This window comes from Podarcis melisellensis (assembly GCF_964234715.1).
Source record: "Podarcis melisellensis genome assembly, chromosome: Z".
Taxonomy (NCBI): domain Eukaryota; kingdom Metazoa; phylum Chordata; class Lepidosauria; order Squamata; family Lacertidae; genus Podarcis; species Podarcis melisellensis.
The window spans coordinates 25860345-26004523 of record NC_138547.1 but is presented as its reverse complement, the minus strand read 5'-3'; the positions used below and the strand labels follow the sequence as shown (position 1 = coordinate 26004523).

Sequence of the window (144179 nt, the reverse complement as noted above, 5' to 3'; positions counted from 1 at the left end):
GTAATAATGGTGACAATACTACTTTTATTATTATTACTATTATTATCAACATTATTATTTCTCTATTTATTATTATGGCCAAAGAACCTCAAAACAACATACAAGAAGGTTTAAAACTCAAAGTGATGTTTTGGGCACCTGAAGTTTGCTTCATTTGCAGTTCTAGAAACCCAAACACTTGGATAATGGTTTTGGGGTTTTGCTGGCCCCAAAAGTAAGAAAGAGGATGATGTATGTCGGGTTCCTTTAAACAAGATGGAAACAGTTATTCCCGCTTCTTCTCTCTCACCTATACCTTCCAGCTAACATCCACATGCATTAACTTTCATTCTCATATTCTGGCTGTGCTTTAGCACATGAAATATTTTTTGGAGTTTAGTCATTTGTATTTTCCAGTGGTGTAGGGGAGGCAGACTTTTTCCAGAATACAGGTAATGACATTATCTCCCTCAATGTCAGGGTAATTGACAGGCTCTCCTCGCTCTAGCACAAGGGTCAGCAACCTTTTGGCTGGTCCACCGTCCCTCAGACCATGTGGTGGGCCGGACTATATTTTGGAAAAAATAAATAAAAATGAACAAATTCCTATGCCCCACAAATAACCCAGAGATGCATTTTAAATAAAAGGACACATTCTACTTATGTAAAAACACGCTGATTCCCAGACTTTCCGCGGGCTGGATTGAGAAGGCGATTGGGCCGCATCCAGCCCCCAGGCCTTAGGTTGCCTACCCCTGCTCTAGCAAGTGAAAAAGGAGATAACAAGGCTTTCAAGTTTGTTTGCATCAGGTTAGCATATGGAAAGTGAGGAAAGCAATCAAGTAGTAGCTGAATACTTCAAGTTTTCTCTTTGATAGAGTTCCTGCTTTCGCATGAGCAGGGTCAACACAACACTTTTTTTGCTAGATGATTTGCATTTCTAAATAAAAGCGAAAGGTGGCATTTCAGCTGGCTCAACATCTTTGGTTAAAACTCAGTGTGTTTTGCAAGTTGTGCAGTCAGAAGTAAGCCCCAATGACTTCAGTGACTTTTATTTCCAGGAAACTAAGCATAAAACTGCAGTCATGGTGATCCTAATGAATAGGGTATTCTACTTTGCCCTTAAACACTTTTGGGTGTGTGTAGGGATCAACACAGAACACATGAGCAACATTCAAGGTGCTGGTGTATGAAGCCCTATACAGCATGCGACCAGGATACCTGACAGATTATCTCTCGCCTTGTATTGCCAGTTGATCACTGCATTCTACAGGTGAGGGCCTCCTGCTGATACCGTCTTACCAGGAGGCCCATTACACAAAGTGTGGAAACTGGGCCTTTAGTGTGGTGACACCTACCCTTTGGAGTTGCCTCTCCTTAAATATTAGACAGGTGCCATCTCTCTTGTCCTTTTGGAACCTAATGAAGACCATCGTCTTTCAACAAGCCTTTTAAGTTGAGGTCTTTCCCATTCTGCATCTGTATGGGAAGTGTGCTTTTAAGATGTTTTTAGTGTTTCTCTCTTGTTGTTTGCTGCCCTGGACCCCTTTGGGAGGAAGGGTGGGATATAAAATAGGCAGAGGGCCTTCTTGGTAGTGGTGCCCCTCCCTGTGGAACACCCTTCCATCAGATGTCAAGGAGATAAGTAACTATATAACCTTTAGAAGATATCTGAAGGCAGCCTTGTATAGGGAAGTTTCAAAATGTTTATTTTTTATTATGTTTTTTATATGTTGGAAGCCACCCAGAGTGGTTGGGGCAAGCCAGTCAGATAGGCAGGGTACAAATAAAGTTGTTGTTGTTGTTGTTGTTGTTGTTACTACCACTACTACTATTATACTGTCGCCTACATTTTTGGACTCCCTTTGAGATCATGGCTCTAGGGGTCGTTAAATTCACTTCAAAATTTACCGCAAGTATTGTCACCTTATTGGATCTAAATATAATCTGTTTTGGATACCAGTGTAATAGAGAAGATGGATGATGATGATAATTTTATTACAACATTTATATCCCACCTTTCCTTCAACGAACTCAAGATAGTTAGTATATGGTTCTCCCCTTTCTCATTTTATCTCCACAACAACCTTGTGAGATAGGCTAGGCCTAGATACAGTAACTGGCCTAGGAGAGCTTCCTGGCTGAGCAGGGATATGAACTCTGGACTCCCATTGCCCTAGTCTAGAACTCTAACCACTGAACCAAACTGTCCCTACTTCTGAGAGCAAAACAAGTGCAAGTGAATATTCTTCTAGAACACTGAAGGGGAACCATAATGTACTCTTCTGCAGCATTCTGGGGCCTTGCCTTTTTTCCAGGAAAAAAGAAAGAGGGGGGTTATTGCCTTGCACTTTGCTTCGAAATGCACAGCACTTTTTGAAATGGAACAAATCCGACCTGACGGAGCTTTTGTGAGGTAGATAATTAAATCTGGGCTTGAATCCAAATCTTGTCAGCCTGAATTTGGCACTTTGCTATCAGGGTACACTGGTGGGTAATAACACTTTGGGATGATTCATATGATCACAGAGGCAGGCCAATTAAGCCTTGGCTGAAATATTACAGGGCTGCTGAGCAATGTTGCCCAGCCTCCAGACGAATTCATTTTCTTTCTTTCTAGTGAGGATGGAACACAGTAGAATCTGAAAAGGGTTAGGTGTTGATTCCGGGAATCCAGAGCCTTACTAAGTACTCTGGAGGGAGGTTTTCAGGGAGGATACTACTTTTTGCCCTGTTCTCCCATAGCATATTGTGCACTGTGGGAATCTTGTCTACACGTGCATATACTTCTATTTTCCAGCATCTATCTTCCCAGTGAGGAAATGTGTGTCATTTATACTCCCCCTTCCCTCCAAGAAACTCGAGGAGAAGGCCTGTAGGAGTATTTCCTTTTGCAGGTTCTGACTCACAATAAAATAAAGTTCCTCTGAAGCCAGGGAGTTGTAGGCCTCTGCAGGAGAAATGCAGAGAGCAGAGACACCCCTTTTACATCGCCTTCATAGACCTGACAAAGGCCTATGACCCTGTCAGCCGAAAAAGACCATTCACACTGCTCAACAAGCTAGAGGGCCCACCTAAGCTCCACAAGAAGATTGTGTCCTTCCAGGAGAACATGCACAGCACCATCCATGATGACGTCCATTCATCCTCTGATGCCTTCCCTATAAAGAGCAGTGTTAAACAGGGCTATGTTCTCACCCCAGTTCTCTTTGGCATATTCTTCTCCCTAGTGCTCTCCTATGCTTCAGCTCAATTGAAGATAGTATGTACTTTCATTCAAGGAGCAACAGGGCATGTTTCTGGGCCATGACAAAAGTGTGGCGGGTCCTTATCTTTATTCTTTGCAGATGTTGCAGCCTTGACAGTGCACTCCAAGGAAGCCCTGCAGAGACTCATCAGCTGTTTTGCCCAAGTCTGCAGGGAGTTCAGTTTTACCTCTGTCTGACAAAGACCAACATCTTGGGTCAGGATACCACTAGCACACCAATCAGCATTGGTGACCACACACTTGATGAGGTGGTAGATGATTTTGTCTTCTGTGGGTTTCATCATAACCAGCAACCCCTCCATTGATGATGAGTAGGACAAGTGTATTGGCAAGGCAGTTATGGCTATGGGTTGCCTCTCTAAAAGGGCATGGGAGAATGTGATGTTAATACTAATATGAAGGTCTACCAGGCTTGCGTGTTGAGCACCCTGCTTTATAGAAGTGAGTCATGGACAACTTATAACCATCCAAAGTGGTGCCTCAATGCCTTTCACATGTGCTGCATCAGGAGGATTTGAGGTATCACATGGCAGGACAGAGTTTCAAGAGATGTGCTCTCCAAAGCCCACAGTCCCATTATGTTCAAACTCCTGTCAACCATGTCTACTCTGGCTTGGTCTTGTCGACAAAATAGAAGATGACAGGATCCCCAAAGACGTGGTGTACAGGGAACTGGCTGCCCGCACCAGGCCAAACTGGAAGACCAACTCTGCGTTACAAAGATGTCTGCAAGTATGGCATGAAGGCTGGCAACATTAACCCTGCCGTATGGGAATCCCTTGCAGACAACCACAGTGCCTGGAGACAGACAGGTTGTGCATCCATAGTGGTGACCAGAGGAGGAATGGCCATTGGAAGGAGCACAGAGAAAAGAAAGGTCATGGTGCATCTGGAGTAGTATAACCAGCCACCTTCATCTCCCCCAGCTGCAACAAAATATGTCTCTTCCGTATGCAGTCTCTACAGCCACAGCAGGCACTGTGACTCCAGCGATTTGACTTTCCTCCTCCATTGTTTCCTGAGACAAGACAGATACTAACAATGGCAACAACCTGGTATCACAGTGATGCTAGGTACTTAAAAGATCCAGAACTCAGCCCCATAGCAGAAAGTTGCACATTTTACTTTTTACATAAAGATGCAAATTTAGACAGCTTCCTGGCTGGAGGTGGAGACAAATTCTGATTTTTGCTGTCAGGGTTTACTTCAGAGCTATGGATTGACAACAGGATTTTCTGGATGTACACAGTAGGTGAATTGAGCCCTCCACCCTACCTGCAATCTGTTGTCAACTGCTGCTTGTGTACATATGTGCTTACATACATAATAAAACAGAAATAAGTGTTGTCCAACATCTCACCTGACTTTTCTCACTCACTTTCACTGTCTCTCACATATATAGTTCATTTGAGGGGGCCAGTTTGCATGGCCCTGGATCCAGCATGGATTAAAATCTAATGGTTGAGTCTATTTTTGAACTTGTGGAACAAGTTCCTTTGCAAGATAATGGCAGTAGCTTACCAGCTAAGTACTGTCATTAGTCCCTTCATCTAAGCAATTACTGTTGGTCTGAGCAATTAAGCACCATAATCACAGGCTAATGGGTGGGCTTCACACACACCTGGCTGGTATATTGAAGTTCAGGGGCCAGTGTGTGGGTGTTAGCTGAACTAGAAGCAGGTGGAAGCCATAGAGACAGAACTGTGTTTGATTTATGTTTGATTCCAAGGCTGAAACTATGAGAGAAGCAAGGCCCTCTTGGTGTGTTAATGCTGTGAGCCCCTCCATTGTAGGCTCAGTTTGTATGTATGTGTGTAAATAAACCATATATCCTAAATATACCACAGTCTCCATTGACCCTCATTCCACGGAAACTGAACCCAGTATAAATGCTTGGAACCCCTGGAATCTCTCACCTGTCAAAGATTGTGGTAGCAGGTAACAATCTCTCTCTCTCCCACTCCATCCAAGTATTGCACATACTTAAGGATATGTATGTATTTTGCAATACATTCTGGACACAGTAATAGTGCATTAGTGATGAATATTCTGCTTTTGTTTGTTTTTTTTATGCTTCCTCAGGGCAACCAGATTATTCCTGTTCAGAGAGGCCACAGCAAAACAAAAATGGGACAAAAATAAACCCAACCATTTGTGTTATTAAAAGTTCTGAGAGTTGTTAGGAGATCCCTGTTCCCTCAAAGAACTCCAATTCCCAGAGTGGCTTAATAATCAATTCCTTTCCCCAGGGACCTCTGGGAATTGTAGCACTGTTAGATGAATAGTAGCTTTGCCTAATATAGTGCATTTTATCCTGGAGCATGCATTTCTGCACACATTATCTTGCTGGTGAACTGCATTGCAAAACTCAGAGAACTACAAATTTAGAAGGAAAGTGCAAATCAGGTAAGTTTGCCTTAAGATGCTAAGTGAATCACATTTCTCAACCATCCTTACAAACAGAAACACATCTCTGAATTTTGCAATCCAGTTCGCTAAACACAAATGTGTGCAGAACATCATAATTATGAAAAGGTATGCATCAAAATGAATATATGTGAAAACAACATACAAAAAGTGCACTATACTTGAGAAAATTTCTTGTATGTTAGGAGAAAGGAATGTAGAAATGTGTGTGACCTTTAGAAACAGATGCAGAAATGAGGCAAACCAAAACTGCTAATCCCTGACCTCAACATGTGGGTAGGTTGATGTGAGAATAGGTATTCATTCATTCCTTCAGGTACTCAGGTCCCAACCATGTTGTGCTCAGAAATGGACAGTTAGGCTGCATGAAAAGTTTCATTCAGATATTAAGTGTACTTAAAAGAAGTCATCCTGAACTTGTGCACGTTTAAATAGCTCAGCAGATAGGAATGTTGCTCTTTTCGAGGTCAATAGCATGTTCTTTGTCACATCACTGATAATAACCCAAAGGTCACTTGAAGGGATTTTACTGTCAAACTAAACTGCAGCAAACATTGCATTTGAATCCCCAGCCCTTCTCTTTGCCCAGTAGTACTATGGCATTTCATTTTTTTAACAAAACTTAACAGTTTTCATAGTAATTATAGACTTCTAGATTGTAAGACTAGAGTCTTAATTCATGAAACACTCTAAGCCAGAGTGTTTTCAACCTTTTTGAGTCCACCACTCCCTTGACCAACTACATTATTTCTGCGGCACCCCTGTGGGGATCAGGAGCCCAGTGATGCCACCCCTTGCCTGCAGAGCTGGCAGCCTCTCACCCATTTTTGAAACCCTCCTTTGTGAAATGTTTCCTCAGCCTCTTCTCCTCTCCCCTCTCCTTGGGAGTCCTCCAGACAGCTGCTGCTGCCGCCCCTGATCTCTGAGCTGCCTTGCCCTGCCACAAAGAGAGATGTCTCCTCACATTACCTTGCAGGGCCTGGGACTTGTCTGTCCATTCCCAACAGCAAGGGCTGGCAGACTAGCTGGCTGGGCTCCCTCTCCTGCTTGCTTGCTTGCTTGCTTGCTTGCTTACTTGCTTGCTTGCTTGCTTGCTTACTTTGAGGCCGATTCAACTCCTGGCAACCAGCACCCCTTCGCCTGCGCAGAGGCACCATTCGCCTGGGGAGCTTGTAGCCAGGGCTGCTGCAACAAACAGCTGTGCAAGCTGTTTGGGGGGCAGGGACGCAAGAGGGCATTAGAGGAAGAAGGGAAGGGAAGAGGGATGGAGGCCAGTGTTGCCCGTGGCACCCCTGACCATCATTCAAGGCACCCCAGGGTGCCATGGCACACTGGTTGAAAACCACTGCTCTAAGCCAAACTTAGGTTTAATGAGACTGTGGGCAAGCATGTGGGCTTCCAGAGTGGATATTGCAGCCACTTTACTCCTTCTCCATTCTTTTTGTTCCTATATGAATGTAGCCAAAGTTTAACTTAGCGTGATATCTAAACAAGGACCCATGGTTAAACTCTCTCCTCACTAACTATGAGCTTGGATTTGCTCTGCCCAGGTATAAAAATAGTAGATTGAAATAATTAACCCTCTCTTGGAGCTTGCATAGCCTTGCTAAGCTTGGGAGCATGGCCGCAGGGCTGGCTCAAGACATTTGGCTGCAGAAGGTGCCCAGCAGGTTGTTCAGTCTTACTTCATCACTGGCAATGGGGCAGGGTCTTCCACCCTGCGTGGGGAGAGCAGGCTAGTTTAGGAACCACATGGCACACCAGCTCTGTCCTCTTACTATTTCACCACTGTTCCCTACATACTTTTAGAATTTGAAGTTGACAGAGCATAACAAAAATAATAAATGCAACTTGAATTACTTGGATTGATGCATCTCCGAAGTTCTACTGTTCATCAGGTCTTTGTTTCAACTGGATACTAAAATTGTTAAAGCGGTTATAGTTTTTGAAGAGCTGGACCTTTAACACAACAAAGAACTAAGCAAGTTAAACTGGTTGGGCAACAGTGAGCCAGAGTGTCACTTGCCATTTCATTCTAGCTGTCTTCCTTCTATGACACTATTTCCTAAGGCAAGTTTAGTATACTGAAAGCACCTTCTTTAAACAAGCAAAATAACTCGTGGAAATGCTTTTAGATACAAAACTTACCATAAAAGGAAAATCCTTCTCATCTCCAACCTGATATGCATTAAAGTTTTCTCAGTGTGTTGCTGATCCAGTGAATTGTGGGTGTTTTAGTTCTGTAATGATCCCAGGGAGGAAAGTTACAGTAAAGGACAAATATTGTGCAATGCAAGATCAGTGGCACCTTTTCGATTGGTGTGGTGTAACCCAGTCTAGACGCATTGAGTATTTACACAGGGGTGGGCTGACTTCAGTGTTTATGATTAGTTTTTATGATGGTTCATTGCTATTATTATTAGAACCACTAGCAACCTGCCCATTGTGTCTTGGAAAAGATGCAGAATAAGTACTGGTAATAAACAATATTATTATAAGCATAATAAATACACTGGTACCTCGAGTTACAAATGCCTCAGGTTACAAACACTTCAGGTTACAAACTCCACTGACCTGGAAGAGTTACCTTGAGTTGAGAACTTTGCCCCAGGATGAGAACAGAAATCTTGTGCCGGCGGTGCAGCGGCAGCAAGAGGCCCCATTAGCAAAAGCACGTCTCCAGTTAAGAACAGTTTCAGGTTAAGAACGGACCTCCTGGACAAATTAAGTTCATAACCAGAGGTACCACTGTTATAGCAATAAATCAAGTGTGCATTTTTGAACCATTAAGTTCATAACCAGAGGTACCACTGTTATAGCAATAAATCAAGTGTGCATTTTTGAACCATTAAGTTCATAACCAGAGGTACCACTGTTATAGCAATAAATCAAGTGTGCATTTCTGAACCTCTTAACTGGTAAGCCATGGCTCAGGGGTTGGCAAGGTTTACCTCGCCTGGGCCGGTTGACTCCAGCGGAGATCCCTCTGTGGGCCGGATTGTGTATGCTTGTGAGTGCATGCGCCTGTGATTTCCAGTGTCTGCGTTTGCAGAGACGCAATTTCTGGCATCCGCATCTGCCGCGGAAGCGAGTCCCCCTGCCATGCTGCACCGGTTTAGCACAGCGCGCGGAGACTCGCCAAGCGGCCAGCTCGGTTTGGGTCTGGTTCATGGGCCAGTTAAACAACCCCCGTGGGCCGCTTGTGGAATGGATTGCCGACCCCTGACATAGCTGAACTGAGTAAAGCACCCTTGCCAAAGAACATAGCAATTGCACCAATGCATTTAATTCAAGGTGTGCATCTTAGTGTTTAATGCCCTAAACGACTCCAGCCCCAAATGCCTTAAAGACCCCCTCCTTACTTCCATATATCCTCTCAGTTGCTAAGATCGTTAGAGGAGGCCTTCTTGGTTGTTCCTCCATCCTCAGAAACTCAGAAGGTGGTGACCCAGGAAAGAGCATTCTCTGTGGGTGCCCTTAAGCTGTGGAAATCCCTTCTGACAGAGCTGCATTTGGTACCTTCATTTCACAGCTTTCGACCATGCTTCTTCTCACTGGCTCTGCTTTGAACCCCAAGTGTTTCTGCCAGGCTGAAATGTGTCCTTGAATTCTAATAATGCCTTTTGCTTGGTTGGGTGGCCCCACCCGCCACTAGCATGTGGCCCTCAGAAGGTTGCCCAGAGTGGAATGCGGCCCTCAGATTGAACAGTGTTTCCCACCCCTTTTCTACACACACTTTTCTCCATCCTCCTTCCAGGTAAACAAGAGTCCTAGGACCAGTTCCAGACAGGCAAAAACACTCAAGGAGGGCATGCAGCAGGGTGGTTGAGGGGTGTGGCTGGGGAGGACAGGGTGTGTCCTGGGGAGAGTTCTGAGGGTCAGATGGAAAGCTTGGAGGTCCACATTTGGCTGAAGTTTCCCTACCCCTGGTCTACTGCCAAACATCAAGTTGGCACCTACCTGGGTAGTTTCGATGCCTCCATGCTCTCTTAAATATTTGTGTGAGCTGCATTGTTTTCCTTTCATCCGGTAGGTACAACACAAGTCCCAACTCATTGCTTCTTCCTGTGCCAGAGCAAACAAAGGGGGGGGTCCTCCTTTTATTAGCTCTCTTCACCTCCTCCTGTATTTGCCAAGATCAGAAGACTTTGACTCAAAACAGGAAGTAGCTCCCTTAAAATCCTGGAGTGGATTAATTTCATTGACAGCTCTCTGCCACGTCCTGATTAGCTTTCAAGCTGGGTTTGTTAGCTTGCCACCCTGGGGAAAAGGGTGGTCTGTGTCTCTGGTTATGGCTAAACCCTGTAAGGCAGTTTTCACAAAGCTGATCTGCAAGGGTCATATGCTACCCACTCCCCAGTTGATATCTGTTTCCCCAATCACTGCTTCCTTGAACAAATAACTCCCCTGCTCCCCCAACATCAGCACATTCCTCCAGTCCTTTCAGCCATTGCTGTTCTTTTAAGCCTGAGCCATAGCTGGAACTAGGAGCTGTGTGCTTGGAGTTGGGTCAGAATCAGTGGGAGGGGGCAGAATCTATCACTACTCAGTACAGAGGAACTAAGCCAGGCTCAAAAACAAATAAAGTTCTACTCAGGAAGATCACAGTTGCTCAAGCAAGGTTCCAGCCAAGACAGGAAGTTTTATATAGTTTTCCCTGTCTAGAAGGTCCCAGTGGCCAGCCCAGGTGGGTAGGGCCAGTGCAGAGCCTAGAATACTTCACTATGCGGGAAGTTCCTCCAAACTTCAATACAGTGGTACCTCGGGTTACATCCGCTTCAGGTTACAGACTCCGCTAACCCAGAAATAGTACCTCGGGTTAAGAACTTTGCTTAAGGATGAAAACAGAAATCGCACGGCGGCGCAGCAGCAGCAGCAGGAGGCCCCATTAGGTAAAGTGGTGCTTCAGGTTAAGAACAGTTTCAGGTTAAGAACAGACCTCCGGAACAAATTAAGTACTTAACCAGAGGTACCACTGTATGGGGCAGTTGCTCACAGAATCCCAGTTCTAGCTCCAGAATCCTGGGAACTAGTTTGTTAAGGGTGCTGGGAATTGTAGCTCTGGTGCTGGGGATAAACGACAGCTCCCATGATTCTTGGGGAGAAGCCATGTGCCTTAGCTTGGCATTAATCATACAGAAATACCGCAGCCATCAACATTAAAAAATAATTGATTTAATCTCACTGACTCCTTTCTAACAGGTGAGAATAATGAACATATCCCAGAGAGTCCGAAAGACAGGAAATCATTCTTACCACCAGAAGTAACAGTTTTGCCTTCCGCTGTCTCAGAAGAAGAAAGGTAATATTAACAAAAGAGAACTACACATATGGAACTCATTGTCAACGAAAAATGTGACAGTCAAGGAATCGGTGTGATATTGCTTGTTGAGATTCTTATTCATACAGTTCCATCTGTATATGCGGCACTTCACTGACCATCAAAAGAGAGGTATTTGCCCCAAGCACCTGCAATTTAAATATAGATGGGGAGGGAAGGAAGAAGACAACACAGAAAGTCAAAAGCAACAAGGGGTGTATGCTAGTCCAATGGTTCCCAAACTCCCACACACACACCCCAACCACTTGAAAATTGTTGAGGGTCTCGGTCAACCACTTAATGGGGTTGTGGTTTTTTTGCCTGCTGCAGCAATTGTGATGTGATGTGCTATATGTTGAATCATTTCAAAGTGTATATTATTATTATTATTATTATTATTATTATTATTATTATTACTACTACTACTACTACTACTATTACTATTACTATTAATTTAATTTGTTTACCACCCTTCATCCAAAGACCCCAGGGCAGTTCACAACAGAAAAACACTAAATGAGAATACAAAATACGTAATAAAACAAAAACAAACCAGTAACCCCCCCTCCCACAAGCACATTTAAAATTATTTCTTATATATTGTATTTTAGTTTGAATTCCATAGGATTCAAATGGGTAGGTTTTGTTCACATACATACACACTGCAGACTCCACAAATGAAGCAGTGGCCCATGGACCACCATTTGGGAACCCCTTTGCTAGCCCGTGAAATTACACATACTTAGAAAAAGGAGACAATTGGCACCACATTGGTCTGAGAAGGTCCGAAATGGATCTGGCATCAGTGAGAACACCCAAAGAAGGCTTGCAGTTAAGGCCTTTCCCATAGGTCACCACCACAGGGTTGAAGCATTGAAGTTCAGAGGCCAGCACTTCAAGACCCCACAGTTGCCTGGCCTGGCAAGTCTGTTGTCATCTTGAATGGACAGCAGGAAAAGCTATTATGTATTAAATACATTAGGACCATCCTCTTTAACTGAACTGCCAGTGCCTATTGATAGCAAGTAAGGTATATTTAAAGCCCGGCGCTGTGGGTTAAACCACAGAGCCTAGGACTTGCCGATCAGAAGGTTGGTGGTTCGAATCCTCATGACAGGGTGAGCCCCCATTGCTCAGTCCCTGCTCCTACCAACCTAGCAGTTCAAAAGCACGTCATAATGCAAGTAGATAAATAGGTACCGCTCCGGCGGGAAGGTAAATGGCGTTTCCGTGTGCTGCTCTGGTTCACTAGAAGTGGCTTAGTCATGCTGGCCACATGACCCGGAAGCTGTAAAACGGCTCCCTTGGCCAATAAAGCGAGATGAGTGCCGGAACCCCAGAGTTGTTCACGACTGGACCTAATGGTCAGGGGTCCCTTTACCTTTACTTTATCCCTCTTCTCCAATACGTGTCTGGTTATGTACTTATCAAATCAAGATTATTTCCTAATATAATTCTGAGAAAGTTCTGGGAAATTTTTTTTTACTTCTTTTTTGTTTAAAAAAGGGAGGAGGAAAACTAATTGACAATTTCACCATTATTGTTCAGCTACTAGTTAGATGAAGTATGACACCAATAATGAGGCGCTGTGGGTTAAACCACAGACCCTAGGACTTGCCGATCAGAAGGTCGGCGGTTCGAATCCCCGCAACGGGGTGAGCTCCCATTGCTTGGTCCCTGCTCCTGCCAACCTAGCAGTTTGAAAGCACGTCAAAGTAGATAAATAGGTACCACTCCGGCAGGAAGGTAAACGTTTTTCTGTGCACTGCTCTGGTTTGCCAGAAGTGGCTTGGTCATGCTGGCCACATGACCCGGAAGCCGTACGCCAGCTCCCTTGGCCAATAAAGCGAGATGAGCGCCGCAACCCCAGAGTCGGCCACGACTGGACCTAATGGTCAGGGGGACCTTTACTTATGACTCTGTTACTGGGCTCCCCAATGGGGAGCACATGGGCACCACCATGTCCTCAGATACCCTACTTTGAGCCCACCAGGGCACCCTGTGCTACCCATTCATTTCTTTTTAAATGAAGGCTTTTGTGTTTGGTTGATGAGGGTGGTCCGTTTTGGGGTGAGGGCATGCCAGCCCTTTTTGGGGTAGGATGTAGTTTTGTCTGTTGTGTTTTTTGGTGGGGGTTCCTCAGCATCATTGGTGTTTCTTCTGTGAAGGGAGTATCTTGCACGTGTCCACAACAATTTCTCTGATTTCCAAATGTGCCCCTAGGCCCAGGAAGGGTGGATATCCTTGCTCTATCATATAAAGCTTTGGAATCAAGCACTATAGAAAACCTCCTCCTCCTAGCTTTGTTTTTGAAAGTCTTGCCATTTTTCCTGGCTATTCACAGTGAAATCGCCTCCTTAATTCATGCTCTGAACTTAAGTTTGAACCCTGCAGACTGTCAGGTCCTGTTTGCAGGCTTCCCAAAGGTTCGATACTGTGGGAACAGGATGCTGAACAGATGGGCCTTTGTCCTGATCCAGCCACAAGGCTCATGGTTTACTGTTCTGTTCAGAAGACATCTACCCATTGAAGACTTGGGGGATGGTCACAGCTACTTTCAGCTATTTAAAAGCTAAAAATAAACCATGCAAGGAATTTTCTGTTGATTGCTTCCCCATTTTGTCAATTGCAAATACAACAATTCCAACCAAATGTTAATCATTAAACAGGCACTAGCACCTGAGATGCTGAAACAGTTGGATGCCATTTGCCAAACTGTTTATTTAAGGCTGTAACTGCTTCCCTTTTGCAAATTGGGCTTTTTTGCCAGTTAATGCAGGGTGAAGCATTTTGTAATCCAATCAGCTGATGGAGAAACATTGGGGGCCAGTCCTAATTTGACTATCTCTGGCCTCAAACAACTAGTCCAGACTGTTCCCTGCTAAGGAAGCAACTCCTTCACATCTACTGCTCCCAAGATCCAAAACATTCAAAGAAGGCAGACTGGAAGCAGAGTAAGGAACTATTTCACCAATGGCACTTAAAGTACTTATGAGCTATTGGTGTCTCTCTCTGTTTGTAAGACAGAAATGCAGTTTATAATGTGCTTGAATGTAAGTTTTTAAAGTGATGAACAAACATGAGGAAAAGTTCATTATAAGCTCACACTATTTTTGTGCTGCCTGTTACTTGCAGCATTGTAACTAGTGCCAGAAGCATTATCTTCTGAATGAGGCCTGCCTGGCACCAACACTGACATATTTTTGGTGCCACAATAAAAACCTTCCTTTTCATTCAGGTGTTGGATGGAATTTGATCCTGCTGGGACAAGCTTTGTTTTAGTGCCTCTCCATATTGCTGATTGGTTGTCCCCCACCAGCAGCAGCTGGTGTTTTTATGTTTTCTGTATTTTATTTTATTTTATTTTTGTTCAAATTTTGATGCTTCTTGTTTCTAACAAAGGGGCATAGTTTTGCATATAGAAGGTCTCAGGTTCAACCCTTGACAGCTCTAGGTAGAACTGGGAACCTGTCTGAAACCCTGGAGAGCTGCGGCCAGTCAGTGTAGACAATACTGATGTACCAGGGAACTGCCTCAGTATAAGACACCTTCCTAGGTTGGCGAGATGCTGCTTCATCACTGTAGACAGTATTGAGCCAGATGGACCAATAGTCTAACTCGGTGATGCACTACATGTGATAGACCTTGTGATAGACCCCATGTTGACACACAACACACCCACTCAACCATGTAACAGCACCCACCATCTGCATTGAACAACATTGTTTGTATCTTGGCCTGTGACACCTCATATTATTATATGATTTAGAACCTCCTCTATACTTCTGACTGTAAATTGTTTTTACTGATTTCAATGTTGTCCATGTCAGAATATCATCACTCAACTCCCATTGGAGGATTCGTAGGGCTGCATCACAATCCTGGATTTGCATGAAGTCAGGCAGGGGGAGGGGAGCAAAAGAGAAGGCAGGTTTTAGACAACAGTGGAGGTTTGAATAAAGGAAATTGAGCAGTGGGGAAAGTGGTGATTTTTAAACAATGGCAGAGGTGTGAGTAGAGTAGTGGGGGGGGGGGGGAGAGTGGCAGTTTAAGACAAGGTTTGACTACCGTGAGAAGTGAGCCAGGAAAGGCTCTGTTGTATTAGCCTCAAATATCCCATAGCACCTTCACACAAAAACTATTTTGCTCTTGGTACTGTGAATTGCCTTCAACATGAAGTTCCAGATCCATTGTTGTAATTTAGAAGAGATACTTTAATAATGAGCAGACCCCCATCTTTGTACAACACCCATCAACTGAAGCTAACCTTCTGTAATGGAACAAGCTGGCAGGATTCTGTTCACTTTCAGGACACAGTGGCATGCTGTATATCAGCATGGGGTGGTTGGGTGCAAAGGTGGCTGCAAATAGGAGAGTCCAAGGGGGTTGCAAAAAAAAGAGGGAGGCGGAAGCATGAAAGAGGGAACATCAAAGGGTCTGGAGAAGAGGAAGGGATGGTAGCTTCATAACTGGGGAGAGGGTGAAAAAGGGTTCTTAGTAGTTGTAGTCTGTGGGAGGAGGAAGATGCATGAAGTTACCGCAAGGGTGGTTTACATGCAAAAAAAAAAAAAGGGTTGCACAAAAGGAAAGGGAGGCAGAGACATGAGTGTGAAGGCAAAAATGGGTGCAAAGTGAGGCTGCAGAATAGAAGAGAGAAGTGGCTTCAGAAATGTGGTTGGGAAGGTGAAAAGTGAGGTTAGTAGTTGTATGGGGTGGGAAGGGGAAGCTCTAGGGAGTAAATATGGGAGAGATAGTGGGGGGGGTGAGTAAGGCAAGCAGGGTAACAGTCCCTAGTATTTTCAAACTGTTGTAACCAATGCATGATCCAATGAGATTATCCAATACATCACCACCATCTCAGGATTTGTGTCTTTGTGATAAAATGTTGTTCTTTCTCTGCAGGTCATGTGAAGCTTCTTTGGATTCAGCAGAAGGACACAGATCCAAACCAAAGCCAAGGCTAAGGTTGTCTACTCTTCCATCCTCTGCAGAGAAGGTAGTGTGTCCAATGGAAGTGGAATTGGCATTAATTGGCAGCTGTAGATCTAGAACAAACAAACGAAAGTCCTCTTTAACATAGGTGGGGACGGGGAACCTTGTTGAACCTGCCACAGCTCCCATCATTCCTGGCCATTGACCATACTTGATAGGGCTGATGTTAGTTCAGCAACACTTAGAGGGCCAAAGGTTCCCCATACCTGGCATAAAGTATACAGAACATATGGAATCTGCTGTCACAAGGTGTGGTGATGGCCAATGGTTTAGATGGGGAGGCGGTACACAAGGCGGTACACTCAGGGTGGTACTCAGGGAGGGCAGGTGTTATTTATTTTCTGGTCCCAAGGTGGAGCTTCCAAAGCACAGCTGGGCAAGGCAGAAAGGAGAGAGATTCTCCTGGGCGATGTATATAACACTTGATTGGAAAAAAGCCCCTGCAAGTAGTTTACATGTCAGGCTCCCCCCAAAACACAACAACTGCACCCAGATGGAATGTGTATGTGTGCACAGGCAGCAGAACTGTAGGAAGAGAGGGAGAGTCTCATGAGTGAGCTCACATCCACTTTGTCTTTAAACGCTTGGTGGGTGGGGTATGTCAACCATTGGGACATCTTTGTAGCCTCTGTTTCATTATGAATCTCTTCCATTGGAATCATGACTTCTGCTGCTGAGCCTGTACCACTTTTCACCTGAATAAATATCTCTGTCATCTGAGGGCAGTAATTCCACCAGACTGCCTCAGTGGGATAGCTGGGATTTGGAGCTCATTTCATCAGCTTTGTTGGAGGCCCAGCTCCACCAGACATCTCCTGCCCCTGAACTGTGCCAACTGGTTACTACAAGAACAACTGTTTAGAAATTGGGGCCTGAGCGTAGCTGTCAACATTTCCCTTTTTTTAAGGGAAATTCCCTTATTCTGAATAGGATTCCTCACAAGAAAAGGGAAAAGTTGACAGCTGTGGGCCTGAGTTGTGAATTTGATTTTCCTCTTCCCTCCCTGTCCCTTTTCCCTTGTGTGTCATGGTTCTTTTTTTAAGGTTGTAAGCCTTTGGGTAGGGGCTGACTGTTGTCTAGATCGTATGCAAGCTGCTCTGAGAGCCTTTTTTGACTGGAGAGCAGGGTACAGATTCACTTAGTAAATAAATAAGTCGTATTTTCCTCTTCAGAGATCAAGCCTAGAAGATATCTCTCCAGCAGACAGTGGCGTTGGTATAAGTCCTTTCCTGGTTACAAGAAGCAACTCGCAAGGATATGGAAAAGGTATAGTGCCTGGCTAGCTCTGGTCCATGGGGTCACGAAGAGTCGGACACAACTAAACGACTAAACAACAACAACATGCTTCATTTCTTGAAGTTAAGCATTGGGAGCTTCTATTCAGGGAGGCACATTTACAGGGGAGAATCAGCAGGTGAAGGAAGGGTAAAACATTCCCCTCCTACCCAGTAATTCTTCCTAGTCCATATTCCATCCCTGCATTGCCATCTGAGATCAAGTGGTGGGTGAGCGTAGCAGCTTACCTGGATGGGGCCACTGCAAGGTCAGGCTCCTGTGAGTTGAACCAGCAGAAGCACTAAATTGGTGGGGGTGGCCCCACCGATGCACCCATACAGTCCCAACTTCACCTCTGCTCCCGCCCCACTCAGGTCAGCAGCAGCAGCAAATGCTGGTCTCAGCTCCACCATACCGTACACACTTCCACTGGAATTGGGAATCCCAGGTTTGCTTTGCAATGTGTAGGTGCACCCTGCGGCTGGGGCAGAATGCACTGCTTTCTCCAGAGCCGAGAGAACCATAGGAGAGCACAGAATGGACATTCACATAGCCCAGTTGGATGGTATGCACTTCCCGATAACAGTCAGTTGCCCATAATAAATTATAGGGTACTGTATTTGCTGAGTAGGCTTTCCCCAACCTGATGCCCTCCAGATGTTTTGATCTTCAGCCACCATCATTTGTGAGCATTGGAAATGATGTTTGGGGTTCATGGGAGTTGTACTACAAAACCTCTGGAGGAAACCAGACTGGAAAACACTAGTTCAGAACACCTTGTAATTGCAAAGCAGCTGGGTGTAGTTCTGTCAATGATGCTCTGAACTGGGCCTTGGGGTTCTATTTTTGTTGCAGGTCATGAAATACCCTCAACAATATCCAGAAAGCTTTCTGAAAAGGATCTTGATGATTTTTCTTACTCAACTGGCGGGGATGTTGCAGATGCTCCTTCAGAAAGCCACACATTCTCACCAGTTCCACAGGAAGAATTTAGCCCTTCCAGCAAAATACCCGTGAAGAGGATGTCCAACAAAGGATCGTTCCAACCTAGCACAGTTTTAGCTAATGGAGCTGAGAATCCAGAGTTTGGTCTAGCAAAGAGAGAATCACCAAAGAGCTCAAAATTACCCACTCTAGATTGGGGAAATGGCCGTTCTGTCAAACAAGGAGCCAATTATTCAATCTCCTCTAGCAACAATAAAGATGAGGAGATTGGTCTGGATCGGGAACACTTTAAGAACCTGAAGAACTTTTGGGAGAAGGGTGGGGAGCCCCTCTTGACTAATGATGTATCTGAAATCTCAGCAGAAAAGGCCAGCACCACAGAGGCCAATGGAAGGCCATCAAGACTGAACCGATCTCTCTCAGCCCAGTCTAATAACAGCCAAAATGGTGACAACAAGTTAACTTCTAATATACACCCCAAAGCCAGAATCCCCTACAGGAAGCCAGTTGCCTTGTCTTCCAGTGAAGATGAGCCCACTTACATAGCTCCTCCTAGGAAAGGATCGGGATCTGCAATCCCCCGGTCCACGTATGGCAGAAGCAAAGGGGCAATGACCAACAGAAATAGCCTAAGTGATGGGAATGGGAAGCAGTCTCCAGTGGAGGAGGAGAAGAAGGTACCACGTTGCACAAGGAGATCAAAGTTGCCGATTCGAGTGCCATCAGTCAAAATAGAGGCACCGGCTAAAGAGCGGACTGGCATCATTTTTGAGCCAGAGACCCCTGCTGATGAGTTTATTATGGCTGATGAAAGCAAACGTAAGACTGATTCTTTAGCAGGTAGGGTTCAGATATTGATAGAGTCTGTATCTTCAGAGGATGTTGATAAAGTTGGTAGCTTTGTGGAAATAAGTTCTGACTTGGGCTCTCAAGACAACCTGGAAATGGAAAAGAAGCAGCTTAAAGATGGGCCTAGTAGCCTTGCAGAGGACCCACTACAAAACGAGGATGTAGATGAAAGAGGAGTCGCTCAGGAAGTGGATTCTTCCATGCTTTCAGGTACTGATGCTTTGCTAGTTATACATAGTTTTGTGCTGGTCAATACAAAAAACACAAAAATGTGAGGTTAGTCTTTTCCATTAATTCCATTGGGTCTACTCTGAGTAAGACTAACATGAGCTGCAACCCTGTACCAACATGTACATACCACATTGCCAATCAAACATAGAAAATATTAAGTAAAATATTGTCATCTGTTTAAAAACATCTAGGATAGTAAGCTACCATCATATACATCTTAAACAACAATTAATCTACAATTTGGTGCCTTATCTCAGCTTACCAATAAACAGCCATTTTTATTTATGGAAATACAACCGCCATAATTATTCCTCCAGCACAAAACAAAAAAAATTCCTTCCAGTGTGTATCTGAAGAAGTGTGCATGCACACGAAAGCTCATACCAAGAACTAACTTAGTTGGTCTTTAAGGTGCTACTGGAAGGATTTTGTTTTGTTTTGACTATGGCAGACCAACACGGCTACCTATCTGTAACTCCTCCAGCACAGTTACCCCTTCTCTAGGCTTGTCTTCTCCAGGGGCTAAGGAGCCTGTGCCTCTTCAGATGTTGTTGGACTCCAACTCTCACCAGGCCAGCTGGCATGACCAGTGATCAGAGACAATTATCTACTATGAGGACTGACCCTGACAGTGAATGAGAGAACCTGAGCTCTATGAGTGTTCCATCAGTGGATGGTCCAGGAAGATCAGAGTTGTAGTCTAACAACATCTGGAGAGCCACAGGTTCTCCACCCTTAGTCTGCTTAGCCATGGACTAAAAAACTGGAATCAATATTACAAAGAGCTCATCTTCACTTGCAAGCTGGCAGCAACTGACCTGGGTGGCCAGCAGTGCATTAATACAAACTAACCCAGTGTCTGGGAGAGCTGCTGGAGCAGAACAATGTAAGCCAGAAGGCCCAGCTGTGTACACAAGCTCCAGGACCACAAGCCGAAATCTCTAGATCAAATAAACAAAGAATAGGAGGGGGAAGCTTAGGGTGAGGTGGAAGCCACCCTGTTCAAACCTTGGTTACAATAATGCCAATGTCTTACATTGTTTAATACACACCTGCTTGTTTTCCAATTTATTCAAGAGGGAAATGAACATCATTCTCCAGCTGCCAAGAATTTAATATGTGCCAATGGCTATAGCCTTACGAAGAGCTTGGTGAACATTTATACTACCACAGAAAGTAAGTAGTAGCTTGCTTCAATCCACTGGTCTGGCTTTTTCTAACAAAGCAAGCTGGCAAAAGTTACCATATTTTTCGCTCCACAGGGTGCACCGGACTATAGGGCGCACCTAGTTTTTAGGGGGGGAATAAAGGAAAAAAAATGTATTTCCCCCCCCCCCCAGCCCAAAGAGCAAAGAAGCTAAGACAACGAGCGGGATCCATCCCTCTGGCTGTCTTGACTTCCTCTTTAGCTGCCGGCAACCTCTCCAGCTAGGAGAGGCTGTGCACGGCTTTGGATCCCGCTCGCTGTCTTGGCTTCTTTTTTGGGTGGAGGAAGCCCGAGCCTCCCCCGACCCCAGCCCCCAGAAGAGGTCCAGGAGCAGCAGCAAGGTTGCGCGCAGCCTTGCCGCCGCTCCTGGAGCTTGCGGGGCTGGGGGCGTGCTCCGAAGGCTTGCAGATAGCTGCCTGAAGCCCGGGGAGCGCAGCGGGAGTTGGTGCTGCACTCCCCGGGCTTCAGGCTGCTATCCCCAAGCCTTCAGAGCTCGGGGGGAACTCCCGCCATGCTCCTAAGGCTTGCGGATAGCTGCCTGAAGCCTGGAGAGCAAGAGGGGTCGATGCGCACTGACCCCTCTTGCTCTCCCAGCTTCAGCGAAAGCAACGCGAAGCCTCTGGAGCGTGGAGGGAGCGCTTCCTCTGCGCTTCGGAGGCTTCCCGTTGCTATCGCTGAAGTCAAGGAGCCTGCATTCGCTCCATAGGGTGCACACACATTTTCCCTTCATTTTTGGAAAAAGTGTGTCCTATAGAGCGAAAAATACGGTATAACACATGGAGCTGAACCTATCAGTCATACATAGCAGGCTTGACAAATCTCCTGGTTTTGCTGCCTGCTGGAGAATAAGGAAACAGAACAGGGTGGAGGAGCCCAACCATCTGGAAGGCCTTTCAAGACATTTGCAGACCACCTGCCTTCAGGTGTTCAAAAGGAATATGCTCTTAGAGTGGGGGCTGTGCATGTTAGCCCTACTCCTTCCCTGCCCCCCAACATGCTGTTCCTGCTGGAGGAAGTTGTTTGTTTTGCTAAGAGCTATGGCCAAAGCTAACATTATTAATTACGTAATTAATTTCAGTGGAAGGGGAACATCAAACACAGTGCAGAAAATAACATAATTATTAATGTAACAATTGTGAAGTTAAAAAAAAAAGCTATAACAAATATTGGTCATACTCACCTGATCTCAACCGAACATGTGCATTGCAATGATTCCTGCACCTGTTTCCAACAGAATTCTGTATCACCCAGCTGAGAGTGGCTTGGCTTAAACAGCCCTAGTCTGTTGGAAAATTGTAAGTCCATTTGGCTGAACACACCTAAAGGATTCTTCAAGAATAGAGTGTGGGGAACCAGTTTTTTTTTTAATTGTATTAAATTTGTTTTAATTTGTGGCTGATCTGGTAAAATGTGGGAAATCAATTAAAAATGATTTGGCAAGGGGGGGGAAGGATTCCTGAAGATTTGGAATCCTTTCTTATGAGCTCCCACACCAGTACAGTGGTACCTCAGGTTACATACGCTTCAGGTTACATATGCTTCAGTTTACAGACTCCACTAACCCAGAAATAGTGCTTCAGGTTAAAAACTTTGCTTCAGGATGAGAACAGAAATCGTGCTCCAGCGGCACGGCAGCAGCAGGAGGCCCCATTAGCTAAAGTGGTGCTTTAAGTTAAGAACAGTTTCAGGTTAAGAACGAACCTCCAGAACGAATTAAGTACTTAACCCGAGGTACCACTGTAGTGGATTTATAAGGGGTTGTTTTACTTACCAGTGAAATGCAGAAGTGGTACAGGATGACATTTTGATAAAGACAACACGTGGACAATGCAACAGCAACAACCCCTCTGATCATGAACACCACCGATTCTGTAACAGACTCCTAACTATTTATCTACACAATTTATTAAATCCTTTGGCTTATTTACACTAATTTCACCGAATGCTTTTGGCAATACAGCAATTTTTATTTCAACCAACAGATGGCGCTAAATCCATGCGTAAACGCAGATATTCCCCTTTAACTGTTTTAGTTGCCATGCCTTTGTAATGGGCTTTTTAAAGGCAATTAACTCACTGGAACCCAGTTCCGGTGACTTTCAGGTAGGTGCCATTTCTGTTCCAAGAGAACGGGGGAGGCGTTCATGGTGAGTTCCAGCACCTCTTTTTCTAGAGAAATAGAAAATGTCTATTTATATTTAAAAAAGAAAAAGAAAAAAGAAACAGGCTTAAGAATATATGAGTGCAATGCAACACAGATTTTTTTAAGCTGCTTGGTTTGCCACAGTCTCTATATCTAATGGTTTATACAGATAATGAAACAGGTTCTGTTGCTTCAGAGCACAGGATACAATCTTCATGTTGATATGTTTTCTTTTATTGTTTCCAGCGTACACTAAGCCTCAGGTGCCAAACCACCAGTACCTTGAGCCTGAGAGGGCCAAAGACTTTAGCAAATCCACTCCTCTCCTGCTGTCTGAGGTAGGACTATGTTGGTCTGCCTGTATCATGTTTACTAAGTCCTTTTGCTGCTCAGGCTACAACTGCACCAAATATTTACAGGACTTTTATACCACTTTAACAGTCACATCTTCCCTGCAAAGAATCCTGGGAGCTGTAGCTTGTTTAAGGGTGCTGAGAGTTGTTAGGAAACCCTTATTTCCCCTCACAGGACAGCAGTTCTCAGAACTCCCTGGGTAGTGGAGTAGGAAAGTTGGAAATAATTCACATGCAACCAATGAGTCCCTAGCCGGAGGCTTAGTTTGATCAGAATCAAGCATGCACTTCCAGAGTTAAGGATAAGTACGTTGCATCTGGTAAATGACCCACCATAGCCACTAGAGGGCTAAGGAAAGATTGAAAGAACCACTTTCAAGGGAATGGACTTGAAAATGAAGTAGGAACTGTTTAAAGTTCTACCCGAGATAAACTTAATTCACATTTAGTGCGCCTGGCAATTATGGAATCTGCTTTCTGATATTTTTGAACTAAAACAGTTAAACTTAATTAAACCGAACAACTTTATTCCAAGCCCTGTCTATTTTAATAAGAAAAATCAGATGGATACCCCCCTTCCCACAAAAAAGCATTCTGATGCACTAATAAAAATTGGGAAGTCAAGAACCATAGTCATTCAACAATCATCTTCTGCTTGCACCAATCACATCCCTCCATCCTTTCAATTCCCATTGCAGCAAAACACTCAAACATTCCATGACCAATAATTAATATCCACCTTGGCTTGATTTGCAGACGGAATCAGACACAGCTTCAGAAATCAGCTTCCAGTTCAGCAGGCACAAGAAGACACCCAGTGTGGGGAGCCACTCCTCTGATATGGCCTCCGTCTCCTCGGTAAGCAGAGGCAGATTTAGAGGAGCGTGATTGATTTGGCTGCACTGGGCGTGAAACCTCAGGGGTGCCGCAATGTTGCAACTATTATTTAGAATTGAATGGGGGGAGTGCTAATTCTGGCATCACACAGGGTGCCGCTGAAATTTGAGACCCCAAGGACCAAGATCATCTAATGAAATTCACGGCTGAGAGAGGATTTGAACCCTGGTGTCCCAGGTCCTAGTCTGATACTCTAACCACTATACCACACTGTCTCTCACTGTCATTTGTTAAGAATGCTGGGAATTGTAGTTCTGTGGAGGGGGTAAACTACAGTTCCCAGGATTCTTTGGGGGTATCCATGTGTTTTAAAAATATGTTGTGTACACAGACCAAGTTGGGTCATTTCTCCACATTTTAAAGCAATCCTGAACCTATAGACCTTCTAACAATGAATGAATGTCTCTCTTGCACCTTGGACAGGTGAGTGGCAGTGTCCTGAGTGTGTACAGTGGTGATTTTGGGAGTGTCGATGCCCAGGGACACGTTCAGTTTGCCCTGGATTATGATGAGAAGACCCGGGAATTTCAAATTTTCGTTTGTCAGTGCAAGGACCTGGCCATTGTGGATGAAAAGAAAGGAAGGACAGACCCGTAAGTGGTGCTAAAATTCTAAACTCTGGAATTGGGGTGGGGAGGGAAATAGCACTATCACTGCCAATTAATTGTAAGAGTTTTTTAGGACTGGATTGGACAGTATCTCTCCCTGGTCAGTCTCATACATATGGAAGGGGACCAGAGCATAGCTGCTGACCTTGATTCTGTTACATGCCTGTCTCTGGCATCCTTGGACCATAAGATTCAAACGTTGCCTGTACAAGTAATATCTAGTACATGTAGCAACAGCCTGCATGGTCAGTTACCAGAGATTATCCGGGAAATTTGCCATGTGCATTGAATTTTCCACATGTAGGTGGAAAATTGCAGCCACAAATGGACATCCCAGGAGGGAAGTACCACTCAGAGTCTGCATAGAGGGCAGGTGTTCTATAAATCTATCCTTAGCCCCGTGTCCACAGATGTTCATAAAATCATGGAACTGTAGAGTTGGAAGGGTCCCTAAGGATCATCTGTTTCAACCCCCTGCAATGCAGGAAGGTCAACTAAAGCATCAATGACAGATGACCATTCAGCCTCTGCTTAAAAACCCCCAGAGTCCACCACCTTCCAGGGGAGTCTGTTCCACTGCCAAACAGCTCTTCTCATCAGAAAGTTCTTCCTGATGTTTAGTTGGAATCTACTTTCTTGTAAGTGGAAGCAGTTGATTGTTGGACTATAACTCTCATCATCCTTAGCCAGCTTAGAAATTGTAGTCCAACACAACATCCGAGGATGTGGACTGAATAATACTTTGCATTTAGCTTTTCTCCATGGCTGGTGGGCTGGGCTGATGAGAGCTAGCACCCAAACCAGCCTTTAGCTGACTGAATAGTCCAGCAAACTTTGCACAACTTTGCAAATGAAACATCCTTCATTTTGAGAGAAAGAATGCAAACGTTCCTTGTAAAAGAACACTCTACTTCATTGCCCTACCCCAGTATATATCTCTTTTGCCACCTCTCTCCCAGGCATACAAAAGCCTTTTGATGTCTGTTGAGTTCTGGCATGAACTGGTGTCTCCAGCCTGCTTACCTGCAGATATATCCTTTTTTTGCCTGCCTCCTACCAGTCACTATCTCTGCCCAGCAGGTCACAGGCAACAGGAAGTCATGGAGGACCTCAGATGGGAGATGCGTCAGGATCTTTATCCACCATGAATTTCTAATAATAATAATAAATTTTATTTATACCCCGCCCTCCCCAGCCAAGACTGGGCTCAGGGCAGCTAACAACCAATAAAAAACAAGATGACTGAAATGCAACTTTAAAAGCAAGATTAAAATACAACATTAAAACATTAAAATGCAGCCTCATCACAAGAGGAGAAAGAAAAAAGAAAAAGGGGGAGGGAATCAAATTGGCTCCAAGCCAAAGGCCTGGTGGAACAACTCTGCCTTACAGGCCCTGCGGAAAGAAATCAGATCCTGCAGTGCCCTGGTCTCATGCGACAGAGTGTTCCACCAGGCCGGAGCCAGTGTTGAAAAGGCCCTGGCTCTGGTTGAAGCCAATCTAACTTCCTTAGGGCCCGGGACCTCTAGGGTGTTGCTATTTATGGACCTTAAGGTCCTCTGTGGGGCATACCAGGAGAGGCGGTCCCGTAGGTACAAGGGTCCTAGGCCTTGAAGGGATTTAAAGGTCAAAACCAGCACCTTAAATCTGACCCTGTACTCCACCGGGTGCCAGTGCAGCTGGAAAAGCACTGGGTGAATATTCTCCCATGGCAGAGACCCTATGAGGAGCCTCACTGCAGCATTCTGCACTTGCTGGAGTTTCTGGGATCTTTATCCACCATGAAGTTCTCTCTTCCAAACTGTGCTGCAGGGCATTATCGCAGATAAACTCCCTAACCCCCAAATGAACAAAAAGGAAAATATGCATTCTCCTTTAATACAGAACTGTCCATATAAAAGCATAGCCCATACAGACTGTCAATTTCAGCAAAGTCCCAGCCCCAATTAAACATGAAAGTAAATATCACAAGAGCATTCTTATAATATGAGCACTCCTAGATCAGGCAAAGGTCCGTCTAGTCCAGCACTCTGTTCTCACAGTAGCCAAACAGATGCCTTTGGGGAACCTGCAAGCAGGACCTGATTGCAACAGTACTGACTCCACCTGCAACTTCCAGAAGCTGGTACTCAGAGGCATACTGCCTCTAACAGTGAGCATAGCTGTCATGGATTGTAGTCATTCACAGCCTTCTCCTCCATGAATTTATTTATTTACTTCGTTTATTTTAATTTCATAAAGTTTATATTCTTGATTGCAAAGAAGCCCTCAAAGCAAGTGGCTTACAAAAAGTACTAAAACAATTGTTAGCAGTAGCAACAGTTTAAAACAACCATTTGCAACATTTAAAAAAAAAAGCCAAAAACATATTAAAGCACAAGTCAACATCTTGCCTAAGCAAAACTGTTTATCACAGTTTTATCACACCATAATGAAGGTGCCTGCCTGATGTCAAATAGACAGGGAGTTCCAAAGTCTGGATGCCTCCACACTAAAAAGTACCAATTTCTTAGAAATGTGCATTGAGTATTATTACCGTATTTTTCACTCTACAAGACGCACCAGACCACAAGACGCACCTAGTTTTTGGAGGAGGAAAACAAGAGAGAAAAAATTCTGAATCTCAGAAGCCAGAACAGCAAGAGGGATCGCTGCGCAGTGAAAGCAGCAATCCCTTTTGCTGTTTTGGCTTCTGGGATGGCTGCGCAGGCTGCATTCGCTCCATAAGACGCACACACATTTCCCCTTACTTTTTAGGAGGGAAAAAGTGAGTCTTATAGAGCAAAAATACGGTATGTGGCACCTGTTATATTGCCAGTTCTGCAGATCCAAGTGGTTGATAAGTGGGGTCTTATCTTCTTTTTAAGCCGTTTAAGTTGGTGACCAACCCTACATTTGTCCCTGGCTCCACCAGATGATTTATAACTCAGCACAGACACCATGTTGACAACCCAGCTGTTGCTGACTGTCAGGCATCCCCTGTTTGTATGCAAGATCCTAACTGTGTTGAATGTTAACTCGGTGGCTGCCTCTTCGCAGGTATGTCAAAACCTACCTGCTTCCAGACAAAGCACGGATGGGCAAGAGGAAGTCGTCTGTGAAGAGAAGAACTGTTAACCCCGTTTTCAATGAGGTGTTGCAGGTAAGGAATAAATACCTAGGAAGGTTAGGATTTGTGGCAAGGGAGGAGGTGGAATCGAGGATATAATTCTGAATCCAATCTCAGGTTCCCATCACACTAGAGCTCAGGACCACTACTGAGAATATCCTGTAGAGGGCATGGCTGGCTGCTGGCTAGGACCATGAGCAGGAATTAAGAGGTGATGATACACTGCAGTATTTAGTTTCAGGCCCCATTTGTTGTTTTATAAAACAAATGTGTAGAAGTGCAAACTACATGGGGCTACATAAACAAAGTGTGCTCCTCTTTTAATTTATTGTGAGCAAAAGCTGTGTTTAGCTTCAGTTGAATGGGATAGGGCGTGTTCTCCATAACAGAGAGCACGTGTTGCGGTTGGGGAAACAGGCCACCCTGCAGTGACTAGGCAAATTTGGTGAGGAACCCAAGCCTTTAAGTGGTTAACTTTGGGTTGCTGGGGAGTTTTGATTGTTGCCAATTTGGAGGAGGGGTCAGAGTCTTTAAATACAGGGGCCAGACGTAGGACGTCCTCTTGGCCATTTTTGCACCAGATCACCCTCCCTCCCTCCCTTTTATAGGGTGGTTTTTTCATATCGCTTGACCTTGCTATGCCTGTCATGGGGTCGTTCGCCTTGGTGCGGGGGCCTGGTAGGTATTTTGCCATCTGGCTGATTGGCTGGTGCCATTTGGTTTTTGCCTACTGCGTAGCAAATCGTCACAACTTGTAAGGTTGGCGGTTAGGCATTGGTTAAATTGGTGCTTGAAGGGGTAAGTGCCTATCCCTCCAAATGATGCGAAGGGAATTCCGTTAAAGGAATCCAGGGGCTTGCCATTCTTTTTGTCCTTGTCCCCGGAGTCGGACTTGGGCCGTGCAAGCCCCACCGGAACATGAGGGTGAGAAGTTATTGACTGTTGCCCAGCTTCATTTCTCACCCAATACTTGTTTCCCACGCTGGCTTCCGCTGGAATCCGGAAGGGCCAGCTCTGTCCCTGAGGGCAAGGACAGATAGTCATAACCAATGCCTAAGCAACCACTCACATTTTTTGTATTTTAATAAAGTTGTGGCCAAAATTATGCCAAAAACCTTAAACAAAAAAAAATCATGTGTGAAGTGTGAATTTTTTGGTGGGTGGCATTGTGGGACTCAACACGCAACAATGATCCCTATATACCAGGGGTCAGCAAACTTTTTCACTGTCCCTCAGACCTTGTGGGGGGCTGGACTATATTTTGAAAAAAATTATGAACCAATTCCTACACCCCACAAATAACCCAGAAATGCATTTTAATTAAAACCACACATTCTACTCGTATAAAAACACCAGGCAGGTACCACAAATAACCCAGAGATGCATTTTAAATAAAAGGACACATTCTACTCATGTAAAAACGTGCTGATTCCTGGACTGTCCACAGGCTGGATTTAGAAGGCGATTGGGCCAGATCTGGCCCCCGGGCCTTAGTTTGCCTACCCATGATATATACATATGCATCCTGTTCTACTGTGAACTGTCTGGTGGTCTCCTATCCAAGCGATTAGCCAGCTCAGTGCTGCTTAATTCCATCAATACTATGCCCCCGCCCCCAGAACCCTCCCCTCAGCACTATGAGATGGTGACCATTAAGAGAACAGAAGTAAAAACAATGTGTGCAAAGTGATAAAAGTCGCTTCTCCTTTCTCCTCAGTACAAAATAGAGAAAATGGTCCTGCTGATTCAAAAACTAAACCTCTCCATTTGGCACAATGACCCTTTGGGACGCAATAGTTTCCTGGGCGAGGTGGAAATAGACCTTGCCAGCTGGGACTGGCAGAACAATAAACTGAACTGGTATATGCTCAAGCCACGGGTAAGTATGGTTCAGCAGGGATCCTGCTAAATATAGGTTCTTATGTAGGGTGAAGGGCTTAATCATACATTCACATTTTTCTTTTAAGAAAACTTCAGTCATTCACGCACGCGCACACACGCACACACATTTCTGGAACAGAGCCAGTGTGCTGTAGTGGTTAGCATGGAAGGGCTAGGACCTGGATGACCAGGGTTGTAATTCCCACTTGGCCATGAAGCTCACTGGGTGACCTTGGGCCTGCCACTGCCTCTCGGCCTAACCCACCTCACAGAGTTGCTGTGAGGATTAAATAAAAAGGGGGAGATCCATGTGCAGTACGTCACTTTGAGTTCCTTAGAGAACAAGGTGGGGTATAAAAGGGGTGGGGTGTTGCCTAGCAACCAGTCAGAATGGCATGATCCTTGCTGAGGTAACTCATGCTCTGATTGGCTATGTAGCTCTGAGGGAGTTTTCCTCAGTATGTATTGTGGATTTTCTTAAGGCCAGTTCTAAGAAAGGCAAACTCCCCCCATTCATTTCTCCTCAAACTATATACTCTTGTCCAGCTTACCTTAGATCAACAAGGAGAATTTCAACATAATTTTAAGCAAATATCTCCTTTAGTGCAGCATTTCTACTTGCCTACTGTCCTTTCCTCCCCTCATGCGCTATTCTGGTGGCTTTACTGATCCTCCTGAGCCAATTTGGGGACAACCCAAAGCCCTGCTGTGCTAGCAGAAGTTCATGTGCAGGCTTCCAATGGTGGGAACAGTTAGTCAAACCTGACCCTGTTTTCATTCTCTCTCTGGACTTGGTCTACGTTCTTCAAATGCTAGCATCGTTCCCCTACACACACACACACACACACACACACCCTGCCTTTCTGCTTCCACTCCTGATCACAGCCTGCCAGGGCTGCATTTCATTTAAAAACTACTCTCAACTGCCACGGAAAAGAGATCAGCATTGCCCCTCACATCTAGTTTTGCCCAGAGGCAATTTTGCTGATTTTGATGGAGAGAAATTTGATTGAATTTTCAGCATAGGTTTTCAGAATTTGTTTGGATCTGATCACCAGCTGATTTGAAATCCCTCGCTGTGGTTTTCTGCACACTATGCTTCTCACAGTCCTTTCTCTTTCAGATCCTCCCAGCCATCAATCATGTCGACCATCGGGGTGTGATGAACCTGTCCATCAAGTATATCCCACCAAGCAGTCTAGGTAAAAACACAACAGTGAAGATTTCAGAAAGCGTCTCCATGTTACTACAGGGTTGGGTATTGTGCACCACCCATTCTCATTATTATATATTGTTGGGAATCAGAATGGATTCCCCGCCCCCGCAAGCCACACTACATATATCAGGGCTTCCCAAACTGTGTTCCATGGACCACCAGTGGTCCTTGAGCTTCATTCAGGTGTTTCACAGCATGCCAAATATTCATTTTGATTTTTTATCTGCTTTTATTTCTTACATACTTTATTTTATCATACTGCAATTTGAATTCTTTGGAGCGCAAGTTGTACTAAAATGTCACCCTGGGACAGTGTGTGGAGGGAGAAAAGCTGATGACTGAAATTGAATCCCTAAGGATCTCAAAAGAGAGAAGAGAATTTTAGAAATCTCCCCGCAACCCAACAGCACTAAATATTGGACAATTAGGAAGAATAGTTGGACCACCTGAGAACAGAATCATAAAGACCTATGGGGTCCTTTCATGCTGAGGTCTATGTTGTTCTCCCCTCTTAATTTTCATAACAGGCCTGTAAGGTAGGTTAGGCTGAGAGGGAATGGCTGGCTCATGATCACCAGCAAAGCAATCCTATGCATGTGAAGTCAGCTTCATGGTATGGAATGGGCTACCTTGCAAGTTTGTCATAGCAAACTTCTTTTCTCTTCAGCACATGGGAGGAAAGAGCTGTGGCTCAATGGGATGAGGGCCATAGCTCAGTGGTTTGCATGGAAAAGGTCTCAGATTCAGCCAATTTCATCTCAAGATAAGGCTACAGAAGACCGCAAAGCCGCTGTTGGTCAGAGTAGACAGTACTCAGTAGGGATAGATGAACCAATGTTCTAACTCAGTCTAAGTCAGCTTCCTATGCAGGGCCAGCTCTACCATTAGGCAGTGAAAGAACCCCCTCAGATGGCATGTTCTGGTGGTTAGCAGCAGCCTCCTAGCTGTACACAACTGTCTCTGCGAGGTAGAGTTGGCTGGGAGACAGCAACTGAGCCCAGGTCACCCAACAAGCTTCATGGTTGAGTGGGGGTTTGATATATCCTTGTCCCTAGTTATAGGAACATAAAGAGCTGTCAGACCATTGGTCTCTCTAGCCCACTGTTGTCCACAGTGACTGGCAGTGGCTCTCCAGGATTTAAGGCTGTGGTCTTCTCTCACCACTGTACTTGGAGCTGCTGGGGATTGAACCTGGGACCTTCTGCATGCAAAACAGATGCTTTGCCACTGAGCTACAGTATTCCCTATGCTTAATAGCACCTTTCCTAGGCCCTGTCCACCATCAAGTCCAATGTTCTGGCTGCTCCACCACATTCCACTCTCTGTTTAGACTTGTTTTATTATAACTACGAATTGGTGGCACTTGCAAACTTAAAAGTTTAAGGATTTCTATGCCTACTTCATGGCAGGTCCATTAACTCCTCCAACTGGAGAGGTCCATATCTGGGTGAAAGACGCTAAAGACCTCCCACAGTTACGTCCTTCTGGAGTGGATTCCTTTGTGAAATGGTATGTATGTCATTTGCTGTGCATGTGCGCACACACACACACAGAGAGAGACGTATTTGCAGTTAACATAAATTCCTTTTCTGACCAGGGACATCTATAATCCCAGTGCAGAATTAGTCATATTAGGAAGATGCAACCCCTTAAGTAATATTTAAATGCTGGACTGAGACAGAGCCAGTGCTGATTGGTTCTCGTTGGGCAGATGGCAGGGAGACCTACCGTAGGTGGCAGCAGAGCTAAAGACAGGCAGGGTCAACTAATTCAAGTTTTGTCCCCATCCTCATGCCTGCTGAGTTCTGCAAGGGCAACCGGGAGATTAAAGAGGGGGAACCTGGCAGGCAGTGCCATCCCCGGACTGTTTTGCATGCAAGAAGCAGGTGGCAGCCAGCCAAGCTTAGAATGAGGTTGGAGGGGGCACCAATGGGCCAGCCTCCATTGGATAGAGCTGAGAATAAGGAGGCCCATGGTTTGAAGCTCCCCTCCACTGTGGACTCGCTTGGTGGCTTTAGGTAACCCCCCTCTCTCAGCCTCAGTAGTTTCCTCTCCCCCCATTACATTATGGGGGATATTAATATCCCTTACAGCGTTGTGTTGTGAGGATCACAGGAAGATTAGGGACTGGAATCCGGTGGCCCTCAGCCTAATCTCATGTGGCCACTAATTCCACTCAGGTGAAGGGAAGCCCAGAGAGGGAAAAGGAGGGGAGCCAAAATGGATGGAGTGATGGAATGAACAGAGGGGGGAAGCCCTCTGCAAGCAATTGGTCCAGGTCATGGACTAAAGCAAACGGTCCATCCCATAGCAGCCTACTGGGTGGCAAGGGACAGGGAGAGGTAAAGCGAAGCCAGAGAGTTGGGCTAGAGTGCTGGGGCACAGGCATCGCTCTCTTTTGGCTCTGGCTTTACCCACCACTGTCATGTGGGCCCCTGAGGAAATGCAGTCCTTCTCACAGTACCCTCCTCCTGAAGTTCATTCCATAGCTCAGTTGATAGAGCATGGGACTCTAAATCTCAGGCTCACGAGTTCAAGCCCCACGTTGGGCAGAAAGATTGCTGCATTGCAGGGTCCCTTCAGGCTCTACAATTCAAATTTTTTAATTGATTTTCACAAAATTAAAAACACACTAACAAATAAACAAACAGACATATATCATAATCTTATTAAAACTGATCTTCTTAACATGTTAAGTGACTTCCTCGTATTCCCCCTAGTTGAATTTCAGTGCATATCATTTTAACGGTTTTCCAAATCAAAGTTCTTTATAATTTTAACTTAATCACTTAACATCACTCTTTCTTCCCAATTCAGCATTAAACATAGTAATTATCAAGCTCTACAATTCTATGGACTATGCGGGCGATATACTTTGAACTATCGAAATAACTATTCCAGTGTTAAGTAGTACGCAGCATCATCACACGGGGTGTTCAGAATGACAGCAGCATCCTCCTTGCTGCAGTTTCACTGCCCCTTGCCAAGGCAGGGCAAGTTTGGGGGAGCTCCAGGTTGGTGGCATTGGTGCCCTTCAGGTCCTCCTGACGTCACTGCCCCCATCTTATCCCGCCCCACCCTGGTCACAGCAAATGCAGCTATACCACTAGGAGGGTCATCCTGCTTCTACTGCTCTGCCCCCTCACCCTCAGGTTCCACTGCTGGTGTAATTACTATTATTGTTATTATTTGTTTGCAGGAGAGGGGGTTGGTATTTGAAGGAACATGTAAATAAATAACTGTTGGCATATATGACATGAAACACTGCTTCTTTTTAAGCTACATCCTTCCAGACACCAGTAAGAAGAGTTATCAGAAAACCAGAATTATCAAGAGAGATTCAAACCCTGTCTTCAATCACACCATTGTGTATGATGGATTTCACACAGAAGATCTGAAGGATGCGTGTGTGGAGCTGACCGTCTGGGATCATGAAAAGCTGACCGATCACTTCCTTGGTGGCATCCGACTAGGAGTGGGGACGGGTAAGTGGGTCACCTGCTCTCATCCTTTGATTTTCATTTATGGGAACATGGAACAGTCTGTCTTCAAGTAATTACTACGACTACAAAGAGCTGGCATCAGAATGTTAACCCTGGACTGTATGTAAATAAGAAAGAAAATGTGTGTGTGCTGGGAAGGCTTTTCTTCAAAAGGAGGGCTTGGCTGAAAAGTAGGTTTTGTTTTGTTTTTCCAAAATTTTTATTAATTTTCCACATTTTTAAACAAGCAAACCAACACACATCGTAACTGAACTTGGTCCAATGTTAATATCATAGTTAAATGACTTCCTCAAATTCCCTTGACTGAATTTCATTGTATATCATTGTAACGGTTTTCCAAAATAGTATCTCATAAAATTTACTTAATCCTCTTAACATCTTTATCTAATTTTCATCTTAACTTTAAACATAATGTTTTATAATTTCACATATTTATATCCTTAGTCTATCTGTTATTTTGCAAGTATTTCTAATTAATTTATCTTAGCATATTTGAATAAATAGTCTTTAAATTTATTCCATTCTCCCTGGTATTCCTCCTCCTTCTAGTCACAGATTCTTTCAGTCAGGTCGGCTAGCTCCAAAAAGTCCATCATCTTCATCTGCCATTCCTCCACTGTTGGTATTTCTTGTGTTTCCCAATTCTTAGCTAATAAAATTTGAGCTGCAGTTGTGGCATACAAAAACAATCTAACATCTTTCTTGGGCTATTCCAAACCTGTTATTCCAAGAAGAAAGACCTCTGGTTTCTTAACAAATGTGTATTTCAACAATTTTTTTCAGCTCATTATAAATAGTCTCCCAGAAGTCTTTCACCTTGGGACAGGTCCACCACATATGGTAAAAGGTACCCTCCTTGTCTTTACATTTCCAGCATAGATTATCACTGTTGTAATAAATCTTTGCTAGCTTTACAGGGGTCAAGTACCATCTATACATCATTTTCATTATATTTTCCTTTAACATTGTACATGCAGTGAACTTGACCCCTTTCCTCCACAACCTTTCCCAATCTTCAAACATTATGTTATGTCCCACATCTCTTGCCCAATCTATCATCACGGATTTAACTTGTTCATCCTTTGTATGCCACTCCAACAGTAAATTATACATTTTAGACAAATTTTTAACTTTAACATCTAACAACTCTGTTTCCAATTTAGTTTTTTCCAAAGCAAAACCATTTTTCTTATCTATTTTGTACTATTCATTAATCTGGTGGTGATGTAACCAATTTATTTTATCTTTAATTTGACCAAATGGTTTTAATTTAAATCCTTCATTATCTTCTAGTAACAAATCTGAATATATCAACCACTTGGTTTCCATGTTTGACTTTTTCTGAGCCTTTGCCTCCATTGGCGAAAGCAATCTGGGTGTTTTCCTTTCTAAAAGATCTTTGTATTTAATCCAAACATTATATAGAGATTTCCTAATTACATAATTTTTAAAAGCATTATGAGCCTTTACTTTATCATACCATAAATATGCATGCCATCCAAACACATTGTCAAATCCCTCCAAATGTAATACATCAGTATCTTCTAGTTGTATTCTTTCATTAATCCAGCAAAACGCTTCTGCTTCAAAATAGATCTTCAAATCTGGCAGTGAAAATCCCCCTCTTTCTTTGGAATCTGTTAGTAATTTATATTTAATTCTGGGGTTTTTCCCCTGCCAGATAAATCTAGATAAAGCTTTCTGCCATTCTTAAAACATTTCACATTGTCAATAATTAGGAGGGCTTGAAACAAAAACAACATCTTTGGCAATACATTCATCTTAACTACAGATAACCTGCCCATTAATGACAATTTCAAATTCGACCAAATCTCCAACTCTCTCTTAATTTCATTCCATAATTTCTCATAATTATCTTTATATAAATTCAAAATTTTCACCGACAAATTAACCCCCAGATATTTAACTTTTTTCACAAAGACAAGGCCCGTCTTTTCTTGTAATAACTTCCTTTCCTCATTGTCCAGATTTTTCTCTAAGACTTTGGTATTGCTCTTATTTAACTTACCGGTAAATCCTGCTACCTGCCCGAACTCCTGTATCATCTCCAGTGCTTTTACCGCACTGGAATCTGCTTCTTGAAGTGTCAATACCAAATCAGCAAAGGTTTTTAATTTGTATTGTTTGGATCCTACTACTATACCTTTGATTTTTTTTTCTTCTTTTCTTAAATAAGAAAGAAAATGTGTGTGTGCTGGGAAGGCTTTTCTTCAAAGGGAGGGCTTAGCTGAAAAGTAGTTTTTTTTGTAAGATTCAGTTGCCTTCCAGATTTTGGCGGTTGTGGGGGGGACTTAATTTGAAAGCTAGTGGTTGCAGTGGGTTGCTTTTGTTCTATTTTTTAATTATATGATTGTCCCTGGAAAGGGTAAGTCTCAGATAAATTGGAGTCTGGCATCCCATCCGGAAGGTCTCTCTCCATCTAAACTTGTAACCTATTACAGTTTACTTTCCCTTTAAGAAGGTTCAGCAGCTTTTAGCAACCTACGTTCCTTTGAAGCTCCAAGTCTGCCTTGGGGTTTTAGAAGAGACCTGGAGAGGCTGTTAACCCTAATGGAAGTCCCAGCCCATTCTCATCACCAATAACTTAATTTTCAAATAATACTGTTAAAGAAAATAAAATTACTTATTGGTGGCCATCACTGCCTCCAGTTCCATAGTTTGACTACATATTACGGGAAGAGCGTGTCCTGAATCTTCCAACATTCAGCTCCATTGGTTTTCAATGAGTTCTTGTGTTGAGAGAGAGACAGGAAGTTTTTCTCTATCTACTTCCTCCATGATGTTCATAATGTAATTGCTCCTTAGGTATATAACAGTTCTGCAGAGAATGCAGGAGACTCAGAGAAGAAACAGTTTAGCATAGGACAGCCCCTTCCTGCAATTATTTCTACAGTGATTCACCACATCTTTCTCTCCCCCACCCCCCAAAAAAGGTATTAGCTACGGGATTCGTGTTAATTGGATGGATTCCACACAAGAGGAGGTGGTCTTTTGGCGGGAAATGATGACGACACCAAATGAATGGATTGAAGGATCAATGCCTTTGCGCTCCTTGGCAGGGAAAAAGAAGTATAAATGAAACTCTGGGAACTCTATGAATCATCTGAGATGAAGTTTTGAGTACAGGTGACAGACAGGGGAGGACTGTTGACTGCCAGTAAGCATAAGGCTATTTAGATCATGTTTGTGACATATCCCAAAGAAGCTAAGTATTGTTTCTTATCCCAAGAGAGATCGGAAAAGATATAATACTGATATCACATTTCAGCTTAGGTAAAAAGCACGGAAGAACTACTGTTTACCTCCACAACATTATGTACTACAAATTAAGTTTTGTTTTGTCTTTAATTAGATTTTGGATATGTACCCAAAAGGCAAGGAAGAAGAGGTGTAAATATTTTATAGGTTTTTGAATTTTCTGTTCTATTACTATTCCCATGATGGTTTTGTTTGTTTGTTTTTCTGGGCAGAGGAAGTTATAATAAAAACTGTGGTGTAGCATTCATCAGTGAGCACAATATCTCTTTTGCTGAATTTATTATATTGTTCTGTCCTGGTTCAAATGGTTTTGTTTATTTTTCATAATTGGAACAGCTTGGGGTTGTATCTGGCATAGGTATCCTGTTAGCACAAGGACTTCCACTTTAGCAACAGAACTTCCCTCTCCCTTTGTGCCCTCTCCTCCTAAATACCAACGATGGTTGGAACCTTAAGGAAAGATTTGGGGGCACACAGGGGAGGAGCGGAAGGAGAACTTCCATTGAGCAAGTGGAAGTCCCTTGTGCCATCACAGGAATGACTTTGTTGAATACAATCTGTTGAATACAATCAGTTTTTATAACTTTATGTTGTGATTTTGAAACCTGTTGTGGGAGATTATTGAGGATAGGCAAGTAAGAAATGTCACAAATAAATATAAATAACTTCTCTTTTTCAGTGTTGCCACACCCTTTACGTTTCACTTTAAAAATGGGAAATGCTTGATAAGACCAAAAAAATAAAAATAAAGTAGGTACAGCACTTCCCACTATTTTTGGGGGGTGGGTCCGGTAGCCTGTAACATGTAAACTAAAATATCCTTATGTTTCATGGTGTGCAATGCTTATGAATGTTACCTGTAAGTCATAAACATCTCTTAATGCTGTACCCCTCCTGATATGGGTCTGTGAATATGTGCCTTGAATGTTAATTATATATAATAAACCTGAAGATCATGTTTGTGGTTGCTAGCTGTTGTTTAGCCCCATCAGTGGGCTTCGTGCTTTCTAGCAGTGTTGGGGGGGGGGCTTTTTCACCTTGAGGGCTGCATTCCCTTCTGGGCAACCTCCCAAGGGCCACATTGGAGTGGTGGGTGGGGCCTGCTATAGAGGACAGTCTCCCGAAGTATGCATGTATGATTTGGGGTGGCCCAGATGTTATTGTGAGATGCAGACCTCCAGGTTGCTATTTGTTACTGTCATTAGGAATCATTGCAGATAGACTCTCCTAGCTATGGGTAGTATATCCATATCTGCCCAATGGCACTTCCTCCTTCATTCACCAAGGGAATGTGCAGAGAGGGGAAAGCATGGGTGACCTAATCAAATGCATATCAAGTAACTGCTTCCTCCATTGTGGATGGCAGGGTTTAGAATCAATTTAGACTGAAAGTAGCACATTGAGGAAGAACACAAACAATTTCGGGTTGAGAAAGCTACTTTGTGCTACAAATGAATGAGTGTGTACACACAGCCATAGTACTGAACACCTTCAGATCATGATTCTTGAATATGATGGTTACAACCTTTCCAGCCTGTTCCTCTGGGAACCAGAGGGGCTGCTGTTGCATAGTGACATCTGAAAAAGAAAACGCATGTTGCAGTTCAATTGATTTATTGTTTCTGTCTCCCAGGTAACGCAGATGCAAGCACTGTTGCATGCATGGTGTCCTACAGCGCTTGTTGTTGTAGTCTTCTTTTCAGCCAGGAGATTGCTAAAATCTCCAGCTGCTCATTAAAACAATGAATTTTGCATCCTTTTACTCCTCTCAGGTTAAAATGCATCTGTTGCTCTCAGTGTAGGCAAGCACTGCGCTGCAGCAGGCAAAACCCACCTGGAACTGACCCCAGACAGATATCTTATGATTTTTTCTCTTTGGAGTTCATGATATGACTGCAACTTTTAAAATTTTGAGGTCCATTTTATTTTATTCTATTCTATTCTATATTTATTTTTCTATTTTGCCCTACTTTATTTTTTTTTAAGATATTTATTAAAGTTTTACAAAAAGCAAGAAGTTACAGAATAAAAAAGAAGAAAAAATAACAATAATAAAAAGGTACAAAAATACGAAGAAAGAATACAAAATACAAAAAAAAGAAAACAGTTAAAAACAGATCAATCTTTTCATATCTTATATTTCATTTACTTGTTTCCCTGACCTCCTCACACCTCCCTTATTTTTATTCCAGTTCACATGGTTAATTCAGCAAATCCTTTCCCTCTTTGTTTTTATCTTAATTCTATATCTTAACATATTATAGCTTTATATTTTCATCTGTTATCAATCCATTTTTACATATTCTTTTTAACCTTGTTGCTAAAGCCGCTTGATTTCAATCCAACATCATTTTAACATTCATTAATTTTTCAATGTTTCTGCAAATAGTCTTTAAATTTCTTCCAATCTTCTTCCACCAACTCTTCTCCCTGGTCTCGGATTCTGCCAGTCACTTTCATCTGCCATTCTTCCAGAGTGGGTAGATCTTGTGTCTTCCAATACTTTGCGATGAGTACTCTTGCTGCTGTTGTGGCGTACATAAAGAAAGTTCTATCCTTCTTTGGCACCAATTGGCCGACCATGCCCAGGAGAAAGGCCTCTGGTTTCTTCAAGAAGGTATATTTAAATACCTTTTTCATTTCATTATAGATCATCTCCCAGAAAGCCTTAATCCCTGGGCACGTCCACCGAAGATGAAAAAATGTACCTTCATTTTCTTTACATTTCCAACACTTATTATCGGGCAAATGATATTTTTTTGCAAGCTTGACTGGTGTCATGTACCACCTGTATATCATTTTCATAATATTCTCTCTTAATATTTTGCCCTACTTTAGACCTCAGGAAAATGTGTTCCATGTGCTTCTTATTTTGCTTCTTTAATGCTGGTCATTGACTGCAACAATAAAGTTTTGGGACAATACGAAAGACATTTCCCTTCTATGGATGCATATAGAAGTTAATGGTAAAACAGGAACTGGGAGAGGGTTTTGCACCATCAAATAAAGCTCATCAAATAATCACTCAGAATCATGGTAAGTGAACATATCAACTGATCAAATATTATTCTAGGCTAAGATGTCAATGATTCAAAGGGGGTTTGAATGCTGTTTCTTCAGCATTCACCTTTATCTTTATGCAGGGTAAGATTAGATATTTCTGGTTGTTTAATGAGTATTCATTCTTATTTGTTTACAAATGATACTGCATCAAAGCAATTGCTACCCACATTTCCCAGTGAATTTTCCCATCACTTTCCTTATCGCAAAAAAGCCTGAACTTTTAGGGAAGCAGTATTGTTACACAAGGTCTCCCAATCAACTACAATTGAATTGATAGCATGTGATTGAATCTTGCCTGAAAGTAGTGATAGACTGGAATTTTCCAAACACAGGCATTGACAGTCCAAAGGCTGATTCACTGCCCTCCTCCTCTCTCTTCCTGTGCCCCCACCCCAATGCTTCTATGTGTTCTCTGCTTTTTAGTTTGTTATTTTAGCAAGTCCATTTATTCATTTCAACATTCATTCATTCATTCCCTAGATTTTTATAATGATTATTCAGGGATAAAGGAGAGAGGGATTTTTGGTGGCACCAGTGCTAGCCAATCTGTACTGTACATAGTTTGCTCCTGCTGCAAACTCAAACTTTTTTTTGTTTTGCCTGAGCTCAAGCTTGAGAATTGAAATTTTGCTTCTGAGCAAAATGCAGCAAATTAACTTTCAAAGCACCCCTGCCACCCAGTTACTGTATGCTTTCCATGTCTCATAAATTGCACAGAAATCACCATAGAGATCACCATCAATCACACTGAAATGGGAAACTTTGTGTAGCTCATAGCCCAGCATAACTCAAGCTGGTTGTTCTAAGAAACAGCTTTTTCTACTTAAGGTGATTTTACTTAGCTGTACGGTTACAATTTGTTAACAGAATTAGATCCAAAGTGCCCGGTTCCTTTCCAGTGGGCAGTTCCTCTCTCAAATGATAAATACTTTAATACAACAGGTATGCCTTTGAAACAAGGGTTGTTTATAAAGATGTATGACAAAGACTTCCAAGAAATTAGGGTTTCAAGCTGTGTGCACATTACCATTTACTCTGACTCTAATGTGCTTCCACCACAGGTGTGTGGAGACAATTGCACATGACGTTAGCAACCATCCACAAGCACCCTTTGGTTTCTTGGCAAATACTGCTGTTAGTTGTGTTTTTCCCACAGACCAGCTGTCAAGTGATTTGAAAGTGTTGACTGTGGTTCAGCTGAGGTGGTGTGCATTTGAGACAGTTGTTGCACATGTGCAAACGACGGCTTCATTAAGGGCTTTTCGCCACAGAGCTTTCCTCGCAGAAACCTGGTCTTAAAAGCTGAAGTGCAACAAATGGCAATTCGGGTTTTCTGCAGATTCAGGGGTAAAGAGCAGGTTTTCACAGAGAAAGCTCCAGAGCAGAGAGAGAGTGCTCAGACACAGAGCTCTAAAATGTGGACCATGTCTGGAAATCGCAGAGGAAAGATAAATGCAGATAAGCCCTGAATAGGAGTTTAGGGGGCTGCAGGCACGGGGGAATCAAACTGGTGATATGCATTGACTGAAGACATCTTCACCTCCTCTCTGGTGTGTACAGCAAAGTATATATGAGACTTGAATCAGGAAGGGGGTGGGGAAACAACCTCCCTGTGTTTTAAGCCTCTAATGCGTACAGGCATGCCCACTTGAGCTGATCATAGCTTTTATTACACCATGTGGTGGTTTTCATAAAATGCCAAGGATCAGCTTTCACGATTGCTTGCTTCTTAATTAAATTTCTGGCACTCAGAGAACAAAGGAAGGCTGGGGGGTGGGGTGGGGTGGGAACTGCAGTTTCTAAGTGATCAGAAAACATGGGAGGATGCATAGTGTTTCAATGCGTGAAATAAATGCAAAGTATTATTTAAATCGGAAACAACTTATTTGTAATACAATTAGCAAAGTGTTAGGATGCACACACTGAATTCAGACCCCAAAGTTTTGCCTCTATATAAAGGCAAAGGGACCCCTGACCATTGGGTCCAGTCGTGGCCGACTCTGGGGTTGCGGCGCTCATCTCGCTTTATTGGCCAAGGGAGCTGGCGTACAGCTTCTGGATCACGTGGCCAGCATGACTAAGCCACTTCTGGCGAACCAGAGCAGAGCACGGAAACACCGTTTACCTTCCCACCGGAGTGATACCTATTTATCTACTTGCACTTTGACATGCTTTCAAACTGCTAGGTTGGCAGGAGCAAGGACCAAGCAACGGGAGCTCACCCCGTCGCGGGGTTTCGAACCGCCAACCTTCTGATTGGCAAGTCCTAGGCTCTGTGGGTTACCACAGTGCCACCTGCATCCCTTTGCCTCTATATAAGCCTGTGTAATTTATAAACCTATGTACTCCCATTTTCTTGGGTTCCCCATGAGCGGCTGCTGTTCTGACCAAATAAAGTCACCTCAGACATCACAATTGGTGTATATATTGAAGGAATTCACCACCTGCCCACTCCTGACATCACATGACATCAGGTACGGAGGAGGTGCAAACACAACCACAAAGCTATGATTGGGAGCCTCTGGGCAAGATCCAGTGAAGCAGCTCCAGCAGCATCAGGACTTTTGATTGTGCAATGGAACTTGCCCCCTCTTTCCTCTGTATACTCCTTGGCAAGTGAGGCACATAGCAAGCCCTGCTGGGATCTGCTGCATTATAGAGTTCCTGGTCAAAAGCTAAACCCTGCTAAAAGCCAGGCTGACCAATAGGCAGGGCCGGCCTGGGACATTTTGCCACTGAGAGTTAATGGGTGGCCGAATTTCACCCAATGGACTCTAAGGCTCAGTCCTGGCATGGTACTCTAACCTAGGAATAGCCAATATGGTGCCCTTCAGGTGAATACTAGACCACAAATCCCATCATCCCTGACCATGCTGGCTGATGGGAGTTGGAGTGCAGCAACATACCATGTGGGTTACCACTGTCCTAACCACTACACAACATGGAAGGTCTTCTTACTCAGGCAGCTGAGAATGCAGCTATGGGGATAGTATTCCTGGATCTGCATTCATTTTGAAGTATGTAGAACTTTCCAAGGTCATTGTTGGCCTGTAAACACTCATCTCAAATCCTGGTGGCCTGTAATTGTTGGCCTGTAAATATTCAGCTCAAATCATCTCTTACATTGTCTTTTACTGTAGATCTTATCAAGGGGAAGATAATGCATTATTTATTCCTTTATGAGGTGTTGTCCTAGTCGAGCCTTAAAGCCCTTATGAGTACCGGTATCTTCTTTGAGGGGCTTAAGATATTTGTGACCAACCAGGTGGCAAGATATCTAAATGCTGTAATATCTTTTAGACCTGCTATGACTCCTTAGCTTGTCAACTTTAACATAATGATCAGTTCTATTCAGGCCATGTTTCTGCCTGCTTCATAGTTTGTACTTTGCTTAATGATTAGTTGAATGTAATCCACATTTGACATACTGACCAACTGATTGATTGATTGAAGTATGCAGAAATGCAATATATCCTGGTTTTTCCCCCATTATGCAAAAATCCTTCTGCCTCAGCCCAGAAGAGGTAACTGCTAAATCTCCCAGTGCCTTAGATAGCAAAATCCATAATGAGATCATGTAATGAGATTTAACTATTGCCGCTTAATCTTTGGATCTCTAATTCATGTAAGAGTGAGCTGCTGAACTCTGTCTTATCAATTCTATAATCATGGTTAAATGCTGACACGTAAATTTACAGGACATGGCACTGAATGAACCTTCCTGGATATAGTTCAGAGGGTACTTTTTACCTTTGTGTAAATGTTTTAAAATGTGTAGTGTTTTAAAATGATAATTTCTTACGTATAAGTGTTCTCGGGATCATATGTAGAAACAACAACAAGTGGCGTACGATTTAAATAAAGTCAAATTCCTAATAGTTCTTAAGGACTAGGTTCTTGAATTTAAAATGAAATGCTTGTTTGTGTTCCCAAATGGCCACAGAAGACCTAAGCAGCTTTGGGTTTAGGGCGGGTTGGTGTGTTTACTCTTTCTTCCTTACAGCTTTCATTGGGCCAAACCGCTGTTATAATTACCCTGTAGCATCAGCTGCTGCTTCTTTAAGTGGACAAAAGTATAAATCAACATGTGAACATTATTCCGCCATGGAGTGTTGATGATGGGGTTAATTAGCATTTTATTTTATTTTTCATTTCTGCCTGTGACCGTAAAAATGCTGGCAATCCCTAGGGAGTTAAATCCCAGCCTGCATCAGCATGAAGACATGCTCACTTTGGGGCATTTGGCAAAAATATGTTGATATTATGGTGTCACAAAAAAGGGGGGAGGGCAGTGCTTAGAATCAAGAACACCCAGGCTTCTCAAAAGGAAGCAAAGGGGGTTGAAGGGGCTTAGATTTTGCTTTGCACACAGGTGTCATCTTGGTCATCTACTGTCAGCACAGCCTTCCTGATCTAGATTGGCCAGTAGTCTGACTCTGTGTAAGGCAGGTTCCTATGCTTCATTAGATCAAAGGCTGCATTCAGTGCCTACAGATGCACCAGGAGGTAGACAATATATATAATATTGCTTGATTTCAAAAACGAACAAGCAGCAAATCTCCAAGCAGATAAAACATCTCTAAGGAGATAAAAACATCAGAATTAAAATTTAAAAACAGGTGTTAAAAAGAGTAAAAGTAAAATCAATTTAATTTTAAAACCAATTTAATTTAATTTAATTAATTAAACCAACACTAATGTTTCAAGCATGAGTCGAAACATGGCTTATAAGGAGCCTTATAGGGAATCTGACCACTGATCCATCTATCTCAGCATTGCTTACTACTGGATAAAGGTTTCCAAACAAAATGGTAACACAGTCCTTTGCCTACAGGATTACAATCTACATTTTTATTTACCAGCCATTTTTAATGGCTATGTTTAATCTTCCTTAAAGTTCTAGTCTGCAATCCTATGCCCATTTACTTGGGAGTGAATTAAATGGGACCAATTTATTGGGGGTGGGGAGGTAGAGGCTGTGCTGTTGAGGGCTTATTGCTCGTTTTGCTAATTTGTTGTGGACATTGGCTTTTGTTGTTTTATTTGTATCTGGTATGGATTTTTTTTTTTTAGTATTATTCTTACCTATCTCGCAGTGCAACGTGCAGCACAGCCCTCTCAAGTAAATTCAGCCATAAAAGTGGCCGGCAGAATGGTTTGTGTCTTACAGCCCAGCGCCATTGAACTGCATACTATTCCTATCTTGAGCGGGCAGTGCGTGGTTTAGTCACTCAATTATTATTAATTCTACACCGGGCATAGTTGCCAGTCTCAACCTCTGCTTTGCTCTCCGTGACTCTTGATTCTCCGGAGCTGATCTGTTAGCGGGGTGGGGGTGTTTTTGTTTTTATAGAGATCTTATTCTTTGTTGGGAGAGGTTGTCTGAGTTTTATTATTTTAAGGGCGCTTCACTTCTAAACAATGTGGTAACGGCAAAACCAACAATATCCTGCAGGCTCCTCTCTTCTGGGCAGTACAGTAAGCTGCTGATGCCAATGATGAGTCAGACTGTTTGGTGCTGATGCTGCTGCCATTTCATCAGTTCTGTGATCTCGCCTGCATCTCTCCCCTTCGCTGCCCCTCCATCTTTGAAGCGCTGGGTATCTTTTTTCCGGGGGGGGGGGCAGAACGCAAACAGGAAGGTGGATGTTCTCTACTCTCTTGGAGGCAAACGAAACCCACCTGGTGCTAACCAGATGTCCTTGAGAAGCATCGCTCCTTCCTCCTGACATATTTCCGACGGAAAGCTTCAAGGTAACTCCCCTGCCAGGTCCTTCGCTCCCCTCTGCCTCGTAAGAAGGCCCGGACGGGCTTGGAGCATCCGGCCTTCCTTAGGTGGAGGATGGAGCCTTGTTTGAGGACAATATTCCTAAGAGCCTTCCTCCTGCAGCTCTCCAAGGACCGGTTGCCTGGTGGATCCCTGGGGGAGCGCTGAGACAGCAGCCGGGAGGTCGTCTTGCTGACAGCCTTTTGTGGGGGCTTGGGGTAAAAACAAAAAACCAAGAACTAAACAAGAACAGCAACCCACCACCGCCGAAGCCAAGGGCTTGAGAAAGAGGAGAGGAGGGGCGCGCGCGCGCGTTTTCTGTCATTGCAAACGGCAAGACCCCTTCCTTGGCAAAAATGAGAGGGGCGGCTCTTCGGCTGAACGGTGTGACGGGCTGACGGTCAGAAAGGATGCGTTGTTATTGTCTTGCTTTAAAAAGAAATGTGCTGCTTTGGCTCGAGGGAAGGGGAGAGAAGGCGCTTAGGTGAGGAGTCTCAGACCCCCTGACCTTTCCGTCCACTTTCAGCGGGAACATTTGTGAAGTGTGTGTGTGTGCGTGTGTGTGTGTGTAGAACACCGGCAGCACCAGCCTAGGAGCCTACGCGGCCACGTTCTGTAGGACCTGCCCCTCCTCCTCCTCCTCCTCCTCCTCCTCCTCCTCCTCCAGAGAAGACCTCCTGCGACAAGGACCGCGTCGCTTCCCCCTTTTTCTCCCCTGCTCGCTCGCTCTCCCAGGAGACGAGAAGAAGCCGCAAAAGGGGACGGAAGAGGAACGCCGCCCAGTGGCCGGTGCGTGCGCGCCGGCGCGCTCCCCAACCAGTCCTCGCTCTCCAACGCGGCGCCCCATCCGCCTTGCGGGCCGCCGGGAGCGCAGCCTCGAGTTGCTAGAGGTGGCGGGGGACCCTACTGGGTCGGGCATGAAAGGCTTGTATTAGGCTCGCTCCTGCTTCCCTGCGCCAGGCTTGTGCGCCTCGACGGAAGACGCTGCGCCTCCGGCATCCGCGTGGTTGGTCTCTCCGGGGGCGAAGACGCAGCGGCGGCGGCACCGACACCACCACCACCAAGCGCCTGCTCCGGAGCTACCCCGCCTGGGGAAGCTGGAGCATGGAGGCCATTTGGCTCTACCAGTTCCGCCTGATCGTCATCGGGGACTCCACCGTGGGCAAATCCTGCCTCATCCGCCGCTTCACCGAAGGGCGCTTCGCCCAAGTCTCCGACCCCACCGTGGGTGTGGATTTCTTCTCCCGCTTGGTGGAGATCGAACCAGGCAAAAGGATCAAGCTGCAGATCTGGGACACCGCCGGACAGGAGAGATTCAGGTGAGGAGGAGCCACCTTTGAGGATGGGGCTTGGGGGCTGGGGGGGGGTGTCGTGTACGGATGGAGGGCGAGTGGCAGGTCGGCGCGGCGGAGGCTGCAACTGCGTCCCGAGTTCTGTCCCTTTTACTCGCCGCCACCATCAGAAACATCTTTGCTCTTCTGCAGAACAGCCTTCATTGTGAAGGATGGTGGAAGACCCGGCTGGCTGGGTGGCGGTTTGATTTTGCTTTGTCGTTGAAGATGGAGGAGCCAGAGTAGGAGGGAAGAAGAGACACCTTGCTGCGGGTGGGGGGCCTTGGGGTGGGTGGGGTCCGGGTTCCAAGTGGGATCTCACAGCAGGTCACACAACAACACCCAGCTTCCTCCCCTCCCTCACCCCTATCCTCCTAACAGCTGTTCATTGAATCCTGAAGGGAGCCAGAAGCACAACAAAGGCTGCTGAGGAGCGCCCCTCCTCTCAAAGAATATTGGTCCATTTGGCTCCATGTTCTCCACACTGACTGGCAGTGGTTCTCCAAGGTTTCAGGCAGGGGTCTCCCCAGCCCTACCTGCAGAGCCTGGGGTCTTCTGGTAGCTCTGCTGCTGAGCTTCCCACCCAGCCCTTCCCTTCTCTCTCCATCCTCCATGTCTGGGCTGATACTGCAGAGGTTTTGTACTAGATTTATTCAAGAAAACTTTCCCACAGTGCAGATTTGTAGGCCACAAACAACCATCTTGGACAGAAAGAAAGAGACTCTGGCCTTAACAATTTCTCAGGGTCGGGCTTCCCTGTCCCACCTGCCCAAGTAAGGGTCTCCTAATGTAAAGAGAGAAGAAAACCAGGCCACTGGGGATCTCATATGCAGGCTTTCCACATGCGTCAAGGAGCTTTGATGCAGTGGTGCCTTCAAACAGAAGATTTCCTTCTCCGTATCTTCCCAAGTGGTACAGCCCCCTCCCTTGAGAGTACTGTACCACATGCCTGTAAAAACATCTAGGTCCATTCTTAATAGACACCAGGTGTGAGGAACATTTGGCTTTCCAGCTGTCACTGAACTACAGCTCCCATCAGCCAGTGGAGGGGGGTGATGGGATTTGTCGTTCAGCAAGTTCTGGAGGGCCAAAGGTTTCCTGCACCTGATATGCACATACATGAGCTACTCATTGAACAAGGCCTTGAGGATATAACGACTTCAGAAATTGTGTCACCATGATGACTTTGTGGATTGTGGTCACTTTCCTCCCCACAACACCCTTGCTAAACTATTTGGCCAACACATTTCCAAATCTTTCTCCATAACTAACCATAAGAACTATAAAATGTTAAGCTATGTTCCTGGATGCTGAATCTCAGAGCTATGTCAAGAGCAGGCAGCCAAACACCAAACTGGCTTGAGGGAGCAACATGTGATTTGCAGACTAAATGTTGCCCAGTCAGCAGATGCCCCTCCTGTCCTTTATCCTGCCCCATGATTGAAAAATGTGTTTATGAGGGACAAAGCAACCCTCTCTCACTAAAATAGCACTTCTCCACCCATTTCTGACCCTACATAAAGGAAGGAAGGAAACTGTGCACCATCTCATTCTTTCACGCCCCCTCCCCAATAAACCTGGGTGTGGATGTATAATTGCTTCTGTATACTTGGTGTCTCCATCCTCTTAGGTGAAAGCAAGCTACTGTATTTTTCCGTGTATAACACGCCCCCGTGTATAAGATGCTCCCTATTTTTGGGGAAACAAAATTAAGAAAATGGGGGGAGATTGCCCTTGTGTCTAGGACTACCCCCCTTTTTAACATTAGTTTTTTAGTAAAAAAAACCTAGTCTTATACGTGGAAAAGTTCAGTAATTCTTTATTACATTTGTATCCCACATTTCCTCCAAGGAGTTCTAAGCCAGTTCTGTCCGCTCATCCATTTTATCCACCCAGCAACCCAACAAGGTAGGCTAGCCTGAGAGAATGATTAGCTCAAAGTTACGCAATGAGTTTCATGGCTGTGTGGGGATTTGAACAGCACATTGGCCTCCAGTGTCGAGTTTTTAGTGCCCACAAAACTAATAAAACCTTCAGCTTAATATATCTTGTGACTTTGTAACGCTGCTGCATTCAGACATTCTGATAAGCTATTTATTATGCTGGGAACAAAACTCTCACAGGCTTGCATGCTTCCCCTCCATTTCTGGCATGGCCTAGAGGAGGAATTTAGGAATTTTGCTTGCCCTCTACACATGAGCTACATTTGGACAAGGATGAAGCCAATCTCCAGTTGCTACATGAGAAAGAATGGTTTTGTTTCACTAGCGATTACGCTGCAGGATGCTTAATTAGACTGTTTCCATTTAGGATCACCAAGGGCTGAATTCTTTTTTTTTAATGAAAAAACAAGTCCCATTCTTCCAATTCACTTTAGTTATGGAAACAGATGGAAATTCAAGAAAATGAGTTCAGAAACATATTTTTATTTATTTTGTTTGGTTCATTCGTCATTCATTTCTGTTGGGATCATAGGAGCTAACTCCTAGGGGCCAAGGTCCCTTCACACACACCCCCAATGAAATATTTAAGGGTGCTGGCACTTCACAAAGATGGTGGGCATTGCCATTCAAATGGGGGGGTGCCGTGTCATGTGATCAATTATGTGGGGTGGCACTTACCTGCCCCCTATATTTTATTCAAGTTGCCCCCCCCCCGGGTTGGGATGAAATATAGAAAACAGCCTGGGGGAGAAATAGTACAGGTCAGAGAAAGGTTATAAAGAAGAATGGGGACAGAGAGCGGGGAAACTGACAGATATATATATGTGTGTATGTGTATGTGTGTGTGTGTGTGTGTGTGTGTATATATATATATATATATATATATATATATATATATATATATATAATAGATAACCTGTCCAATCTGTCTGAAGATTAGCAAATCTTAGCTTAGAGTGGGTGAGGTGAAGAGGTGGCAGAATGCCTGAAAATTGCATGACATTAGGATGAAAAAGACAGAAGTTAGAAGCAGCAGAAGACCTACTGGGTCTCCCATTGAAATAAATGAGGGGGGAAATAGAAAAGCAGAAAAGGAGTGCAATTGAACTGAATGCCAAAAAACATAAAGAATAAAAATGTTGCTTCCCTACTCCCCCAGAAGTTACAGAAATCACAAGACATGCTGTGACCATTTCAGCTGTGCTTCTGGTCTTAACAGATGCACTCTTGAGCCACCTTCCTCTTGGACCCTGATTTCCAGTCTTGGGCTGTCCCATTATTATTTGATTTAAATCTCATGGTTTCCACTTGCAGTGCACAGCTCTCTGGTATACTTAGTCTGGATCATATCAAAGGCCTATCCAGTCCAGCTTCCTGGCTCCTATAGTAGCCAACCAGATGCATCTGGGAAGCCTTCAAGCACAGATTAAAGGCAAGCACCCACTATCCCCAGTAGACAACACTAAGTGCCATAGTGCTGGGAACCTGGAAGTTGCAAAGAGCCATCTTGGCTATACTTATCCTTCATCAACTTATCTAACCCCCCTAATGCAGAGGTTTTCAACCTGTTTGAGTCCACGGCTCCCTTGACTAACTACATTCTTTCTGTGGCACCCCTGTTGGGCTCAGGAACCCAGTAATGTCACCCCTTGCCTGCAGAGCTGGCAGCTTCTCACGCTTTTTGGAACACCCTCCATTGTAGTGTGTCCCCTCAGCCTCCTCTCCTCTCCCATCTCCTTGGGAGTCCCCCGGGAAGCTGCTGCTGCCCCTCCCTGTCCCAAAGAGAGGTGCCTCCTCACACTGCCCCACAGGGGCCTGGGACGTGCCTGTCCATTCCCAACAGCAAGGGTTGGTGGACTGGCTGCCTGGGCTCCCTCACCCACTTGCTTGCTTACTTGCCTCAGCTCCTGGCAACCAGCATCCCCTGGCCAGCCTCAGAGGCACTGTTCACCTGGGGAGCTTGTAGCCAGGGCTGCTGCGACAAACAGCTGTGCAAGCCTTGGGGAGGCAGAGACACGAGAGGGTATTATTATTATTATTATTTGAATTTATATACTGCCCTATACCCAGAGGTCTCAGGGTGGTTAACAGAACAAGATCAACATAAAATGCATAATATATATAATCAAAATAAAACCAACAACCCCCCTCCCCCCCAAAAAAGAGCCACATTTTAAAAGGGCATAGGATGTCAATCAGATCAACTAAAGGCCTGGTTAAAAAGGAATGTTTTTGCCTGGCACCTAAAGGTGTATAACGAAGGTGAACTTCCCAGGGGAGAGCATTCTACAGATGGGAAGCCACTGCAGAAAAGGCCTCTGCTCATATTGCCACCCTCCGGACCTCTCGAGGAGGGGGCACACAAAGGAGGGTCTCAGAAGATGATCTCAGGGTCCAGGTAGGTTCATATGGAAAGAGGCAGTTCTTGAGGTACTGCAGTCCTGAGTCATTTAAGGCTTTATAGGTCAAAACCAGCACTTTTAATTGGGCCCATGAAACTAATTGGTAGCCAGTGCAGTTGGACCAGGATCGGCATAATATGTTCAAACTGTCTGAATTCTGTACTAGCTGAACTTTCGGAACTATCTTCAGAGGCAGCCCTACATATAACACATTGCAATAATCTAACCCTGAGGTTACCAGAGCATAGACAACAGTAGTTAGCCTATCCCTGCCCAGATAGAGGTGTAGCGGAGCCACCAGCTGAAGCTGATGGAAGGCACTCCAGTCCACTGAGGCCACTTGAGCCTTGAGTGACAGCAAAGGATCTAGGAGGACCCCAAAGCTACGAACCTGTTCCTTCAGAGGAAGTGTAACCCCATTAAGAGCAGGCAAATTCCCACCCATCTGGTCTAGGAAACCACCCACTAGCAGTGCCTCAGTCTTATCTGGATTGAGCTTCAGTTTGTTGGATCTCATCCAGTCCATTACCGAGGCAAGCACCTCTGCTGCCTCACCTGAAGATGTAAAGAAGTAATAGAGCTGAGTGTCATCAGTATACTGCTGACAACGTACTCCGAACCTCCAGATAACCCCACCCAGCAGTTTCATGTAATGTTAAACAATGTTGAGGATAGGACTGAGCCCCGAGGAACCCCACACTGATGGTTCCACTGGGTTGAAAAGCATTCCCCAAGCAACACCCTTTGGGAACAACCATCCAAGTAGGACTGGAACCATCGCAAAGCGATGCCACCCACCCCTAGTTCAGATAGTCACTCCAGAAGGATACCATGGTCAATGGTATCGAAAGCCACTGAGAGGTCAAGAAGAGACATGTTTCCCTTCTATCTCTCTCAACAGAGGTCATCATACAGGGCGACCAAAGCAGTTTCTGTGCCAAAACCAGGCCTAAACACCGATTGAAATGGATCCAGAAAATCATCTTATTCCAAAAGCATCTGGATCTGGTCTGTGATCACTCACTCCAGAACCTTGCCCAAGAAAGGGAGATTAGCAACTGGCTGGTAGTTAGGCATCAGAGGGAAGGAAAGAGGCCAGTTTTGCCTGGGGCATCCCTGACCATCATTTAAGGCACCCCACGGCACACTGGTTGAAAACCATTGCTTTGCTTAAAGCCATCACCCCGTCATTCGGCAGCAGGTTTCACAAACTATTTGTGTACTAAATGAAAAAATAAAAACATAAGGAGCTTTCTGCTCCATTCCCCCCTCACCCCCCTGGTGCCCTTCAAGCACTGTTGAGACTACAGCTCCCATCATCACTCACCATTGGCCATGATGGCTGGGGCTATTGGGAGCTGAAGTGTAGTAACATCCAGAAAGCTCTAGGTTATGGAAGGCTCATGAAAAGCAATGCTTCCCTGACCAGAATACAATTTCTGCATGCAAAAGGGCACCTTTGGACATCTCCTTAGATTCATAGAGATGTGTGGAACCTAGGAGTCTATTGAGTGTTCTATATACACCATTCACTTGCCAATTCCTAAAACCTAGCCAACCTCTGTATACCACATGTAGTGAGGCGGGTGGAGGGGTATGCATTGTCAAGAGTTTTGCTTTACAAATACCTCCAAATGACTCTAGTCTCTCCATATATTTTGAGGATGATTTGAACGAGCAGACTCTTGGCCCATCAGTTTAGTGGAAGCACAGCCTGTTGGGAGAAACACCGAGACTTTGTTGTCCTGTTTAGGCTTATGGTGGAATCTAGTGACAAAGGTATCTGCATCTCATGCCAGTTCAATGTCTAGGTAGGGCTGGAGAAAGACTCTTGCTTGAAACCTTGAAGAGGTACTGCCACTCAGTGTGAACTATACTGAGGAAGGTGGACCGGTGGTCAGCCATGATATAAGGCAGCATCTGCTTATGTCCCTAAATTTTTGCTGAGCTGCACCATTTCAGATTGCATGTGGGGGTTGGCATGTTTGAACATGGGGCCAACATGAGGTAGTGGGCTTAGGCTTTGGAGCACCAGGCTTCACATCTCCACTCCCTGGGTCACCTTGAGTCTGTCACAGTCTCCTAGCCTAACTTACCTCACAAGGTTGTTAATGAGGATAAAGCAGAGGGCAAGATTCATTTTTTTCTGCTCCTTGGAGGGTGGGTGGAATGTAGTTAACAATATTGCACCCCCAACACGAGTAAATAAAATCAAGAAGTTCCCTCACATGTAGAAATCTAGTATATCAGGGAAAAGGGAAATATTACGGTATATGGAGTGGCCATTGAGTAATTAGACCTTTCACTAGTTAATGTGGCCTTTTAAACCACAACAGGGGGTTTATTGTTTGTTACTATGGTGTGAATATTTGTGTTTGTCTACTGTAAACCACCCTCTGATCCTTGGATGAAGGGAGGTATAGAAATTCAATTAATAATAAAATAAAACAACAGCAACAACAGAGCAGCATTAAGATATACAGCTTCATACCCGCAACTTGGAGTGGTATAGCCCAAGACAGAGTTACCGTGTGATTCTTCAAACACATATAAATTGCTTCCATACATCCATTCCTTCTCTTTCCTCCAGCCCAACATACATTGTATGTTACAGCTCACATGGTACCCAAGCAAATGGTCCTATTTCTGTAGTGAGGGTATACCCCCCAATTGTACACCTTATTTGGGGCGTTGCTGGTTTGAAATTGATCAGCGATTACTGGTCCTTTTTCTCATCACCTGTTTAGCTGAGATTTTATAAATGAGGAAACTGCTACTTAGGAAAATCTGGGATATTTTTTACTTTGCAAAATAGTAGATGTGGCTGTGCAGAGCAGGCTTGGGACAGATGAAAAGTAAAACAAAAAAAGTGGTTATAGAGGGAATGAAACAGTCACATTTTCCAATGTCTTATGGCAACAGTGACATTGGAGTGGAATCCAGCCACTTTCTAGAATCGATTTCTAGACTGTCCATTGAAAGATAGAAGTACTAGCCACCGCAAACCCTGTGTTGCTCTTGAATTATTATTTTTTTAAATCAGTACAGTTCTGAAAGGTTCAGTAAGTCTTCTTGATTCTATATTGTATTCAAACATAGAAAACCTGCTCCTTGGTCTTAGCAACCACCATGCAACTTTGGGACATAATATCTTAAGAGGTGGCCAGATTCATAATGCACAGACAAACAACTTTGCAGACTGTGTAAGAGAAAAAGATGGTGGGGTAGAGAATCTTTGTGTTGTCTTGTACAAACCCCCTTTATTTTGCTGTGTAGCACAAAAGGGCTGTGTTCTGGGTGGATTTGCACCTAACTGGCTATTTCAGGTGCACGAAACCAGCCTTTGCCACCAGTGTTTTCTCTTGAAAATGATTCTCATTTCCTTCCTTGGGCTGCTGCTCTCTTCCAGATCAATTACCAAAGCCTACTACAGGAACTCAGTTGGCGGTCTGCTCCTCTTTGACATTACAAACCGCAGGTCCTTCCAGAATGTTCACGAGTGGCTAGAGGAGACCAAAGCGCACGTCCAGCCTTACCAGATCGTGTTCGTTTTGGTGGGCCACAAATGCGACCTAGACACTCAGCGGCAAGTCACCCGGCACGAGGCTGAAAAACTGGCCCTTGCTTATGGCATGAAGTACATTGAAACCTCCGCCCGGGATGCCATTAATGTGGAGAAAGCTTTCACCGACCTGACTCGAGACATATATCAGCTTGTTAAGAGAGGCGAAATTACTATCCAGGAGGGCTGGGAAGGGGTGAAGAGTGGGTTTGTCCCAAACGTAGTCCACTCCTCGGAAGAGGTGGTGAAATCAGACAGGAGATGTCTGTGCTAATTGCTTAATGAAAGCAAGGAGAGATTATTGCTGAACTTTACTAACCAAAACATACCCTGCTATACAAACTTGTCGTGTGACAGAAGAGAATGTGACAGTAGTATGGCAAGTACCAATGCCTGGTGCTTTGAACCTCTGAAGAATAGAATCGTGAAGGGCTGTAACCCCCTGTTATGTAGGAATGAACCCAGATGCATGCTTATATTGTAGGAGGTGGGGTAATGTTAAGAGCAGAAAAGATCCGATAGGGGTAGTAAATATCAGGGAATTTTACAAACCCTGTTTTAAATAAATCTGTCATTCAGTGCTTTGTGTTGAAGCCTATTAATATGAAACATATTCAGAGGAGGAGGAGAGACAGAAATCTTGGCTTATTATTATATATTTTTAGGAAGATTAAAACATAACATGGTTGCCATTCTTTTTATGAGAACTTGATGGTTAACACAAAGAGGAAAGCATATTTTGCAGAAGGGGCGAAGGCTTTCATGCCTACAATATTGCTGCAGTATAATCCAACTCTCTTTAAAAGGAAAGGGGGAAGTGTTAGATCACTCTTGTTAAAATGCAGTGCAATGAATAGAACTGTTAAAATGTGGTGCAATGAATAGAACACAGACTGGTGTTTTCCTGATCAAGCCAGACTTGGTGGTTCCAATTCCAGTAATTTGACAGACCAAACGTTTGTGCTACTTCTTCAGTTATTGAACTGGAAATGCTCCCCACTTCTGAATTTGCTGTAAAATCTGTTATCAGCAATGGTGAAATTCTCAGCCATATGCAGTCTTACTGTATTTCTTAAATGGGAAATTATTTTATCCTAATTCAGAGAGGGATGCAGCCTTCCCACCAGTAGCAAGCTGCAGTGGGCAATTTTGGGTCATTTAAAATACAAACTTCTTGCAAATAAGGCTGGGGAGGGAAGCAGGACTCATCAAAATGGAGAGCACAGACTTTTCCCAAAGAGTGGGGAGTGGGGGTGTTCTTCGTTTTGTTTTGTGGGGTGAATTTTTTTGGAAAACAAGTTCAAAAGGACTATCTGAAGGTGAAGCTGAACAGCAGGAGAGAGAGAACTAAGGAAGAGGGTGTGTGGTTAGGAAACCCACAGGAAAGCGGTCAGAAGCACAAGAAGGAACGCTTTTACTTTGAAAGTAGAACTGAATAAAATGCTGGCCTACAAAGCTTCAAGTGGGCCTTTGTTTCAGGGTAAACTTGTTGAGTTCTGAATTAAGAAAGCAAGCAGTCCAAATGAATTAAGGTAAGCAATAACAGCCACCCTGAATACCTAGGAAGAAGCTAATGTGTTGGCAAGATACACAGTGATATACATATGTGCAAAGAAAGGAAGCTTAATGTGTGTAATGGTCTAGATAGATATTAAGATGGAATAAGCCTGGAAGCAGGAAGGGGGGGGGGGGGGAGAGAGAGAGAGAGAGAGAGAGAGAGAGAGAGAGAGAGAGAGAGAGAGAGAGAGAGAGAGAGAGAGAGAACATCTGGAGAGCACCAGGTTGGGGAAGAATGTGGTATAATTATTTTGAATGAAATTAATCTATACCTTCACATGCGTTTCCACACTTTATACTTACAGAAGATCCTTTTAAGAAAACCGCCCACATCATTACTTTGTAAAGATGCAGGTGAGTTTGAACTGGAAACAGAATTTTAAGTTTGGCACAACAAAGGTCATATTAGGGGTAATGCTAATACCGATGTCTTTATTTTCAATAATTAATTGGGTAACTAGCTTTGTAATAAACACCACTAATATCCACCTTGAGACAGGGAGAAACAGTGGATGAGGGGCAGTTTGAAAAAGCCCTCCCCATCAAGTGTGTGTGTGCGCGCACACAGGCACACATTTTTGGAGGGGTGACGTTTTTCAAACTAGCCCTCATCTACTTTTATATACATTAGCCCATATAATATTTTGCTTCTCGTCATGTGATGATAATAATTACACAAATAGTCACATGACATTCACTGCCAGCCAGGCTTTTGCAGACTTGCAACAGCAAAGGGATATGAACAGCATTTAATCTTGAGTCAAAAAAATAGCTAAAAACAATCCCCAATTAATCTAGTTCATCCTGACTTCCACTTCCATTGGAGTTAAGGAGAAATGTTTGGCCCAACCCATACAGATATTACAAAGCAAGAATGCAATCAGTGAGGGAAGGGAGCCACAGACAAAATCAAAGGAAAATTATTATATTTTTCTGGGCTTGACATTAGGGTTGAACCCAGATATCAAAAGAGTTTTGAAGTTAATACCCTAGCAAACTCTAGGGTGGAAGAAAACTGGGGTTGTCACCCAAATAAAGTTGTTTTAGTCAATTTTATGAATTTTTATTGCATGGATTTCTAGAGATGCCTTGCTTAAATGCTGTTACTGCAAAAACAGCAGTGTATCTTGTGACACCTTAAAGAATGAATGAAAGAATGTCACTTTTTAAAGTGTCACAGAACTCTGTGCTGTTTCAATTACAAGTTTCTAAAGTTTTCTAAAGAAAAAAGCATACATTCTTTTTAGTTTGGGGTGGGGTAACCTGTGGCTCTTTACATGCTGTTGGACCCCAAATTTCATTGGATCAGCCAGCATGGCCAATGATCACAGATGATGATCTAAACTTAAAACTGACCCTGATAGTGAATGGGAGAGACTTAGCTCAGTGAATATGCCATAAATGTTTTAGACTAGAGCAGGGATGAGGGACCTGTGGCCCTCCATATGTTGGTCAGGGATGGTGGAAGTTGTGGTCCAACAACATGTGGAAGCCCAAAGATGCCCATATCCTTGTTTTAGATATAATGCATAGCAGTTTTAGAGAATGGACAGCGGGCATTATGGTTCTTCTGAAATGGCACTTTCCATCTATAGAAGAGCTTGCATTAGAAACTATTGTAAGATTAAATGACTACCCAATTAATTAGGGGCTCCTTTTTAGTTGATCAAAAAGCTTTTATAATCAATTAATCTAAGCAATTGACTTATGTTGCAGCCCTCTAGAAAAAGCCAGTATCAGTTAATACTGATGTTATATCATAAACATTGTAACCAAGTCTAATTTAAAACTTCCCATTTTCTGTCCTACCATAACTGAATTGAATTGAATATATATTTTATTTTAGATTGCTAAATTGACATGTTCATTTCATTCCAGGCAGGTTCATTTTCAAACTTTTCATCTTAGAACACAAGTTTCCCTTTTTTGTATGATAATATTGCGGTCTTTCATACTATTTATAACCCAAATAAGATGCTGTTGCTGTTTCTTCTTCTTTAACCAAAGTCTTGGTGGTTCCTATTTTCAATTCTAAAAAACCCAGATATGCCTAGCATCTTAAGTGTGCAGCTCCTTGCAACTTTTATCACTTACCTTGACTTTATCTTTGTGATTTATTTTTTTTAGTATAGCAAAATAATTTATCCTTTTTAACTTCATAAATATGCTGCACAGGACTAATTCATATGCTAGCTGTTAAAATCTTGGAAGAATCAGGAAAGGGAAAAGATAGTACATCTTCAACCCGCGCATAGTTAAAACTATGGAATTCGTTCTCACAAGACATTGTAGTGGCCACTCTTTGGATGGCTTCTAAAGGGGAGAAGACTTATCAATGGAGGATAAGGTAATCAATGACTAGATTGGGCCTTTGGCCTGATCCAACAGGGCTCTCCTTACATTCTTATGTAAATTCTACACAACATACTTAATGCAAATGTATTGGCTCAAATCCAAAGAAAGTTAGCCATGATATTCAAGGACCGGTATAAATTAACAAGGCATAAATAAGTCACAACGGGACTTGTCCTGGAAAATTTGAAAAGGCAGGTGCCAGCGTAGTTTGAATATTGGTCCTTAGATAGCCTCAGGGTCTGGTGGTCTTCTGGGCTAGACGTCTTGGGAAACCCAATTTTGCACCTGTGTTTGGTTGCTAAACTGCAGTCATCTGGCCCTAGCCTTGTGTTTAGATCACCCACCGGCAGGACCTTTGCCCCTGGATAATCCGAAATCAGCAACTTAACAAAGGTTTCTAATCTTTTCCACTTGCTATCGATGTCATTATTTAAGCTAGTTGGAGGAATATAAACATTTATAAATAACACTTCTTCCCCATGATATAAGTAAGGCCATTGCTAGTTGGTCTAGGGAGGGCAGCTCTTTACAGATGGCATTTAGACATTGAGAAATCAAGATGCGAAGCCCCCCTTTTAGACTTCCTGGGCTTCTGCCCAGGATAGCCCTAATTGCATAAGCATAAAAACCTTCCAGAACTGGAGTTTCTGCCACCCATGTCTCTTGAAGGACGATGATGTTAAAGTTTTGGCAATAGAATGGAATATCTGTAGATTGAGAAGGAAACTCGGAGCGTTGTAATTAGCCTCAAATAGTTTTAGATAACCTCAATGAGTTTTGGATGGCTTCAGCAAGATTTCAAAGGGGCTTTAGAAGAGCCTCAAAGGAAGGGAGGATGTTTAAAATGCTGTCCGGCAACTCCCGGAGTCTTTATCTGGCTGGGATATAAGCTTGTTTTCCGGGAGTGTGTCTTTTCCCCTTATTATTTTTTAAAAGCTCCTACTCACTTTGCTGAGGCTCACAGGAGAGCCTCTTCAGGAACCTATCGTCCTATTGAGTTCAGAGCAGCACATTTAACTTCCTCTGGATTTGGGTCATTCCACTGAATCCATTATGTTGACAACATGTTTATTTGGATTGGTACCAGCTTTCTGAAGTTGCAGAAAGGGGGCTCTCCTAAAATCCCTTTAACCAGAGACAGTAAAAGCATAAGGGCTTCTGTATGCCAAGAATGACCTCTCTCCTTCACGTACTGATGGTACAAACCTAAGTGTGGCTACTAAGAAGCAAGGCCAATTGCATTCTTCGCGACTCTCTCCCTGGTGTGTTTAGGACTGCAACCTTAATGTATTAAAATTTAGGTTCCATGAGCAAATCAGCATTGGATACATTTCAGTTCTACCCAACCCTCAAGAAGCACTCAAATACTATTTCCCTTCATGGCTTCAAACCTTTTAAGACATTTTTTATCTCTGTAAGGGTCATGATAAAAAAATCTTACTAATCAATTAATTTTCTAATTAATCTTACTCTTTATTTATCCAAAGTCATTCTAGCGTAGTGAGAAAACATTTTTAACAGCAAATAAATACACCAGGAAAAGTTATAGATTTATTTCTGCATTGTCATTAATTTGCCAAGTATTGATTTTTACCTCAGATTCAGGTATGTTTCAAGTTGGCTTTAAAAATGAATTCAGAATTAAACATTCTGCATAATAAACAATATTACTCACAATGGACCCATGTAAATTAAGGGACCTGCTCTGAGTAGGACCAACATTTGCTACAATTCTGTATTTATAAAACATTTATATGCTGATTTTTGGCTCTAAATTTTTTTGGACTGCCCTCTTAGCTGCAAAAATACAGTTGAATCCAAAAGAAAGCAACTAGCATGAAGAATTCCAGCATCGTTTTACGTCAGGATCCATAGACTAGCATACTGGCAAATTTCATTTTCCCCCAGTGCATTTGCTGTTTTTTTTTTACCATAATAGATGTAGTTCAACTGCTGCCTGCCTCAATAAATACATTTTAAATACATAGAGGGAATAAAGTTTGGTCATGTTTGGACTCTTTGATTTATAATGTATACTGCATTAGAGTTACAAAAGAAAGTAAAATGTATAGGAAATTTGATTGAAGACCTTTAAACGTACAATAATTCTGATCGAAACTCATGATGTAATCTCTTTCTAATGCCTTATATTTTTAGGCAACTTATATAAATGATCATCTGGGGAGGGGGACTTCCTCCTGTACAAATAGAAGTAGGGTTTGACTTTGTAAAATGAAAAACCTCATCTTTTTCTTGACTTGTTTTAGCATTTTGACTACTGCAAGATACACTGGAGGCTAATACTTTTAAAAAAGGCATTTTCTTTCATTTTCACTCTCTGGCAAAGACAGACAAAATAAAAGCAAGCCTGTTGGTAAACTCACAATCTCAGTCTGCATGCTGGATTAAAAAAAATAAAAATCTCTCAGTACCTCCAGATTAAAATTATACTGTACACTTTCCCTAGCTTTCTGTTATATGCACTGTAATGAAATGTGATAAAAAAAACCTCCCGCTGTATTTAGCTATGTGTGAATGAAAACTATGCTTGTATCTAGCAAAATGGTTAATGTGATTATGTGACATTCAAAACTTGTAAAGGAAAATCCGTGTTTTTATTTCCTCTGCTGTTCCCCACCCCACCCCATTAAACATCTGTATACAGCAACCATGGTGGTAAAAAACCCAGTACAGAATAGATTAATAATAAACATATGCACTGTTTTAACAGAATCCACTGGTGTTTTTAAGGTGCAGATATGAACAAGGTCTGTCTCCCACTATCCTGGGCATTTTCAAACTGGTATTCTTGTACAAATCCACAACGAACAAATTATTCTATAGAGCCAGGATGGGAAATAGTCCATTTGAATCACTGCCAAGGCAATGCATTGTGAACTACAGGAAAGTCTCTAATTCCTGTATTGCACACAGCTGACATTTTAACTGAAATCAAGCAAATTATGACCTAGGAATTGCTGGTAGATTAGACTGCTGTACTTCTGCAATGTCATTTGTGCAAGCTGCAGTCAAACTTTTGAAAATCCAGCCATGGAAAACATTTGCTGACAAATGTACACCCTATCAGAAATAATGTTGGGAGTCAACATCCTTGCAGTGCATCCTTGCAGTGCCTGTTGCCACACTCTAGCTGCCCCCCTCTCATTAAAAAAAGGCTTCTTGCTTTTAACACCCAGCTGACACAGGAACACTAATGGGCCTTGTGGGAAATAAAGCTAGGGTATGCAGTGGCAGGATCTCCCTAGCTTTCCACAATGTCTCAGAGCAATGCTGTATTGGAAGAACCGCAGGACAGACAAATGGTGGTTAGACTCAGTAGGCCTGGTACAGCTCAGAGCAGAAACACAATTGGATAAAAGGAACCAGAAGGCACTTTGTACACAGACCCTTTAATCCTGGCCCTGGTCACAGCTGGTGAAGGTGAGGATTAAAGAGAACGTCCTATAGCATGGTATTCTTAGGAACCAAAAAAGTGTCCATCTGTGCAGCAATGCTACCAAGTGGATGATGGATGGTGGACGGACATTGGACATGTTCCAGTCTTAGCTGGATATATCCCTGCAAGATCATGGGTTTAAAACAGGCAGTCAACTATGGTGCTCTTCAGCTGTTGCTTGACTCAAACTTCCAGCAACTCCAGCTAGTAAGGGCATTGGCCAGGGGTGATGAGAGTTGTAGTCCAGCAAAAAGATAAGAGCTGCCACCTGATTATAGAATCTGAGTCAATTAGTTATATTTGTATGTAGGAGAAAATAGTTCTTGAAGCAATAAACATATTTTCTGTTCTTAAGGTTATGTACATGTATCCTCTTGAGAATACATTGCTTCCTATGAGAGATGGGAAATGTAGCCAGAGAAGGATCAGGAAATGGCAACCAAAATGATCAAGGCATGGAAGTACATAAATATGAGAAAATGTTCCAACAGTTGGAGCTGTTTGCTTTAGAAAAAATGGAGAGTAAATTGAGGGATGGAGAATGATGAATGTTTATAGAATTATTCAGGGCCAGGGGAGAAATTGCAGTCGAGTAATAGTGGAAGATTCAAGACAGTGCGTACCTGGAAGTGTTGAGTTTGCACCCACAATATGTAGTAATGGCCACTAACTTGTATGACTTTAAAATGGGGCTAATAAAAATTCATGAAGGATATCTGGTTCCTAGGCATGATGGCCAAGTATTAGCTCCAGTGTATGTTGCAAAGATTCACAAGTGAGAAGCGTCCTGTTGCATGTAGAGGACCCCTGGGAGCATTGGATGCTGGAGTAGGTGGGCCTTTGGTATAAGCAACTCTTCTCTTATGATGAAACTTCAGAAAGGATGTCACATCATTTGCCTCAAGATCTTGTGCTGAGATGACCATGTATGAATGACTGAATTTGTAAGCACCTACCTCTTCCTTAAAACTGCAGGGATTTGAATCCTAGAATTATTGCAGTCCTGGAGCAATGCACTGGAAGTTTGGTGTTACAGCAACTTGCTGAAGCACAGTCTTAGAAAAGGAATTTCTTCTCTAGACTATCGTCGCCTAAGAGGGTGCTTGCCACACACACACACACATACATACACAAATATACTATATATTCCAACTTTATTTTGTGGAGCTCAAGATAGGGTATGTGAGGAGATTTCCCATCCAGGAAGTGACCAGCTCTCAGACCGTCATTACTCAGACCCATTCTGAAGCATTTTTACAGTGGGCTTTCAACTGGCTGAGCTGTATAATGAGGTGGGATTACTGCTACCATACAGCAGTTCTGGCTACAAATCATGCCTAGGATAGTAAAGGGCTCTCAGCTCTTTCAAAGGCACCACAGCTCTTCTCAGTCCCTCATGCTGCATCATGGCTAGACACAATCAAGAGATATTGGGTATACTGAGTAGCAGTGTTAGGCCACTGTGGAATAACCAGAAACATTTGGGAAATAAAGGGAGACATTCACAGGCAGAGATCCATAGAATTACTTTAAGTCATCCCCAAGTTGTGCACATGCTTAGGAAGCACACTTTTAAAACTCTCCTAGAATCATAGAATTGTATTTGGAAGGGGTTTCATTGGTCATCTAGCCCAATCATCTGCAATGCAAAGCTAAAACAATCTGACAGACGGCCACCTGGCCTATTTAAAAGCCTCCAATGAAAGTGTGCCACAAAACAACAGGACAGGGACTGCTCTAGCAAGCCCAAACACCCTTTGGATGTATAGAAGTGCCCTTGTAATTCTTTTGATTGCTCCCATTGCAACCAAGAGGCACCAATGCTCTGTCGCAACGTGGCGATTCAAGATGCTTGGATAGCCATTTCACCCATCTTTTAGAAGTGTGGGAGGCATGCAAAACATGATTTTAGGGCTGCAAGATTAGCTGACCTCATTTGTGCAGCAGTAGAACCATTTCAGGATCTACTATCCTTTGTTATTATTTCTGCACTGTGTTCAGAAAGTTCCATAAGAGGTTTTAGTGTTTGCTCATGCCTTTTTCATTTATGTTGCCATGTACACTAGCAGATATGGACACACTGATTAAAGCACAGTGCAACAAGGCAAGACTAAATGAAAAGTGTGAATGTGCTAACTCGTGAACTGTAGCAATTCTCTAAGTTAAGATAGGTGAGCAACAAACACAAGAGAAACATGCTCATCCCTAAAGTTTTAAGATGGCAACCTACATCCACCCTAACACCCTCAGGCTAGACGTGCCTTACATATCTAGGAGATCCAGTGTCCATATGGAACTTTTAGCTGAAGCACTATTAGCCTTACTCAGCATCTATAATAAACACTACAGCTTGAACACATATAATTTTATTCAACCATCAACTCAAAGTAAGGCAAAAACTAACTTCTTGGAGGAGTGGGAAATCTATAGCTTGAAGAGATGAAACTATATACAAAAATTCTGTAATGCAAAAGGAAAAATGAGAAATAAACATTTTGTTTCATAATCGATGTTTTTTGCATTATTTGAATGTTAAGTTCTGTATTCTTATTCACCAGAAATATTGCTGTCTTCTGTTTCTTCTAAATCTAAATAAAATAATGTCCTTTTATTTTACCATAGTATCTTAGATTTGTCTTTTAAACATGCATTTATTTTCTACAGGTTCAAAAATATGCTTTGGGATCTTAAGGTATATAGTACATGGGTAGGCAAACTAAGGCCCGGGGGCTGGATCCGGCCCAATCGCCTTCTCAATCTGGCCTGCGAACGGTCTGGGAATCAGCGTGTTTTTACATTAGTAGAATATGTCCTTTTATTTAAAATGCATCTCTGGGTTATTTGTGGGGCATAGGAATTTGTTCATTTTTTTCTTCAAAATATAGTCCGGCACCCCACAAGGTCTGAGGGAGAGTGGACCGGCCCCCTGCTGAAAAAGTTTGCTGACCCCTGGTATAGCACTTTGGGATGCCACCTCCAACACTGGGTAAACTTGAAATCTCTATTTACCATTCCACCATCATCGTCAACATTTACATTAACAATTATTTCAAAAGTTTTGGTACCCATCTGCTGAAAGGAACAGGCGCTAGAGGTTTCTGCTATAAGTCTTTCAAGTTTCAGTGAAGAAGAAGAAGAAGAAGAAGAAGAAGAAGAAGAAGAAGAAGAAGAAGAAGAAGAGGAGGAGGAGGAGGAGGAGGAGGAGGAGGAGGAGGAGGAGGAGGAGGAGGAGGAAGAAGAAGTAGTAGTAGTAGTAGTAGTAGTAGTGTTGGGTGGCTTCCCAAAAATATAAAAATACTGTACATATAATGAAATAAAAGTACAAAAACTTTAGAAGCGTTGTTTATTAGAAGAAATTAAAACACAGTTAACATTTGCTTTTCATTTTAAAATAAAACCTGCACTGCCACCTATTCGGCAGTGTAAGTACAGCACTTTTTTGACCTTAAAATGTGCATCATGGTTTCAAATAAAAAGGAAGACGCCAAGGCAAGACTTTTTCATATGAAGTAAAAAGGGAATAACACTAAGCCTGTTAACCAACTGAAGCTGGGCTCAAATACACCATCCATGTTTAAATGCAGGTTCCACCAAGTATCTTTGCAATCATCTGAATTAGAACAGATGGCAAATGCACTGATTGTGTATAGTAGGCCATTTGCTCCTGGATCCCTCCAGTTTTACAGACTTGGGATGAGATATTTATGTGAATACAGTACTGAGTAAGATCACATACAGATTGCATTGTGCATTAAATTATTTGTTTCCTCAAGAGCTAAACATGAGCTTGTGTGTGTGAAGTGTTTAGAGGATAGCTAAAACAGCTAGAGGCAGGATTACAGCGGACTGTTCCCCATATTGCTGCCATACCTTCCCCACACCAAATTTTGATATACCTCAATACTCAGATATACAAACAACCCTTTGCAAAAGACAATTCCTATAATGCACTTCAGATTTTCAGTCAAGTCTTGTAGCCAGCATTTTCCTATGACAGATTATGTTGGAAGAACCAAAATCCTTTATGGCTCATGTTCCAAAGCAGCAATAATAGAACATGCACAGAACCAAACTGGGCTTGCAAACCAATTTTTAAAAAGATGTCTGCTAACTAAGATTAAAGTTGAGAAGACATTTAATATAACAGAACTAATGAATCCTATTAATAACTATGCTTTGCTTTTGGAAGGGTCATCCTTGTTTCTTCGCTTTACGTCCCAATTATAAACTCTAGCCATATCTGAAAACACAGTTAAGGAAATTATTGTGCTGTAAGGTGAAAGCAGATGCTCCTCTCCCTGGATTTTATCTGCTTCCCATAATTAGCACAAGCAGTTTGATTCCTGAATACTAGACAGTGCTGTTCTCATAACCAATTTCTAATCTGTTCATCTGAAATATGTAAGTCTGTGCTCTGAAAACAGATCACAAATAACACTGTGCAGGGCCAGCAAGAAAAAGCCCTACAGTTTCCTTAGGATGAGCTTGATCATAAAGGTTTTTATTCCCGAATACCTGCAACAATACTAGCTTTCTCAAATTGCCAATAACTTGGCCTGCACACACTCTTGTGACACCTGGCTGGACAACAGGCAGCGTTTTCCATGATCACAACTCCATTTTCAAACCAGGGGAAATGACTGCAGCCAGCTCATTAACAGCACATCTTCACTTGGTTAAGCACCTGACACATGCTTGTGGAAAGAATAAGATGGCTCTCAATGACTAGACTGTATTTACCTGCAGATAACCAGAACACTTATCAACTTGTAATTTTGGAAAGGCTGGCTGGCAAATAACCACTTGCCTATGTTTTCAGAAGTGGTTAAAAAAAAAAACTTACTCTCTGCTTCTCTGGTTTTTCTGACTGGATGCAGATGTGTGGTTAAAACTCTCTCTGCTGCATGGTAGACAACCAGCTTATCACAATTTGAATGAGAACTATCCTGTCCTCAGTTCGAAGCTAGATAAATCTTTCGTTTTAACAACAGTGCAATAAGATTAAGGGAGAACAAAGGCAGGAAAAGGTGCTAACAAATGTACTGAATAATCCAGTGCATTTTAGACTTCCAGAAATCGTCTATGAAAACCTTTGCATAAAAATCTTAAGAAAGTTTGTTCTTTTTTGAGGTTTTCTTTTCCAAAGAAGAGCCTAAACAAACTTGATTACTCAGGAGTATTATCGCTTCTCGGCCTTTTGGCTAAGATCAAGTGTAGATTACTCAGGAGTATTGCTCACCTCTAGCTCCTTCTCTGCTCTTCCTCTGGAGAAGGAGCCTTGAGTCAAAATTCAGCCCCCAAAGTCACACCCCAAAATTTGATTTATTTTCCCTCCAAAACATTTTTTAGACAGCGCAAATCTTTTTTCTACTACTCTATGTCTCCCACTGTGATGTTTTTGAGCCCTCCAAAGTCTCCTCACAAATGTTTACTGTATTTTTCGCTCTATAAGATGCACTTTTCCCCTCCTAAAAAGTAAGGGGAAATGTGTGTGCGTCTTATGGAACGAATGTAGGCTGCGCAGCTTTCGCTGAAGCCAGGAGAGCAAGAGGGATCGGTGCGCACCGATCCCTCTTGCTCTCCTGGCTTTGCTTCGCTGGATAGGCACTGCGCAGCTTTCCCTCTCTGCGCAGCGCCCCTTCAGCGAAGCGGGAGAAGAAACGGAGCCCCTTCCATTTCTCCTCCCACTTTGCTAGAGAGGCACTGAGCAGAGAGGGAGAGAAATTTTTTTTCTTGTTCTCCTCCTCCTCTAAAACTAGGTGTGTCTTATGGTCGAGTGTGTCTTATAGAGAGAAAAATACGGTATATTTTGCTCTAACCGGTTCCTCACTGTGATGCTAAACGATTTTCTTTTGTGACCCTCCAAGATCACCTTCTTTTGAAGAAAGTGATGAAAATTATTTCCACAATTATTTTTATTTATTGACCATTGCCATGGGTGGTTCCTGTGATCCTAAAAGTCTTTTATAACCTTAACTGCCCCGCTTTGTCCTTTTAAAAAGTCCACTTTTTGGACACCAGAGGGGACAATGTGGCCCTCAGCATGAAAAAAGTTTTGTACTGGAGGGAAGAACCTTGAACCTCATCAACTGTCCTGGAGTCACTGCTCACAGCGACTGTTGTATATCAGTGATAACTGAGGATATTGTATCTTTTCGCAGCAAGTGGTACCTAGACTGAACAAACTGGGGAAATGCAATAAACACGTGCATCTGCTACTTGATTCACTATTCCTTGACCTGAATTGTTTCCACAAGCAGATTCGTTCAAAGAAAGTGGATGAATACTAAGAAATAGAGGACATAACATTGTGAAACATTGTGAAACAGGAATTCAATTCTCTTTTTAAAAGGATACTGACTTCTGTAGTAGTGAACTGATCCCTAAGAAAATCCAGATCTTCCTCAAGAGACTCAAGGTTTCTTGTGGCTGTGAAGAGATTCTTTTCTAGCAATGCCTGGGCTTCATCAATGTCATATTCCAGCATTACGTTGGCCTAAGAACAACATTTATGTTGAGGAACCTTCAATGGCTTTTGAAATTAAGTAGTGTTAAAATGAATGAATGACTACAAATTCACCTTCAAGAGCCTAAGTTGGTTTTACCCTTTCTGATAGAGACCATTATCTTAAAACACATTTAAAACAGCAAATTAAGCAGAACCCTTGACACATTATAGTTAAAAGACTGATCTTGGACACTGAATATGGAAGTTGAATACAGAAGCAATAGCATAAGCATAGCATAGCTAGATGATAGATAGATAGATAGATAGATAGATAGATAGATAGATAGATAGACAGACAGACAGACAGGCAGGCAGGCAGGCAGGCAGGCAGGCAGGCAGGCAGGCAGGCATATGTAGCTATAAATATTGCAGGTGGTACTGTTTGCAACCAGTTCAAAAACAGTATGTGAAGCTCATGTGCCATTTTTTACACTTATTTACACTGTAGCTATCTGCTGCATTTGTTGCCCATTTAAGAGGTTTGGAGAGACACTTTTGGATCTCCTGAAAAGCCTGGTGTCATTCAAAAATTTTGCTCGCTCGCTGCTCACCTCCAACTGCAGATAATTTAAAACAACTTAAATAGTACTGGTCTGGGAAACTCAATTTTGAGTTTGTGTCTGTGGGAACTCAATTTTACAAAAAGCAGATAAAATTAACCAATCAGAAACTGTTGCGATTTAAACATATTTTGTAAATATTCTGCTGCAGGAGTGCCAGACATTCCCTGCCAATTTCATCTGGGATTATGTGCTCCTTTGTTGGATGTTTCAGATTTGGGGTAAAGCAAGGTGTTTAGCAGACTCCATGTTTCTTATTTAATCCAGGCAAGGAATTCATCACTTGTTATTTTACTGTTAAGTACAGTTCAGAAAACCATTTAAATGATTGTTTAGGTCAGAAACGAGGAGCCTCTGGCTCTGCAGATGTTGTTGGTACTCCCATCAGACCCAACCAACATGGTCAATGGTTAGAGATACTGGGAACACTGTAGTCCAATAACAGGTTTTCCAGACCCAGTTTGGGTTATTGAGAATAACTCATGTGGAGCCTTAGGCTCACATGCTAACTTTAAGCACATGCAACTTAAAGCACCACCTGAAACAATGCACAATGACTGAATTCAGAGGAGCCTCCAATTCATGTAAGTATAAGCCAAAGCCTATATTTGGACAGCACAGCAAACGATGGCTAATACTGAACAGAAAAGATGAAATGGATCATTAGGGCAAAGGAAGAGGAGAACCCAGTTCATTTCCATAATCTGAAGGATCAGCTGAACTGTGCCCATTGTTGCACCTTTCAAGATCTGGGCTGAAATGTATTCTTTTGCAATGTTGCTAAGAAGCTTTTGTCCCTGCTGTTCCAAAAAATTCCAAAGATTGGAAATGGGTAATGATTTCCATTGGGGGGGGGGGAGGTTCATACCAAGCTGCGTGGCCAAATAACATCATGAAATGTTAACGTAATATTCAGAATTCATGTTGCCTTTCAGCCATGTTTGTGGCTGAAAAGAGATGCTTAGTAAGTGTGAACATGTTTTTACTTACCCCTAACCAAAGACAAACTTTATCTGTAGGAGGAACAGAAGCTTTACAGTAGAGGTTATCTGCCAATAAAAATCTGGTTTCCATCAGTTTTGTGGATTCCTACCGAAAGGAGAGATGACAAATGAACATGGCTAGACCACTTGTGTTAAAATTAGTCATTATCAATAATTTTCTACAGCCAAATAAAGATTGATTTGTGATAACTATTGATGTAGCATTGTAGATAAGATAAATACCCACCACATTGTAAAAGGTATTTACCTTTTTCTTCTGCATGTGTTTTAAGATTTCTAATGTCTGCTTAATTTCAGGAATTTGATTTTTTAACCTGTGAATAAAACAGATATAAAATATTATTTCTGCTACACTTACTAACCAATCTAATCTGCTTTATATATAATTGGGGTTTGGAGGTAGGGCAGAAACACTCAGTCCAGCATGTGAGGTTGTTCTACAGATATTTCCATATAAGGGACCCTTGCCTTATTGGGAGTCAGCCTACATTTGAACTTACGCCTCAGTTGTGATGCTGGAAATATTGAATTAAAATCAACCAAGGGGTTCTTTAACGTTGGATGTTGCAAGATAACTCTTCTAACTTTCAGCACCCGTAGAATTCCAGCTATAATCATGAAAAAGAAGGCTCATTTAGCCAGGAAAGGAGTCTTCCCTTATCAGCATTTTGAAGACACATCACGTAAGCTATTTTTGTACCTAAAAGGGCGATCAGGAGGAACAAAGTCACCTCAACTAAAGCTGACATTTGTCCTATTGCTGAAGAAGATCACAGTCAATGTGAAGAATTATTATCAGAAACTCCAGAGATTATACAAGGAAAATTCAAGAGGTCTAATCAATCTACAGCAGTTCTGAATAAAAATTACCCTCCAGATTTAGCAGACTGAATAGTCCCAGAAAAAGAGGATTTGCTAAGTAATTTTATTAACCTACCAGATAAAGAGCAAAGTGGCATTCTCACCAAACTAGCTAAGTTTCAGTCCAGATTGACCCAAATACAACAGCATGGACAACAAAACGTTGGTGAAACAACTGACAATCAAACCTTTTGCCCACAAACTGTTTCTCCAAAATGTATAGTTAAAAAGAGGACTACCAGAGAAACTTTTAAATGTATAGATGCAAACTGCAAACTCAACCATATGATATGGTTAGGGACAATCCTGATGGTGTGACTACAAATTCCTGGCTGAGCTACTGGAAATTAGTTCCAAATGAAATAGGTAGTCCTCTCCCGAGAATCAAAAAGTATACCAACACCGCTGAATGGGTTCCCACTGATAACAGGAATGGAAGCATTTTTAAAGATGAAATTGGGTACCTGGACAAAGTAGAACCAGAAGGCCAGAGCCTTAAAGAAGTTTGGGCTAAAACTGATGTCATGGAACATAGCAGGCTGTCATTCAAAGCAGAGTAATAGACAACTGATGAACTATTTTGTGCAATTTGATATTATTCTGCTTCAAGAAACATGGCACAATGACTCCATAATGATTAACGGAAACAAATGTCACTCATTGACAACCACTCCCTCAATGAAAGGTGGTAGGGTCAGTGGGGGGGGTCTAGCATGTTTCATCTCCACAAAGTTGAATGCAGCTACAACAGCCATGATTCCATGTAACCCATTTGCAACTGCTGTCTTGGTTGTAGTTTTGAAAGTATGTTTAATGCTGATTAATGTCTACATACCACCTTGTCAAAAAACAAAACAAACAAAAAAACTACTGTAAATACTATCTGGACAGACGTAGAGAATTATATAGAATCCATGGAATCCCTATATCCTACCGCAGTGTTTATCATTGCAGGGGGTTTTAACATACATATGGGAGTTAATGATGTAAATTTGTACACCCATTACAATCAGATTCTGAAACCAGGTATTTACTTAGCCAGAGGTAACTCCTGCCTGTCTAATTACATCATAAATGTAATTATTCAGAGCTTTGTTTAGTCCAAGTTGTAAGGCGGAGGGACTTGCTAATATTGAACAGCATGATAGAGGGAGATCAACCCAGAGAATATACCCACTTTACAAAGCATGGAGGCAGTGTGATAGATTATATTGTGATCTTGTGATTTGCATATAAGTTTGTCATGGAGTTAGAACTGGGCAATAATATTGAAAGCGATCATTTACCTCTAACAATGGTACTAGTAGCCCCAGTATTTAACAATTCTTCCCCCAAAACTCAATTTATCTCTAATGCAAACTTAGGTGGGACTGAAGGCAATAGAATTAGGTGGACACCAGTACACTTAATACTTAACTCGTTCCGAGGGTCCTTACGTACCCCGAAAAGTCCACAACATGAGGCGCCGTTTCTGCGCATGCGCGGCGAAACCCGGAAGTATACAATGTGATTGTACATGCAATAGCATATGGAAACTTGACCCTATTCTTTTGAATGAACACTTCTGTTGATTAATGCAAACATGTGATTGCTTTTTTTCTATTCCAGTAATAATTATTGCCATCAAAATTTGTTCGATGGTATGGCCAGGCTCATTGTCTAATTTTTCACCTGGATTTACTTTAACTCCTAGTCAAGCAAAATAATGCATGACAAAAAGCAACAGTGGGTGCAGATACCTAATTATTTAATACAGTGGCCCCATCATTACTGTAAAAACCAGCTCATTTACGTCATGATATAAAGCAGAAAAATATTAACTGCAAACATGTCAAATACTCTTATGTGCCTTTCAGACATTCCTCACAAGTTGGGCCACAGTCCTAGCATTGCAAGTTGTTTTAGTATCCTACCAGTGCATCAGCTTGTAGCAACAACTGTCTAGCTTCTTAAAGGGTAGTAGCTTATTAAATTTTAGCCAAAGAACAGTCTGTATGATGACATGGGGAGTAGCATTGTAACTTTAGAATAATCCTTATAAAGGACACCACAGAAAATACCTACCTTCTTTTCTTCTGGGCAAGGTTAAGCTCCATAAATTTATATTTCTGATACTGTTCATCCAATTTCTTGAGTACGGTGTCTGCCGTCTCGTTTCCTGGCTGTTTCATAAAGGAATCTACATCTTCCTTCGAGTAGAAACATATTATACATAAGTAACTCCCAAAGCTTCAATTCATGCAACCATGTGAAGAGTTGGTTGGTCAAAGCCTGGCCTGTTCTGACTTCTTCCAAGGCTGACATTGGGGACAGGAATGGCCAAGCACCAGCCAAAGACCCTCCTCCAGTATGAGACCCACTACTGAGAGTCCCCTGGCCCTCCTCACCATTTCTAACCACTTGCTTGCCTACCCTTTTTTTGCTTTTAAATTTCCTAAGTCACTTAGAGACTTCTTATATGTCAGCTGGCTACTAAAATTGAACAAATAACAATAATTCTGCTTACTCTTCTACATTCAAAAGCATAAACAGCATACTCAAGCAGTAAAATGTTTGGGAAGCGAGTCCAAGGTTAGTTTCTCCTTTTAGTATCAATCCCACATAAACAGGTTGCCTGAAAGGAATGGCAGCTATGCAGCCAGCCCCCTCCTCCCTGGGAATATGCAGAGGTATCTAGCTGGCCACTCAAAGCAAACAAATGCCTGTCTAGAGAAATGTTCAATCTGATCCAGCAGGGCTCTTATTCTTCATAATGAATTAGATTCATAAGATAGGCAAACTTAAAGACTACAAGGTTTTTTTTGGGGGGGGGGGAGCCAATAGCAAGGGAAGATTACTGCTTTCCGTGTATAATTGGCTACTCAACTACTGGTAGCAAAATGTTAGCATATGGCCTAATAAACCACTTGGAAGCAATTCTTACTTGATCTGAGCCAGCTCGGCTCTTCTTACAGAAGACAAATCCATGGTACACAGACCTATTAAACCATGACATTATAGCAGTTATAGTTCGCAAGACTAGCACAACCGTGAAGCTTGTTGGGACCTGACAGTATCTCTTCAGCTAGCTTCCCTTGCAGTGTTGCTATAAGAATAGGGGTGAGGGGGGGAGATCAACGGGCAGTGTCTTAGGCTCTCTGAGAGGAAAGGCGGGATGCAGTAACTACCGGTATATTACAGACCACGGAAGCTTCGCATTAAAAGGCAATCACTCTTGAAATCCGAAGTGGGTGGGGCGCAAAAAGCAGAAGAGGCTGCCCCCCCACACATATATTCTTGCCCCCATCTTTCCCTGCTGGATTTATTTCCCCAGAGGCGTGACACCCAACCTGCCTCTGAATACAAGCGGAGTCCTCGCATTCGTGCCTCGCCTGCTGGCAATCTTTTCCTAAACTAAAAACAGGCTGCTGTCTTCGGCTGACCTGGCAGGGCTTCCTGCGCGTTCCTTATAATAATAATAAAATAATAATAATAATAACAATAGGCTACCTTTAAACGCCAGTTACTGCAGGGAAGGCCGCCGCCGCCACGTGAAGGGATCAGGGCCTCCTTACTAACAGGCAGTCTACCCCTAAATGCCAGGTGCCGCAGAGCCTCCTGCCCTGCGGGGAGGGCGCCGGTCGGAAAAGAGGGTCTTTGGGGCTGACGGCCTCCAGGACATCATTCTTGAGCAGGCCCCCACCCCACCCCCCCGCTCCCTGTCAAAAGTGAAGCGCATGCGCAACCAGCACACCACGCAGGACACCCCCCCACCCCACGTTCACATCAGTACTCGAGGTCCACTCTCGCCCCCTCCGCGTGGCTCCCCATTTCCCACCCACCCCGCGCCCACATTTTTGCTTACTACGAAGATGGCCTCGGGGATGCCCAGGTGCGCCCGTTTCCCGCCCGTTGGTCCGTCGCCGCAAACAGCCTCGCCGACGGTGACCGCCGCCATCTTCATGAAGGGAGTAAAAGAATGGGGGGGGGGACACAGCCCGACGTGCTTTTCCTCCCTCGCGCATGCGGACTGGCATCGAAACTGAGCTAACCGTAGCCCAGACGTCGCGCGCGCGGGATCTGAGGAGGGGGAGTGGTGGGTCTCACTGTTGCCTGATAGGTCTTGATTGACTGCCCGAGGGTAAGGGAGGAGCGTGCCCTGCCATTCTCGTTTTGGGTGTGAAGGTTGTATTGTTGGTGTTAGATGGTGGTGATAATGTGCAGCTACCCCCCCCCCCAAGAAAGCGAAAGCCCCTTCGTGATTTACCATATAAATAAGATTGGATATCGTTATTATTATTGCATAGAAGCAAGGCTGTTTACACACTGGGTCATTAAAGCACATTGCTTCACCCCCTCAAAGGATCCTGGGAAGTGCAGTTACAGGATCGCCATGAAGGATGCCCGAATATTTTATATCAGACGTTTCCTTCCAAGAGCTCAGTATGATGTATGTATCATTATAGAGTCCTAGAATAGTTGGAAGGGATCAAATAACCTCATCCCCTGCGCAGCCACTGCAGGAATCTTTCGCCCAAAGTGGGGTTTAAACCCACGACGCCAAGGGTCTCATCCTCTTCGGTTTTCCCACTCCCCGTTTTATCCGCGCAATAGCCCTGTGTGGTAGGTTAGGTTGACTGTCACAGGCGCAGTGAGCTGGTGGGGATTTGAATTCTAGTTTCCACTACAACACGTTTGTTGTTTAGTCGTTTAGTCGTGTCCGACTCTTCGTGACCCCATGGACCAGAGCACGCCAGGCACTTCTGTCTTCCACTGCCTCCCGCAGTTTGGTCAAACTCATAATATCACTACATCACATTAGCGGTGGCAAATGCCCCTTGATTATGGTAGGGAGGAAAGGGAGGCAGGGCAACAAGAGGTGGAGCCAGAGTCAAAGACAGTAGAGCCGATTGATTCTGGTTTTGCCCCATCCACCTCCCTACTGAATTCTACAAGGGCAGCGCTGAAACTGAAAAAGAGGAAGGTAACAACTACGTAGTTCCACCACCTCCTGGGATATCTAACAATCCAGGATAGCAGTGGGAAACCGTGCTGGAATAAGGGAATTTCCCACCAAAAAATGGAAGGTTGACAACTATGCTGTCCACACTGACTGGCAGCAGCTCTCCAAGTTTCCAGCTGGTGACATTGCTAGCCCTGCCTGGAGATGCCATAATTTGAACCTGAGAACCTGGTGCTCTACCACTGAGCCATGGCCCTTCCCTTTTAAACACAGATGTAGAAGATATTTTTATACAGCTTTTCAGGTGACTCTGAAAATTTATATTAAACTATATTAAAATTTATATTAAACTATAAATGTAAAAATAGCAAATACAAGCTACAAGAGGGGGAGCATTTTGATAAACAGATCTCAACTCTATTTTTAATAGATATGTCTAGTCAGAAGTAAGTTTGATTGAGTTCAACGGGACTTAGGTTCAGGTAAGTGCATATGGAGTTTCAACCTAAGGCTTCTTATTCTTAATCCTCTGCTGTGCATTTAACTCAGGCATAGAAGAAGAAGAATTTAGATTTGATGTCCCGCTTTATCACTACCCTAGGGAGTCTCAAAGCGGCTAACATTCTCCTTTCCCTCCCTCCCTCATAACACACACTCTGTGAGGTGAGCGGGGCTGAGAGAAGTGTGACTAGCCCAAGGTCACCCAGCAGCTGCATGTGGAGGAGTGGAGACGCGAACCCGGTTTACCAGATTACGAGACTACCGCTCTTAACCACTACACACTACAACTCCCATCATCCCTAGCTCACAGGACAGGTGGTCAGGGATGATGGGAATTGTACTGTAGTCCCAAAACATCTAGAGGGCAGAATTTGCCTATGCCTGGTTCAACTCTTTATCATGTGTCCCCTTTTGCTACATTGAAGTTACTTAGTTACTTTTTATCATGTGTTATCATATGACATCCTATGCCCTTTTAAAATATGGGTTGGGGAGGTTATTGGGTTGTTGTTTTTATTTTGATTGTATTTTGTGGTTTATATTTTGATTTTATTCTGTGAACTGCCCTGAGACCGCTGGGTATAGAACTGTACAGTGGTACCTCGGGTTACATAAGCTTCAGATTACATACGCTTCAGGTTACAGACTCCGCTAACCCAGAAATAGTACCTATTTCAGGATGAGAACAGAAATTGTGCGGTGGCGGTGCGGCAGCAGTGGGAGGCCCCATTAGCTAAAGTGGTGCTTCAGGTTAAGAACAGTTTCAGATTAAGAACAGACCTCCGGAATGAATTAAGTACTTAACCCGAGCTACCACTGTATATAATTTCAATAAATAATAATATCAGTTGTCTCATTCTACATTTTTTACTATATAAATGAAAGGAAAAATAGTATCAAACAATGTGATACACAGTTGTTAGGTGGTTTAGTGACATATTATACAAATTCCAGCAAGCAAACCTTAGCCTGAGATCATAAGCCACTGCCAACTCCAGGCTTAGATGGAGCATTGGTCTGAAGACTCCTCAGAGACTCAGAGAGTGGTCTCTGGCCAACAAAAGCTTTTATGTAAAATAGCCCTGTATCAGTGATTTCCAAACTTGAAAATTGCTCTGTTGGTGGACCACTTAAAATAGTTTTTCTGCCCATTGCAGCAATTGTAACACATTTGTGTTAGATGCCATATGCGTTTTAATTTTAATTTTATTGCTTCTATTTTGATATGTTTCCTTCCTTTCACTTGTTTTCCTGGCTCCTAATCTTTTCCACTCCTTTAAATTTAAATCTCTCCCTCCTGCTCTTCTGTATTCTTAATCCTCCCCACTCCTTTTAAATCACTTCCTCTTGCTTAAGATCCTAATCCTCTTCATTTCTTTCAATTCCCCTCCCCTTGCCAGAGGATTGCTGGGTTCTCAGAATGAGCAGCTGCTGCAGCCACTGTTCTTCACAGCCATGCTGTGGACCACCTGAGTGATGCTCATAGAACTCTTGCACTCAACTCTATTGTTTATGATGTCCCCTTGGAATACTCTGGGCCACTGTGAGAATATGTCTCCCAGCCCCAGCTGCCCAGGACCGATAAGGGCCCTGCTACTCTGATGTAAGGCTGCCAGAGCTCTCATGAACATGGAAATAGGGCCATGAGATTATTTCATGGAGGGCTTCCCTCAAATCTAGAACCAGCCCTGCTAAGATCAGCCAGAGTTTGCACCAGAGTCCACTTCCTCTTTTTAGCACCTCAATGCCCAGCAGTCTCCTCGCCCGAGCTCAGAGCTGGCATTGAGAACTCCCAGACTGCTGTTTCTGGACAACTTCAGCATCCATGCCAAGGCAATTTGCTCCCCATTTGTGAATGCTCTCTATACAGAGTATCACCTGGCACCTTCATTACATATCTTTAGATGCCAGGAACGTATATCTCAACTAGGTATTTTCTCTTCAACCATGGCTTTTTAAATGTTTTTTTTTTAGGGGGGGCTATTTGTTTTTCATGTATTATGTATTTTGAATTCTAATTTTGTATTTTTATGTTGTGAACCGCCCTGTGACCTTTGGATGAAAGGCAGTATACTGACTAAATAAATAAGACAAGGAGGAAGTAGAAGATGGGGATTGTATCATGTTCAAGAACATGTACTATTCATAACCAGCTACCCACCCACATATGTGGTTTGCAAGCTGGCTACCTCTCTTCTCTCACACATCCATTCTTGTTCCATAGGAATTTCAAGTCTATATACATTTGATGTACACAATTTGCTTACCATATCATTGATGCTAATACATACTACTAACTTCATAGCTTGGGCCCTGCTTTGGGTGTTTCACAAAACCAAGTGAAGTGAGAGATTGCATTTTCAGCAGTGACAGCACCCTAGTTATGAACTAGCCTTTACAGAGAGATTTACTTCGCACCATCACTGTGGTCTTTTGAGATACAGGTGAAGATCTTTCCAATAGCCTAAATTATCTAAAAGCCCTAGGTAATCTGGGCATATTACACACACACACACACACACAGCTTTTTTTCTGGGGATACGCAGGGGTACACATACCCCTAAACGTTTTGTGAATCTTTGTACTTTTGTCCATTTAATGTATTTATTTTTCCTGATTTGAACTATAAAATGGTGATTTTCTTGAGTCAAAATGAGAGTACTATTTCAATTGTTTTTTGACATTTATTGTTAAGTTGCCCAGAGAACTATGTTGTTGGGCCACACACAAACACAATAAAAATAGTTTTTGTACTGTGAAACCGATTCCAGTAGGAATGCAATTATGAATGGGGCATAATTTGAGGCTTTTAATGGCAAAATAAATGAGTGATGAGATAGTTAAAACCCTAGGTCTTTGTTTATATGCATTTCTCTGCCTAGGCCCTCATTTCATATATGGATATGTGGTATGAGAATGAATGTATTTTGTACATGGGAATAGCTTCCAGTAGACAAAGCTAAACTTAGAAGGCAACTCTAATATAGTACAAATTTCCAGTTGGTTCCAAGGCAAACAATGCAGGTATAAGCTCTAAATTTTACTTTAACATAAAATTAGAATACACGACCAAGGTGTTATAGGCCAAGAAAATAAGAAGTTAGGCAATGTGGTGGGGAAGGTGTGTACACTCACCTGCTTGCATTGAGAGATGATGTACTTTGGTTTTTGATAGCTAGGTTCATTATATGTATGCAAAACTTGAAGACAACTTCCTAGCTTTCATGTCATTCTGTAACACCCATAAATATGCAGATATACCTGAAACAACCATGTAGTGCATCCTTTTTTACTGCCTATGCTATTTCTGCTGTAACAAATTTTGGATTGGGTCAGGGACCTGTCCTATTGTGATCTGTAAGGCACTAGTCACTGGTGGAGCTATATAAATAATAATTAAAAGGGTAAGATAGTTCTTAAGTTGAAGAAAAATGTAAGTAATTTACCAGAATTGCCAACCATAAACATTGACACAAATACTTAATTCCAAAAGTGACAGTGCAATAATAGATTTGATAGGTTCAACTGAAAGGTCACACAGACTTTCAGCCCATTCACTTCTTGGTAGCTTCTTAGCTGGTCCTACTCAAGAGGATTAAATCTACTGAATTTGGGGAACGTTTTATTCTACTGGTTTGACATGGCTACCTGAACCATTAATGAAAAAGTGTATCCCTTTTGGAAAAGCCCTTTGGTTCATTAGCCATAGCTGATCATCCTTAAACACCCAGTGTCAATGGCATCAAATAAAACAATAAATGCTTTTAAGTGTTGCTGGTTGACCCGCACCATAGGCTGAAATGAAACACTGCTTTAAAAAAAGATATGAAAACACACACCCAAGACACTTTGTGCCAGTTTATTTTCCAAAACCTGTTTCATTAACAAAATGGAGGACTCTCAACCACCTCCTGTTTTACATACTGTCAAGGATCATTAAAATGTTAACATAGCAAGCCCTGTGCTTCAGCAAAGTAAGTGCTGGGGGTGGGGAGAAGAGGCAGGAATTTATTTACTTTTTTGATGGCTAGATGCACCATGTTCTCACACTGCAACTTTGTAAAGGGAAAGCATATCAAAATCAATCTAAGTAAGAACAAGCAGAGCTGGGCAAAATACATTTTTTGAGTAGTTTAAATAAAAAACACAATACACTCCATTAAGCTATATTTCAAATATGAAATAAACTGAGAAACGTTTGAAATACAAAATATGAGAACATTTGCAGAAACCCTGTTTTCAAAATAAATTGCTAAATGCATTTATTCAGTAATGTCTTACCAATGCTTGCACAACCTGCAATTTTTAATTGTACTTGTGTTTTTAATTCTTTTACAGATAATTAAATATGCTATTTGTTATATCAGTTGAGGGGAAATTATTGAATCTGCTTTGATAAACTGAAGTCTAGAATCATTTTGGTGTTTAGTGGCCTTCACCACAACAGAACTATTGGTTAATTAATCATAATGGTACATTAAAAGAAATTTCCTGCACGTGTAAATGGCTATAAACTTGTATTTTATTAGCTAAACAAAATTTGGGTTGCTAGATATTCATGCAGCATTCAAACATTTTGCTGTTTGTCATTCAATTAATGTGGCAGGTATTACTATAATCTGTTCTCAAAACAAAACAAAAATTCACAAGAAGACTTCCTCTTTTTCTAATATAAGAAGTCAACTCTGCAGCTGCATTCAACATTATTTTTCTGAATATAGTCTGTCTCTATCATAGCCAGGCAACAGGAACCACAGCTTCACATCTAGCCTTTAAGCTGTGGTTCCTGCTGCCTAGCTGTGATAAGAGACGGATGAAGCAAAGAGGTCACTGAATTAAGGATTCGGCTCATAATGCTCACCAATACCATTTCTCAGAGAATAAGGTGTAGTAGACTTTTAAAAACTGACTCACAGGGGAAAATATTGTTAATACCACAGTGACAATCAAATGCTTTGTCTCAGAAACTTTTATCCTGTTGCTTCCACCAATAGCTGGTAAATGACACTAGTGTGTCATGAACTTCCCATGTTTGCTGAGACTCTCCTTGCCTGCACTAGCACTATTGATCCAGTTACAGATAGGTAGCCGTGTTGGTCTGCCATAGTCAAAACAAAAAAAATTCCTTCCAGTAGCACCTTAAAGACCAACTAAGTTAGTTCTTGGTATGAGCTTTCGTGTGCTCATACCAAGAACTAACTTAGTTGGTCTTTAAGGTGCTACTGGAAGGAATTTTTTTTGTCTGGAAACTTCTGTTTCAGTGTATCTGAAGAAGTGTGCATGCACACGAAAGCTCATACCAAGAACTAACTTAGTTGGTCTTTAAGGTGCTACTGGAAGGAATTTTTTTTGTTTTAGCACTATTGATGTAAGCAGTTGCTTTCCGAACTGCAAAGACTGTAAGACTCACTAAGCAGCTCCTTCCCTTCAACTGACCTCTTGGGACCATGTTAGACAGTGCAAGAAATGAGTAACCCGATTTCATGTGTCTTAAAAAGGAAAAGAGAGGAAATAGTGAGAATCAGGTGTCTGGGTTATAATATGCAAGAAGCAGGGTTTAAGCCTTTCCCCTACACTCTAGTAATCTTGACACCCACTCACCCCCAATCTGCTATTTGTTCTGTGAAGGAAATAGTTAATGGAGTTAGTGGCATATGCTCTTGATTGCAAGGAGGCTTGTTCAACAAACTCAACACCATAGGTTGATCCCAGACTAAGGCAGTTATATCAGACTAAGGCAGTAATCAAGTTACTACTAACTTGTCCCATTAATTACAATGGGAGCTATGTGCTACTAACTATCTGGAACCAACGCTGCATGTTGTTTAGTGAGCACATGGGACCTAAAACCTGCTTGAAAACCCAACTAAACTTCCAACCTTCTCCAACAACGAGGTTTTCCTTGCTTGTTCTACCTACAGAATAGAAAATGATCAAATACTACAGGAAAAACCCCAATACATTTTCTATATCAGATACAATATGCAATTTAAATCATATTTGAAATACAAATATATGGATTATCAATACTGCCCTGCTGTGACAAAAATTATACAAGAATTTTAAAGAGTCATCCTGCAAACAGGAAGCACCTGTCAAATTAATATATATATATATAAAGGCACATACCTATTGCATTGGGGTGGGGCAAGGAAGAGAATATTGGGAACAATGAATTGAAATTATCAATTAGAAAACCAAACCCAGAACAACATACACATTTAACACCTTTCCCCCCTGCTTCCAATATTTCAAGAAAATTCCAGCCAAGTATTTTATAAAGGAATACAATTGCATCAAATTATTTACCAAACTGGTAGGGTAGGGGGACAAGAAGAATAAAGACTGCATTGGTTATTACAATATTTTAAAATAAATGCTATCATCAGAAAGCTGGGGGTATGAGGTACACAATACATACTAAAGCAGTACATGGGACAGCCAAGAAGTCAAATTACATATTCAAAAGCAACATTTCTAAGTAATTTCTAGAAACTGTAGAGATAGCACGTACAGTTCCCCATTACTCAAAAATATAATATTTAAAATGGAAATAAGTGACTGGTACACAGCGCATGTCAATATTATTCTCAAAATGCAGGCTACTTAAAAAGAAAAGAAGTTTTCCCTTTTATGTACAAATAAAAGCACTGATCCACAGTGCATTCTACTCTAAAATTGTAGTCCACCCTTACCACACATCAATAAACCCCAAACAGATCCAGGTACACCCTGTATTTAATTTTAAAGTCAAAGACAACATTTTACAAAAAAACCCAAAAAGTATACTTGCTTTCTTTTTAAGCTCTACACATTCTTATCAGAGACTGAAAATGTCTTTATTACATTTTTAAAAAATGAATGTATATCTAGGAAAAGGAGCAACAGCTTTAGAAGAGACATTTTCAAGTATGACAATATTACCCATTAATATCACATTTCTATTCTTATGGCCAACCAATGTGACCATAGCAGCCATGTTTATTTATTCCTGGGTCTCATATAAAGTGGGGTAAGGTGGAGGCTGGCTTTAACTGCAACAGGTTTGCAACAATAAAGGGGACTGACTCTTCCCAGTCCATGGCATAACTACATGGGTCTCATTGCCCATTATTTACTCCCAGCTCATTTCATTTCCAGTGTAGAAGCAGAGCTGGAGGGGCACATGTGGGCAATGGACTACGGGAGGGAACGGGCTCTGGTTTCCATGCCTGTCCATGCTTTCTAATATTAAGCTCAGACGCCACCTTCCATTCTATATGAAAACGAGGCAGAGACGTGAACAAAAAAAGCACAGCCACTATCATCATGTCTAATCCGACCCTTAGAGAGAGCACTCTCTGTACAAGGGCACCTATCACCCTTCAGATTCTCACACACTCTCCTAGAAGCCACATGATGAAACTGCCATCGCTCTCATCCTGTTTTAAGAATGTACAAAATCATAATATTATAATCGAACTGTCCATGCTTCCCAAAGCTTTTAAGACAGAATTCTTGCCATTTTAATAACCTATATGTCTTTTTTAAAGCAAAAATAAATCTCTAATCAGAGTTGAATATGGGAAATGCAGAAAATGGTGTTGACACAGAAATCCACGTGGGGGGGAGTTTGAGTGTGTGTATTCCTTTCTCCTCAGCTTCATGCATTTTTCTCTGAATACCTGCGGGAATTACAACCCTGACCTACTAGTCTAATTATCAAACTATAAAAGTATCAAACACAACTAAAGCCAGGACACACCAATCTTAAGATTTAGGCTGTGACCCTAAATACAATGGAAACAATGGAACAAAAACAGATGAAATAAATCTGCCTTGGTTTTGTAGCTTTTAAAATGGCAGCCTTGTAGCACTGCTTTAAGGATAGCACTGCCTTAAGGATAATCTTGTGACAAGACCACCACCGCATTGCTTCACCTGCAAATATTTCAGGACCACAAACACATATTTGCAGTCAACCCGTTAATGGCCAAAACACTATGGCAACCTTCCACAGCTTGGCGCCCTCCAGATGTTTTGGACTACAACTACCATCAGCCCAGCCAGCATGGGAAAGTTGCCCTAAAATAATGAATAATAGAAATGATACCAATATATTCATAAGGCAGGAGTTATTCTCTAAAGTCAGTATCTTTGAGAAGGCAGTAGGTTGGTCAGCATCTTACTCTCATAATAAATTTACACAACGATGTCATATGCAGTGCAATCCTGTCCTGAGTTTAGTTGAGTTGCTATTTTTATAGTTAGCTTTAACCTGCTAATATATCTAATAGGGAAGCAGCAAATGTCAAGTATGTATGATGGACATCTTATTGGCTTTTAAAAACCTTTAAATACATATAATCTAACATTATTCAGACAGTTCAATTATAAACACCACTAATACCACTGTAAACAACCTTTCGCCAACTGGAAGTTGAAAATAGTACAGCTACCTGTACTTTTAGCATTTCTGGCAAGACAAATAAAAGTGTAATTCTGGCCACAGCAACCCCAAATGCAGTTTCAATAATGTTAACAGTGACCACCATCTAACTGCTAGGGTCAGCTATAAAAAAAAGATGCCCTGCAATCTTTCAGCAAGGAAGAGTGATAAACCCACCTCCACAGAGATAGGAGAGTTCTAATTCTCCAGATTTGGCACAGAAAGTGGTGCTAGCTGTTGTGACCAAACTGTTATTTTGGTTTTCCATAAGGACAGACAATTCTCTAAAGACCCAGTGTGGCTGCAGGGATGACTAGCCCAGGTACAAAGGGGAGGGGGAGGGGGCGGGCTGCCCTGGGTGCCACCCTGACGTGGGGTGACAAAATGGCGGGTGGCACTGGTCACCGCGGGGCTTGCAGCACGCACAAGCCACACATCTCAGCACCCGCAGGCTCTGCGCTGTCCGCCTGCCTCCCCCCCCAGCTGCAGGGTGGCTGAGGCCCCAGTGTGCGCCCTGTCCCTATGGGCACCACACACCCTGTCTCATCCCTAAGGGCACGGTCTTGTCCCTATGGGCACTGCGCGCCCCATGGCGCTTGGCGCACATAGGAATGGCACAGGGTGCGCGGCAACGCCCACAGGGACGCAGCCGTTGCAGTGCCCATGGGGATGGCATGGGACGCTGAGCACCCCGTTCTGTCCCTATGAGCGCCGAGCGCCCCACCCCTATGAGCAGTTTGCCCCACCGCTATGGGCGATTCACCCCACCCCACATGCCTGAAAGGCTTCCTCCACCACTGGACTAGCCATGGCTGTATTCTGCTCTTCCCCCAATTTATTTTGATCTCACACCTTGCCACTGTTCTCAATATGAAGCAAAGACAGCACTCTAATCATACTCAAGAACCACCCCACCAATTGCACATTAAAGATCTGATAAGGAGGGAGGTTTTTATATATAAGTTAAAGAACTACAGACTATTACCTACAAAGGTTCAGTACTAATATTGACAGCCAAAATACAGCTACTGACATTTATTTACTTTTTTGGACAAGATGCCATTGGTTTATTGAACAAATAGATAATCACTTATTGTCTAGAAAGCTCATTTATTATAAAAGCACAACCTCCAAGTTTAGGGTTATTGGAGACAGAATGTAAAACTGAATCTCACAAAAATTACACCAGTATAGTGGGCAACAATTCTTAAAAAGAATTTCTCAAATAATCATTACAGGTTAAGAGTAATGCCGTTACTAGGGTTTACAGGTTACCTTCATGTATGAGCATGGGGGAATCCCCACACATTTGTTGTAGGGAAAGGGTTAAATTAGGTTGTGCAAGTATCACACTGCTTACAAAGATTGCAAGCATGAGAAGATGCACATACTCAGTAACATTTTGAGTTCAGGTCACTGAGCTGGCAAGTTAGATACGAAAAGAGAAATTACAAAATCCAGTCTTCCTTAATGAATTAAATTGCATATGAATAGAAGCAAGAATGTGTAAGCATTGGGGGCTTATGCTACCATGGGACTATTGTGACTATTATTATGCTTTGAATCTGATTTTAATGGATACATCAATGATTACTGTATAATGTTGTAGAAAGCACATAAACGACATACATAAACCCATTCATTTGGAGAGTTGAAGCTGCCCTCTCTCTGAGGAGGTGGGTATTGCATGAAGTTCCCTGCTGTAAGACTGCAGCCAGTAAATGCAATAAATTAAGCACAGTTGAACTGAATTATTAGAAAATAATATCTGGGGGATAAAAAAGGTTGCTGCCTATTTTACAACCCCAAACTTTACATGGTCACAGCCTCTGAGATCAAACATTTTAGCTAGTTATTATAAAATCTGTGTAATTTAAATACATGTACTGATCCAAACTGGATTAAAAGACAGAAAATTGGTTAGAAGCATGATTTAAAATCCTAAATGAGGATCATTTGAATTAACTCACTAGAATATCAACTAAAACAAGGCCTTTAAGTAAGCTGCTCCAGCTTGTATAGGGCTACAATAAATATTGGTTTTGGACAAACCAGGAGAGAACATTAAAGCCCAAAGCCCTTGAAAATTCACTTTCCACATTTAATTACTGTACATGCATCCAGTTTATGTCTTTGCCAGTACATGTCCAAGATTTGGTCTGAAACGTTTTTTCCAACTTGCAACATTTAATCCATACAAAGTTAGTGGTTACAAATTGCAAACACATATGTAAAAAAACGATTTGATTTTTTTAAAAAATCATGTTTAGTTTGACAAAACAAGTATATCTTTCTTGAAGCAAGCATATATATATATATTTACATTCTTGGCACAATATTAACAAACACAAAAGACACTTACAGGGAAAAGACTGGTTTTCTAGAATTTGACACAGCCTGAGCCACAAAAGTACTTTTTGTTTCTGCAAATCCCTTCCCACGGATCAAGGGCCAATAACTTGGCAAAAACACTTGGAAGATCAAGCTCAAGTGCTGCAAAAAGTTTTAAATGATAAAAAGGGGCAAGCTTAATGAAAGAAAGCCACATTGACATTTAAGAGAGAGGCTTTTTGCTGTTATTGCTACCGCAATGAGCTCAAGACAAGAAAATCATCACAGCAGTGATAGAAAGGAAAGAACCAGTTTGCACGCTTTCTTCAGTTAAAATGTTCTTTTAAAAAATAAATAATCATCATTTTTTGCTTCCCATCTCCCCTCATAGGTATGCCCTGGATTCTATCTGACAAATTTAAAAATAATGTTTAAGGTAATCCTTTCATTATTTTGGGGCATTGTGTTTGAAAATCACGGACCATCTTACATTCTCCTACACTGCAATAATATCTTAAGTATCTTGAAGGATAATGGTCTGAACTTTTCAATACAAAAGAAATTTGAGCTAAATGACTTAAAGCAGTACAATGTCTGCATTTTGAATGTGTTACAAAGAAGAAAAGATTATGCAGCACTAGATTTTTTTTGTATTTCAGGGTTTACAAATATTTACACTCCCTCCCCCCAAAAAAGTTTGTTTTATGTAGTGACTGGCCCTTTTAAAATTTTCTTTTGCTCCTTTACCCACAACATGGGTCGCAAGCTATAGAGGGATAGAGGAGCTCAGGAACACAATTTTCCAGTTTTTAAAGTGCAGCACTGTAAATGATGAATGACTAAGAAAATGCTGGTGCCCTACATCTTAAATTAAGGGCAAAAAGCTTCCCAGACTCACTGCTGCTGGCCACCTGCAGACTTTTTTCTGGGACATGAAGGCAACTCTACCTAAAGTATGAAATGATGCTGCTATCTGTACATAAGAGGCTGCATAAGGAAGTGCAGCTATTGCCATCCATGCCAGGACTTTTACACACTCTACTTTGTAACTTACTATTTTCTTCAGAATAGGTCAGGTGCCCCAGTCTCTGCCAAAGCATAGCTCTATCACTTGGCAAGGCAACGCTCTGCTGAAATGCCAATTGACTATAGTTTTCTGTTAATGGCCTACATTTAGTTAAAAGTTGATTCACAGCATTTAAAACTCACAGTACAAAATTTGTGAATTAGAAGAAGCTAGTCTAGCATGAGAAAAAGCAGTCAATATTGGCATTTCTGATAATGCAAGATTCTTCTCAGAGTCTTATTGTATCAGGTACTGCTTAAGAGTATCTGAAAGGTTTATTGCTCAACTTCATTATGTGGTGCCATGGTAACAACGGCCGCAGAATTCTGGGAGAAAATAAATAGAATAATTATACCCTCCACTAGCTTACTAGAGGCTAGCTGTTGCATGGAAATGCTGCAAAGAGTTTCCGAGTAAGCTCTTATTTAAAAAGGGAAAGTCAGGATTCTCCTTACATATTTTGCTGACCTTCAGCTTCAGAATACTTCAGCTTTCCACTGAAAACAGTCTTATGCTATCCAAAACCAAACATGATTTCATACCATAGTGACTGTTATAACAATAATCTCTAAAGCACAGCAATTCAAAGTAATTGATATTGTATGGGAAGCAGGTATGTGCCCTAGTGAGGACCGCAGTTCAAAAGTTCAGTCTTCTTTCTACCAATATTTGGTTGTCAAAGTGTCTTGCTGCTTTGGCGGGTCTACATAAATTGTATCTGCAACATATATAAAGAAAAACAAGCTGAATGAAAGTCATTAAGGTTACATATTTTTATTCACAAAATACTTGTAAACTGCTTTTTCATATATTTTTTAAAACAAAATTCTGGTGCACAACAATTATTTTGTACATAAACACAACTAGTAAAGGTAAAGGGACCCCTGACCATTAGGTCCAGTCGTGACCGACTCTGGGTTTGCGGCGCTCATCTCACTTTATTGGCCGAGGGAGCCATGTGGCGAGCATGACTAAGCCGCTTCTGGCAAACCAGAGCAGTGCACGGAAACGCCATTTACCTTCCCGCCGAAGAGGTACCTATTTATCTACTTGCACTTTGACATGCTTTCGAACTGCTAGGTTGGCAGGAGCAGGGACCAAGAAACGGGAGCTCACCCCGTCGTGGGGATTCAAACCACTGACCTTCTGATTGGCAAGCCCAAGAGGCTCAGTGGTTTAACCCACAGCGTCACCCGCGTCCCACATACACACACTAAAACCATGTAAAAATTTAAAATCACAGATCACCTTCCATCTGCTTAATAATATCCCAGGAATATCTCTAAAATGTTGTGCTGATCAATCAGAGGCTTGGGTGAAGCCCTGCTTCTTAAAGTTGAACTACAAGGTATCAAGTCTTAACTTTTGAACGTTCATCACAATAAAAGTTCCACTACTCTACTAACTACAATAAAATACATCTTAATTGCAAATTAGGCAAACATTTTTTTTGTCTGTTTTCAACAAAAAAACAAAATAAGAAACAAAGAACTGGTTTGTTTCCTGCCAGCAACATCCAGGCACAATCAGTTGCTGACAGACCCATTGCTGAAGGGCCCATAACTGCTTTTTAAAACACACACACACACACACACACACACACACACACACACACACATTTTAAATAAATGTATATTTGATTCATTCTGTAACTCTGTTAGTGGAGCTGATCAAGCTCTATCTGAAAGTCTTAGCCTGCCTAACTTTCATTAGGAGGGGGTCTCAGTGCTGTGAGGCAAGTACTTTAGGATCTGAGACGGTAAAAGAACATACCAGTATCCTTTCAAACTCACAGATAGTTGAATATAAATAGTGATGGTGATGATGTTTTGCAGCCTAAGGAGCAGATTTGATCAATCAGGGGCAGTATATAAATATTTTAAAGTAGCAAGTGCTGTTAACAGTCTACAGAAATCATGAAGAGTTTCATCTTTATGCTAGGGAATACACTAACCTGTGTTCCAGAGATAGGTGCAAAAGGATTTGTTGGCCTTAGGCTGGTTTGGGTATATATCATAGGCTGGGGTGCCATAATAGGAGTAGCTCCAATCTGAGCAGGTACCTAAATGTCAGACAGAAACAGGAATGTATAAAGTCATTTACTGATCCTCTGAGCTTGAACATGGTTGCTCTATCTATATATTTTGAAAGCTAAACAAATTCTAGTTCCCTTTCAGCAACTTAACGCCAAAGCTCTCGAGGCTAGGTACAGAAGCCACTTATGCATGAACACAGTACTCCCACTGCTGAAGCGGCCAGTTTCTGCACTCTTCAGACAGTGGTTTCATGTGGTCTTCAACAGAGTCAGACCACTAATCCATCTAACCCAGTGACATCTATTGTTACGGGAAGCAGCTTTCCAATGAGTCTGGCAGAGAGGATAATTTTCCCTGTCTGAAATCTGAGAGAGATGGAGGGCTGAATTTGCTTGCAAGGAACTGAAATGACTCAGAAGTGTGTTGACCAGTTAATTCCACCAACCTGTAATGGCCAGCTTCTATCATAAATTGTCATAGAGCAACATGAGCATAATTATAAATGCAGGAGTTCAGATACAGCCAAGGTATTTCACCTCTTTGGAATTTGTACATAAATGGTGGGGGTGGATTAAGTTACAACTTGAATGCACTTTTAAACACCACCAAATGAATGGGCACCAAATAATAAACACCACCAAATGAATGGAATCAGTTACATAAAATATGACTAAAATTCTGTTTTAGCCTCAGATTTCCATACCTAAGCTATTGTGGTCATCATTAAAAAAACATGGTGGAGACAGAATATTTGTGTGTGTTTCAAGAAAGAGATGAGGAGGCTAAGATAACTTCCTTGGGGAGGGACAAACTAGTGAAAAGGTCTTGGTCTAAGGGGATGCTAAAATTGCATCCATTAAAAGATGTTAAGACCACACTGGCAAATCTTAAAACATGGTTTGGGGATAATATAAAAGACATTTCTTAGGACATCCAAGTAAAGCAGTGGGAAAAACTTTATACCACACTTTGATTAAAATGTTGGTAAGTACTGGGAAGCAAGATAAAAAATACTTCAGTAACTTCCCTTGTGCATGCAGAAGCTTTTCAGACTACTTTACAATGCAACAGAATAACAAAAGAATTAGTACTTGAGATTTCAGGCTCATTAGACTGCTGCAAATTACGATGTATGACATTCAAAATAGAACATCTTCTCAATGTATTATATAAATATAAAGAGTGAATATTCTTACCATTCCATACACAGGCACTTGAGGTGTATTCAGTGGGTAGGTTACTGGAGCAGGTACCTTTGACAGTGGGGGGGGGGGGGAAATTGCATATAAAATTTGGCTACAAATTCCACTGCTAACACTGAAGTAATTGTATAAAATGCATCTTATTTTGCAGGATAGGAACTCGCATATCCAAGATAAGGTACTCCATTCTAGCATAGCAAAAAGGAGGAGGGACAGAAAATTATTGGGAGTAGCAGGATACCAAAACTAGAATGACTTTAGCTAGAAACAAGACAAGTTACTTATGAAGTTAATTATTCTCAGTCTCGCACACCATGTAACTGTACATTCAAAAAGAATTAAAGCAATGTGGCTGAATGAAATTACGGGGCAGCTATATTATTTGACTGCTCTTTTGTACAGAGAAAGTTCTCTTTCCATATAAGGAAGGAATAGCTAAGGAGAATATTTTCATTAATTTGATTCATGCTTTTCAGCTCAGATTTGAAGCAACCAGGAAGCATAATAGATATCTAAGAAAGAGCTACCATTTATACACACCGAAACAGTAAAGCTGCAATCTGTGCTACTACAAACAAGTTAGAAGGCATCAAGCACCTGTTACTGGGAGCTGGAATACAAGGCTATGAATTTTTGCCATATCTGCCAGGATCCTATCCAAAATAAAACACCAATCCACAAAGAACTGGAGACCAGAAGTGTACATGTACCAGGGTTTATAGGGCTGTTTCTCTTCAGCTGCTTCTCCAAAACCCTTTAATTTCAATTTAGTACACATTAGCTACCTTCAGAATACAGTATTTTCCTTCTGCAGCTTACAACATTAAAATCATTTAAAGTAATAAAATATAAACATCTTGAAGGGGAGTCTCAAAGCCAGTATATGATGGCTGTAAAGTGCTCAGAGAAAAACAAGGCAACAATTCCACTAGGGTAGCACCAGCCCCTAGTGTGCAATTAAGTAGTTCTTTGGATTCTGGCCAATATTTTTATCACAAAAATACTTTAAAAAATACAGAGAATCACATCTAGAAGGTACTAAAGTATTTACATGTTATACAAGATGCACTGTAGCCTCCAATTTATTTCATGTCCAAATCCTCTCCCTTGGGATTCTAAAATTTCATGCCAAAGCCTTATTGGTAAATTCCTCTCAAAATTTTGACAAGAATGCTTTGTGAAATACAGGGGAAAGGCAAACACACAAACAATTTAAAGGCTGAAAATACTGTAAGTATTACCATCTGTGGAGCAGGAGGAATAGGGACAGTATTCCATGTAGTTGAGGTGCTTGTTTTCGCTTGCCAGTTGGTTCCACCAGTAAGTTTCTTCTCTGTAGGCTGATTCCACTGCATATCAGATCTAAAAACGAATTGAAAGCAGAGCAGTTACATATGGAGAACAGCTGAAATGATACTGCAATATACGGAACTGTTCTGTTAATCACTCATTTCTTTTAGCTACCACTATAATTACACCTCACGGCCCCTGGATCATAGCATTTGGTATATGTGACTTTTTAAACACCACATCTACTTTTTATTAGATTCATAACTGCAAAATAAATTACTTCCTCCGTTTGTTTCAAGGTGTGCTTACTTCAGAAAGAGCCTGGCAAGTAAGAGAGCCAAATTTCCATAAAACTTTGTGAGTTACACTGGTAAGGTAGCAGATAACTCAGCTGGCTTTATACATCGGAAACTGCTCTCACAAAGCAGTTCCCAGAGGTTTAGGCAAATTTTAAATCATACCAACCAGCCCACCACCTGGTCAAAACAATATTTTTATTAGCAATGTTAACAATTCACCTGTGCCAGGAACATCCCACACCCTGTGCCTTATTGATGGATCCCTACACCCAAGGTGTGAAGCACGACTCAGAGCACATGGTGGCAAGTTTGATGTCACTGCACTTACAGGCAAATTTTATTGGTGATTTGTTTTATAGTCAATTAAATTAGACTTTTAACATCTTTTACTCTGGGACTTCTTCTTTACCTGTTTTAGTTATTGATTATAGCAAGATATATATGTTAATTTTTGAATGTTTAGAATTAAAACATTTGGATTTTTTCCCCTCTAGTCAGAAGAGACTGGCAGGATGGTGAAAGTTTTACAAATCTTTCTTTTCCAATACTTGAACAATAGTGCTATTCATGAAATCAGTTGCGTCACATGTTTTTGAAGTGGGATTTGTGCCCCAACCCTGGCCTGGAAATGACTACCAGAACAGCCAGGTGTTACATGGGGAGATTGGGTTTGTTTTTAATATTTGCTTCATTTTGTATTTTTAGCTGGATGTTAAAACTGGATGTTTTCATAAATTATATGGAAAAAAGAGGTTCCCAAGACTTTGCTTGGCTTAGTGTAGATTAAACTCCCACTGGCAATTAGAATGCTCTCCACAGACTTATCAACTAAATACAGATAATAAGAAATAATGAATTATTAGGAGTCGTTTAAGGGAGGCGGGAAGTTGCAAATAAGGGAGATGAGCCAGAAGTTGTAAAAAATGGCTTGTAAATACAAAGATGTATAACTGAAAATGTTCAGGCTTTTTAAAACTTTCTTTCTTTTTCTTCTTATGTTTTTTATTTCTTCTTCTCTATTTTTTAAAATTCTTTTTCTATTTTTCTGTATGTATATGTATTTGTAATATGTAACCAAATTAAACAAAAAAATAATAATGCACTACCTTGAACCCCTGGGCTTGTACGAAGGCAGGCTATAAATCTTCTTAATAACTCAAAACAATCTTAAAAAGCTATTGCTTAATGTCTCCTTTTGAAGGTTAAGGTCTGTTCTGTTAGGCAATATTTGCTCTCACGGAATGATTGTATTGGCACAACACTGAATATTAGAAAATTCTGTGATAGCTCAGCAATGCAAACACAAGTCAAGGACATTTTTATCAATATATAATTAGAAATTATGAAATTAAGGAATATATCTCACTTTTTCGATGGTGTTCCTCCAAAGCCAAGATCTGTAATAAAACACCAAAAAAACATTTAATTAAGATTTAGAATTCCTTTCATAATAAACATAGGGAAACCTTTCTTTAAAAATGAAAGTGTTAAACTTACTTCCAACCAGATTAGCAAGTGAAGAATCAAGGTCATTGGCCAAAATCTTCCCACTGTGCTGACCAATTAAAGCTACTCTCTGATTTTGAGCTTGTACTGTTGGTTGCAATACATCATCTGTAAATTAAAGACTGGGTACAAAGGAGATAACCTTTTTAAAAAAGAGTATTATTGGTTTGCAGCTATCAATTCAACTGGTAACAGAAGGCAAAAAAGGGTACCACCACCCAGAAATCCCCTTCTCCCAATAAAATGCCACAACCCTTTTTGCCTAGTTAAATTAGTTGTATATGTGATAGTCTGCTTACATCCACAGATGTAGGAATAAGAGTTACACCTATACTGTGATACTCACTGAAATGTCAGAATGTATATTTTGGCAAACTGGGATGTGCAAACCCACCTAAGCACACTATTTACCGAGAGCAATGGAAACTGAATTCTAGCCAGCATTAGCTTTTATGTACAGTTTCCATTTCAAAAGAGCTTAAGGATTAGACAAGATATAGGTTAAACCCCACATTATTCCTGGAAAAAATGATTCTAGACAAAATTCTAATAAGCTGCTGGAATGTAAGATTTACACTTCAAAGATTTAAAAAGGAATTCTTAAACCCTGGATTTTCAAGCAGTCTTGAAAGTGTACAAAATATTTTAATGCACACAAAGATAACTGCAGTTTCTCCTATGTATATGTGGTTTGACAATTGCACTTTCTTAGAGATGTAAAATTAGAAAGCACAAACCAAAACCCACACACAACCATCAGTGCAGGAAATGGACTTGCCCAAGCAGCACCAAAAAGAGGAAATTTACAAAACTGGGGTGGGCATAGATGGGGAGGTCATAATGTTTATTTTATCATAATAATCAGTTAAAAGAAATTAGATAGCAATGTTTCAATTATAGCCTTTAGGTGTCTTAAGTACTTTAAAGCCAGCGTGTGTGGTAGTTTGAATGCTGGAATTAGGTACAGCAACCTAATCGGCCACTATGCTTCCTGGGTGATCTTAAGCCACTCATCATCTCTCAGACTAGCCAACCTCAAAGGGTTGGTGTGAAGAAAAGGGGGGAGTGCCATGTACATTGGCCTGAGTTCTCCAGAAGAAGGGAATGATAAAGATCAATAAAAGTTTTTTAATGCAAGGATCATGTTCTTAGAGTTAGGCAAATATAATAGCTAAGAACTGCAGGCATGTTAAAACACCATGATGTAATGGTCCTTAGAGACTGGCTCTTTGCCTTCCCCTGGCAATGTTTGTCTTGGAAGTGGTAGTTCCTATAGAGAAGCATTCAGTGTTGGAGGCAGTTGCTGGGGAGTGAGAATGTTCTTGCACTTTGGTCAGCCACTGTGAGAACAGGATGCTAGACTATTATTACTACCCATCCTTTACCCTCAAGGCAGATTTCAACAATTAAAGTACAATGTTTAAAACAAGCAACTTAAAATAACAGAAATAAGTTGGGAACTAAATATATATTTAACTTAGGTGTCAAAAGCCAGGTTAAAGAGATGTATGCCTTCAACCTTTTCTGAAAGCTGTATAATGAAGATACCAGACACATTTCTATGGGGAGAGAGTTCCACAATTTAGGGTCGGTCGCAGAGAATGCACTCTCCCAGGCACCCCACCCCAAGCTTCTGGGGGCAGTGGAATAATCAACAGGGTCCTCTCTGCCAATCTTAACACCTGACAGGGCTTGTAGGGAAGAATGCAGTCTTTCAATTATTCAGGGCCTGGGTGTTTTAGGGCTTTACTCGCTAATTGTAAGCACCTGGGAACAAACTAGCAACCAGTGCAGCTGTTTTAAAACAGGAGTTATATGAGATCTAAACAGAATCTGGCTGCTGCATTTGGGACCAGCTGAAGTTTTAGAGTTGCCTTCAAGGCTAGCCCCACATGGACCACATCACAGTAATTGGATCTGGAAGTTACAAGAGCATAAAGTGCGATGGCCAAGTCATTTCTGTCCAAACGGGGCCATTGCTGGCGGAACACCCAGAGCTGGAAAAAGGGGTTCTGGTCACAGAGGTCACCTGAGATTCCAGTGACAGTGTTGAATCCAGGAACAGGCCCAAGCTGTGGATGTGCTTCTTCCGAGGAAGTGCAAACCCATCCTGGATGCCTGCCTCGGTTTTCTGATCTGGGTCTCTAAATAGGCCCTGATCAAACAGGGCTCATCTTATGTTCCAGTATGTTTTAAGACAATGCATTCCTATGGTCACAGGAGTTGAGTTTTGTCCTCTGCAATCTAAGATAGTTCCACATTCATTTCAATTGAGGGCTCTGATCTGGGCATGTATTCTTTTACAATCATATTCATTCCCTCCCTTGCAGTTGAACACAATATTGAGTGCCCAGGAAACTCTGGAAGCATGTGCATTTGAGGAGGGTAAGAGAAGCATTTTTGGTCTGTACACCAATCAGACTAATCTCTGCACATACACCTTTACAAGTGCTCATTGAGGAGCAGTTTCCTGCTCACAACCTATAAATGCCCAGGTGGCCTTTCTATGTAAAATCATTGCTATGAGTAAGAAGAATGCTGCCTTTCAGAGGAGAACCCTAAAGCCCTTGATTTTACTTCCTTGGTTACATTTAAGGGCAGAGACCGGGGTAGCACAAACTTATTTATGTTTACAGAGAAGAGAATTCTGTGCTATTCAGTGGGGCTCATTCCCAGGTTAAGCATGCATAGGATTGCAGCCTTAAGCTTACAATCACTTTATTAACTTACCCATTGAAATCCATGATCCGGATCGCCACATTGAAATATACCAAAAATAAAGAAAAGGACAATCACAATGGGTATTAGATTAGCAGGAAACTAAGCACTTGTACTTTGGGGCAGGTAACTTTTTTCTAAAAGACAATTCAATCAGAAACATTCTAAGGAGCTTAGAATTTCTAAATTTAAATTATTTAAGTCCATCAGTTTAAAAAGACAGGCACCCTCTAGCGAATAAAACCATTTGATACACCATTTAAGCAAAATTAAAGTATGACTTCATCCCCATGATTAGGCAGCATGGTGAGTCAGCAAATGACTAACTAGCAAGTAGAAAAGAGCAAAGACTATTCTCCCCTCCTCTTGTGGCTGAGCTTTAATGTCTGCTGCCCTCCAATTGTTTTGGGATTCCAATGCCCATCAACCCCAGCCAGAATGGCCAACGGTCAGGGATGATGGAAGATGTAGATCAGCAATATCTTGAGGGCCACAGGTCTCCCCAGCCTAATGGAAATGCCAACAACAACATTTAACAGCCCAGGACTCTGAGGGAAGGCTATTCATGCATGTTCAAGGAAAGGAAACATACAGAGAAAAGTTATGGCTGAGCAATAAATGGCAAGAAGGAAATTTGCCAGACAGGTTTATTCATTTGTTTCCCACTCCTTAGCCACTAGCTGTCCATACATGTGAAGTATTGGCGCTCTGTCTTCCATGCATTCTGGAAAGCAGTGTTTTACAGATTGACATTATATAAAATAATTATCTGATAAAAAGGCAAATACTGAATCCAATGACCTATATAACTAGACAAATAAAAGTAGCTGCTGGCTTTATAAAATGCAGAAATTTGAAACACATTAAATAGCTTTACCTGTTGCAGTTCTAAATTCTTGTACTGTTGATTTGCCACCAAATACAGCATCAAAATCCACATTGACTGTTGAAGAGGCAGTATTCTGTGGTACCGAATTAAGGGGATATCCTACAAATGATAATAAAAATTATTGGTACTGTTGTCATTAAATAGGTCTGCAATTCTAAGAGGCTGATGTTATGTAAACATTTATAAGAAAAGTACAGGGTAGTGTAGAGAAAGAAAGGAACAAAGCAGATGTCAGATTTAAGAAGGGGCATCTAGTGAATTATAGAACTTTGGAAACCCAATCATTCATATATATATATATATATATATATATATATATATATATGCTTTCGTAGATTTTCACGGGTACAGGAATGCAGGTTTTGGTGTCCTCGGGTGTCTTCCCGTGTAAAAGTTGGGGTGTCTAGGCGACGTTTCGACGAGGTCTCACTCGTCATCTTCAAGAAGATGACGAGTGAGACCTCGTCGAAACGTCGCCTAGACACCCCAACTTTTACACGGGAAGACACCCGAGGACACCAAAACCTGCATATATATATATATATATATATATATATATATATATATATATATTTGCTTTCGTAGATTTTCACGGGTACAGGAATGCAGGTTTTGGTGTCCTCGGGTGTCTTCCCGTGTAAAAGTTGGGGTGTCTAGGCGACGTTTCGACGAGGTCTCACTCGTCATCTTCAGGCTGGTGCTTTCGGCTTCTTGTTACTGGAACAGAGCAGGATCTCAGTGTTTGAGTTCCTATAAATACTGTTGAGGGGGTGTGGTGTACATTGGAGGCTATACACCACACCCCCTCAACAGTATTTATAGGAACTCAAACACTGAGATCCTGCTCTGTTCCAGTAACAAGAAGCCGAAAGCACCAGCCTGAAGATGACGAGTGAGACCTCGTCGAAACGTCGCCTAGACACCCCAACTTTTACACGGGAAGACACCCGAGGACACCAAAACCTGCATATATATATATATATATACTTTTTTTAAAAAAAAGTTATGGTCATGAACATGTCAAAAGTAACACATGCAATTTTGCATATTTAAAGTGCACAATTTTGATTCTTAATTAAAATTGTCACAGTTATCTGACCAACAATTAGCAGTTGTAATGTGGTTTTGAGTTGAAACTGAGAAAATTAATGCAGAAACTGAGAATTAATACAATTAGAAATATTAGAATCACTCTAATAATGTATATTTAGAAAGAAATTAGAGGATGTTTTACCACTAAACAGTTCCACTGTTTGTTTGGAGGTAAAGGTGGATGTCACAAAAGGGGTGGTACTTTTTACAGCTTCTTCAACTGGCTTCATATCAAAGAGGTCCAGGTGGGGTGGAGACCCAACACAACCATTTGTGGATGAGAAAGTTCCTTTCAGATACAGCATTAGGTTGAAAGAAAGGGAAAGAAGTAAAACTAGAACACAAGTAGTACTCAAGAGAGAAGACACACTGAACAACATGGGGAGTTCACAGAAGCAGGATGGTAAGGACTTAACACGGTTTTGTGTAAGGCTGTTTCTCATTGGTCTGCTCACCCAAACATTACTGAATGAAATTCATGCCAGTTTTGTCTTTCATACAAAAATGCACAACCCTTTGGGAGCGGGAAACATATATTACACCAGAACACACTTCCAGGTCTTTAGACCAAGCAGTTGCTATTTCTACTTGAGCCTCACTGACTTGCTCACAAAATACACCTTGCATTCTACCAACACAGATTCATCTTTGGCTGTCAATCTAAGTCTGCTTTAGGTATAAAGTAGAAATGGAATTCTCACAACCTGTCTCTGCATTACATCTGAACCTTTGCTTGCTCTGCACTGGAATGCTAGCCACTGTTTCCTGGTAGACATATTTCTAACTTCTGGGGGCAGGTGGTTAAGATGTCCACTTGTTAACTTTTCTCATAAGTAGAGTGACCTGTAGGGTTTTCTGGCACTACATTTTCCTTCTCCAAACCTCTGACTCAGAGGTGTATGATGCACAAGAGAGGATATCTGTAAGTACGAGTTTGTGACATGATCTTACTGTGCCTATAGTTGAAGCTGGGAAGCAGTTGAAGCAGCATCTCAAGTTGAAGCAGCATCTCAACAACCAGTTTGGACTGTACCTACTCTAACCGAATTTTTAACTATTTTTACTCCTGTACATATCTGTTCTATATAGCAGCCTTATTTAATTCCATCACTAACTAGAATCCTAATGAGAGGAAGACATTCAAGTTATAATTATGGGTAGAGGCAACTCTGTGTAGACCAAACTTCCTACCTCAAGTTGTTCTGATAGCAGCTAAGCATTTGGATGTAGAACTCAGAAATGCAAAATGGGACAGTTACAAATACCCACAAACCACAAACATTCTGTTATGTTCTCCGCTCCTGTTACATGTTTCATTTACTATGGAAAACTGGTTCACAATGACTTAACAGTTCAGAACACACACCAGGAGATGAAGAGAAGATGTTACACCAGGGCCATGTGGCAGCGGGGGGGGGGGAGCAGCCGGGTGCACCTGCCCTAGGCCTCGGGGGGCTCCGCCAGGGACTAGCTGCTTTTTTTTTTTTTTTGACTTTAAAACTTTATTCTAACAAGGCCTGTGTTACACCCTATGTAATGTACCCTCAGCAGACAAAATTTGCAGAAAAACAGCAATAATTTTGGGGTACAATAATAGCTGCTGTTATCAATTACATGTTTCTCTGCCACAGCTATTAATAAAGGCAACTGGATTACATGACAACATAAGATTAGCTGTGCATTCAGGAATGTATGACAATCTGAAAGGGTAAAGACAATTAATTCCAAGGACTGTAAATGTTTTGTTTAACCACAGCAGTAAACTTACCTCCCCAGGCACTGCCTGCTGATGTTGCTATGGCTGGAGTACTCTGTACCGTTGGAACAAATGCAGGTTGGAGATCAAAGAGATCAGTAGAAAGGTTGGGCATGCTGAAAGTTCCAAGAAGGTTGTCAGCTATAAATGGCATACTTAAGCAAGAGGAAGTTTATTATGCTGTTTGAACATCTGAACATTAGACAACTTCAAGAAATGCCTGCATATACATCCACTGACATGAGAGAAATAACTTGAAATTTCACTTTACAACACAAATTTGATTTGATGAGATCCTCCAAGAATCCTCCTCTCCAAGGTAGATTTTGTTCACAACAATAAAGCAAGTATTAAACCCACTGTCACCCCAACAATACTGTCAATGCCAGGCTTGTGCTGCAGAAGATTCTGTAGCCTTGTTTGGACTCCTCTTTATAGGCCTTCCAATAAATGGTGAAGGAAGGCTTTCAGCATCTGACCTTTTTAGTAACTGGTTTTATTTGACCGTTTTAATATTCAATTGGTTTTAATATTTGTTCTGCTGCTGGTGGATTGGATTGGATTGATCTTTATTACGGTTGGTGGTTTGTAACATTTTAAGGTGGATTTTTTATGCGGCTTTTATATTGGTTTTATTTATTGTTCTTGTGGCTGTTGATTTTCAACTGCAGGATAGGCAGGATATAACTGCTAAATTGGAAAAAGTCTACAATCCAGTTGTTGACTGGGTGAGGTCATTATTAATGCATGGAGGAATGCCATATTAATTTAAGGCTGGAAGTTTGGACAGCACTATGTACAACCTTTGGTGCCTGATCTCATACATTCATTTCTCATTGCAAAGTCAGATTTGAGCAACTTCTTTTACATTTTTTTCTTGCTGGTATCATTTCTATGTTATATACTTTATGTAAAAATGACTGTATATGTCTTGACGTTCAGTATTCAATCCTAATTTTTCAATTAATTGATTACAAAGATTATTGTAAAAGGGAAGGAGAAAGGTTACAATTGCTTTTTTAACAAAGGAACTTAGTCAAGTTTCTCTTCAGTAAAACAATGAATGAGAGTTCATGCATAAAACCTTTATGCAAATGAAGTGCCTGTTCTCTTCAATTCCCACAAAGCATTCTGAGTTTCCACTTGGGAATGCTTTCCAATACCATAATATGAAGAAGTTCTGACTCTAGATTATTTGTACCCGATATTGAAATATTCCTCACCTATTGGTGGTTGGAGCAGGTGTTGCAAATAGGTCAACAGCTGCAGCATTGGTGTTTACACTCTTCCCTGATAAAGTGCTTGGAGAGGCAGATGTAGAAGTTGAATTTGACACCACAGAAATCTCTCTCAATCGCTGTTCCTAAAAGAGTTGTGCAAGATAATTCAAATTTTACATTATGTGAGTTTTTCAGAATGCAAGTACACCAACAATGAAACTTAACCCACATCTCCATTCTACAGAGTGTCATGATGTAATCCAGCCATATTCCACTGTCATGAAAATCAGTGAGACTGTCCTGTTCATGAGTTAAGGCCATGATCCAGCCAAAGCTAATCACTTTCAAATCACATTGATTTCATGAAGAATTTGGTTGGCTCTTTCCACACCAAGCTCAGTGAGATGTGGAAATGCTCAGCTTTGGCTTGATCTGTGAATCCAAGATTTTTAAAATAGATCAGAGATTTGATGCTGCGATCAAAATGAAAACTAAGGCTGCAGCATATGGTCAGTTCCCAAACACTCAAAGCACTCTTTCTCACTTACACACACACACACACACACACACACACACACCCTCTCACTTTAACAAGACACGGAGCCAAGTTACTTTTTACAAGGGTATATGAAGTGCAGCTGCCAAACTAGCTTACACATTTTCTGACTCTGCATGTCCAACAAAACCAGAAGCAGTACCTTCAGTGCTTGAAGTCTAGCTTGCTCCTCCTCCAATGCCTGCTGTTTCTCTCTTTCGTCCATTTTAGTGAAGGACATTCCTGTGTTGGCAAGTGTAGAAACTGCACTGGATAGGGTGCTTGCTCTGAAATTTAGAAGGAAAAGGACCACATATTTAAGATCTTTGAACTCGAAGGAAGCTTCAAGCATCACCTAGATAGTTCACGAGTAAGGGGGAAACAGGACAGAATTCAGAACACTACAATGTTAGTCTTCTCCAAATTAACCTGGCAAATAATGATAGAAGGGCATAGCATCTGGGATCCTATGTACACTTACCTGGGAAGAAAGCTCACTTAACTGAGAGGGACTTAAATCCAAGTAAATGAGTGGGAAACATGATATCTCAAAGTATCCATGTTTACCATGCTTTTTATGCACTTAAACTGGATTACAAAATGCAACAAATTACAATAAAATAAGCACAACATATTACAGTTGTTACATCAGGCAGAAAAATTATTAGATAATCCACTGAGACCATCAGCATTCTCAAGTGGTCCATGGTCATTTGGGAACCACTGGTTTAGAGTATACTTCGCAATGAAAAATGATCTGGTTTGTCTTCAAATCCAAAGTAAATCCAAATAAAGATTTTTAGAGTGCTTACAAGAGATAAGACAGATCTCAAAGGGAGGGTAATTCCACACGTATGAGGCAGCTACCAAGATGGCCATACGCATGTAGACAGTACTATGTCGTTTAGGTGGAGAACTGAGGAATTCACCGGGTTCTTTTTGTGTTTTTTTCAGGGAGTGTGGGGGAAAAAGAATTATTTTTCCCATTTCAGCCCATAATTCCACCCACCCACTCTTAAAGGCAGATGATAGCAGCAGATGCTTTGGGCTAATTATACAATTCAATAAATCTTCTGTGCAACTGTAACAGCCTGCTTTGCATTATTGCTTTGGTGTTATCACCCACTTTTGCCCTTACTATTTGAGAAGAAACAATTCTGCTACATTACATTGAAGTCATAAAAAATAAGACTTTAAAAGAGATGGGAACATCCTATACTTCAACACTCCAATATGCCAATAATCAATACTCTGGTTGCAGTCTACCTGCCTATTTATTACCTGCTAGCAGCTGAAACTTCCTTTGTCTTCTTCCCTTCCAGTGAAGCCAGATGCTGCTCCAAAGCTTCAAGCAGACTGCTGGGAGCCTAAAGTGAAAATTCTTATCAAATGTATGCAGGATTGCAAACTACTACTACTTCTTCTTTACATTTTTCCACTCCAAATACAAAAGAAATCACTTTTATGTAAGGTACATTCATGGCCTCAAAGCCTCCACATCTACTTTCCACCATAATCTCATAACTGAGTGAAATGAACTGTGGTTGCCTTATATCAGGTCAGACAATTTGCCAATAGGACCCAGCATTGCTGATTCTGACGGGCAACAGCTTGCCAGGACCAAAGGCAGAAATCTTTTCCATTATCTCCTACACGGTCCTTTTTATTTTGAGCTTCCAGGGACTAAATCTGGGTCCTTCTGCAGGCAAAACATTGCTCTCTCTGTGAGCAAGGAACCCTCTCCTGGTTTTGTTTTGTTTTGTTTTTTTACATTTAGGCAGGAGGCTTGTTATAACATTTCTGTCACCATCTTCCAGATGAGTTATTTTCAGGAACTATCCCAGAGAACCGTAGGAGCACCTCAGCAATACCAGTTCTTGAAGTGAAATCGGTTAGCCCTGACAATTCCACAGTGAACTTTTCAGTTTATTATGTTAGTATGCTGGAGTCTACACTGGAGTGAAACGTTCCTTACATCTTGTAAAAAAGATTCATCAGCACACAGCTCATTAACTTCTACAGTAGACAAAATGATCAGAAACAAGAGCACATGATGTGCACAACTGAAGAATGCTGAATTCATTTAAAAATGGCTCAGCTCCATAAGCTACCTGAGTGTCATTTTGTTTTACTAGATGCTCACACACAGGTAAATGGAGCGGATTGCATTTCTCCAAAACATGGCACATATAGTATTTACAGAAAAAATTGGCTGTTCTGCAAGGGCTCAAACAGCCTCCCAAAGTAAAAGAAAACAACTATTATGCCACGGTAATAGTTCTAAAGAGCTAACTTGCAAAAGTTCTTCCAAAGGCATTAGACAATGTATTAATGAAGATTCCTGTATTGTGCACCACTGTAGCTTTGATTCACAGGGGGTGGCATGTTAACTGCTTGAAAGAGAGTAGGTAAATCAATTCAACATCTCCTGGATGCATACTAAGGCTGGATGCACACTAAGGTGGTTGCACTTCATTCCCACTGAAATAAATCACTGAAGCTTACCCAAAGACTGGGGTGATCTGCATTGATTTCACGGTGTCTGCTCTTAACATTGGATATCACCTATTGTTTTTCTTTGCCCATGTTTGCATTAAAAACAAAAACCTCCCCATGCTTCTATAGCCTGCATTATTCAGCAGGGCTCCACACAAACACAATAGTCCTAGTTTTGCTCCCAGTTTGTCAGATTAAGATTCAACATGTACAGAAGTCTGAAGCCATTCAGTGGGGTATTAATGGTGTGACCCCCAAAAATGTGGGGACACACACACAACATTTTAAAGAAGGGACCCACTTCAGGGGCATGCAGTCAAAAGGAGTACCTTGCCTTTACTACGCACCCAAGTCATTAGAACAGTCAAGAAGCCAGAAGGGCTGACAAAGCAATTGACACATTGTGGGGGCTGTCTCATTGGACTGGTAAGACAGAAACAGACAGGAGTTAAGCAACTGTAGAGGCAACAATAAAAATAAGGGGACAGAGGGATGACATGTGCAAGTAGGTACAAAAGGCAATGCCTATCTGGGACAAGAAAAGAAACAGAAGAGCATGGCATGGTGCCAGCAAATGGAAAGATCCACAAAGATTAAGAGGGAGCTACGGAACCATTTGATGCAATGTTGTAACATCGGCAGCATGTGAACTACTGTATCAGATTCTGAGCTGGCTAGCAAGAATTTTTCACTCTGTAGAGCTGTCCTACAGGAATTAATTCTGTACACCCCCCATTATGTGAACACGTGGGGCTATTTTACATTGAATCAGACTGTTGTTTGGTTTAGCCCAGTGTTGAGCTCTCTAACCTCTTTAAGTTAAATTCTTGCCTAACTTTGCTAACTGTATCCTATAACTAGAGATCCTGGAGATTGAATCTTGAGCCATTTTCAGATAAAGTTTGCTCTGCCACTGAGCTATAGGCCTCATCAAGTCTTTGTAGCTGTGGCTGCAACTTCTGAATAATATGCCTGGTGTATGAGCACCAGCAAACCTCATAGAAGAAACTGTATAGTTTCCATAACCAGGAGTTTATACCTATGTCAGCACCCAAAGGACAACTTTAGAGGCCTCCATTTTCTACTTTTTATTTGAGCAGCCAACTCCCTCCCTGGCTTTCAATTACATTTTTTAAAAAATCTCTGAAACACACAGGAACATTAGAAGCTGCTTTATACCAAGTCAGACTATTTGACTATGTTGCCCAATAATGTCTACTCTGATGAGCACAGGCTCTCCAGGTTCCCAGACAGAGAGATTTTACTGATTTTTTTTAAAGGATATTGAGCCAAGCATATGCTCTTCCATTGTGCTATGGTCCCCCCTCCTGAGCAAGATTCCCCTCCTGAGCGAGGGGAGGGGAAAGCTGTTCAGCAAGTGAAGTAGTTGTACTGCCCCGTTTGCTCTATTTGTGGAAATTGCTGATTAAAACAAAGCACCAGGTTTAGGTATCCTACCCCATGTGTTTTAAGGGTGGTGGTGTTGTTTTTAAATAAACCCCAAAAATTTCTAGTAATAATATTCTCCAAAACAGCACAGGAAAAACAAAAGCATTACTTGTTACTGAGCACATTACCTATATGAAGCAAAACAGGTTACAAGAAAAATGGCATGTATTTCCATATATAGTATATATGGAAGAAAATGATTTCTCAGAATGTATAGAATGGAACACTAACTATTAAAATCACAAAAGGACACAGGACTTGGGGATTAAATTAATATGAAATGTACACTGACCTGAGTAAGATCTGGAATGTCACCCTGATCAATTCCAACTTGCTGGGTTCACAAAAAAGGGAAAAAAATGTACATTACTACATGCAGTGGCAATGAAAAGAAAGAACTGTGGATCTGAATGTCTACATAAAAGCTAAGGGAACAGGGAGGACATGGAGAGCTTTCTGAACTGGTACAACTCTAAATGCAACTTCTAAGCTAAATTTTATATGGAGATCCTGAAAGGTATTTCTTAAGATTTTGTGTATTTCAGTTACCAGAAATAGTAATAAATAGCTTGTCAGAACTTTGGAGGAAAAATATATTCAATAGATAGTTTTTAAAAAACCACAACCTTTGTTCAACAGGCATTTCTTAGTTGATAAAAATGAATAGAAACAGAGCTTTCAAAATATACCCTTAAATGTACATAGTTTAAGTGATGTTTACATTCAGCAACATACATAACTTGCATGAAATTGTGATCATAAGCACTTATTACTGTACCAGTCCAGAGAGCTAAATGAAATACTACTAATGCTACTGGATTTATTTACCTCTGCCACTTTGAGGAATTCTGACAATTTGGTCATTCTGGCTAAGAATTTTTTGTAAATATCCAGACCTTCTTTGCACTGGTTCTTCTTCATATCAAAATACTTTTCTGAAGCATGAAATTCAAAGAAAAAATTGTGTGTAAATAAAAGAACAGTAACATAATATTATTATTAATAAAGTGGTATGTCAGACTTAAAAAGGCTAGGTTTGATACTTTACTATTTGAAGATGTCACTAACTGATTTCAACTTTATTTAACAGCAGTTTTAGCCAAGACCATAAAATGAATCCACCAATAACAGTTAAGTTTATTCAACAAGTGCCCTTCACAGGAACTTCACTGACAGAAGCAGGGATTGCAAAGCCTGAAGAAGAACTGAAGGTCAGCTGAAAAGATATATCTGCAGCTGAGGATGAATACACTGATCAAAATCTATTGCTAGTGTGCGTCTCAGAAGAGGCCTACAATCTTCTGGTTTACTGCACACACATTAAATTTGTTTGAGTTTAGAATACTGTAGGAACCTAATTAGTAAGCCAATCATATTCAAAGACTGACAAACAAGCTTCCATATCTTCCAAACAATCAGAACATCAATCAAAGCCTTAACTACACTGAAAATAATAAAAAAATATATATAAAGCACTTTCTGAGCATAAGCATGCACTCTTGCTGTCATCACACCCAAGAACTTTTACATATTACCATGGCCATCACTGGAGCATAAAATGAGAGCACACACACACACACACAAAAGCTTTAAGTGTTTTTGCCAAGTTACTCCAGCCACCACTACCCTTTAAAATCAGATAAACACAACAAAAGAAAAGACAATAGAGACCAGCTATTGAATTCTGCAGGGTGAAATGAGTCTTCCCTAGACATTGGCTTAGCACTGAAGTGTTAAGCTATATCTATGAACACTTCAGCTGCCTAGTAGTTTAAAAATAAAATAAGTTTCTGGCACACTAGAATTATGTGTACTGTTATGAGAAGGAGTGCAACAGAAGAGATAATAGGCAGGACTATTAAGGTGTTGGTCATCCGTTAGCTATGTGCACATGTTTAAGAGAAACTATTTGAACATAGTGTAAGTATAAAAGTAGTGAATGGGCTGGCTTGCATGTCTTGGTAAGCCAAAGCAAGAAATTAACCGTGGACTGTTGCAAATGAGCAACATTGCTCAATTGCTCTCACTTCACTCTGCCCTGCCTTGAGCCAGGAGAAACAAACGAGGAGACTTGGCTTACTATGATGTGTGAATCAGCAAAATTTAGGATTATTATGTGCAAGTTCAATGAGGGGGGAAGGAAAGAGGGAGAGAAGGGAGAGAGAAACACATGGGAAAGAACACAAGGGAGTGAAGGGAGAAATGAACATGGAAGATATTACAAACAAAACCACATCTGCATATTTATACAGGTCTCCACTGGTAAATGTTTAAACAATTGTTGTGTGTTGTTTCACATACCTAACAAGTTAATGATCCCCTCATTATAGGCTGCAAAAAGTCTAATGGAATCTTTAAAGAGGAGCATGAAAGCAGCATTTATTACACCATTCGTTAGTTCATTTGGGTTTGCCTGCGTAAAAAGCAAAGAGATTTTTTAAGTCAAATCACCAGAAAGTGAAATCACAACACATTTTTCACCCTCCATAAAGCTTATCACGGATTGCAGTAATAAATAACAGCTACAGTGCTTACATCAAAATCGAGAAGTGCATCTAGTTGATTCTGAATAATTGGGAGTGTTTTCAAAAGTTTTTCAGTATTCATTGTTCTCATCACACCATCAATCCTTCAAAATAAAATAGAAAATAAACCAAACAGACACAATCATTAAACACACTATTATGGTATCCAGTGCCAGCACTACAGATTACATCAAACAAAGAGGACTCTACTGCTGCCCATTGAAATCAGTGGGACTTTTGAATAACATACATAGAATGGTATTTCCAAAGTCCTGCATCAAATTATTCCATATAAAATACTTTAAAGAATATTCTGATCTCCCAAAAGGTTCAAACTTATACCTAAAAGTTTATGCAAGCTGTTGCAACAGTGCCACTGAATATTTTATGTACTGTCAAATTCAATGCTCCAAAAGTTGCATTTTTTTATCACTGCATACTTCAAATTTCACATCAGAACATGTTTTTTTGCCCAACTTTCCAAACTCTGTTTTGACAATTTTGTTTTCTCAAACACTTTGATGCCCATCCACTCACTAGAAGAGCATAAAAATAAATGGAATTCTTACCCTCTTTTCATTTTGGTGAAATCAACTGCTACAAGTCTGTAAGAAAGTGCTTTTTCATTCAAGTATCTGCTGTATCGTCTGATGAAGGTAGACATATCATAGCCTGGAAATGAAATGCTATTCAGTTAGACTTTTCATTCTTCTAGTACTCTTATCACTATAAGTGAGGCTTATAAGTGAGTGATATAGTGAGGCTGTAACACTTTATATGCGTTGGCTGCAATACAAATCCTGGCTAATGCAACAAACCATGGTTTAGTGGTACATGCAAACAAGGCCAATATTTTACCCAGTAAGTATCAACCCTTGCTTTCTGGAAAATCCTGGATACTTACAAAACTGATCCTATCCATGTTTACTTGGAAGTAAGTCCAACTTTCCTCCAACAAGACTTAGATAAATAAATATACTTGGATAATAGTCTCAGCCTTCAGATAAGTTATCTTACTTAGTAACTATGAAGATATACAGAGAGCCAGTCAGAAATATGCATCTTATCCCTAAGCAAATATAATTCTGAGGTGAATGTCAGGTTCATGATGAAATTTTATGCAATTATAGCTAGTATAAATGCTCATATTAATTTGATTTATTTGTTTCCCAATACAAAATATATCACAAATATTCTAAGGCTACACTCCTAGATACTTACTTTGTTGTGAAGTTTACTACTGTAAAGTCAGTGGGACTTCCATACTTACAAATCCTGGACTGGCCTACTGGTCTACTAGAGCCAATGAATGAAAATGCAGAATACACCTGGATGCAAACTTCAATAAATAAAAGAGCATGCCTCTCCAATACGATTTGGACCTTTAATGGGTTTATTTAAGATGACTGAATTTCTAACATTCCTTTAGCCCATAGAAGTTATTGTGCAAATTGCAATCTGCCTCAGAATAGAAAAGTAAAAAAATCTTACCCTGCATGGCACTTTTATCCAGATAGTTGTTGAGATTAAACAGGGTATTTCGAGATGCCAAGTATTGGATAAAACGCTGTTTGAGAAAGAATTAGATTCCAGATTACTTCATTTATTTTTTCTCCATAGACATAACCATGTTAGAGAAACTAGTTTCTACGCAGCTGAATAAGGCATATCTAAAAGCAGGAGGGGAATCTAATACTAAGACAAGCAAATTAGATCTACTATCAAGCCTGATTTTTTCAATCACTGCTCAGGAGAGCCAGAATTGGAACTGAGTTATGCAACAAGGGCCAATGTGTAACACAATTGACAGCCACCATGTTGTGCAAACTCTGATGTGAAGAAAGGATAACGGCAGCAGAACTTGTTACACATTACACCTTTGCATAAAATTCATTTATGTGTGGCCCACATCACAGCAGGGTTATGAAAAGATACAAACATGGTTCTGAGGCTATTCTTTAGCGACACACATGCAAACTCTCCACCTACATGGAATAAGGAAATGAAGCTAGTATAAACTACAGACAAATACATTCTCCTCCTCCCCCATTGCCAACACCTTCAACGTTCATCACATTTACAGCAAGATGACATGACTAAGGAACTATTCACTCATTCACTCATTGTCCCTTGGGATTGTTCCAGCCGTGAGATAGAGAATGCACCCTGCTCCCTCTTACCACTGACAGGAGTTATCAACCATACTTGGGAGGTCTGTGCTTATTTGATTGCTGCATCTCCCCAATCCCATGAGACTGAATCCACTAGAAAGCAAGTTATACCCTGTAATTTCAAGGAAATTCAGTTTTTCAAATTGAAGTGGGATCTACTCAAGCACTTCTTATTTTATTGCGAGAAGAAATTTAGGGGAGTTGATTGGAGCAAATGAGACCAAGGCCTGCTCCTGATTCCACCATGAATAGAATTTCAAGGGCTAAGTAATGAATGAAAAAATTCTCCCAAAACAGTTCCTATACAATTCTGTGAAGAGTGAGATGGTTGTAGAAAAGCTTATTGTTCAAATTCACCCCAAAATGTGTAGGTATATATGTGTTATAATGAGATGTGTATTAAATTCATTTCCGATTCAGACTTCTGTAGGAATATTTCTAATCTAGCCAAATGCAACCTGACACATAGTTTCCACAACTGCTAGATACAGAACAGAGTTCCTGCACCTTTGAGTATATGTATAAATTTTTCCTACAGAAATGAAAAGCTATACCAGCAGTGCAATGCTGACAATTCATTCATTTAATACAGTCCCTAATTTAGTAATCTGAGTATTTTAAAGGCGGCGGCGGGGGGGGGGGGTATTGCTAAGCTCAGGCTTTCATTACTTGCTTACTAATAGGTGAGGCAACAGGATAGACAATTCAGATTGGTATTTTTAAATTGTTCTCTCTCACCATCATTTCAGAGATCACCAGCACTTCACATCTGAATGTTTTCCTACCATTAAACACAAAGTTCTATGGCAAATTGACTACTGTCTTACCTCATTTCCATACATCATGAGGTGGTGTGTTGTAATTAGAGCTTTGAACACTACTACCCAGCTACTGTTTGCTGTCCTCTCAAAAAGTGTGTCTGCCAGCTGTGGAATATTCACATTCATCTCATTTGTGCACTGAATAAGATCTAAAATATAAGAAAACAAGATAATTTACTTAAAACAAATATGGGGAAATGTGACAAAAACAGCAGGGCAAATGTTTTTACTTAGTGCCTTAAGTATTTTGCAGGTGTTATACGTAAATGGGAAATACACTTATGAAGCCTCTCATTAGGAATCTGGCCTGCAAGCAATCTGGTTGCCAGTCCATTCTTTCCTCATTCCCTAACCTCACCTTCTCCAGGTTTCTGCCATTTCTTCTTTAACAATAACTATACACTCCAGGGGTACGGGGGGGGGGGGGAGAAACAGCCTTAAACAAATCCCAAATGCTGCTTTCCTTTTGCATATCTTTCAGTATCAAGTTGCTCTCTTTTCTCTTTTTCATTAATTGCTTGCACTGGTAAAGACAATACTTCAAGCTTTCCAAAACCAGTCTCTAAATTAAGCTCTGTGCCTTTCTGACACCCAACCTTTGGTTAAAAATAGTCTCACAGAGCCACAGCATGCAAGCAGGTGCTGAAAAGAGTGTGCTACCAACTCAATAAAGAAAAATAAAGTGTATTATCTTGAAATAAATAAGTGTTCTCTCTTCCCAAGAGGAGGAATAAGAGATGTGAGCATTGACTATAAGCAATTATTATTATTATTATTATTATTATTATTATTATTATTATTATTAAATTTCTATACTATCATTCATCAGAAGATCACAGGGTATTTTAGGAAAATGGTAAATGACCCCTGGACGGTTAAGTCCTGTCAAAGGTAACTATGGGGTACGGTGCTCATTTTGCTTCAGGCAGAGGGATCAGCTGTTTGTCCACAGCCAGCTTTCTGGGTCATGTGCCCAGCGTGACTAAACTGCTTCTGGTGCAACAAAGCACCGTGACAGAAGCCAGAGTGCACAGAAACGCTGTTTACCTTCCCTCCACAGCGGTACCTATTTATCTACAGTGGTACCTTGGGTTACAAACATCTCAGGTTACAAACACTTCGGGTTACAGACTCTGCTAACCCGAAAGTAGTACCTCGGGTTCAGAACTTTGCCCCAGGATGAGAACAGAAATCGTGTGCTGGTGGCACAGCGGCAGTGGTAGGCCACATTAACTAAAGTGGTACCTCAGGTTAGGAACGGACCTCCGGAATGAATTAAGATCGTAACAAGAAGTACCAATGTACTTGCACTGGTGTGCTTTCGAACTGCTAGGTTGGCAGAAGCTGGGACAGAGGAATGGGCGCACACCCCATTTTGTAGATTCGAACCACCGACCTTCCGATCAGCGAGCCCAAGAGCCTCGGTGATTTAGACCACAGTGCCACCCACTTCCATTCTACAGGGTAGTTTACAATACAAAAATACACAACATTGCAACAAACAAAAATAGTAACTCCCCACATTACAGTGGTACCTTGTTTTTTGAACGTCTCCATTGATGAACATTTCGGTTTTCAAACACCATAAACCCAGAAGTAAATGGTTTGGTTTTCGGACAAGCCTTGGAAATTGAACATGCCACGTGGCTTCCGTATTAAGTTTTCCATACTGAGGCTTCCGTTTTGAGTTTTTGGTTTTTGAACATTTCAGAACTCGAACAGTCTTCTGGAACGGATTACATTTGAAAACCCAGGTACCACTGTATTATTATTATTTATTACATTTCTATTAGAAGAAGCCATCTAAACCAAAGCAGGAATCTAAGACCAATACATCTGGCAAAGAGCCAGTGCAAAAGAGGTTTGCCCCTTCCAACATTTCAAAGCAAGGATAAAAGCTTTATAGTTTCTCTGGAGACCTTACAACACACAGTGAGCAAGGGGAGGGTCAGATGTGGGAAGCATTTGCACAGGCTGGAAAGAATTGTACAGTGAAATGGCACTACCCCAATGCTTTGGCAATAAGCAAAGCTAAACTGTCTATATTCACTGAGATTATTTTCACTTTACAATGGAACATTTATGCTTAGAAATGTGAAGGCCTGGGAAAAACTGGAGCCCCCCATTTGGGGGGGGCTTCACATCTCCATTTATGATGCAATTAATCATTTACTCTGGAGTAATCCAAACTCCCTTCAGTAGAGTACCTTACAGCAAAACAGGAGATGGCTAGTTTAAGTCCTCCAACAGAGAACAAGTAGGGGAAAGAGTCTCTGCAAGCACCAGGTGGCCAACTGAGAAAAACCATAGAAAATGAGTTAAGGGCAATTCCCAGGGCCAGGCTACACTGGTGCTGCACTACAGGGATCCCCACCCTGCAAATATCAACCAATGAAGCAAGGAAGGGAACTTGTAGCAGGGTGGCAATAATGGAAAAGAACTATTACTGTGTATCTAGCCTGTTTTCTACTTAGTCTCGGAGCAGCTAGGAGCACAAGTAAAACTGTAATCATGAAATACAAATAAGCAAAACAAGCTATTTACTAAAAGCAATGAGAGATAGCAATTTGCCTATCACAATTAAAGAACATGAACTTTTTATAGAAACAGGAGGGCATGCAATACTTGGTTCTCTGTAAAATTCTCTCTCTCTCTCTCTCTCTCACACACACACACACACACACACACACACACACACGGCCCCAAACTGGACAAAGTTCTTTTTTTAAAAAACCCTTTAAAAATGCCACACCTTAAATTCATAGGAAGCTGCCTGATTTCCCCAATTCCTACCTGCTCATTCAAATTACCCAGGTTTTTATTATTATTTCCAAATACATGGTATTAATTGCCTAGTTACATATTAGCCTTCAAATGATCTCCTGCCTAAGCTTAAGAGTTATGAAATGTGAGTAAACCTCCATGGGTAGGTGGAAGAAAACTTCTTACAACTACAGTATTCTTGCTCTTTTAGAGTAGTTTTTCAAAAGGGCTAAGTCCCCAAAGATGACTGTCATCCCAGCCACAGCTCACACAAAGTACTGAACTATCTTCAGAACTTGCAAGGCAACTATGGACTTAGAAGGGCAAAGGGCAATTCCCCAAGGACTGCTACAGCTTGCCACAGTATCAGGCTCTCCTTTTGCTTGCCTTCTTTTAACTCATGCATTCCAAACAGCAGGGATCAATTTATAAATGTAAACATGTGCCAAAAAATCCTGCAATGCTCCCCCGCCCAGTGTTCTTCGCATTTTTTTGAACTCAGGCCCCTTTTAAAAACCTATTTTACCCTTCTGGGGCCTCTAACCCAGCACAAATAGTCTGTGAATCTGCAGTGATCTTCACATGCAGTGGTATGCAGTTACTACCACTACTAAAGGTAAAGGATCAAGGTTAGTAGCTACAGACAGAAGAACTTATCCCAATGCCAGCACTAAAACAGAAAATGAGCGGGACATCTCTGATCTCCTTTCCCAAAAGCAGCAATTCTATCCGAACCCCGTTCTCAAATCTCAAGAAGATGGGAGAGTGAGGGTGCAGCTGCTATCACCCTCAGGAACACAGTGCGGATGAACAAGGGTCCTCTGCCAGGTCAGCATGCAAGTTTCCATTCAGCATATTTGCAAAATATTGTGGAAAATTGGAGTGCATACATTATTGCAGTGCACTCTGTGTGTGGCTACCCTTGAGATTGATCCAGAGGCTTCTGCTAGTACAGAATTCAGAGGCTAGGTTGCTTGTGGGAGCAAAGTATCACCAACACATTCTGCAAATTGTCTGCAGGATTTACACTGACTGGCAATCTGCTGCTGGGCCAAGTTCAAGGTTTTAGTATGAATATATAAGACCCTATACAGCTCTGGACCACTTTACTTGAGAGACCATCTCATCCCTTATATACCTGGTAGGCCACTGCGTTCTGAAGGAGAGTTTTTCCTCTAAGCCCCTAAAATATCAGACGCCTGTTCACAGCAACTGGGCTTTCAGAGTGGATGCTCCTGTTTCATGGAACAACATTCCTACTGAGATATGACTATTTCCATAAATAACTGAAGATGCTGTGCATTAGCTTTCCACCACTGTGTGGCAGGTGCTGCTGTCTAGAAGAGCTGAGCCTTTAATGAGGGGATACACAAGATCAATTAACTGCTGCTCGTCTTGACAATTAGAAGAAAAGCATTAGACCTGGAAGACTAAGAACCAACCTCAGGGAATAATATCTAATTTACTCCACCAATACCTTGTTTCTCACAACTACAGTACTGGATCTCTGTTGTCAGGGAAATGCTTTCTGCCACACCCATTATTCCAATTGTGCACACATAATGATCCACATCTGAGGTCTGTTTGTACTGCTACAATTGCATTTTGTACCAGGTGTAAACCCAATTGCTATATTCTACATATTCTTTTCAAAAAATGTAGTAGGATTATTATTGTTAGTAGCCTTGAACAATATTGGAGGGAAAGGAGAGAAATGAATGTAAATAATATAAGGAGAAAGAAAGAAAGAAAGAAAGAAAGAAAGAAAGAAAGAAAGAAAGAAAGAAAGAAAGAACCAGCTCCTGGCGAGGGGAATGAAAAAGGCATCTATTGCTTGTCATTTCCTAGAATTCTGAGCCCTCTACCAGGTGCCCCCCCCAAAGGCAGAAGAGCTGCCCCATAGCTTGAGAACTAAGGATTTATTTAAAATGGACACCCCAAATTGGAGGACAAAGCTATACAACCTTAACTGCAAATACTTTTTCAATTTATGAAAACCAAAGATAGTAATGCTGGCTTGTAAGAAAAATACTTCCAAATCCAGAGTTGAGCAAATAACTGGAACCAACCCAAAATGTAACAAAATTGTGGCAAAGTTTTTCAGAACTCTTAATCAGGAAACTTGTTACATTAAGCAGTGAGGGGGATGGGGGGACAAGGAAAAATAGGTTAAATGTTATTAAGACTTACAGTCCTATTTTTCTTCAAATTTTCCCTTGAATTATGGAACCAACCATCCACTATATGAATATGTGAAAGATCCAGTTATTTAAAGGTCTCTATGGATTTCCTATCAGGGATGCGGGTGGCGCTGTGGGTTAAACCACAGAGCCTAGGACTTGCCGATCAGAAGGTTGGCGGTTCGAATCCCCGTGACGGAGTGAACTCCTGTTGCTCGGTCCCTGCTCCTGCCAACCTAGCAGTTCGAAAGCACATCAAAGTGCAAGTAGATAAATAGGCGGGAAGGTAAACGGTGTTTCTGTGTGCTGCTCTGGATTGCCAGAAGCGGCTTAGTCATGCTGGCCACATGACCCGGAAGCTGTACGCCGGCTCCCTCGGCCAATAAAGCGAGATGAGCGCCGCAACCCCAGAGTCGGTCACGACTGGACCTAATGGTCAGGGGTCCCTTTACCTATTTATGGATTTCCTAGTAAATCACATTGATTTGTACATAAGCTTCTTGAATTTATCAAGAGATATAAACAGCGCAAGTTGCAGTTCAGAAGAAAATATAGTGTTTCTATTGTAATAATGACCAGAACAAGTCAGTGTGTTTGCCTCAGATTCTAATCATCATAGTTTTTTCCTAGGATCACAACGATCATATCCAGCCTCATGCAAGTTGCATCAAAACATTATTCTCCAAGAAATGTCTATCGCTAACAGTTTTAAACACACTGAAAAGGAACCCCATATTTTCTTAGAAAGCAGACTACTGCTGCTTGTGAGGAGTATGCCTTAATTTCTAATTTGGTTTCCCTGCATGCTTCCCACACACAAATGTCCTGCAACCACATAATCTCTAGTCTTGGGAAGGCTCACAATAAAAAGAATCCACATTTTGGACTAAAATGAAAGCAACCTTCTTTACTACTAGCTAAGGCAAGATGCAACAGTGCATGTTTAGTGAAGAATGAGATCTATGTATTGTGATCTGTGAATGTGCTTGCTGGATGACTCTCAATAAAAATGAACAAATATATTTTCACATTTCATTACTCTGACAAGCTGCTCTGAGGAATGTAAATGTACTGGAAGGGTAGGTTATAAATCTCTTGAACAAACAAATGCATACATAGACCTATTGCTGGGCAGTGACATTAATATAATTGCAATATGGTGTATATATAAATCTGTATCAGAAGTTAATGTCAGCATCCCTTCCACTAATAGATCACATAAGCAACCTCTTGGGCCAGTTCAGATAAAGATTTTCTCTTCCTGGCCATTTCCAAACACCCCTGGGTATAAAATGCAATATGAGATGTGCATCAATCCCTTCAGCAAGCAATTTAAATGATTGTGGCAGTACCTTATGGCGCCCCCACCACTGCTTGCTTATTCAGATGTTGCGTTTCTCCATATGATCATATGCACAAGAGAATAGCCAAGAGCAATTATGTGGAGAAAAGCACCAAGGAAGGTGCATGCATGAAGCAAGTGAAGACCCATTATCCAGCTGGGGAAAATCTGTCAGATCAAAAGTATATTAAATTGTTTCCAAAAAGTGCAGATAGTGGGCACCTGTCACATCTCAACAGGAATGCTTTTCCACAGAGTGGGCTTCTGAGATCTTTGTAACTTGCATCAGAAACTCTCCCACAGACTGCAACAATCTACTGGGTGTATAAAAGGTAAGGCAGTCTCTTATAACTTGGTCCTAAGCTTCATAGAGATTTATATGTCAGTAATAACATTTTGGGGATGCGGGTAGCACTGTGGTCTAAACCACTGAGCCTCTTGGGCTCGGCAGTTCGAATCCCCGCAACGGAGTGAGGTCCCATTGCTTGGTCCCAGCTGCCAGCCTAGCAGTTCAAAAGCACACCAGAAAGTGCAAGTAGATAATTAGGCACTGCTTCGGTGGGAAGGTAAACGGTGTTTCCATGCGCTGCTCTGGTTTCGCCATGCTGGCCACATGACCCGGAAAAACTGTCTGTGGACAAACACCGGCTCCCTCGGCCTGTAAAGCGAGATGAGCGCTGCAACTGGACTTAACTGTCAGGGGTCCTTTACCTTTACCTTTTTAATAACACTTTGAATTTTGCCCAGTAGCAAACTGGCAGTCAGTGCAAATCCTGAAAGCAAGGTGTTATAAGCCAACAGAAATAAAGATTATGAAGTACTAAAACCACAATGGGCACCTGTAACATTCGCAATTTCAAACGCATCATTTCCCCATCAGTGCTGCTTAACTACATATTGTTGTTGAAATCCATCTGCCTCAAGAGACAATGGAGAAGTGCACACTTGGGGGTGGAGCCAAACTGCTGGAAGTTTGACCAGAGATGTTTTGTTACAGCTGGGTCAGATTAAGGCAGCCAATTGTGCTACTACAGATGTACCAAGGCGTTTCTTCTTTCTGTGCTCTTCCCGGTGGTCATTCCTCCTCTGGTAACTGCTGTGGATACACAACCTGACTGTCCGTCTCTAGGCACTGTGGTTGTCTGCAAGGGTTTTCCACATGGCAGGGTTAATGTTGCCAGCCTTCATGTTCGCAGACATCTTTGCAAACCAGAATTAGTCTGCCAACAGGCCTAGTGCCTGAAGCCAGGCTCCCCATAGAGCATGTCCTTGGGGGTCCTGTTATCTTCCATTGTGTGGGCATGACCAAGCTCCTGGCAGGTGCAAGTTGCCCATGTCTCACTATCACAAAGCAGTGTGCTCATCTTGGTATTGGACGTTAGCATCACATTCTCCCATATCCTTTTGGAGAGGCAAGCCATTGCCATAGATGTTTTGCCAATACACTTATCCAGCTCAGCATCAATGGAAAGGTTGTTGGTTATGGTGGAACCCGGGTAAGCAAAAATGTCTACCACCTCTACTACATAGAAATTATTGCTATAAACTGTGTAGATGGATGATTTGATTAAACCTTCAGATCTACATGAGACCACATAGACTGAAGCTAGTGCACATTAACACAACACAGAGTTTTAGTGAATGAAGTGAAGGAAAAATTGTGTTTCAATATCACACATTATGATGAAATCTCATTAAAATTCAATAGTAACAAAATCCAAGATAACAATTCACTACACATATGAATTCACTACACATAACAATTCACTACACATATTATTATTATATGAACATCTGGCTTAATGAAGGTTAATTTACCGATTCTGAGAATTCTGCAACAATGACCAAGTTAGAGTTGTGTACTGGTCTTTTATAACAAAACTTCAGAATTTCAGTGACATACACCTTCCACGGGGAGAAAGCATTATGATACTGAACACTGCCTTTTCTTCTCCTGACATGTTCCTACTCTTCTCTATATGAAGACCATGTGCACAGAAAGCAGCACAGGAATTGTTTACCAACATTTATACCCAATGGCAACTATGGAGGCAACATTCAACTCTTCCTTGATGCCTCCCTCTTTCACTTGCAGCTGTTTAAAAAGCTCTGCTGTTGCTGCTTCACAGAAATGACCAGAAGAAAAAGGATGGAAATAGCAGCCCTGTTCCATTTCTGTGGATCAAGGAAGACTGAAGCTCATTGAAGATTGAAGATCACTGAAGCTAAGTGGCCTCGATCCTCAGAAATGGGGCAGGGCTGCTCTGAAGAGGAATAAGCCTTTACATTACACTAGAAAGAAATGGAGACTATAGGTGATGGCTCACAGGATGAGGTACAAAAAACCAGATCCATCCCCACTAATGCCAGCAAATGATTATCTGAAAAGCTGCTAGTTCATATGCTTGTTTTGGAAATTTTATTCATCTGAGTTCTATTATAATTATTACTACTACTACAACAACAACACCATCATCACTGTGCATGGGGTTTTAAGAGTAACTTAACCAAAGTACAGATCCCTGCCTTGAAGATCTTATGGTCTATAAATTTCCACAGTTGGGAGACCAACACAGAGGAGAAAAGGGAAAGGTGCAGGTAACAAGAAGCAAACATGAGGACTCGTGGTTATAGAGGCCCCCAGTCTTTTTAACATTTACATGAAACCACTGGAAGCTAACCCAATTTGGTTTCTATTGTATTGCACTCATGAGCTCTGCATAATTATTCTCCAGCTTTATTACTACAAGGAGTACTGTACTTCTTCCAGCCTACATCTTCCTTACAAAAGAACTTTGTATAACAGTATCTGCTAGAGATCATCATAAACTTACAACTGTTTTCTGTATTTCCAAAAAAAAGGAGCTCCTTAGGGTGTTTCTTGTCACAGCATGCCTCTGAGACTAACAAGTTCTGATTTCCTCCATTACCATACAAGGATCCAATTCAGAACTCTATTGTGCCATGCAGTGCTGTAGGCTACTGTATTCTAAATCCCTGGCATTCTTTACCCTGGCAAACCCCAGGCATATCTTGTGTTCAGACTGCATGGTTCAGCTGCTGTGCAGCAGCCAAAGAGGTGTTATTGTAACTAATCCTCAGAACAGTACCTACTAAGAAGCTACAACTCCCCTGAGCCCGATCCACAATGGCTGGGAAGTGCTGCAGCTGTGCCAACTAGCTGCAGAAGTCTGATGGGTGTTCTACAGCTGACTGCCTATGTCATCTCCAACCCCTGGTTTGCCTGGGATTTGATAGTCCGCCCGCCCTGCCCGCCCCCCGTTTTCTCTCAGAAACCCCTAAATTGGAGCAAACATCAACCTCTATCAGTTTTTCTGTGGATTGACGTTTGTTCCGATTCAGTGGTAAACAGTGGGTTTTCCTGGGGAAATGGGTGGGATAAATGAAATACCGCTTGGACCTGTGTCTAGAAAACATGTGGCAAGTGGAAAACCTCTCAGGCCCGTGTTTTCTAGGCACAGGACAAGTGGAATTGTGAACAACCCTGAAGTTCATGGTTATGGGCAGCTGAGCAATGAAATATTGAATGTGTTAACTTAAGAAAGTAAGAGACAGGAAGTGACTTGTTGAGCCCTTAACAGTTTATAGTAATCTGGAAATAAGCATTAGGAGGAGGGGAGAGAAAGAATATTTATGCCATAAAGTTGAAGAAAACCACAAACTGTTATCCCTAAGCAACCCTCCACTTCATCCCCACCTCCCTGCAGTAATAAAACTGGTTCAGGCTGACAGCTAGTTCCAGTTCTGAACCCTTGGTATATACCAGTGGTTTCCATAGCTAAGTAATATGGAACCCCTGTTTTTCAAAAGCCAAGCCCCCTACTTCTGAAAATTCTGACCACCAGTTGGGAATCACTGGTATACAAAATAATGGGAAAGAAAAGAGGTGTTTTCTATGAGCCCCAAGCAGCAATCCAAGGCTCCAGTTCCATGCTGGGTGGAGCCTAGAATTTAGGTTGGTTTTATTTTTATTTATAAATTTTCACAAATAAAATACAATTGATCAAACATTTTCCAGTATACATTCACTTAAAAAGTTGACTTCCCTCCCACTCTTCCATGGTTTTCTCACGATTATCTTTTGCTGCTGCATACTTAACTAATCTATACATCTTTTCCTCAGCTTTATTCTCAAAGTAACTTTTAGTGTAGATTTACTCCAAACCTGATAGTGTGCTAACATATTTACAATAATTTTCTAGAATTTAGGTTCTGAGGCAACATTGCAATATTTCTTTGTTGGTTGCCATTTATAGCTTCCTTTAGCCAAGTCAGTAGAAAAACTGGAGCTCTCCTAGTAGAATTATTATGAAAGGATACACTAAAATGGCAGTACAAGTCAATGCATAGAAACCTCCCTCCTCAAAAGATAACAAAAAAGAAGTGGAATAGAAAGGGGGCTCTCAAGTTTCTCCAATATCGGTACAGTGGCCATCTCTGGACAATGAAGATGAAAACACATAAACAGGCTAAAGATTCAGGTGTAAAGTGTATAAATGTGAATGTATACAAACTGCCTTACCCTTAATATCTGTGCAACGCTTAGGACATGTTATGCACTTTATAAGTGTTAAATACACTATTATATCTTTGCAGGATATAATTTCTTGCAGACATATGGCTTGTAGGGCCCCTCAGATCACCCAGTTTTAAGTTAATTCTCCTTATCTTCACATTGAAATGCCTATTATATGGGCACACGTTTTTAAACTACATCTGCATCCCTCGACTGGTTCCTCCAAAACACTCAAGGCAGCATGCATGCTATTATTTAATTCTTATAACAACCTTAGGCTGAGACAAAGTGGCCTCATTTGCCTGCCACTTTAAGCCACAATTAAGGTTAACTATGATTTGTGCTGGTAAACAGGGCTAAATCGCGGCTGCTTTGCTTCTTCTCTGCCATGCCAGCAAGATCTAAGCCATGATTTGTTTTAGAGTTACAACTAAACCTGGCTCCAAACAAACAATAACCAAGGTTTGTTGGTCCCATGCATCAGCACAATGCACTTTCACCTTTAAACCATAGTTAAGATTACCGGTAAGTGTGCAAACCAGCTCAGTGACTGGGCCCAAACTTCCAAAATTGCCTTTAATTCAGGTTCAATGTTCTGTCCATTGCATAGGCAAACAATACCTTGGTGTCCTTACTATCTCTCTACTACATCTGCAAAGTACCACCACTGCCAGTGCTCTTTGCTCAGCAAGATACAAATACAAGATTGTATCAGAATGAATTATTCTCTCAAGTGTGTCCAGCAGTGGGGAAAATAAATAAATCACAGTGCCAGGATAACCCACTCACAATCAGAAACCAGACTGCTATCAGATACCATGTTTGGACAGAGAGGGCAGACTGAGAGAACGATTACTATAGTTATCCTAAAGCAGGGATAGGGATGCTGTTGGCCTACATTATCCCTGACTACTGGCCATGCTAGCTAGGACTGATGAAGGATGGATTCCAACAATATCTGGAGGGCCATAGGCTTCCCATCCATGTTTCAAAGTTTTCAAAACCAAAACAAATATCCATTCAACTATGAAGGGATAAACAGTTGGGAAACAAAGTATACCAAGCTGCCACAAAAAGGGGGTTCATGAATAAACAAACAAAAGCATCTTTTATATTATTTGATACGCAGGTGATCTGTTCTGATGTACAAATTTTGTAACCAGAGGCTATGAATGTCAATGGATCATCTCTCCTTCTGTGTAGAGTAACTTACAAAAACAATCCTTTAAAAACATGAAGTGCAGGAATCTTGGCATGTTTGAAGTATCAATTATGATGCATGGTGTGAAAGTTTTATGATATGCCAAATGGCAGTCTAAGCTGGAGAGCATTCACAGTTTGTGAAAGACCACATCAGTTTTGCTGGGCTTCTGATCAACCCTCTCTCTGGACCCAAATTTTCACTTATTGCCTAAGATACCGTTCTAGTTTCATTTTTACTGCAACTGGTATACTTCTTCTTTGAAAGTGTTAAAGAGATGATCATACATTCTTGTAAGTGCTATGTGAAGAAGGAAGACAAGAGGAAAGCTTTGAGTAAGTGCATACCATTTATCTACCTTACATATCTTTTCTTACCCACATCCACCCTGTATTAACAATCCTAAAAAACAGATTATTCCGCTTCTATAAAGAAAACCAGCACAGCAGTGCTTGATAACCTCTTCAATACAAACACCCCAATGGCTCCCAGCTTCAGATAATTCCAAACCATCAACCTTTCCTTACACAGTCAGCATTAAATAAAAACCGTTTTTCAAACAAAGGAAACTAGTGGATTAAGCAGAACCATTTTTTCCACAACCTAAAAAAACAATGCTTCATGTACAAGAAATCACATAAGCACTTCACAGCTCTTCTTGAACTTCATGATAATGGCATGTTGTATAAAGAATTATTAGCACTTAATTATTCCAGTGGAGTGAGATTCGCATTATAGACTCATTTCAACAAATGGGCAAAAAGTACAGATAGATGATAGATAGATGATAGATAGATGATAGATAGATAGATAGATAGATAGATAGATATTGCTTTTAAAACTCTTCAATAACATGTCAACACCTCTTAATTTCCTGATGCAAAATAGTACAAAAATACATAGTTACATATAAAATAAAATATTACATTAATACAATGTTACTAATATATAAAAATCAATATCAATTATTCCTCAATTATTGATTTCAACTTTGCATCTGAACTTCAACCTTTCACAGGAAACAGAAACCACAAGAAAGTATTCTTCTGATTTTATAGACAGTATATTGGAGCTATGGTTACTAAGATTTGATGCTTAAATACACAAGCATCAATAAGTAAGTTTAAACTGCCAAAACACTCTTTGTAAACTACTCTTAAATACACAAGCATCAATAAATAAGTTTAGTCCTTAAAGAGCCAAAGCACTCTTTGTTGTTTGCTGCAACAGCTGCATATACTAACCTTCTGGGATCAAGAACTTCGGATGTTACAATTAATTTATACTTCCTTTCATTCTGAAGACTATCATTCTTCAAAAGCACATATGAAGGTTACATTATGACCTAGGCCTTGGGTGACTTCACAACCGCAGAAGATAGAGAAATGATCCAGACAACAAAATGTTGTGTTATACTTAAAAGACTCTAAGATGCTAGCATACCAATGATGACAACAGGGACTACATAATTATTCAGACTTCAGAATATTATTGCTTTTGAGCACAAGAAGTCCCAATAATCTTTTGGAATCGAATGGGATTAAACACACAATGGGCTTGTAGGCAGAAATACTGCTGCAGGAGGTGGAGGACACCAAGGATACCTGATGGGGGCTATCACAAGTCAAGTTAAACATTAAAATAAACGCTTAAATTCTTATCAGTCACCACAGTGCCTTTGCAATCACTGGTCAGAACACTGTAAGCAACTAATGCTTCTTATTGAACTAAGTAAAATAGTGCCTGCCTCTTATGTATTGCTTTGTAAAGAGTGTCTAGATACTGGCTTTTTTTAAAAAAAAATGAAAATACAAGAAGGGCTCAAAAGGGGGTGGCGTTTGCCATGCAAAACAGTTTATATGTTTGCAGAAACAGGATCGAAGAGTACATAATAAACAAATCAGTATTCACAAAGAAATATTTAATCACAGAGTAAGACGTGGGAAATGCACATTGTTACTGCACCACATAGTAGCTGGAGCCCCTGGTAAGTCAGAGGGAGTTGTCCCTGAAAGTAATAGGAAACACACTCACACCAAGCAACAATCAGATTCAATATATGTTTTGCAATATGCAGCAGAGTAACTACATTACATGTCAACACAGTTTCTCCACATCAAAGGGTAGCAAGTAGATTTCTAGGTAGACAGTGTTTTATGCATGCTGTTGAATACATTATGAAACATACAGCACTAATGAAACAGCATTACTGAACATGTATAAAACACTTAGAGTGCTCAAAGTACTTCAGATACATTATCTCAGAAATCCTTGCAACATCCACATAAGATAGCCTAGTATTAGTCCCATACTGCAGATAAAGATTGAGGCCAAGAGATAGTGACTTTTCCCAGCAAACTTATGACTGAGGTGAGAGAGGTGAGACAAACTGGGCAATTTCTCAACTAGCTTGCTACTCTAACTTCAGGATGAAAACTTTCATCTTCCAGGACTGCAGTTTTTAACCATACATGTAAAACAAGACTGCTAAACTCCAAGTAAACAGACTACAATATCTTATCTGGTCAAAGTGTTAACAGAAGACTTCAGACCTTTGAGGCATCAGGTTAAGAATGTTCTTTATTTGGAGGCAGATTCCATTATGATGAGAGTCACTTGACAATATTCATTCACTGACTTCTTAGGGAACAGATATTTTAATTTCAGTTATTTGGAAGTTGCAATGTAAATTCACAAGATGGGGGGGGGGAATCTAAAAGCTACTGACCTTACTAATGAAAGCAACAGCATTCCTTTGCTTTTGGGGGGCAGGGGGGCACAGCAACAGGTAAATACTATTCAAGGATAGCCAAGTATACTGATATTGTTTGATAAAGGCATTTTATCCACCACACCTTTCCTTTTAGCCCATTTTAAAACATCTGCCTTAAACTTCCCACTTTGCCAGGACTCACAAGTGGGTGAAAACCTGACTTTGTTTGATCAGCAGGAGAGAAAACGTGCAGAAAAGGACAGGGCTCCCAGTTTTACACCAAAGGTGGTTTCTGCAGGCCCAGCTTCAATTACCCCACATCACCTGAAATTCTCTCTTCTACACAAACTGTAAGAAGCCCCGCTGTCCTCCTCTGCACCTGCTCTTCCTAGAAAGAAAAAAAATCAAAGCACTAGAAGCTGACTTATACCACAGAATTTCTACTCTGACTAGCAATGATCTTCTAGGGTCAAAGACAGGGGTCTTTCTCATCACTTGATAACTGATTCCACCCAGCACCACCTTTCTATTTTAACAAGAAATGCTGGTAATTGAAACTAGGACTTTCTATGAGCAAATAAGCACTACTACTGAACTTTGGATCTCTCCCCAAGCCCAAGACACGAACACATATACAAGACCTGGGTACAGGTTGAAATAAAAAAGTGGGTCCTCAGTCTAGTAAGAGGCTCTGAAAAAGCAAGTCTTCAGTCTGCAAAAGAAAGGGGCTGTCAACATTTCACTCCAAGTCCCCAGCCCCACTAATTTTTGACAACTGTTGCAATACTGGCAGGATCTCATTCCTACTGCAAATGTCGCATACACGACCAACTACCAAAGTAATCACAACCAGAAAGTCTGGTACTGTAATATCAATTGATGGAGTGATGGAGAAAGCCAGATACCCCCAAGAGTACAATTGGTAATTAAGCTCAACAATCAAGGAGTCAATGTGCCACTGGAAATGAACTGCCATCATTATCAAGTCCTGGAATTAAGAGGGGGAAATAAAACTAAGAAAAAAACAAAACTTTCCTGCTTTAATATCCTTCCCCTGCACCCTGCCAAGAATCTATCTTGTCCAATTTCAACCACAAAACAACCCTATTCTGCCCAGCTGGTAATGTCTCTTTCAAGCCTCCTAAATGAATTTCTCCTGTCTGTCTTGACAACCCTGAACTCGTACTAATAGTTTAACAAACCCACCATTGCCAATTTGAGAGTTATGTTTTAACACCGAAAGTTAAACATACATTGTACTCAGCAAGCCATTTGTGTTTGAACAGCCCAATCCTAAACCCTACCTCCTCAAAAATAAAGTTAAACGGGGCTTCCTTCCAGGTATGCAAGCACAAAACTGCAACCTTAACCTCCAGAAACAAACCCTATCAATCCTAGTTTGTTAGTCGTGCTGCATCCTCCCGCCCCACAGCTTTGCTTGCTTTCCTTCCAGTAGTGGCATTGCGCTCAGCCCTTTCAAAACTAAACCTATACCCACCAAGTCTGACGGTTTCGCTCTGACCCGCAAACGGGGCGAGGTTGGAAAGTCAGCCAGCCCCACTCCTCGTGTGATTTTTTGCATTGAAATCCTAAAACACACGCACACACACATATACACACACCCCAACTAGCAGAGAGCGTTTCCCCTTTGAACGCGTAGCGGGGCTTGACATCTGAACAGCCATGCTCAGGGCTGCGCTGTCAATCCCCGCGGCGGCGGCGACCCTTCCCTCCTCGGCAGGTCATTCCCCCGGGGGGCTGGAAAGGCCGGCAGGGAGAGCCCTATCCGAGGAGTTCCCCAGCTGGGGCTAGCCGCCACCATCACCATCACCACCAGCCCACCCACCCAGGCTCCTTCAAGCCCTTCGCCTGGCGGGCCCGGCGACGGCTGCGCTACTCACAGTCGAGGTGCTTCTTCTTGGGGCCCATGACTTCGTGGGTCGTGGCCTTGCAGACGGCTTTGGCGACGGCCGAGCCGGTGACACTGTGCTGCGCCGCCGTGATCCGGTCCGTGATCGACTGGCCCGACATGTCGACGACAAGGAGGAGGAGGAGGAGGAGGAGGAGGAAGGTGGTGGTGGTCGCGCGGCCTTGAGGCTCTTTTCTTCCTTTGGACCCCAAAATGAAGCGGCGGCGGCGGCGGCAGGGCGAGGAATTCCCCGGCGCCCAAATCCCCTCAGCAGCAGCGGCGGCAGCCCAGAGAGTAGAAGGAGGAGGGCCGAGAGGGCAACGGGACGGCAGGGAGGAGGAGGAGGAGGGCCGGCCACCGCCCCACCAAGGAGAAGCCCAGCCCAGTGCACCGGCCTTGTTGGAGCCTCCTCCTCCTGCTGCCGCTGAGGGGTTCAACCGAGGCCAGGCGGACGGAGGCTCCCTCCTTCCCTCAGAGGACTCCGGCTTGCTCTGGCAGGCGCCTCTGCCTCAGACAGATACTCTCCTTCTCGCCCTTCCGCCTGCCTGCTTGCTTGTCCGCCCTCTCAGCTGGGACCCCGTCCCCTTTCTACCTCCTCCTCCTACACCACGCCTCCCTCCTCCTCCTCCTCCTCCTCGCCGATCTCTTTCCCCCTTTCGCGTTCCCACTCCCAGACAAAATGGCGGCGGAGCTGCGGCGGCGTCAGGTGACGGCCACCATGGTTCGCCCGCCTGTCGCGCTTCCCTCCACGCCTCAGCTCTCTCGTTGGCCCTGGGGGGATTCCGCCCGCCAGAATGTGTGCCGGCGGGCGGGCGGGCGAGCTGGTGGTGCGCGCACACACGCTCCTTGTCTTACAAGCACAAGCACGTACACTCGCAAGTGCACACACGCGCCAGGCTCGCTTCACCATCCATGCCTCACCCTGTCATACACACTCACTCGTCCCATCCCTCACTGTCGCTCCATCTCTCACACACACCTGCACACATTCGGTCCATTTCTCCCTCCTAACAGAAGCTCCAGCCCTCTTTTTCTGTCTCTCTCATACACATTAGCTCCATCACTCTCTCTCTCTCTCTCTCTCTCTCACACACACACACACACACATTCACCCCAACTCTCACCCAAGCTCATTTCTCTCACACACATAACACATATAGCACATATTCCCTAGACTGGATGGATGGGAGGTTGCCTGCTCTTGATTGGGTTACATTCCCTCTGAAGGAACAGGTATGTCACTTGGGGTTTCTTCTAGATCCTTTGGTGAGGCTCAGGTGGCCTCAGCAGCCCTGAGTGCCTCCCATCCACTTTGGCTGGTGGCCCAGTTGTACACCTATTTGGACTTCTGTCATCTTATGCTCTGGTAACCTCCAGGTCAATTACTGCAATGTGTTGTAGGTGGGGCTGCCTGTGAAGATAGTTCAGAAACTTCAGCTGGTGCAGGATTTGGCTACCTGGTTGTACACTGGGGCAAGAGTTTGAGCATATTACACCAATCCTGGCCCAATTACACTGGCTGCCAATTAGTTTCCGGACCCAATTTGAAGTGCTGGCTTCAACCTATAAAGCCTTAAACAGCTCAGGACTGCAATACCTCAAGGATCACCTCATCCCATATGAACCAACCTGGATCCTGCCATCGTCATGTGAGACCCATCATTGTGTGCTTCCTCCATGAGAGGTCTGGAGGGTGACAACATGAAAACGGGCCTTTTCCGCAGTGGCATCCTGTTTGTGGAATGCTCTCCCCAGGTAGGCTGTCTTGGTGCCTTTGTTATACACTTCTTGTTTTTTACCAGATGAAAAGGTTTCTCTTCAACCAGGCGTTTGGCTGATTAACATTCTATGGCCTTTTCAATGTGTTGGGGGTGGAGTTATTGGTCTCTTTGTTTTATTATGCATTTTGTGTTCTCGTTTTGCATTTTATGCTGTGAACTTCCCTGTGATAGTTGGATGAAGGGCAGTCTACAAATTTAATAAATCATCATCATTCTATTAATACACACACCCCATCACTATCTCCCACACACACACTTGCATTCCTCTCTCACACAGGCTCCCTGCTCACTCTATCTCACACATGAAAACATTTTCTATCCATCTCTCACTGTCTGCCCACCTCTCTCTCGCACACAAACACAAACACTCCCATCTCTCTCACATGCATGCCCTCCGTATCTCACTCATGCTCGCATACATACTGTTTCTCTCTCACACATGTCTCTCTCACGTAGACATGTGCACATACCGTCTCTCTAACAGACATACAGTCATTACATCTCTCTGTCTCACACTCGTTTTATCCATCTCTTTCACACTCCAACTCTCCATCTCACACACATACACGTATCCCTGATGGGTCAGACCAAAGATCCTGTGCCTAGCATACTTCAGCATCCTGTTTCCCACAGTGGCAAGCCAGATGTCTCTGAGAAGCTCACAAGCACATCATCATAATTACTGATATATTGCTTCCCCTCTCATTGGGACTCATGAGGGCAATAGCAACACTTTCCTGCTATTTTTTTCTCTCTCCCCAACCAAGCAACTGCTATTCATAATACCTCTAAACATGGAGGATTTGACTGAACAAACATTAAGCTAACCAGCCTGTAGTTTCCTGGATCTCTTCAGAAAGTGTTAAAAAAAATGTCATTACACGGGCCACTTTCCAGTTCTTGGGTGCAGAAGCCATTCTTGGGGATGTTACATAATTTTGTTAGAAGATCAACAATTTCCTATTTGAGTTCTTTAAAAATTCTTATCTGGATATTTTCTGGATCCAGTGGCTTGATTTCATTTAATTTGCCCATATGCCCTAGAGGTATGACCATTATTTGTCTTCATTCCTCTGACTCCTTTCTTTAGAAAGTTTAGGCACAAAGATCTAACCTACGTCTTCTGTAGTAAATATAGATGCAAATAAATCATTCAGCGTCTCTTAAATCTCCTTTTCCTCCCTTATGCAACCTCCCTTTCCTCCAAAGGTCCAACCACTGCCGTAGCCTGTTTCCTGCTTATAATCTATTTTAATAAGTCGTTGATTATCATGATTTTAAATTGGTGTTTTTTTTGGGGGGGGGCAATATGCCTTTTTGCCTCCAATAGATTAACCATGTGTGTTAACCATGCTGGCAGCTTCTTGGCCTTGGTGGTACCTTTGCTGAACTGGGGTATATTCCAACTCAGCTTCTGGCAAGAGTGTCCCTTCAGATGGCAGTAATGCAGCAGCACTGGAGAAGCATTGCAGAACTAATAAAGCAGAGTGATGTTTGGATGGTCCAGTACAAATCCACTATTAATATGCTATTATTGCGTTAATGGCATGTTGCAGAATACACCTGCAAAAATCCTCCCACTGTTCTGGAGGGCTCCTTGATCATTTTCCATGTACAAAGCGACACCACCTTCAGTATGCCCTTCTCCAAAGCAGTGCCCTCAGAAGCTGAAAATGTGTTGTTGTTTTAAAAAAGACTAAATCCCACACAGGTTGAAAAGTCACTGGGAAAGGGGGAGGATATGTTCAATCGTGAAATCGGGTTGTGAATCTGCAGGTGGCGTCAGTCGCTGTAAAATTCTGTACCCTGTTTGAGGACTCATAGGTAACTGGGCAGGAGGTTTAATTCAATCCCTAACTGTGTTCCTAGCAGATAAAATATTGGAGGAGGAGGATTGAGAGGCACAAAAGAAGCATTAAAGTGCCAAATTATGCAATGCTCCTATAGGAGTTCATCTGCATGACATTCATTCAGAGCAACCATTTGCACACTTCAGTTCCCTTTTTGACAGGAAATTTTGTAATTTTCACAAAACATAGCCTTGAAATTGAGACTGTTGCCAAAGACAGGTTTTGCTCCCATTTAACCATGTTTGTTGTAATTACTAGCTAATGTAAATGCAAGCATGCTGATTTCAGAATTCTTCCCAACTAGAGGAGTGGCATAAATTTAGCAACTGCACTCCTCTGAGAGTGTTAAAATCATAGCGCATTTCACATACCCTATAACCACAGTACACTATGAAAATGAAAATTTGTATGTTAAAACATGAAAAATTGAAAACCCTGGTGGTTTCCATTGTTAATACTCTAATGAATGAAATGTTGTAAATAAATAAAGTAAATGGACCTTCAACAAAATATTGTATTGTTCCTGTTCAGAGACTGTACACACTAACCCATTTGCAGAACAAAAGCAGTTTTTCTCAATCCAGAATTATCCATGCTCATCCTCGACATGCTGCCTTCAATCTAGATGGAGTCTGCAAAGGTGGGCGTGGTTACTTGATAATGTATTTTAAAACCCTCTCCTTGGTTAGCTTATCAATGTCTTTTCCTCCCTGCACATGTCCCAGGTGAATGAAGGAAGTGGTGATTCATTCTTGGTGTATATATATATATATTTATTTCATAAAATTTACACACTGCTTGAATGTAACAAAAACAATCTTAAAGCTGTTTACAAAAAGATAAAACAAGAAAATCAAGAAAAAATTAAGTAATAGTTTTAGAACATATAAAAAGTTAAACCACTAAAACAAGCTAAAATTCACATCAACTTTCTAAGCACTTATGTAGGCTTGTCTAAAAAGAGTGTAGCATTGCCAAAAAGAATTCAGTGAATATGCATCCTTGATATCGATATGCAGGGAGTTCCAAAGTGTAAGTGCTTGCACACTAAACAATCACCCACAATGCTGTTGGGCAAGTGTGGATACACACACCCCATATCTGTTTTGCCTACATCTGCTTTCAAATGAACAAATTGGGGTAATGCAGAATCAATCTGCAATAAACTATTTTCTGAATGAAACTAGTGTTAGACTGTGTGCTGACTGTGTAGAAAAAACAAGTAGACAGTCTCCATTGATTCTGGGATATATCATGTACAGAGCCACAGTTGTAGCCAGACTGTCAAGCACTTTTCCAGGATACTCCATCCTGTTTTCTCTCCCCCCCCCAAGTAAGTCAGCATTATATAACCACTGAGCATATTCAGGGTGTCTCCAAACTGCATACCCAAACTTTAGGTTTATGCAATTAAAATGGATTAAAGCACCAGAAACCCACTTTAAAAAAAGAACTGGACTTTTTGCGGTCCAGAAAGTGGCAGAAAAATGCAATGGAAAATGTGGAATTAACAAATGATTAACAGGAAAACATATAAGTGCCCCACAGACAAATTGGAATGAGTGTAGAACAAATGCTCAACGTCTTATAGATACCCCTTTAACAAACCAGTACCAATGCTCAATAAATAATGGATATCATCCACATTCCATGTAAGCTTTATGCAAGCTAATCAGGATGAATGCTCAATAAATAGGTCATCTGGAGGATCCCTCAGTCCTTATTGGGTAGTTTTGGAAATGATTTCTGCAGGGGGGTTCCTTTGAACTTCCATGAACATGTCTGGTGCCCTTTGAGCTATATAAGGTTCTGTTCTTGGTTAATGAGTTTGGTTTTAGTATAATAAATAAATAAATAGCAGGGGGGCTGCTGAAATCAGATGGATAGCCTCTTCCAAGGCCAACAGGGAGTCAGGAAGAGGCTGTGGCAAGTCATGTGGTGACAGCTTTGCGCTGACTCATCTGGTGTGGCCTTGTGACCTATGGGTCCTGAACTATTATCTAATGCACTCTGGACATGGCCAAAAGTGGCCACATGGGTGGCAATCTTAAAGTTGAGAAGAAAGTGATTGTCAGAGGCAGGTGAAGAAGAGTCCTGCTGAACCAAGGGGCATGGCCACAATAGTTTAGTTTGCTAATGTGATATCACACCTTTAGGTCTTCTAGCACTGCTCTGCCATTCTTCACTATGAGTATAGCTTTGATATAAAGATAACTAGTTCTGTAATTCACTATGGAAAGAAAGCAGTTGAATGCATGTAATACATTCAGTAGCTAAATAAATAAATGCTGAGTTGCCCTGAGAGAAGGAACAGCTGCAATCAAGCGTGATGGTGGTCTTGTGATAGGGACATCTGTCCATTAGCACCTGGACTGTGACAAACAACAGGCCATCAAACAATTACAAATCAGATGGAAACGATATTTGGCGGCAACAAAACTGGATCTTAGCAGTCTGTCTAGAAATGATAAGCTCTCCAGTGCATGATTGGTCTAGAAATAAGCTGCTGTCACACATTATCAGTTTCTATTGTAGACATAATAGCCTGCATAGCAACATATAAAATTATATCCTTCCTACTGCAATTCATTGGGAATGTGAAGAATGCAACTTGCAAATGGCATCTTTTTCATCCCCCTCCCCCCCCCTTTTCTCATCCTTCTCTTAGCCCACCTTTCCTTAAGTCAGAGATAGCCAATATAGTGCTCTGCAGATCTGGTTGGACCACTGGCCATATTGCTTTGGGTAAATGGAGCTGGATTCCAATGACATCTGGAGAGCACCACGTTGACTTTGTTTGCCCTAAGTACAGAACCATTACATCCAAGTTCCCTTTACAACAGAAGCAATACCGTTTTGGGGTATTAATGCTATTAGCCCCTCCATTCAGTTCAGCGATGTTAAGGTCCTGAATGAATCCTTTAAAGTTTATCTCATTGCTTAGTATCTTACAATTCAGCATACGAATGTGGAGGAATCTGATGTTGTTCACAACTCAAGATTCACTTTGCACAAAGTCCATCACTGCGTCTCAAAGTCAAACCTGATGCTGTTCAGTAATGAAAAAGATAACATTTTGTGCAGCGTGAGCCTATGCATATTTAGCCAGAAGTGCGTGGCATGCTATTTGATGCAGCTTATTCCGAGGTGCTATGCTTTCAGCTCCACCATTGTGTATCATTGTGAGGCTGCTCTTGTGGGACACTAAGACTTTATCATAGAATCAAAGAATCGTAGAATTGTAGAGCTGGAATGCCAGTACAACTAAGAGGCATTCTTCTAAACGAGAAGCCACTCCCAACTGTTATCTCCTTTAAACACTCAAACTCTACCATGGGTGTTCTAGCAAGTTTTAACCTCCACCCTTTACTGACACTGAGTTCCTCAACCAGAGGCATCCCATTTTGTTTACTTCAGGCTTTGGGAACCTAGAAAGATGTACAGAAAGTTGCTTCATATTGACTCAAACCTTTGGTCCATCTAGCTGAGTATTTTCTACTTTTTCAGGCAATAGCTCTCCAGGTTTTCACACTGGAGCCTCTCACAGCTCTGCCTGGAGATGCCAGGAACTTCTGCATGCTAAGCAGATGCTCTACCAATCTACTGCCCTCCAGATGTTTTCAACTACAACTCCCATCAGCTCCAGCTTCCACTTCCTGCTTGTAGCACATCTGATTCTGCTGACTTCGCCACTGTCTGCTGTGCCACTCTGTTGGACTCCTGGGTTCTGCCCCTTCGCCTCTCTCACATATGCTCAGGAGCAGAGAAGGCTGGTGCCCTTTGGAACTGGAAGGGCAAAAGGCAGGGAGACCAACAATATATAGAGCCAGAACAAACGGCTGGTGGAGCAGAGACAGCTTATCCTAGTTTTGTTCCCATCCTTCTGCAGTTCAACAAAGGCAACACTGCAACTAAGGAGGAAGACCTTGACAGCCAGTGCCACCCCCTGAGATGCATGTAAATAAGGAGGTAGGCAGGTGTAGGGCTGGCTAAGGTTGGTGGGGTATTCTCAATTATCCTGATGGACCAGCCTCCGCATCTCAGGAGTATCCTCATTTGTGACATGGATAAGAGCACCTGGCAAGACTAGCTGGTTCAGACTCATCTAGTCCTTAAACCTGTTCTTAGAGTGGCCAACCAGATGCCCATGGGAAGCCCACAAGCAGGACCTGAGCGCAACAGTACTCTGCTCACTCCAGTGGCATGTCGTCATAAGGGGAATAGGCTAGTCCCCTAAATTTTCTGCTGGTGCCTCCTTCCCAAAGCCCAGGAATCTTCTGCCCAGCTTAGGGAGGTAGGTATGAGGCTTTGATGGGTCCAAGATCTGTCCTGCCATTTTCCCAAAGACCACCCGGCTTTTGGAAGGAAGCAGGAGTACTTCAGCATCCTGTCAGAGCCCTGGCACTTCCTTTGCAAAGCCCAGGAAGCTTCTGGCTGGCTTAGGGAGGTATGATGCTCACGTGCGCAATGTCAGGACATCATAATGTCACATGCATGACATCCCCCCATCCTTCTTGCAAGTGGGCGCCTCTGGCCCTAACTGTTCCCCTGTTAAAAATTTCGCTGCACGCCACTGGCTCACTCATGATTTCCAGCAACTAGTCTTCAAGAGCATGTTGCCTGTTGTACCAGAGGCAATTTATACAGTAGGTCCTGACTAGTAGCAACTGATAACCCTATCCACAAATTTATCTAAACCCCTTTAAAGTTGTCCAAGTTGGGGGCCATCACTATATCTTGTAGTAGTAATTGCAGGGATGGGGGGCGCTTCACTGCAGGGAAACCAGTGCAATTCACTACCCAGTTGCTTTGACTCTGTTTCCCAAAGATGTGCAATTGGTGACAGCTGTAAAGACACACACACACACACACACACACACACACACTTGTATTGAGATGACAATGGAGGCTTTGAAAAGGTTTCCAAAGTCACATTGCATCTGGAATGGGTTGCTTGGCAGAGCATCATTACAGTGAAAACAGGATCTTTCTCCTTGTTGGGCTCATTAGGCTCCTTAGCATTAAAACAAACAAATAAAGAACACAGCCCCAAATGCTGGAGATAATCCAACGGCCATGTTACACAAAATAAATAAATAAAAATGCACTGCTTGAAATACAGATCTTTACAGCAGGGAGCATGTAATTAAACCATAGATTTAGAAGCAAAAGCATCATTGCAAATCTAAATGTACTGCTCATATGATGGATGGATGCCAGCCTATTTCCATTTAGAGATCTACACAGAAGCTAGGAGAGTCTGGCTCCCATTTATTTTCTTCTTTAAAAATCTCATTGGTAGTGACAGCTCTGAAGAAAAAACTCTGCACTTATTTCATCTGTTACAGACTCAAAATTATTATGGAATGCTGGGAAGCAGCCTCATTTGAGTTAAAAACAAACAAAATATTTATTTATTCAATGCATTTATATCCCACTTTTTACTCATAGGAGCTCAAAGTGCTGTACATGCTGCTCTCAGCTGGAGATAATTCATTCAAACTGGTCCAGCCACCCCAGATTCTTCTGATTATGCTCTATGGTATCCCTCAGGAAGGGACATTTGTTATTCCTTTCCTTCTGAGTCCAAAGCATTACAGGCCCAATAATAAAAAGCAGTTCAAAGTGACTCTTGTTGAAGGTTACAGTACAGCATGGGCAGAAGGTAGATTGGCAAGGGTTTCTGTCTCCCAGTTCTTTTAGGAATGGCAGCAACAAAACCACTCTCCTTGCCCTCTTCTTGTGAATGATGCTGCTAAAATAAAGAAAGCTCTCTCTCTCACACGCCATAGCTGTCAACTTACAGATTTGAAAATAAGGGACCAGCAGCCTTGAAAATAAGGGATCAGCAGCCAAAATAAGGGACCTGCAGCCTCACCTGTTCCAGGCACTCCAGTCTTCCTGTCCTCCTGCAGTCTGGTCAAACACATGCTGGTAGCTTCAAGAACACTGTCCAACCAACTTTGTAACCAGAGGTTCAACTGAATAGAATCTGAATCACATGCACCACAAGGCCTATGCAGCCTCAACTTAAGATGGCTCCCTGGCCTGGCTTTGCACTGCAAAGTTTGCAGCAGCATGTGCAACAAAATGGTGTCCAGCATTCAAAAAACCCCTCAGCTTGCATTAACTAGCCACACACACACACAGCCTCCCCCCCTCCCACGAGATCTCCTTTCCTTTTTCCCCACCATGTGCCCCCGCTCCAGACAGACCTTTTCGCTGGCAAGGGTGAGTGGGCTGTCGATGACGTATCCATCCAATTCTGATCCGAGCACTCAGCACAGGTATGTTCAACTTCTGAGCCCCTCTGAGCCAAAGGCAGAAAGCCCAGCCAGCAACCAAACGAAACCTCAAGGAAAACCACCGTAACCTCTCCGCTGGGAAGCGCTGAGCAAAGGCGAGTCCCCAGGCAACGTGGCCGATTTGATCGGCGCAAGGCATGCAAGCTCCACCCCCAGACATTCTTAGACTCCTTATTGGGTGAGCAACACAGCCAAGCAACACAGTTGGAGCCTCCCTCCTCCCTGGCTGGCAGGGAGGGAGGGAGAGGAGCTGCTTCCTTTGAAATTTAAGGGACATCATTTAAGGGACATCCATCAATAAGGGACAGCAGCGGGACATGGTGCTGGAATAAGGGACTGTCCCTCCAAATAAGGGACGCTTGACAGCTATGTCTCACGAACATAGAGACACACAATATTTAGCTTCAGGATGTCTCCTCATGCCAATTGCATAATATTGAATGACACACATATCTAGTTGAAGAATATTTGCATTCTACATGAATGTCTTTTGCACCTGGTTCTGGATGGTGGATCTTTGAGTTCTAGTAAAAACACACACACACAAAAAACACCACCACTACAAAGCAGACCCTGACGTTTGCTACCACAGCAACACATTAAAAGGCCATAGTACAAAAGTTCTGCAAACCCCTTAAGCAATATGTTGCTTAGCATATAACAGGTTTAAAAGCAATTGTCTTAAGGCACATGATGCAGCAGTTGCTAAAGCAAAGCAGGTCTGGAGGTGTCCAGTTCCTTGTCTTATATACCAAGTCAGAACACACTGGTCTCTCCAGCTCACTGATGTCTACACTGATTGGCAGTGGTGCTCAATGGTTGTAGGCAGGGGATATTCCCAGCCCTAGGTAGAAGTGCTGCAGATTGAACCTGGGATGTTTTGTGTGCAAAGCACTAAGCTACAGCCCAACACATCTGAAAGAAAGCTGACTTATACTGAGTCAGACCATTGGTACATCTAGCTTAGTACTGTCAACATTGACTGACAGCGACTCTTCAGGGATCTAGGAAGGAGTGTCTCCCAGAGGCACTTGAAAATGCCAGGGATTGAACCTGGGATCCTCTGCATGCAGAGCAGATGCTCTGCCATTGAGCTATATGTACCGTTTTGAGCTCTTTGGAGGTTGCTTAAGATCTTTTTGCCTAAACGTCAGCTACCAAAAATGGCTGCAATTCAGAGTAGTTCTTTTTGTCCCCTGTGAGCAGTTCACGTCATTTGCAGGTGGGATTCCTCATCCTTTTGCTGTACCTAATTAGCACCCACAAAGCAAAATGCATTTCTTTTCTCAAAAGCAGGTGTGAAATATCCTCATTTTACATTGAAATGCTACACTTAAAACGCTTTCTCTCTCTCTCCAGCTTCTGCAGACGCAGCATATGGAAAAAGAAAACAGGAAATAAATCAGCAGTTTATATGGACAGGCAGCAGCACTAAGAAAGAAAGAAAAAATGAAAATCACATTGCTGCAAGGCAGCCTTTGACAACCTGGTGCCTTTCAGATGTTTCAGACTAGTACTCCCATCAGCCCCAGTCAGAAGTTAGTGAAGTCTGTTGTAAAGCTTTCTTTTTAAATGAATGCATATTCCTACAGTATGAAGAATGGTGCTGGGAATTGTAGCTCTGTGAGGGATAGACTACAGTTCCCAGGATTCTCTGGGGGATGACAGGTGCTTCAAATGTATGATGTAAATGTGACGAGCTTTTGAACGCAGAATAGAGAGTTTTGGAACTCATTAATATCTGCATTTGCTGCTATCAAAGCTCAGAGAGGCAGGTGAGCAGCAAAATATGTCTCAGCTTGGGACAAAAAAGCAAAGCAAAACCGGTTCATGCAAACAGTGTTTCAGGACAGGAGCCAATACATCAGCCAAACCAAGATGTTTTCAGCTGACTTCTGCTCCAGTTACACATTTAGTAATACAATTGCTCCACCACTTCCTGATCTGATATTCACTTCCTTTTTCCTGCTACATAAAAAAAAACCAAAAAACAAAGCAGCTTAACTATTTGGCATGTCCGTGAGAGTTAAACTTGGAGAGCATAGCAATACGCTTCTGAAAGGGCAAGCACATAAATTCCTTAGCCTAGATTTATATGACTTATGGCATAAGCACATACATTTCTAGCCCAAAGAAAGTTCCACTGAGCTCAATAAGGCTTCCACATAGACTCATAGAATTGTATAGTTGAAAGAGGGTCATCAAGTCCAAGCTCCTGCAATGCAGGAATCCTGCCCTCAGCAAATCCCTTGGTGGGCACAAACCACCAGCCTTCTGGTTAACAGTCACATGCACAGACTTGTTATAGCACAGGAGGTATAGGACTGAAGCCCTGAGCTTCCACAGCCATCACCCAACATGAACCACCATTGGCAGGAGCAGCAGCAGGTATCTTCTATGCTTATGATAATATCTTAATTCTCTTGTTAATTATGTTGTTTTAAATGTGCATTTTATATTTGACTCCCTTTATTAAATGTTTTCTTTTGAAATGTGTTATTTTTGTTAACTTTACTGTGCTAAATGTGCATTCTGTAACTGACCTCCTTCATAATGTTTTATTTTGAAATCTTTTAGCTTCCTACTAATTATGTTGCTTTGAATGCATAGTTTATATTGGACTTTCTTCAGTAATGTTTTATTCTGGATTATTTGGTTTTTTAATGTGTTGTAAACAGCTTTGAGGTTTTTTTCTTAAAAATACAAATGGAATAGAAGCAAAATGAATACTACTAATAACAATCTTCTTGTCCGTGGATGGTCCCATGGTAATGTAAATGAAGGCGCTCACAACCTGAGCATTGTAAATAGGGGAAAAAATGATGCTATTATGTTCAGTTTACCTGTTCTGGGATCTGATTTGTTAATCAGGCATTGTGAGCAGAAAGACCAGAGGAGCTGTAAAGTCATTTGTGATTATCTCCTGGCTTAGACCAGCCTGATTTTGTTAGAAACAGCTCCACTGTATGTTTGCTCGCAGCAGAAGCACCTTTAGGAATGAAGTCAAACAGGCTTTGTTTTGTAATGTACAGGGAAATTAAGTTCTTAAAATGTCCTATTTTCCCTGCCCACGCAACAAAACAGAGCACAAAGCCAGTTGACCTGAAGATTAGAGATGGGCGAATCTGTCAATTTCAGTTTCTCTGTTTTTAATTTTTCCAGTCTGAAATTCTCCACATTTCCACACCAGCCCCCGTAGTATTTCCTCACTTCCCTTTATCAGCACTTTCTCTTATCTTCAGAGAGATCATTGACTTTCTGCACCTTGTGACAACTTCGTTAGAGCTATTTCCTCAACTTTGCTGGAAGACGAGCTCCATCAGGAGCCTCCTTCACCTGAACTGTTTCTATGCCAGCTAGAAAGCTATAAGAGAACAGGTGCCTGAGTTTGCTTCCAACCCCCATTTCCCTCCCTGTCTCTTTGTGTGTCCTTTTTTTTAAGGGACTGTCTTGTTTAAATTGATTGTATGTCAGTCACTAAGTCACTAGGAGAGCCTTCATAGCTGAAGAGCAGGGTAGGCATCATTCATGCCAATCTTCCTTGCATCCTTCTGATTGTAGCATCTGTAACACCAAAGCCTTTAGAATATATACTAATAATGATGAATATTAATAACTGAGTTAGCACTTCATTTTGTGGATGTGTGTATTACTGAATATGCACAGACATCATGGCTACATCTCAGGAATCCTGAGAAACAAAAGAGGAATTGGCATGCTAGCAGGAACTACAAGGTTTGCAGAAATAGAAACAATTACTTGGGGGTGGGGATTTAAGGGGGCATGGAAATCTCCCAAGCAGTCCAATGAGGACTGTGCATGCTTTAGCACCTACAAAATGCTAAATGTCTGCTTGGAATTGGAAACTAGTGGAGGGGAAATGTAATGGAGTGTCCTGGGAAGTGGATATGACTAGATGGCTGGCACACTGTACTGGAGCTTTCCACACTGCACCATTCCACCACAAGTCCCACTTATAAGGCGAAATATCTATATAAGGCTTTCAGTTAGAAAATGTTACAGTGAATACTTATTGAAATGTTTGGTCTGGGCTCATTGATCAAAATCTATGGTTTTGGTCCCAAAAAGTTGTCTCTCGCTCTTTTGGGTGCATGTGCATCAACCCACAGGGAGGATAATGTAATGGAGTCCACTGAAAGAAGACACGGTTGGTTGGTTGGTTGGTTGGTTGGTTGGTTGGTCGGTTGGCTGGAACTCTGGACAGGAGCACCCCACACTGCAATATTTGTTCATATGCCCCACTTGTAAGAACACAAGAGCAAACCTGCTGGACCAGACCAAGGCTCCACCTTGTCCAGCAGTGGTTTGACAGATGCCTCTTGGACGTCCACAGATGAGACATGAAGGCAGCAGCCTTCTCCCACCATTTTTTCCCCATCAGTCCCTACCTGCCTCCCCTCAAACTTAGCACCAGTCCAGGTGGTGACCCTGGTGATCAGCTGCCTCCACCTC

At 42.0% G+C, this 144179-nt stretch overlaps 4 protein-coding genes and 3 long non-coding RNA genes across 12 annotated transcripts in view; 4 read left to right on the top strand and 3 right to left on the bottom strand.

The window, feature by feature from the left end:
• Positions 1 to 38440, top strand: part of LOC309361967 (synaptotagmin-like protein 2) — a 43434-nt gene extending 4994 nt beyond the window's left edge. The window contains exons 3-16 of one of the 3 annotated variants that reach the window (XM_081897340.1): positions 10877 to 10976; positions 15897 to 15990; positions 17159 to 17252; positions 18117 to 19265; positions 20364 to 20462; positions 22883 to 22974; positions 23746 to 23847; positions 24310 to 24479; positions 27534 to 27636; positions 29321 to 29482; positions 30608 to 30686; positions 32110 to 32209; positions 33980 to 34185; positions 37158 to 38440. In XM_081897340.1, coding sequence (XP_081753466.1) covers positions 10877 to 10976; positions 15897 to 15990; positions 17159 to 17252; positions 18117 to 19265; positions 20364 to 20462; positions 22883 to 22974; positions 23746 to 23847; positions 24310 to 24479; positions 27534 to 27636; positions 29321 to 29482; positions 30608 to 30686; positions 32110 to 32209; positions 33980 to 34185; positions 37158 to 37303 — 2696 coding nt within the window. In that variant the 3' untranslated portion in view covers positions 37304 to 38440. The other 2 variants (XM_081897341.1, XM_081897342.1) reach the window with 2 other exon arrangements.
• On the bottom strand, positions 15962 to 23832 carry LOC309362081. The gene is made up of 3 exons (XR_014164782.1): positions 23729 to 23832; positions 22571 to 22662; positions 15962 to 16039 (listed from the first exon to the last, which is right to left on the bottom strand). It is a non-coding gene; the product is annotated as an uncharacterized lncRNA (long non-coding RNA).
• A 7597-nt stretch (positions 38441 to 46037) lies between the features above and the next one.
• RAB39B (RAB39B, member RAS oncogene family) lies at positions 46038 to 62195 on the top strand. The gene is made up of 2 exons (XM_081897515.1): positions 46038 to 47631; positions 55398 to 62195. The coding sequence occupies exons 1-2, from the start codon at positions 47417 to 47419 to the stop codon at positions 55822 to 55824; spliced, it is 642 nt and encodes a 213-aa protein (XP_081753641.1). The 5' UTR covers positions 46038 to 47416; the 3' UTR covers positions 55825 to 62195.
• Positions 62196 to 66248: 4053 nt separating this feature from the next.
• Positions 66249 to 75839, bottom strand: VBP1 (VHL binding protein 1). Of its 3 annotated transcripts, none has more exons than XM_081897477.1 (6): positions 75697 to 75839; positions 73917 to 74041; positions 71239 to 71305; positions 70978 to 71076; positions 69277 to 69415; positions 66249 to 67159 (listed from the first exon to the last, which is right to left on the bottom strand). In XM_081897477.1, the coding sequence occupies exons 1-6, from the start codon at positions 75793 to 75795 to the stop codon at positions 67089 to 67091; spliced, it is 600 nt and encodes a 199-aa protein (XP_081753603.1). In that variant the 5' UTR covers positions 75796 to 75839; the 3' UTR covers positions 66249 to 67088. The 3 variants fall into 3 exon arrangements, with proteins under 3 accessions (XP_081753603.1, XP_081753604.1, XP_081753605.1); XM_081897478.1 differs by lacking the exon at positions 75697 to 75839 and adding an exon at positions 75342 to 75537; XM_081897479.1 differs by lacking the exon at positions 75697 to 75839 and adding an exon at positions 74359 to 74646.
• Positions 75840 to 78036: 2197 nt separating this feature from the next.
• Positions 78037 to 82152, top strand: LOC309362086. The gene is made up of 2 exons (XR_014164787.1): positions 78037 to 78898; positions 79601 to 82152. It is a non-coding gene; the product is annotated as an uncharacterized lncRNA (long non-coding RNA).
• Positions 82153 to 87803: 5651 nt separating this feature from the next.
• Positions 87804 to 130412, bottom strand: LOC309361985 (phosphatidylinositol-binding clathrin assembly protein-like). Of its 2 annotated transcripts, XM_081897404.1 has the most exons (20): positions 129763 to 130411; positions 113132 to 113274; positions 111625 to 111700; positions 110703 to 110805; positions 110144 to 110237; positions 109910 to 110021; positions 108437 to 108543; positions 107901 to 107942; positions 104945 to 105030; positions 103827 to 103950; positions 103132 to 103271; positions 101921 to 102024; positions 100295 to 100441; positions 99049 to 99159; positions 95445 to 95561; positions 95314 to 95344; positions 93600 to 93720; positions 92353 to 92409; positions 91075 to 91182; positions 87804 to 89838 (listed from the first exon to the last, which is right to left on the bottom strand). In XM_081897404.1, the coding sequence occupies exons 1-20, from the start codon at positions 129890 to 129892 to the stop codon at positions 89824 to 89826; spliced, it is 1968 nt and encodes a 655-aa protein (XP_081753530.1). In that variant the 5' UTR covers positions 129893 to 130411; the 3' UTR covers positions 87804 to 89823. The 2 variants fall into 2 exon arrangements, with proteins under 2 accessions (XP_081753530.1, XP_081753531.1); XM_081897405.1 differs by lacking the exon at positions 100295 to 100441 and having other exon boundaries at positions 129763 to 130412.
• Positions 130413 to 130946: 534 nt separating this feature from the next.
• On the top strand, positions 130947 to 143326 carry LOC309362069. The gene is made up of 2 exons (XR_014164768.1): positions 130947 to 131525; positions 141066 to 143326. It is a non-coding gene; the product is annotated as an uncharacterized lncRNA (long non-coding RNA).
• Positions 143327 to 144179: the final 853 nt, after the last annotated feature.

Coding starts and splice junctions, on each gene's coding strand:
- LOC309361985 (XM_081897404.1), bottom strand. CDS start 129,892: ATGTCGGGCCAGTCGATCACGGACCGGATCACGGCGGCGCAGCACAGT. Junction 110,022..110,143: donor ATGCACTTCTCGATTTTGAT/GTAAGCACTGTA, acceptor CTTTTTACGCAG/GCAAACCCAAATGAACTAAC. Junction 102,025..103,131: donor CCTGCTCCAACCACCAATAG/GTGAGGAATATT, acceptor TGGAACTTTCAG/CATGCCCAACCTTTCTACTG.
- VBP1 (XM_081897477.1), bottom strand. CDS start 75,795: ATGAAGATGGCGGCGGTCACCGTCGGCGAGGCTGTTTGCGGCGACGGA. Junction 74,042..75,696: donor TCCCCGAGGCCATCTTCGTA/GTAAGCAAAAAT, acceptor TTCTACTCGAAG/GAAGATGTAGATTCCTTTAT. Junction 71,306..73,916: donor CTTGCCCAGAAGAAAAGAAG/GTAGGTATTTTC, acceptor TTTTATTCACAG/GTTAAAAAATCAAATTCCTG.
- RAB39B (XM_081897515.1), top strand. CDS start 47,417: ATGGAGGCCATTTGGCTCTACCAGTTCCGCCTGATCGTCATCGGGGAC. Junction 47,632..55,397: donor GCCGGACAGGAGAGATTCAG/GTGAGGAGGAGC, acceptor GCTCTCTTCCAG/ATCAATTACCAAAGCCTACT.